Source organism: Carya illinoinensis, chromosome 6, assembly GCF_018687715.1.
Source record: "Carya illinoinensis cultivar Pawnee chromosome 6, C.illinoinensisPawnee_v1, whole genome shotgun sequence".
In the NCBI taxonomy this organism is placed as follows: Eukaryota; Viridiplantae; Streptophyta; class Magnoliopsida; order Fagales; family Juglandaceae; genus Carya; species Carya illinoinensis.
In genome coordinates, this window is record NC_056757.1 from 28,249,073 (window position 1) to 28,393,251 (window position 144,179).

At 35.8% G+C, this 144,179-nt stretch overlaps 10 protein-coding genes, 1 long non-coding RNA gene and 1 other non-coding gene across 24 annotated transcripts; 7 read left to right on the top strand and 5 right to left on the bottom strand.

Annotated features, from left to right (window-relative positions):
* Window positions 1-1,032: 1,032 nt before the first annotated feature.
* LOC122313294 lies at window positions 1,033-7,397 on the top strand. The gene is made up of 4 exons (XM_043128161.1): window positions 1,033-1,448; window positions 3,527-3,762; window positions 3,961-4,777; window positions 4,934-7,397. Exons 2-4 carry the CDS (start codon window positions 3,529-3,531, stop codon window positions 7,129-7,131), a joined length of 3,249 nt encoding a protein of 1,082 aa, XP_042984095.1. The 5' UTR covers window positions 1,033-1,448; window positions 3,527-3,528; the 3' UTR covers window positions 7,132-7,397.
* Window positions 7,398-12,132: 4,735 nt separating this feature from the next.
* On the bottom strand, window positions 12,133-15,175 carry LOC122312532 (putative pentatricopeptide repeat-containing protein At1g69350, mitochondrial). Its single transcript, XM_043127174.1, has one exon. The coding sequence runs from the start codon at window positions 14,795-14,797 to the stop codon at window positions 12,539-12,541; it is 2,259 nt and encodes a 752-aa protein (XP_042983108.1). The 5' UTR covers window positions 14,798-15,175; the 3' UTR covers window positions 12,133-12,538.
* A 15,126-nt stretch (window positions 15,176-30,301) lies between these two features.
* LOC122314120 (26S proteasome non-ATPase regulatory subunit 10) lies at window positions 30,302-33,911 on the top strand. Its single transcript, XM_043129528.1, has 5 exons — window positions 30,302-30,582; window positions 31,281-31,413; window positions 31,799-31,923; window positions 32,051-32,197; window positions 33,499-33,911. The coding sequence occupies exons 1-5, from the start codon at window positions 30,391-30,393 to the stop codon at window positions 33,631-33,633; spliced, it is 732 nt and encodes a 243-aa protein (XP_042985462.1). The 5' UTR covers window positions 30,302-30,390; the 3' UTR covers window positions 33,634-33,911.
* Window positions 33,912-34,819: 908 nt separating this feature from the next.
* Window positions 34,820-36,238, top strand: LOC122312731 (UDP-glycosyltransferase 708G1-like). The gene has a single exon (XM_043127397.1). It carries the CDS (start codon window positions 34,820-34,822, stop codon window positions 36,236-36,238), a length of 1,419 nt encoding a protein of 472 aa, XP_042983331.1.
* Window positions 36,239-36,740: 502 nt separating this feature from the next.
* On the top strand, window positions 36,741-38,521 carry LOC122313778 (UDP-glycosyltransferase 708G1-like). Its single transcript, XM_043129000.1, has one exon. It carries the CDS (start codon window positions 36,846-36,848, stop codon window positions 38,259-38,261), a length of 1,416 nt encoding a protein of 471 aa, XP_042984934.1. The 5' UTR covers window positions 36,741-36,845; the 3' UTR covers window positions 38,262-38,521.
* Window positions 38,522-38,672: 151 nt separating this feature from the next.
* Window positions 38,673-40,885, top strand: LOC122313779. The gene is made up of 4 exons (XM_043129002.1): window positions 38,673-39,173; window positions 39,734-39,823; window positions 39,912-40,008; window positions 40,472-40,885. The coding sequence occupies exons 1-4, from the start codon at window positions 38,945-38,947 to the stop codon at window positions 40,608-40,610; spliced, it is 555 nt and encodes a 184-aa protein (XP_042984936.1). The 5' UTR covers window positions 38,673-38,944; the 3' UTR covers window positions 40,611-40,885.
* A 1,572-nt stretch (window positions 40,886-42,457) lies between these two features.
* Window positions 42,458-54,821, top strand: LOC122313345 (protein GDAP2 homolog). 12 transcript variants are annotated; one of them, XR_006243360.1, is made up of 17 exons: window positions 43,183-43,448; window positions 43,858-44,274; window positions 45,053-45,130; window positions 45,557-45,612; window positions 46,695-46,814; window positions 46,930-47,000; window positions 48,014-48,107; window positions 48,291-48,494; window positions 49,646-49,897; window positions 50,412-50,520; window positions 50,718-50,785; window positions 51,565-51,634; window positions 51,720-51,794; window positions 51,894-51,985; window positions 52,434-52,550; window positions 53,625-53,806; window positions 53,891-54,821. XR_006243360.1 is itself a non-coding variant. In XM_043128252.1 (16 exons), the coding sequence occupies exons 3-16, from the start codon at window positions 43,960-43,962 to the stop codon at window positions 52,510-52,512; spliced, it is 1,683 nt and encodes a 560-aa protein (XP_042984186.1). In that variant the 5' UTR covers window positions 42,458-43,168; window positions 43,362-43,448; window positions 43,858-43,959; the 3' UTR covers window positions 52,513-52,748. The 12 variants fall into 12 exon arrangements, 9 of the variants coding, with proteins under 9 accessions (XP_042984186.1, XP_042984188.1, XP_042984181.1 ...); XR_006243359.1 differs by having other exon boundaries at window positions 53,651-53,806; XR_006243361.1 differs by having other exon boundaries at window positions 43,184-43,448; window positions 52,437-52,550; window positions 53,651-53,806.
* On the bottom strand, window positions 52,963-55,042 carry LOC122313346 (remorin 1.4-like). The gene is made up of 6 exons (XM_043128257.1): window positions 55,001-55,042; window positions 54,472-54,565; window positions 54,146-54,406; window positions 53,698-54,055; window positions 53,404-53,485; window positions 52,963-53,328 (listed from the first exon to the last, which is right to left on the bottom strand). Exons 2-6 carry the CDS (start codon window positions 54,512-54,514, stop codon window positions 53,137-53,139), a joined length of 936 nt encoding a protein of 311 aa, XP_042984191.1. The 5' UTR covers window positions 54,515-54,565; window positions 55,001-55,042; the 3' UTR covers window positions 52,963-53,136.
* A 1,277-nt stretch (window positions 55,043-56,319) lies between these two features.
* Window positions 56,320-56,393, bottom strand: TRNAT-AGU. Its single transcript has one exon. It is a non-coding gene; the product is annotated as a tRNA-Thr (tRNA).
* A 2,337-nt stretch (window positions 56,394-58,730) lies between these two features.
* LOC122312481 (probable leucine-rich repeat receptor-like protein kinase At1g35710) lies at window positions 58,731-62,466 on the bottom strand. The gene is made up of 11 exons (XM_043127102.1): window positions 62,120-62,466; window positions 61,877-62,024; window positions 61,715-61,786; window positions 60,923-60,994; window positions 60,517-60,588; window positions 60,262-60,405; window positions 60,089-60,169; window positions 59,916-59,987; window positions 59,706-59,777; window positions 59,029-59,100; window positions 58,731-58,929 (listed from the first exon to the last, which is right to left on the bottom strand). Exons 1-11 carry the CDS (start codon window positions 62,208-62,210, stop codon window positions 58,839-58,841), a joined length of 987 nt encoding a protein of 328 aa, XP_042983036.1. The 5' UTR covers window positions 62,211-62,466; the 3' UTR covers window positions 58,731-58,838.
* Window positions 62,467-68,240: 5,774 nt separating this feature from the next.
* LOC122312473 lies at window positions 68,241-69,693 on the bottom strand. The gene is made up of 3 exons (XR_006243190.1): window positions 69,561-69,693; window positions 69,079-69,164; window positions 68,241-68,303 (listed from the first exon to the last, which is right to left on the bottom strand). It is a non-coding gene; the product is annotated as an uncharacterized LOC122312473 (long non-coding RNA).
* A 67,909-nt stretch (window positions 69,694-137,602) lies between these two features.
* Window positions 137,603-143,157, top strand: LOC122314118 (probable WRKY transcription factor 57). Of its 2 annotated transcripts, none has more exons than XM_043129527.1 (4): window positions 137,603-138,295; window positions 139,906-140,049; window positions 140,527-141,000; window positions 142,943-143,157. In XM_043129527.1, the coding sequence occupies exons 1-3, from the start codon at window positions 137,898-137,900 to the stop codon at window positions 140,990-140,992; spliced, it is 1,008 nt and encodes a 335-aa protein (XP_042985461.1). In that variant the 5' UTR covers window positions 137,603-137,897; the 3' UTR covers window positions 140,993-141,000; window positions 142,943-143,157. The 2 variants fall into 2 exon arrangements, with proteins under 2 accessions (XP_042985461.1, XP_042985460.1); XM_043129526.1 differs by lacking the exon at window positions 142,943-143,157 and adding an exon at window positions 141,914-142,260.
* Window positions 143,158-144,179: the final 1,022 nt, after the last annotated feature.

Genomic DNA, 144,179 nt, shown 5'->3' on the forward strand with positions numbered 1-144,179 from the left:
TGATATCTGACATTGACATGACAATTGATAGGTAATTTATGGGAAAATGTTATCTAATAATACTTAAATATAGCAAATTCAATTAGAAAACAATTGTTTTACTTCTTTCACAAGAAATAATATCTGAAAAAAAAAATCATAAATATTTTGATAATATCAACGAATCTCTAAAATATTTTAACAAAAATTGATTAAATAATTATAAACACTCTCACATCAAAATAGAAATAATATTTTTTTGATAAATTTTTTTATAAAATAAAATAATTATTTGTATATAAAAAATATATAAAAATAATTATATATAAATTTTTATTTTTAATATGTGATAATGATTCCAAATGTCAAGTCAAAAATGGCTACGTGTTAAAGACTCAATAGCTTGTGGGTTTTTTATTTTTATTTTTTTAATTTAGTTTTTTATTTTCTCAACAGATGGCCTTTAATTATTCTCTGGTTCGAATGAACACAGAGGATCAGCCAATGAAAACAACAGAAGAATCATTGATCCCATTCCCGTAAATATCTCCAACCCAGAAGGGCATTTGTTGATTCCTTCTTAAACCTCAAGAAACCTCATCCTTCTACCCAGTAGTAGAGTGGGACCCACATTTGTCTGCTGCATTAGGTGATTAAACACTACTAAAAATGGAAATGAGTATTGAAAGAACGAAAACATTTTACTGCTAAATAATTTTGTGGTATAGTTATTTAAAATGAACAATTCGGCTTGAAAGATTGGTGTTTTACAGAGTTTGTTGTGATTGCTGTTGCAGTATTGAAGGCGTGACTGTATAAACAGAGTCATTATTATAATGTATCAGGTATCGTGTGTTGGATATTCCTATTTGTTAAACGGTGTAGAAATATATTTTTAATTGTCTGTACTTAAAGCATGGAAGATGGAGAGAATCTAGAAATGCCCCTTTATTTACATTACCTCAGAAACCCAGAAATAATTTAGATTTTTTTACATTTATATATACGAATGGAAAAGTAAATAAGAGAGAGAGAAGTGAAGAAAAAGCAGAGAATAAAAGAGACCGGATGTTGACAAATTTCATGTCCCTGTTCTAAGAAGGTCGTTTGTTTGTGAAGATTTCTTATCTGGGATCTCTCTCTTTCTCGCTCTCTCTAAAAGAAAAATAAAAATAAAAGTAAAAAGCTTTCTCTCTCTAAATATTCTTTGAGAGAGAAAGAGAGTGGCCCAGCAGATCGAAATCTCCTCCTTTTCTTCAATCTGGTCACGATTTAAGCTCCTTCAATGGTGTTGCAAAAACACCCACTTTGTTGTTTGTTGAATAATTATTGGTATTATTTTCTTTAGCTGCTTTGGTATCAGTGGTGAGAGTCTGGGACTCCGAATTTTCCATGATGGGTTTCCGTTGAATGAATCAATTGATGCAGGATTCTTGTGGAGGGAGGTGATAGGAGGATGTGGGTCTGAGGTAAAATTTATTTTTACTTTCTAAGTAACCTGATTTATGCTCTTATTTCGCTTGATGATTGGGTTAATTGGGCTTTACTCTATTAAATTTTTTTATATATTATATATATATATATATATATATATATATATATATATATTCCTTCCTTTTGAGTTTGTTAAATTGTTGGCCTTTCTATGGCTTGGCTGTGCATTTATTTATTTATTTTGTTGTTGTTCCATTGCAACTTATAAACTCCATTGATTTTTCTTTTGATAAACAGTCCTTATTATTTTCCTTGTATTAGTGGAATGGGTATTAGGTTTTGATCGATGATTATCGTATTTCGATGGTATTTGTGCTGTTAATATTTTGGTTATGTATATTAATTTTTGGTTGTAACTGGGTAGGATCTGTTTTATTAACTTTATTACTGATGGCGTTCCCGATAATAAGTAGAGAAAACTCAGAACTTTCCTTCTTGATCTTATGGCTTCTTAAAGTTACAGCTTAATGATTTTTTGTCCAAATTTTGGTCGACGTTAAGAATCTGCGTGATTTGAGAATCTTGAGGTGATTACCAGTTCTGTTCGCTTATGTTGCCGTTGTGTGTGTGTGTGTGTGTGTTTTTTTTTTTTTCCCTCTCTTTCCTGGCACTTGCTTTCAACTGCATTAGTGAAAGGTTTTCCTACTTTGTCAGAAACATTTGAAACATTAGAACCACTTCTGAATTCTTGCATTCATTCTATATTAAGTTTTAATGAAGGAGAGTTGTGTCATGATGAGTTATGCTATGGTTAAATGTCTAGCCTTGAAAACCCAATCACTTGTAATTGGATTACCATATTGCATATCCCTCTTCTACTGGCAACTATGGAATTATTCCTTGAGAAATGTAGATTTCTACTCTTAGCGAGGGGGCAATATGTTGAATTTGTCACTGTTAATGGTTAGTATCAATGTGGAATGTGAGGGGGGTACTTTAAGCCAATGTTTTTCTTGTTCTGAGAACAAAATATTAGATAGCAATTCAAGTGTTCCGTCTAGCTCCATGGGTATTTATAACCTGAGACTCTTAAGCCAGAAATACTTTAGCATTTGTTGAATAGCTTCGAAACAAGGCTGTTGATCCTTTGGCATCATATAGGAGTTTGAGGAGGAGAGTGATTCTGGAATTTATTGAGTGAAGAGGCTTTCAGATACCATAGAGTGAACCACTTCCCCTACGAGTCTGTAAGGTCATGGGACATACTGGATGGAAGGAGAAAAGGTCTAATAACATAATTAAGCAGTTGAAAGGGGAAGAAAATTTAGGAAATTAAATTAGCAAATAGAAATGGAAGAAAGAAGCAAGAATAAATGAGAACATTTACGGGAGAAAATCTTATAAAAGATGTTGGAAATGTAAGCAGACAATGTGAAGTGACATATATGCATATAAAATGCAACGTTAGTCCTCACACAAGATGGGATCTTGGTGCTTAATCAAGCTCATCCTTGAACTTGTGTATCCTTTACTTTCCAATGGCTTGTCTAAATCCTTCCCTTAGAAAAACAATCTTGGGTTGCTTTGCTGATAATGAATTTCCCGTGGTCGAAAGAATTAAGTTGAAATGAACATTGCTGCCATTTCTCCATTCTTTCTTTCTCCAGAGTATTGTGACCATATAAATTTTATAGTATTTGCTGTCTTGTGACAACAGTGATCTAGCACAAGCACCCATACCAATGACTCTAAAATATGAAGTGTGCTTATAGTAGCATATGCTGTGGATTATCAATTTCGTTTGGGGATTGGGGTGGGGACAAGACTCAAGCTGTGGTGATGGTGTATTGGTGCTACACAGCAGTTTCTATAAACCAAGATTGTAAAAGGTTTATAATTTTCAAATATACCAAGACCTTTGTTCTCAGCTATGGGCAATTATTAGGAGAAAGCTTTTTCTTCTATGTATGTATGTATATACTACTATCCCATCCTTATCAAAACTAGGGGAAGCAGTTCTGCTTATTGTGAATCTTTATATGAAGCTAACTATTTATTGTTACTTTTGTTAATGTTAGGCATGTTAAATTTGAAAACATTTCTTCATTTTCAGGAATGGGAACAAAAGTGCATTGTAAAAGTTATTTGCCAGGATTTTACCCAATGAGGGATCTTAACGAGAATTCTAACAGCTGTAGCTGGCCCCCATATTATTGTGATAAAACCATGGTAAATGGGCAGTATTATAATACTATCTTGCCCAGGGCTGCCACAGATCTGTATCCAGGTTGTGACAAGGATGTAGTGAAGCAGACAATACTTAAGCATGAGGAAACATTCAGAACTCAGGTATTCAAATTTTCGTGGCCCGTTCTAATACCAAGGGGTTCTTAATTGGGTTCTTACCAGATTGAGTTTATATGGAGAGGACCTTGATATGATATGGTTCAATCATAGTAAATTTGAGCCTTGTTTACTTACCTTCATTATTTGAATCATAGAAACTCAGGTAATTAGATTTATTCTGAATTTTTTGTCATCATCCAGGTCTATGAACTTCACCGCCTTTACAGAATACAGAAGGATTTGATGGATGAATTCAAGAGGAAAGAACTACATAAAAACGTTATGCCTGTTGAGACATTATTTTCATCGAGCCCCTTTGCTTCTCAAATTACATCGGGAGATGCTCAGAAATGGTATATCCCCAGCTTCCCTCCAGAAAAATCTGTTTCTGCTAGACCATCCGTTTCAGGTGTTGAGGACATTCATTCTCCTTTGAATTCTATGAAAGGAAATGGCACACAAGTTGGTCCTTTTCCATCCCAAAATGGGGGTAGTTCAAAGGATTTAGAGGTGCTGGACTCCAGACCCACGAAGGTCAGGAGAAAATTGATTGATCTTCAACTTCCAGCTGATGAATACATCGATACTGAAGAAGGGGAACAGTTCAGCAAGGAAAAAGCTTCTGTTATGTCGAGTTATCATTCTAATATAAATCATATGGTAGCCCCTGATAATGGCGGAAAGCTGTTTCTTGGCGATGGTGGGAAGAGTGGCTTTCAAGGAGATGCTTTGAAACCTGATACATGTTTAGAGAGCAGAAATTGTTTGGCCGACTTGAATGAGCCTATTCAGGTTGAAGAAACAAATGCTTCTGGAAATGTAGATCCTCTGGGCCAGGTTGTCTCTTACCAGACTAAAGGCCTGGATCTGTCTGCTAAACCTAACTTGCAGTTTCATAGTTTGCCAAAGGGAATTTCACTCAAATCCCACCATGAAAGTGATAATGGGACTCGAAACAGTTGGCACTTAGAGAGCAATGGAAATGGAAAAGGGTGGTTTGACCATGTGCTTGAAGCAGGTATAATTTCTTCATCTAGTTACTCAAAAAATCCTTAAGTTAGTTCCGTTTGAATTCTGAAATTTCCCATGTGTTTTTATTGAGGAATGTCTCTGGTGGGATTATTCCCTTGTGTTATTATTGCTTTTTTTCAAAAGGCTACCATTTTGTTTGCAGGGCACAGTAAAAATGACTTGAAATCTGGTTCTCAAGTTCTCCAACCAGAGGTATCTTCCCAGCCAATGCAAGTTTTGCTTAAAGTTCATGAACCTTCTGCTTACCATCTAACTGATCAAAGCAAGGTCGGATTGTGGAATGAAAGAACAGTCTGTGCTTTAGAAATCCCAGATAGAAGTCACGAAATCTCCAGCAGTAAGCATCTGGGGTCTATGGTGACTTCCCATATGCCCAGTCCATATCCTATTGTTCCTTCCTCTGATTTGGCCAAGTCTTGGTCTCACTCAGTTTCATCTTGGGAAAAACAAAGTAGCTCCTTAAGCCAGAAGTCAATATCAGGTCAAAAACAACCGTGTTTGAACTCATCTGCTGCTTCATTGAGTAAGAGTTGCCAGTCATCAGTGCAGAGCAATGGATTTTTTGGAGATGCATGGCATCTTAAGAGCAATTCTAGCTGTAACCCGGGTTCTGGAAATGAAGTGCCTAACAGAAATGGATTTTACCAGGGGTCACCATCTGGGTCCAAGGAACTATCCTTTCACCTCCCTTCAATCAGCTATGATTATCTGAACTGTGTTAATGATCATAACAGAGCTCCAGATCAATTCAGCAATAATAGTTTTGTGAAGTACTCCAAGGGTTCAGATTACATGGACATGAAATCTGTGAAAGATGAGAGCTTGAATGTAGCCCTTCCAAACCATTCATCCAACAAAGTAGCTCCCAGGCAAGGTTTTGAGATCGTAGATGGAGGACAGAAGCATGAAGACCATCTTTCAGTCTTGCCATGGCTCAGACCTAAGCCTTCTTCTAAGAATGAGACCTCCAATGCTGGGAGAGTTTTAAACACAGAGGAGCTGAGTTTCCTGCAATCTTCACCAAGTTGGGTGTCCAACAAAAATGAGATGGAAAAGGGAATTAATCACATTTTCCCCCCGAACATAAAACTGGTTTCTTGTTCTAATGATGTTGAGATCAAGAGGATTGAAATAGGTGACTACCCAACTGATAGAAAAATTCTTGGGTTTCCAATATGTGAGAAGTCTCATATTTCTGAAAATGAGTCTTGTTCTTTCACCTCCCCCTCTATGTCCCTTCCTCTCTCATTAAAAGGTGAAGTGGTGGAGAATAACTGGAAAAACAGAGACCTTGATATGAACTTGCCTTGTGAACCTGCAGTTCCCGACTTTGGTCAGATAGCAGAAATTTTTGTCAAAGATAAGAAAACAGATGCAAATGTTTCTATTTTCAGACATAACATTGATCTGAATTCCTGTATAAGTGATGATGAAGCATCCTTGTTACCTTCTATTCCAAGCACTAATGTGAAGATTACGGCAGGGATAGATTTAGAAGCCCCTGTAGTTGCTGAGACTAAGGAGGATGCCATTCATGGAGATGCAGCTGAAAAGCAGCATGATGCTCCTTTGCAACTAGAACAACACAATATTGAGCACCCACAGGACGAACTTATGATGGTTGCAGCAGAGGCAATCATTTCCATCTCAACATCATGTTTGCTCAATCAGTTTAATAATGTTACTTCCAATCCATCAGCAGCTACTGTGACAGACAACCTTAATTGGTTTGCGGAGATAGTTTCCTCATATGGACAAGACATTGAGGGCAAGTGCGATGCTGTTTTGAGAGTCAAAGACAGTGATGACAATGAAGAAGAAGGGAGTGATTACTTTGAGTCGATGACATTAAAACTAATGGAGACCAAGGAAGAAGATTATATGCCTAAACCTCTGGTTCCAGAAAGCTTAAAGCTGGAGGAAACTGGAACTACCGTATTAACAAATCGGCCCCGGAAGGGCCAGGCAAGGAGGGGGAGGCAGAGGAGGGACTTCCAAAGAGACATCCTTCCAGGCCTTGCTTCTCTTTCAAGGCATGAGGTAACAGAAGATCTTCAAACATTTGGTGGGCTAATGCGAGCAACAGGTCATTCATGGCATTCAGGGTTAACGAGGAGGAGCTCTACCAGGAATGGATGTGGGAGGGGGAGGCGGCGGTCAGCAGCCAGTACCTCCCCTACCATGCCAGCTAGCCCAGCTTGCACTCCACTGATACAACAGCTTAATAACACTGAAGTGGGACTGGAGGATAGAAGCCTAGCAGGGTGGGGGAAGACGACCAGACGACCCCGCCGGCAGAGATGCCCTGCAGGTAATCATGCATTGATCCCTTTAACCTAGTAGTGGAAAGAAGCTGTGATTTATTCATTTAGAATTTTATAGAGGGAGGTAAGGAGTTGTTTCTTTGGCAGCCTCGCCGGGAGGGGGAGTGTTGTGGAGGAGGGTGGGTAAGGTGTTTCTGAGCCATGGGGACTGCCTTTGTACATTTCTTGACCCAAAATTTGGGCTTGCTTGAGTATCTACCTTTGAATGTTCACCTACTTTGTATTATCAGAAATAATGTTGTATGATTTCTTCCGGCATATATAACAGCATTCCTTCACTCATACGTTCACGGCCACTTGGTTCCAAGTGGGTTTCCTCATTGTACTGAGTACCCCTACATCTGCTTCGTCTGGTTGAAGCATCGGCGATGGTTTTGAATGAATATGAATTTATAATGTCAGGTTGAAATATGCTGAAGTGCTATCTACTGGGAACACTGAAGCAAATGAAATATGCAGTTTGCTTAATTTTGTTCCTTTGGAGGAGAGGCGTGCGTGCGGATAGCTTCTCTCTCTCAATCATTCACTAGACCTGCTGAACTTACATATTTTCTGGAAGTGTCCGATTATACTTAGCCATATAATGAACACTAACAGAAACAACGATCGAGATGGGCGAAGGAATCACACATAAATATGAAACTAATAGGAAAAATCTTTGATCAAAGTTAAGATCTTTGAATCTCTCTCTCACGAACTAATGGAAAGAGGGTGTCCTCTAGACGAGACTTTACACATAATTGATGGTTGTAAAGGTAAAAAGTTGACTAGGATTAGATGACTAGATGATAAGGTTTGTCTTATCGTCATATTTGAAATTGTTGGATAATGTAAATGGATTATTGATTTATCTCTAAACAATATTGAGTCTATATAGAAGTTTTAGGTGTTGTTTAGATAAGTCATTGAAGTTAAAATCAAGTCATGGTATATTTGTGTTTATTCAGAAGAAAGCTTAATAGAGATTAGTCAATACAGAAGAATGTTATGGCGAAATGTCAGTAGTCCGTTGGAACACGTTTTCGTTATTGTTGCTAACCGTCAGCAGAATCTTACTGTGATTGGAACTCTTTCCAAACTTCCTATTTAAAGGGATTCGGTTTTGTATCTCAGCAATGAGTTTAATCCACGAATTCTAGAGAGTATATTATGAGCATTTATGAGAGAAAATTCACTTGAGAATTTTCATTTGATTTTTCATATCTTCTTGAGTGTGATCGTGCTTTGAGTGTGAAGGAACATTGATTGGATTTCAGTCTCTGGAGTTTCAGAATGGAAGTCAACATTTGAAAATCGTCAAAGATTCTGGTTTTACTATAGTAGAAGACAAACAGGTCTTTTGTCTAGGCAAGTAAAAGAGTTGAATTGTAAAGGTTTTGTAATTGATGATTGCTTGCAATTGATCTTTAAATAATAAGATTGACTTTTTTGAATTTGATTGTCTTGTAGGATTTTATCTTTAAAGACTTTTTTAAAAGGTTTTCCTTCATAATCAATCGTCTTGTCTTACAAAATTGATTATTTATTTTAAAATATTTGATTCGTTTTATAATCTTGATGATTGAGATCTAACCAATTTATTCAAAACAATTGATAAATAATTTCGTAGTTTACATAAAAATTTCAATGGCCAACCAAATTCACAGGCTTGCAATAATTGCGCCCTGAAGAGTATTTTACAGTTTATTGACCCAGTAACCCAAGATTGTCACAAAATGGCATTATTTAAAGAAGAAAGAATAGATTCACTTCATATCGAAGAATTCTTTTCTGTCAGCATAATGGCAATAGTGGTACATGGAAAAGATTGCTGGCCCCTTTTTTTTTTTTGTTTCTTTATATTCGTTTTTACCCTCAGAAGTGATTTTTCTTCCCTTCTTTCACATACATCTCTGCCTAGAAAAGGAATAAAGAGAAATCGTATAAAATTTTCAGATGGCTGATAGGCTGATTCTCATTCAATGGTTTGCCTGAAGGATATCTATCTATCTACAATCAACGAGCACACAGAACACAGGAACCCCCACTAGCCATAGGTTTGCAAGGTGGATTGTTTTGAATGGTATTTTCTTGTGACAAAGCGGCTTTTAATTCATTGTCTGTCCTTTTGGGGAACCAATGGGGTAAAAAAACAAAAAAAAAAAAGGCCTAAACTTGCACTGGAGAGGGCGGGCGCGTTGGATATGGCGCGTGGGGGTGGGGCCAAAGGCATTGGGGGACAAGAGGAGTAGAAGATGTTTCGTTTTGTAGGCTGAGAGTCTTTCGCACTGAACGAATGCGTGCGTCGGCGTGTCGGCGTGTGAGTTGATTTGTTTTGGCTGATGGTGGTGTTTTAGTCGAAGGTTGTCCTTTTTAACGGATACTCCACCACCCAATCACATCTCGCAATTAGTACGCCACTCTCCTCTCTTTCTTGCCTTTCTTTTTCCATCGTCATGCTATAAAGCCAACACCCACCGCCTTTTGCTTCTTTCCCACTCGGCCCACTCCTCATTCCCCACTCTCTCGTATTTCCACTTTTAACCTTAAGATTTTCTTTCAATTTTTTGTTTAACAAGTATTTATAATGGATGGTGCTGGAAGCTCCCGCTTTTGTATTTTTGTATTTTTATTTTTTTACATATTTTTTAAATACTTTTAAATATATTTTAAAAAAAAATAAAATATCATTAAAAAATAATTTCTTAATTACCAAGTAAAAAGAAATTAAAACAAAAATGAGAGCTGCCACTCCCAGTTTTGGATCCTCAGATCCTTATTATTTTTCATTTATAATTTATGAAAATTATTATTATTACAAAAAAATCTTATAAAAATAAATTTATAAATTGACGTATCTTGATGTAACATGTTATATCTACTTTATTATAAGATAAATGATATTTACAATTACAAAGTACGCTCTTCTTTAAAAAAATGTATAAATATGATTTTTACATAAAAACATTTAATCTTTAATGGTGAACTCTATTATTTTTCAAAATGATTGCACGGTACTTGCACAACCTATGAGTATATCAAATATTTCTCTTACCACAAAAGTATTTTTATTATAAAATAGATCTAATGTATTTTATTAAGTCATCAATTTATAAATTTATTTTTATAAGATCTTTTATATTTGTATCACTTCTCATAATTTATTAAATGAATCGTTAAACACTTCTCATAATTTATTAAATGAATCATCACTTGTGATGAAAGAATTTGGCATTGTTGGCAATAACAATATCAAAAATTAAAGAGAAATGATATTTGCAGTCGTAGTTGTGCAAGCGGCGTGCAATTACTTTGAAAAAAATGAATTAATATGGGACCCACATGAAAAAAAAAACTAACTTTTTAATCGTGGACCCCACTCTTTTTCAAAACGATTGCGCATCGTTTATAATTCCATGACTGTATGTAGTATTGCTCAAAACCAAAACTCACCTTGTCCTAAAACCCTATCCCTAAAGACACATTGGAGGTTACAATTATACTTTCAATTTCATTAGAGCTTTCTCATCCGGTTCTTTATAATATTTCTTAAAATTTAATTAGAAATCACATTTCTTTTAATTTTTTCTTAAATTTTACTTATATTTCAAAAACCTCCTACATCTCATTTCCTATCATTTCTCTATTATATTAAAATAAATATTTCTCTATTATTTCTTTATTATTTTTTTCTCACACTTCCATTTATATTTTTTCTTTATATTCTATCAAAATATAAGTTTAGAATAAAAAAAATCAAAAGAATGATTTGGAGAGCTACTGTACACATCCTATAATCAAAAGTTATTATAGGGAACCGGATGTAAGTCACTTTTCTTCTCTTTTCATATTTTATCTCTATAATTTAGCCAAGAATTAGGTACGAGGAAACCGATGAGAATGCTTTTATACACAATTAGTGTAATGAAATACTCTAAGAAAATCTGCTTAATGTAAAAAGTAATGTTTGATTTATATACAAAGAAGTCTACACGCTGATGTGATTTAATCTAATCTATCATATCCTTAAAATCTTTTTGAAATAAAGTAGATGCGATGTATTATATTAAGTTATGTCAATATCTTAAATTTTTTGTGCAAGATTCGTATATAGACCTAACACCTTTCAGAATATTAAATACTTTGAGCAATGTTACTCATAATCTCTTTTCTTATCATCCTCTCATCATCCCATGATGTGACAGTAGATAATTTGAAATTATTTATTATATTTTACTTGTGAACTTATCATCTAATATCACATAATGGGATGATGAATATATTTTCTCTAAATACTTTATATTTCTTTTAATCATCTTTCTAAAAATATCCGTTGTAGTTTTTCCTCATCAACCATTGCTTCACTCTCACTTAAATCCATACATTTCAACTCATTGCAACTTAAATCTTAATTTTATGTCACAAACCAGCGTTAATACAAATTGAACAAAATATTATATATTATATGTTCAATGGTTTTCGGTGAAACATAATATTGATATAGATATTCTGTCCTTTTTTGAAAACTTTTAGAGATATTGCATTTTGTTGATAGTTTGAGGAGGTGATTGTCAAAATTGATAAGTTTAGATAGCTTTTGTTTTTAGTAAGTAAGAAATTTATTAATAAATGTAATTAAGCATAGCCTAAATATACAGGAAGTGTACATAAAGAGACACCTAATTACAAGTTAACCCTGAAGAACATTACAAAAGTCATTAAGACTATTCCTATCCAAAACAATAATCCAAGCACAAAGCAACAAAGTATGAAAAAAGAAAGCTCTAATCCTTCCACCGATCGTTAGCTATTCTAAAAATAGTGCCCGTTCCTCTCATTCCAAATGCACCACATGAGACAAAGAGGAACCATCTTCCAAATGGTTGCTATTTGACGATTTCCTAGAAGCCCTCTCCAACATGCAAGGAGGGTCACCACCATCGTGGGCATCACCCAAGTACTTGAGTTTAGATAGATAATTACAAATTGAACCGTAATTTGAGTAGGCTGTGTATTTTCCCATAAATCATCTTCGATAAAGACTACAAGTGTAAAACGCTTGTGATATTGCTATTTACTCAAAGAATACAAAGTCTGTACAAAGAGTACCCTGATCTCTTACACGACATAATGAAGCCAAAATCAAGTTTCAAGAGGTAATATCTCTACCTGCCATTTAAATGATCTTGATGATTCAGCCAAAAAAAAAAAAATGATCATGATGAAAGGATTACTCTCTACAAACATGAGGTTTCTTTGAAATCCAGTGTTGTTCCTGGACCGATATTGAATTATTCCAAATTAGATCATCTCCCTTGAGAACAAGTAGCTATTGAACCGTCATTTTATACATTATACCTTGGTTCAGAATCCAAAGTGGGGAAGTTCTTCAAAACATTGTAAATTTCATTTGTTTGCAAATGAGAAGAATCTCCAGCTCCAAATCAGTAGATTTTTTTCTCAAGTTCAATTGTACTCCATCCAGGAACTTTGGTTAGGCCTATACCTTCCATCATTGATCTCACCTTCCTAACTTCATTCCAGTCTCCTCCTTCTGCATATATATTTGATAATAAAGTATAGTATCCAGTATCATCTGTACTAATACCTATAAGGTCTCTTTTAATGCATTTGATCATGTCCATCCTCTGGTGGATTCGACACCCATTAAGTAGAGCACCCCAGATGCTAGCATCTACAGGAAGTGGCATTGATTTGATAAATTCATAGGCTCCATTTAGATCACCAGCTCGGCTCAGAAGGTCGACCACAACAGCAAAATGTTCTGTGTTGGGCTCGATGCCAAAATTCCTCATCAAGCTGAAATAGAACCTCCCCTTTTCAACAGAGCCTACATGACTGCAAGCTGATAGAATGTTCATGAACGTAACTTCGTTTGGTTTTATTCCTGAATCTACCATCCGATTGAAGAGTGAGATGGCAGCATTGATCTGACCATGTATTCCATAACCGTCAATCATGGCACTCCATGAAACCACGCTCCGCTTTGACATGCTATCAAAAACTCCTTGGGCTGCTCGAAGGTCTCCAGACTTGGCATACATGTCAGTTAGAGCTGTATCTACATAAGAATCCGTCTTCAGACCACAGGTAATGAGCTTGTGGTGAACCCATTTCCCCTTTTCTCGATGACCCAAATGGGAGCAAGCTTGAATTACACTCAAGAAGGTCACCTCATTCATCTCAATGCCATTTAAATACATTTGATCAAACAGACGAATTGCCTCCACTGAATTACCATTCTGAGAAAATCCACAAATCATAGAATTCCAAGTTACAACAGTTGGTTGTTTAATCTTCTCAAATATCATATATCCGGAGCAAACATCACCACATTTGCAGTACATGTCAATAAGCGAATTCTGGACATACTCATCCAGAATGCTTCTTTTTATAACATGACAATGAATCTGATATCCAAGCTGTATTGAACCCACATTTCCACAAGCTGAAAGAGAACTTGACAGGCTATATGAATCTGGCATCAGTCCCTGCGTCTGCATCTGCACAAATAGCTCTAATGCCTTCTTCAACAACCCTTTCTGAGCATAAAGCGAGATGAGCATATTCCACGACACAATATTTTTTTGCCCAACGGCATGAAGAACCTCCTCGCAATCATTTAGTTTTCCACATTCAGCATATAATTCTATTAAAGCTGGCCCCAAAAATTCAATATCCGCAGCCAAAGGTTTTTTTATAACAAAGCAATGAACTGACTTCCCCTCTCTAAGCAAGCCTAACCTGGCACAAGAACATATGATACACATAATGGTCACTGCATTGGATTCCACTTTAAACCCTTGCATCTCAACAAAAACATTCATTGCTTCTCGGAAGCAATTGACTTGGTTGTAGCATGTAATCATTGCGGTCCAACAAGCAGTGTTCCGGTGAGTGACATTTTGAAAGATCATCTCTGCACTATGCAAGTCACCACATTTAGAATACATCACAATTAGATAAGTACCCAAAGACCCATCGCTTCTAATTGCCCTTGTCACAACTTGACCATGAACTGACCTTGCTAGTCGCAAAACACCCAAGCCACCACAAGCCTCAGCTACGCTAAGCATTGTCACTGAATCTGGTTCAACACCTTGAGAGACCATACCATGGAACAAATCCAAGCCTTCAATTGCCTCTCCATTCTCAACATAACAAGATATAATCGAACTCCACAAAACCACATCTTTAATGTGCATTCCATCAAATATCTTTCGTGCATCATCTAAGCAGCCCATTTTGCCATACATACTAAGCAATGCAGTTTCGGCAATAGCATCAGTATCAAACCCAACTTTAATTATCCTCCCATGGACCTTCCCCCCAATGCCCAGGTCACCAAAACCAGAGCAAGCTCTCAGAATGGAAGGATAAATAAACCTATTGACCTGGACTTGATGGTACAGCATTTTATGATACAGCGAAATCGATTCTTCGAAGAAATGGTTCCAAACATGACACTTAATTAGTACACCCCACATGAACGAATCCGGGTTAGGGAAGGTTTCAAAGACAAGTCTAGAAGATTGGAGGGAACCCATTTGGGCATAAGACTCAATAAGTTTGGTGGAAGCAAGCGGGTCTTCATGGAGGCGAGTGACAAAGAGATGGGCGTGGAGTTGGGTTAGTGTTCTTAAAGTGGTGCAGGACCTGAAAAAAGGCATGTAGAGCGTCATTCTTCTTGTTCTATAAACATCTTAACAAGGCCAAATCTAAAGTCCACGTGAACCCATGGTCTAAGCAAGAGAAAGAGCTGTCCTGTTTTTGACTCGGTATGAAGAGAGCATGGAACGACAATACAACACAATATCATGCGAGGTTCCAATGAAGTGTTTGTGCTCTGTCTGCTACAACCTTTGAGGTGGAAGCTCATTTCGTAACTTAAAAAAACGAGTAACCATGTCTACGCCTCTTAATTTACCAATCCCATTCACGACGACTCCAAACAAAGCCAATTTTTGCACAAGAAGCGCTTGTTCCGATTACCAATTCCAGGTCCCATACACTTAGCCATGGGTGTAGTTTATAGTGAGACGATGAGATGAGATCAAACATTTCTGTATACAAACTAATAATTTTCTAATTTATTTTGAATTTCCCATAGAACATTTACAGTCTAATTTTATAAACTTGCATATTATAATTAAATGTTATTAAAAAAGAGAGAGGATATTTACTACTATCTTTTATATGACATCAAGTGGTTGGAAAATAAATTAATAATTTGACAATCATTTAATGTGAAATCAAATAACTTACTAGGCTCAATCGATCACTATCTATCAAGTTCAATTTTCTATGGATGACAATGTTACTTTTCCCATTTGTTCCCCATTTGGTGGATTTATTTTTATATTTTCATTAATTAGTAATTTAAAAAATAAAAATATAGAAAAAAATAATTATTCAAATAGTATACTTGATAGTAATGTAAGATACAGTTATGAATTATGTAAATACTGTAAATTCATTCTTAAAAAAAATGAGATCTATGATTAAAAAATTAATTTTTTATATAAATTTTATATTTAATTATTTTTTTAAAAAGAGTGTACGATGTTTGTCATTGTAAATATTATTTCTATATTTCTATAATTAACATAAGAATCATTTAAAATTACTTCACATATGAGAATGAACTTTTTTTATTTAGGTGGGTATGCCGAGCTTCCGTTAGGCTAATTAGTTTTTTTTTTTTTTTTCCTTTTCTTTACATTTATTTTTAATATTTTTAAATACTTTTTTCTACACTTCATGCATTTGATTACTAATACTTATTCTATTATATATTAATTATATTATATTATATATTCTGGTATATATAGTTGGTATCAGAGTCAACGGTTATAGTATATATATCTTATTATTATTGTTATTTGATTGTTATTTTATTCTGTTTATGTTTAATTTCATAATAAATTATTATGCACATAATATTAGTTTTCGTGATCGTTATGAATTAAATTGTTTAGAATATAATCTGAGAATTGAATTAAATAATTTAATAGAAAGGATAAAATATCTTAAAGAAAAATAATTATTAATGATATTAGATTATTACTCAATGATATAAAGATATCATGTATATGGAAGTAGACAGGCTACAATAGAAGAGTTAGAAGATCATTGTAATTTCTTAAGATCATAAATTATAAGTGTAAAAAATCACTTAAGTATTCTTGCTTTTTTTAAAAAAAAAGTAAAAATTCACTGATACAGATTTTTATCAACAATAACTTACATAAAAGAAAATAGAATATATTGAGAATCTTATGATGGTAAATCATGAAAATTTATTGGTCAGCCTGTTCATGCCAAGAAGGCTTTAAGGGTGGTTTTGGTGATGTTCGCTCAAGATCTTAATCTATTTATTTCTTTTTTATATAGAAAATCTTTGTGTAAAAATTCTGTTTCAATGAATTCTTTATTCAAATTTGAAACATCTACTATCAATACACCTTTAGAAACTAAAAATGTAAACCAAAAAGATTATAGCATAAGAGACATAGAAAGAAATTTATAAGATTGGACAATTCCTAATGTACCTAAAAATTAAATATATAAACAATCAACTTTTTCCTCAAAATTATCATTTCTTATCAATTATACAATTAAAACAGTAGAAAAAATTATTAGTCTAAATAATGATTATGAATAATTACAGTTATTAACAAAAGAAACTATTAAACACCATAAGTAGCATAAATATGCATTTATACATATTGGGTTAGTACAAGTGGCTGTAAAATCACATACCAGAAATAGACTAAATGCTTCGATATTACTATGTTTAAGAGATGGAAGACATTATAATTTTATGATTCATTAGTTGGCATGGTTGAATCTAACATATTCCAAGGTCCAGTATATTTTAATTGCTATCCTAATTATTCACTTTCATTATTTGATATTAATATTTTACACGCCTTGACATTAAATATTAAAACAAATAGTTATCATCTGATGAAATGATTACATCATTTAACTGTAGTATATAGGATCCATTATAAATTAATGAAAATAACATTAAAGCCACAAGCTCTTATTACCAGCCCAAAAGACTACACATTATTATTGCAATCTAGTACACCAAATTCTAGCACACAAATTCCTAAACAGATTCATTGGAATCAGATTACTCTTCATAATGAAAGGCAATTAGAAAATATTATTCCATTACCAAAAGTAGAAAATAATTCTAAAGATGATTTAGATTATATAGATCAAAATCAGGACAGAACAGTCTAAATTGCCTTTCAACATTTTAGGAAATCATTTTCTCATTATTCTTCTCCAGTACCTCTAGCTACCATACACCACGATCTACAATCAGTAGCAATAGATCACAAAATTTTGATAATAGATCTGCAATTACTTCAATTTCTAGAAATAGATCATAAAATTTTGATACCAGATCTCAAAATCTAGATACTCAAATCCAGGGAGTTATTCCTATAAATATTATTGATACACTGATATATTCAGTCAATCGCCCTGATTTAGCATCTTCCTCTAATCCCCATCAGAATAAAAAACCTTCTTCTCCAACATATTTTCAAGTGGTTGAAGATGATGCCCAAATATTTAACCTGAGTAAAGAAGAATTTAAAATTAACAAAAAATATCTTAAAGAAGATTATATAAAAGAAGAAAATAAACAGAAAAGATTTACATTTTTCTCCACTTTCTCAAAATTAGAAAGAGATTATATCCAAATAAAATATTATGAATATTTAGAAAGTGTGACGTGTGACGCCCCCAAATCCCCACGCCCGAACACGGGGAAATTGAGGCGTCCGGATGGTGATAACCCGGGTCACCATCCCATCGACGGGTGCCAAGTGTGTGCAAGGCAACAGATGTGTACAGAGAAACACGCAGCGGATAACGAAAGTCATAACTAAGTACCAGAATTTTTCTTAACGTAATACAAGCTGTTTAAAACATACATAAATAAAATATTACAAAAACCCAAATACAGTTTTAAACAAACATAAAAGATAGCATCAGCAACCCGGCGGAGCCGCATCCTCGGGCTCAGCCTCCTCCTCTTCGTCCTCTAACCCTGCACCAAAAGCTACGGAACCACAAATGGTACCGCAGGTAAGTAAAACCCAAACACTACCAAATAAAAACACATAAAACTCAAACAAGATGCATGAACCATGCCCAATGCACAAAGCCCATAAAACACAAGTTTTCCACACACGCCAAAAAACCCATTTGGCCCCAAAAACACATCCTTTCTGAAAAACACACCAAAAGTCACATTTGGCCGCCAAAAGTCCATTTGGCCCAATATCTCGCCAGAAGTCCATCCGGCCCAATATCTCGCCAGAAGTCCATTTGGCCCACGCCAAAAGTCCCATTTGGCCTCATAAACCATTATCCAATTTTAACCGTATGCACCATGACCTCCCCTAGGGGTCATCCGCACACCCTGGCTCCAGTGTCACACCGTAGAGTACCACCACGCATGTGACACCTAACGAGCGATGCCCAGTTCCGCGCCTCCCGCGCGTGCGTAGCCAAGCATCCTCTAGCCCTCGCCAGCGAAGGGCCACGGAGTCGGTGAGTAGGGCGATGCCCGGTTCCACGTCCGGCGCGTTCGTAGCCAAGCATCCCCTAGCCCCGCTCCCGTCATCTCTCTCGACAACTCAGGGGACATCACTCAGTTTATTCCGCTCCCGAGTGACCAGAGGAGCTCCACTGAGATAATAACCCATCCCGGCTTGGGCTCGTGATACACACGCACCCGCAACACACTTACACCAAAACACCGGCTTTTCACATAAATCCACAACACCCGTGCATGCACCATGTAATGCCATAACAATGCATAATAAAATAATCAAACAACATAAAACAAATAAACAGGCAACTCCGTCCTCCATCCATCCGACCCCCGAAACTCCTCGGACTCAGTCCGGAATCAACAACCAACAACAGTAAAATAATTGAATGAGCAATATATATTAAAATCTGAAAATAGGGTTTGGAAAATACTTACAGCGCTATACGGCAATTTTAGAAAACAAGCGGCGTTGCAAACGGCGGAGGAAAAACAACGTAACAGTGTAATTTACACTGTTGCCGTGGGTAATAAATTACCCACTTTTGAACGGAGACAAACTAGGACACGAGATTGATAGGGTATGGTCTAGGGATGGTTGTGAAGCTATTGGAAGTGACGAACGGCCGTGGGTGGTGGCGGAATGGCCGGAAATGACCGGATTACCCAAAACGGAAACTAAGCTCGTAGGAGCTGTTCCGGTGGTCGTTGGAGGCCGGAAATGGGTGGGTTAGGACGGCAAGGAGTCGGTGATGAAGTGGTGAAGAAGTGGTGGCCGGAGGTGAAGCGACGGCGGCGGATCGGAGCCAAAACCGTGCGGCTTTGTTGGGCTTTTTCCGGCCAAATGGCCGGCCGGTTGGGGGTGAGTTTGGGTGGGGTGGTGCACCGGAGGGAGAGGAAGAGAATGGGACCGGTGGGGGTCCGGTTGGTGGCCGGACGGCGATGGGCTGGAAGAGAGAGAGAGCCGGCGCGAGGGAGAGGGAGGAGAGAGAGAGAGAGCACGGGGGGGGTTTCGGTCGAGCGGGAAGCAGAAAGAAAAAAAAGAAAAAAAGAAAAAGAAAAAGAAAGGAAAAAAAAGAAAAGAAGGGAAAAAAAGAAAAAAGGAAAGAGAGGAAAAAAAGAAAAAGATGTGAAAAGAAATGAGATCCAATCCTCATTCCGGGAAACGAAACAAACCGCCGAAAAAGATTAAAACCACACAACAACTAAAAGAAATAAAACACAACCTTAAATAAATTAAAAACCAATTTAAAACACAATAATTTAAAATAAATAAACCAATATATTAATTAAATTAAAAACAACCCTTCAGTGAAAATACACGTAAAAGCGGGTCATCACATGACGCCCCCAAATTCTGTTTGGGATCGGACGGACATTTGAAGCGTTGAGACATGCAATACAAGGTTACCTGCCCCCGTTCATGACATATAAGATGCAATATTCCTAACATGTATCTAACAATATGCAATATTCGCAGCGGATAAATTTTTTCTTTAGCAATACTATGCACCAAATTGAAAATATCCCAAATACTTAAAACATATTTCATATATAAAAATCTATTGAACAACTAAGATCACAACACTAGTTCAAAATGGTTATGATCCAAAAAGTACTAGAGATGCAACTCAATCGTACAAGTAGTAATTTACGTTAATTACTATATTAACATTTATGTCGCACCGTCGCTTAGTCAACTGTGTCTAGTTGATCAGCTCCTGATTCTCCTTCAAGTCCTGTAACAAGATCTACCATTCGGGGGGGAATAGTAGTTGGGACTACCAAAGTGAGATTTGATTACAAATCTCAGTAAGTTAACAAAAAACTTCCACATAAGCTAATAATGCATGGTTGACAGTAAAAGTATAAATGCATAATCAAATTCATAAGTAATTAAAGCATAACTTGGCGTACAACATAGCATAATTGACATAACTTAAATTGAAACATGAACTGAACTTGACTTGACATGAACTTGATCTGAAACTTGACTTAGCATGAACTTGCTTTGAAACTTGAATTAACATGAAAAATACATACTCCACAGTTGTTGTGGCCCCATGTATTCTACGTGTAAATACATACTCCACAGTTGTTGTGGTCCCATGTATTCTACACAAATTTGACTTAACATGAAAAATACATACTCCACAGTTGTTGTGGCCCAATGTATTCTACGTGTAAATACATACTCTACATTTGTTGTGGCCCCATGTATTCTACGGAAACTTATTCTTTAACTGCTTAAATACATACTCCACAGTTGTTGTGGCCCTATGTATTCTACGTGTCACAATTGCTGTGTCTCACGTAGTGTATGCGCCACAATTGCTGTGACCCCATACATAAGTAATCAAGATGAAACGTGACTGAAATACGAAATGACTCAAGCCCTGACGTAACATAACGTGACTTGAACATAACTTGAAATACATGACCAACTTGAGATAGAAACATTTCGTAACATGGCATAACATATAATAGACAACATATTTAACATGACATACTTGCAACAGTGAATATTACATGACTTGACATACATGTAATAGATGGCATACTTAGCATGACGTACTTGTAAGGTACAGTAATACATGACAGAATATATTATGTAATAGATAAAAAATTGATGACAGAATAAATTCTGTATAATAGACAATTACGTGATAACTTGGCATGGCATGACATATATGATAACACACATACATACACTCTAATTCCTTTACTTAGCACACATACACAGTAGACTGCTAGTAAGTTAAAAGCTAACTTACCTCGATCTCCGCGTTTCTTATAAAACTTCAAGTGCGATCACGAGGAACTGTAATTAGTGATTCTAAAAGTTAGAACTAAATCACTAATAATTTGAAATATGGAAAATACTAATTTAAAGAGTAAAATTTTCATTTTACTCTCTACATATGGAAAAATGACCGTTTTACCCAAAATTTAAGGATTTTGCATACTAACTCCAAAAGTTTCCAAAATTTATATTCCTCATGTAAACTTTGTCCTAAACTTAAATATCAACTCAGAAAAATTTAAAACAAAACACAACTATGAAGAACACACTATGGCCGAAACATCCATAGGCCATTTCTCTTGATTTTTGTTGCAATTCCTTCCAACTTCAAAACTCATGCTTAAATCAAAATTTTGCAACAAACATCTTCCAATTCTAAGTTCAAAACCATACTTAAAACATCCATTTAGAAAAAGCTAATAATTAATACCAAACGTTTTTATAAAAAGATCCAAGCACTTGAATCACAAGTTTTGACCTTAAATCAAAACATCTCCAAGAATTTCAAAAATCAAATCTTACTTCAAACATATTCATATCATCCTAACATCAACCATGCTTTAAATCATCAAACTAAAGTCACCAAAATCACAAAATAACATTTGGAGTTTTTGGTTTTACACTTAGTCCAAAAACAAAAACTTTTTCCTCAACTAGTTTTGATAAATCTTTTGATCTATGACTTATAAATATATGATCTTCAAACCAAACCATCACATGGTTTAAAAAGATGTCCTAAAACATATATAAGCTTCTAATTCAAGATCACATGGTTAGAAATTAACCAAAACATAAATTTAGTCAAGAATATCCACACTTTGGCATATCTGAATATCTCTTTGCATAAAATTTCATATCTTTGAAATTAACATCAAATATCTTCAAAATAATAATATAACATGTATATAAGATGCTTAGGATCCTCCAATAAAATTATTAAAGTCATTAGAATTGGTTTAGACCACCAAAGAGTTAAACTTTTTCAAAACAGAAACTGTTTTTCTTCTTCCAGTTTCTAAGTTTCTAAATCTAAGAAAATCTTTCATCAAAACCTTTAATCATGCAAAAATCCTCAACCAATAGTCACATATACATGTCAACAATACTCCATAAAAATTTTGGACTAATATCTATCCATTAGTTTGGTCAAAAACTCCAAACTATAACATATTCTCCAGTTTATCTCTCATAATGACCTTTCTATAGTTTATATAATATTGGATTGACTAAATGATCTTCAAATGGGGAAAATAATATATCTATGTAAACTAGACTAAAAAAGGAACAACTTATATGAATGAAACTTTATGATAAAACACTTACAAAAGCTTCGAAATGGGCGTGCAAAAGAACTCCTAAAAATTGTCTTAGAGAAAGTATTTGATATTCTTTTAAAGGAATGTGTAAATGAAGATAAGTTTGTAAGTGATGGATGGAGCTACTTATGGACGAGATAAGGAAGATGATAAGGCTGGAGTTGAGAGTTGAGTGTAGTTTTCTCCTACCCAAAATATCCATAAAAGATTATCTCATAATATTCTATCCAATAATATCTACAAAAAATCAACTTAAGATATTTTTATCTAATAATATCTATAAAAATCAATTCAAAATATTTTTACCCAATAATATTCACGAAAATTACCTCAAGATATTTCTTTTTATCCAAAATATCTACAGTTTTGAACAGACGTTTTGTCCGAAAATATAAAAAAATGTTATTGCGCCATAAGACTTTAAATAACCCTCCGAGTCTAATGGCACAAATCATAATACATTTTGACACTTCTAACTATCTCCAATAATCAAAAACACACTTCTGATACCATAGTAAATAATAACACTAACTATGTAGTTAGACAAAAACATATACGATTAATGGATTCGTGAAAACTTATAGGGTTTTCACGAGATTCCTAAAGTTAATAGAAATTTCACAATTGAATTTCTAGCGGACTGTTACAGAAAGTATACAGATTAATATACCTTTCTTTACATGATTTGAAATATATAAATCAAATCAATTATCGATTATAAATAGGACTACTAATTAATGGGTTAAAGTAGAAAATAATCAAATTATTTAGGAAGAATACCCTCATTTTGAAGCTATTAAGTATAATCAATGAAATATACAAATATTAGCATCGTTAATAACTTAATAAAGAGGTTAACTTCTTCAGAAACTAAAAATACTGATAATATAATTCAACAAAATAATTATATTAATTTATATTTAAAAACCATGAGTAAACAACTAGAAAGAATTGAAAACTTAATATCCCATACTAAAACTCCTGTTAAAGAAGTTAGATAAATTCCTTTATTCATTCCTTATGAAATACCTGCTCACATAAAATATAGTTTTTCTAAAACTAAAGAAGATTTGCTAGAACAAATCTCTAACAAATTAGAAAAATTAAGTATTAATAATACTACATCTACTTCAAGACAATCTCATATTAATGTATTAAGTAAAACAGACTCACCCGATTTATCTAATTATGAAATTAATAATATTGAAAATCAATTCAAAAAATTAAAAATAAACAAGATTAAAGGAAATGATACCAGGAAATTTTATCCTAGGGAATCTGCAAGGCATACTTCTATTACTCATAATTGGTATCCAAAACCTACCCCTCTGGATATACAATTCGAGGAAAGAGAACATATAGTAAGATCTATTTTTGTACTAGATGCATTATATAAATAGAATATAGATGGATTATTTGAGTATGAAATATTAAATCATTTTCAATAAAATGATTATGGTAGCTAATGTTTATAAAGCCAGTAGGAGGACAAATCATCAAGTAGCACATGTTTTGGTTACATGTTTCACTGGCCAATTAAAAGGCTGGTGTGATCATTATCCTACACAAGAACAAAGAATAAGAATATTAAGCGCTTATAAACATGATGAAAATATGCAAGAGACTAAGACAGAAGATGATCAACATATAGAAGATGCTGTTAATACTCTAATATTTATATTAACAAAGCGTTTTGTAGGTGATCATTTTCAATTTAAAGAAAAAACTAGCGATTTATTAATCAATTTAAGATGTCTTCTATTATCTGATTTTAGATGGTATAAAGAGGTATTTCTAACTAAGGTTATGATCAGAGATGACTGCCAATATTCATACTGGAAGGAAAAGTTCATAACCGGACATCCATATTACCTCACCCAAAAGGTACGAAATTTTTTAGTAAAATCAGATGGTACTATTGATTTTATTAATATCACATATGAAGATATAATATCATCTATTAATAGAACTGGTTTGATTATGTGTAATGACTTAAGATTAAAAAAGCAAATGGAAAAAGAAAAGAAATTTGCTACGAAAGAATTATGTACCTTTTATGAACAGTTTGGTTATTCTCCATTATTAACTCCTTTTACAAGACGTAAAATGGGAAAAACAATTTATAAAACTTATCAAACTAAGAAAAGAAAAATTAAAATTCTTTATAAAAAGCCAAAAGAAAAATAAGTATATAATAAACTAGTAAATGGTACAAAAAAGTTTAATAAAAAGAAAAAAAAAATGTTTGTTATAAATGTGGAAAAGTTGGACATTATGCATCAATTGTAAGGTAAAAAAGAAATTAATGAATTAGATATACCTGAAGAAGTAAAAGAAAAATTACTAAATATTTTTATATAATCAAGTGAAGAAGATGAAATCTCTTCAGAAGAAGATGAAATTTATCAATTAAAATGATTAAGTTTCTCAGAATAATCTTCTGATAACGAGTCAGAAGAAGATGAGGTTCACGTTTGTAATTATCTAGATAAAAATAATTGTATCTGTAACAAAACTATTAATGTATTATTATCACATGAAAATATTATATTAGAATTAATAGATAAAATTAATAATTCACAGGAAAGGAAAGAATATTTAAAAAACTTAAAAGATATTTTCACTGATCCCAAAACTTATGAACCTAATTCAACCACCTCATCATATGATTTTTTTAGAAATAATAAATAGATTCTAATCAGAAAAACAAAATATTACCTTAAAAAACTTACAGCACGAAATTAATGAAATAAAGAAAAAAATTTGAAATTTGAAAACTTCAAATACCAAACTTGAAGTTTCTAATGAACAATTATTATTAGAAATTATACTATTAAAAATAAATAAAAATAATGAAACTCTTAAAAAAGAACAAGGAAAAACCTCAGCAAAAATTACTAAAGAGGAATCAAAAAATTTTATAAATATACTTAATAAGATGAATTTTCAAAAATAGTATACTGAAGTAACTATTTCTATTAATGAAGAGTTTTCTTTTTCTGCAATCGCTTTATTAAATACATGTGCAGATCTAAACTACATATAAGAAGGAATAATATCTTCTAAATATTTTGAAAAAATAAAAGAGAAATTATCTCAAGCTAATGGAACAAAATTAAACATAAATTATAAATTATCAAATGCATATATACGTAATGATGGACTTTGTTTTAAAACAATATTTATTCTAATAAAAAATATCAACACCAGAATAATATTAGGAAATTCATTTCTTACACTACTTTACTCTTTCTCTATAACAGAGAAAGGAATTTTTACTAAAATATTAAAAAAAGAAATTCAATTTAAATTTTTATTTCCTTAAGTCTCAAGAGAAATTAATTCCTTAAAAGAAGCCTTATTAACTAAAGAAATTAATTTTTTAACAAAAGTTGAGATCAAAAGAAAAGAAACACAAATAAATTTCTTAAAACAAGAATTAAAATATAAAAGAATTGAATAACAATTAAAAGATCCTTTATTAATTCAAAAAATTAATAATTTTAAAAATATAATTGAAAAAGAATTACGTTCTAATTTACCTAATACTTTTTGGAGTAGAAAATAATATATAGTTGAATTACATTTTGAAAAAAAATAATTCTAAAAAGAATATTTCTACTAAAACCAAACCCATTCAAATGAATAAAAAATTATTAGAATTTTGTAAACAAGAAATTAATGATTTATTATCTAAATGACTTATTAGAAAAAACAAATCAACATGGAGTTATGCTGCTTTTTATGTACAAAAACAAGCAGAATTAAAAAGATATGTTTCTAGATTAGTCATAAATTATAAGCCGTTAAATAAAGTTTTATAATAGATTAGATATCTTATTCCTAATAAAAAGGATTTATTATCTCGACTTTATGATACCACTATGTTTTCAAAATTTGATATAAAAATTGGATTTTGACAAATCTAGATTGCTGAAAAATATAAATATAAAGCTGCATTTACAGTCCCATTTAGACATTATGAATGAAATGTTATGCCTTTTGGATTAAAAAATACTCTTAGTGAATTTCAAAATATTATAAATGAAATATTTACACATTTCACCCATTTTTCTATAGTTTATATAAATGGTGTATTAATGTTCTCTTCATCGATTGAACAACATTGGCAGCATTTAAATACATTTGTCCAAATTATTAAACAAAATGGATTAGTAGTTTCATCATTTAAAGTTAAATTATTCCAAAATAAGATTAGATTCTTTGGACATGATATTTATCAATGAACAATTACCCCAATAAGTAGGGCTATAGAATTTGCTAACAAATTCCCTGATGAAATAAAAGATAAGAAATAACTATAAAGATTTCTAAGAAGTCTAAATTATGTTACTGATTGTTATCAAACACTTAGACCGTTATGTAAACTATTATTCAAAAGATTGAAAAAGAATCCACCTCCATAGACAGAGGAATATACAAATATTATAAATCAAATAAAGGATCATGTTAAGAAATTATTTTGCTTAGGACTCTCATCTCCAAATGTTTTTAAAATTGTTGAAACATATGTCTCCGATCTTGGTTATGGAGGAATTTTGAAATAAAAATTATCAGATGAAAAAGAATAAATTATTTGATTCCATTCAGGATGCTGAAATCCTGCTTAAAAGAATTATAGTATTATTAAAAAAGAAATTTTAGCTATTGTATTATGAATTTCAAAGTTTTAAGATGATCTTTTGAATCAAAAACTTTTACTTAGAATTGATTGTAAAACAACTAAGGAAGTTTTAATCAAAGATGTTAAAAACTTAGCTGCTAAACAAATATTTATAAGATAGCAAGCTATTTTAAGTATTTTTTATTTTGACATTGAGCATATTTTACCATCTTGTAAATATTTGTTTAGCAGCCAAGTTTGAAATTAAACATAAACAGAATCAAATAATAATCAAATAACAATAACAATAAGATATATATACTATAATTGTTGACTCTAATACCAACTATGTATATCAGGATATATAATATAATATAATTAATATATAATAGAATAAATATTAGTAATCAAATACATGAAGTACAGAAAATAAGGGCAGACGGTACAACCGTCCTTAATGTATGAATAAAAGTAAAGAGCAATATACGATAAAATCAACTTCATTAAAAATATAATACTTATAAGGAGATTAAATCTCAAAGAATTGAAATGTATGAGACATGGAAATGAATTTACAAGAGAGAATATTTGAGAGTGACAAGAGAGAGAAGGACTGAGAATAGCTTCAGATGGGGAATTCTGAATGCCTTCCCTTACTTACAACATGCCTATTTATAGGCACCAAAACAGTAGTTTATAATAATATTACTGACATGTACAGTGACTCTAATAACTCATACACAGTAAATAGATGGCTACATTTATTAAAAGTGGGCGGCTGAACAATAAATAGATAGTTAGATGATTCTTGACTGGCTAGTATTTTGCACAGTGTTCTGATAATAGACAAAAAGGACAATAATATTCTGGAATTACATAATCTGAAGGTCATAATTTTCCAGTTCCAATTCAAACGGATTTTGAGAATCTATCATCTGCGAAAGATAAAATTGTGAGTTGTCATGAGAATGAGAGGCCTATTGAGAAGGAGAGACCTGTTGTAATGGTGATGATGTTATCTGTTGTGTTGGAGATGATATGATTTGATGGTCTTATTCTTCATCACTGTCCGAGATCTGTGACATTGTCTCAGCTAATTTTTTTGAATCATTTTTATTGGTAATTGTTGCTAATTGAATTTGGAATATGTTTTTCTGAACTAGAACCTCAGAGGTCTTGGTAATCTTGGAGAACATCTTTACAACATGATCATAATTGTACTTCTCCCACCATTTTATAGAAATTTGTCGGGGCCAAGAATATAATATTTTTGAGAGAATGATGAGGTTTAATGACATATTCCCATTTCATAATCCAATTTAATTTGATTTTAAGGAAAAAAAAGGAGAAGTGGCGGACAATGTGATAATGAAGATGGATAATCATTTTGTAATGTAAAAGCCTGAAGACTCTCTTGGAGAGGTGAATGAAGAATGAGAGATTTTGGTCCAAACTGATCCCACCATATTAGGAACCATCATAAAAGAGTTTTAATTTTTTGTAATTTGTCAAAATGAAAAAACCAAGATTGACGCAAATTCTTGTTTTGTCTTAAGAATACTTTGCTCAATGCTTATTGATAATGATAAAAATGGAAATAAGGAGGATCATACGGCTGAGAAAATCTTCTTATCAGATGTGAGCTTTTTTCCCACTATTCTAGGGTAAGAATCTGTTTAATAGTAACTTTTTAAAATGTAATAATCGGAGTTGTGAGTGGAAAAGGTTGAGATTGTAGAGAAAATGTGATTTCAGAAATAATAACAGAATCCTTATCTATTAAAATAAATTCATAAAAATTCTGGGTCTTCATAATTTTTTGGGGAACATAATGTCAATCTGGTAATAGAAAAGCATCAAGCAATTTTTGAGGTTTAGATAAATTCTGTAATTATGATTCAATATGAAAGATTGAATGCAATGAGTTTTGAAGATAATGAGAGTTGCAGAAGGTTAAGATAATGGTGGAGGATTGATAATTTAGGAAGGTGTAGAACTAGAAGAAGAAATAACTTTTGAGTATGTAGGTAATTTTGGAGAGGATAATGGTGAAAATGGATAATAGAATAGCTTAATGTTTTGTAGTAATGTCCCTAGTACTGTATAGAGTTTTGGTGTGGCTGAAAGACAATGTGAAGAATAAGAAGGAGAATATGGTTTGGCATAGGAGGATTTGGATTTCTCTCTAGATTTTAAAGAAGACATGATTTTTTCTATAAGAATTCTTGGAATAGAAAATCAAGAAGAAAATTAGAATCTTCTTTAATATGCTCAATGTCAAAATAAAAAATAATTAAAATAACTTTTCATCTTACAAATATTTGTTTAGCAGTCAAGTTTTTAACATCTTTGATTAAAACTTCTTTAGCTGATTTACAATTAATTCTAAATAAAAATTTTTGATTCAAAAAATTATCTTGAAACTTAAAAATTTATAATACAATAGCTAATTTTTTTTTTAATAATACTATAATTCTTTTGAGCAGGATTCCAGTGTCTTGAATGGAATCGAATAATCTGTTCTTTTTTATCTGATAATTTTTGTTTTAAAATTCCTCCATAATAAATATCGGAATCATATGTTTCAATAATTTTAAAAATATTAAGAGATTTTTTTAATATTTTTAAATAGTTTTTTAAAAAGTAAAAAAATTATAATATTATTAAAAAATATTTTTAATCACTAAAGAAAAAAAATTAAAAAAATTAAATAAATAACTCGAACAGCAACACCAAGCGATAAATTTAAATGGTAAGGGTAGCATTTTTATTTTTATTTTAAATTTTTTTGACAAGTATCTGAAAATGAATTGTTTTTTAAAAGTTTTTTGAAGAAGAACATGAACATATAAAAGGGTATCATCGCTCATTGCTGTCTTTCCGAAGTAAGCCCATTTCCGACGCACCGATACGATCGATCCCTAAAACCCTGACCCATCCGTACATCCAGCGCTATGGACATGGAGATCGATCCTCCGATACTAGAGGTTCAGTTCAAAGACGATGATCTCTTCGAAGCCGCGGAATCTGGCGACGCCTCGACGTTTAAATCTCTTTCTCGGGAGCAACTCTCCAAAGCTCTCTCTCTGAGGAACGAGGACGGCCGGTCCCTCATCCACGTCGCCGCCTCTTCTGCTCGAGCCGAGGTATTTTTTCTCGAATTTGTCTGTTTTGTCGCTATGGAATTGTGGGAAAACTCAAGATAATAATTTTTTTGCTGGTTCATGTGGGTGGCGTTACAGTATGGTATAGTAAAAAACTGGTCAGGGCACCTATATTATAGTATAATATTATGAAGACAGTAAGAATGATATAAAATCTGAATCCCAAATTTTGAATATGCTTGGAAAAATGGTCTCCCTTCCCAAAGTGCTTCTGCCTCTGAATGATGGCGGATAAGAAAAAAATAAACAGAAAGAAAAATATAAGAAGAAAAGTTCGTCTATTTTAGTGCTTCATTTGCTCTTTATTTTCATGTAAGGAGGAGCTGATTCAAACTTGATTAAATAGTCGTAATATGAGCAAATGTCAAATAGGACTCCGTGTTTGGATCTCTTTATCTATTTGTTTTCCAGCAATGAAGAGCATTAAGTCTGGCATTTCAATCTTTGCTCAATTAGACCAGTGAATCTGTTACAGCAATGGGGAACTATATTCTGATACTTATTGCTTGGCATTACATGGTTGTGCTACTTCAATTTTTATATTGACTCGGGAAGCATTAGGAATTTTTAAGCTTTATTGACCTCTGTGAAAATATTGAGACCTCTTAAATCGGGTGCTTTATTCTTGGGATTTTGTTTGAATCTTCCATTTTAACAGGTTTGTAACTTGATGGAATCAGGTGGTAAAGATACTATCGTCAATTGATGAATCTGCAAGTGTGATAAACAGTGCAGATGAAGAAGGGTGGGTGCCACTTCATTCTGCGGCTAGCATTGGGCATTCAGAAATAGTGGAAATTTTACTAAGTAGAGGTATTTCATATTTTCTGCTTGAAGTTGTGTTTTTTTATTATCATTCCTTTTATCAAGCATGGAATCACGTATTTGTTTACAACTCCTCCAAGAAAGTCACTTATAGATACCATTTGGAAACCCACATATTGCCTAAAATAAATCAAAATAGAGTTCATTTAGCCTGATCCATATGTGTAGAATCCCAAGTAAGCTACATGAATTAAATTAGAATTAGGATTCATGTGAATTGACTAGGAGGACCAGATTGCATAATTTTTTCCAATTTCAAATTCATTTCAATTTGCTCTTTCCTTGTTTTTCATATTGTTTTTTAAGCCTCCTGTTTGCATTAAGAAGTTGCAAAATTTATAATATCAAATGATCTGATTTTTGTTCTTAACAGGTGCTGATGCTAATTTGAAAAACGGTGGTGGCCGCACTGCTCTTCATTATGCTTCCAGCAAGGGATGGCTGAAGATTGCTGAAATCCTGATCTCACAAGGGGCTAAGATTAATCTGAAGGACAAGGCTTGTAACTTCACTCAAGAGAATTAAATTAATTTGAATGATCTGTATTTTCAATATATTACGATCTTGTTTTTCACATTATGTGCAAATGATATGATTAATTTTTGGATGCTTACACTGCCTCCAGGTTGGAGCCACCCCATTGCATCGAGCAGCTAGCACTGGGAACTCAGAATTGTGTGAACTTTTAATTGAGGAAGGAGCAGAGGTTGATGCTGTTGATAAAGCTGGTCAAACTTCTCTTATGAATGCAGTTATTTGCCATTATAAAGAGGTAAGCTTGGCCAAAATTCTTATATAAGACATCTTTGCTATATCCACTGGATATTCTTGTTTTCAGTAAAGCTTATTTTCTTGTTAAATTATTGCCTATTGCGTGTAGACCAATATCTTCCTTCCCTTACCTTCTGTGTTGGGACAATTATTATTGGGCCTACCTGTCACGCACTGTGTCTACGGCTTCAGCATTTTACTGATATAGCTATTAATTTTAGTAACGGCATGTTTGATTGCTAAATTTTGTTGTGATGTCCATTTGGAATGTGTGATTGAGAAGATTGAGGGTCGATTGGGTGGTTGGAAGAGGATGTATTTGTCCAAAGGTTGTGGGATCACCTTGATCAAGAGTACTCTCTAATTTTCTTATGTCAGGACGTATGAGCCAAGGGAGAGTTTCAGGTCAACAGTTTCTACGGGGCATAGGCCTCTCTAAAAGATAGCCAAGTGGTTCAAGGTGTAGCATTGGAACTGCTATGTAGGCATTTGTTTACTGAGGGTTTGAATCCTTCCTGTCTCCGTTTTCTTTTTCATTAGTGTGGCCAATCGAATAGAGAAGCTATGGCAAGACCTTTCATGGAGAGGGTTAGATGAAGAATTCAAATTTCACCTAGTGAATTTGGCCAAGGAGTTTTCTTCAGTTTCGGGGCGTGATTTGGGAGTTTGAAACTTGCTTTTGTATAACCATCCCCTTCTAAGGAAATGACTTTGGCGGTATCAAAATGAGAGGGAGGCTTTGGGTGGGTGATTTATGGAAAAATGTTAGGAGAAGATGTGTTTTTTTTTTTATTTTTTATTTTTTGGGGGGGGGGGGGGGTTCTTTCTAGTCGTGATAGACTTGAGGTGGGAGACGGCTGAATAATAGACTCTAGCATGATTTATGGTGGGTTTTTTGTTTTTTTTTTGTGGGGGGGGGGGGGGGGGGGGTTCTTTCTAGTCGTGATAGACTTGAGGTGGGTGACGGCTGAATAATAGATTCTAGCATGATTTATGGTGTGGTGGCAGCGCCCTCATGGAGACAATGGCAAACCATTCATAATTATCTAATTATGTTCTTTTCCTTTGGGATGTAAACTGGAAGTGATGTAAAAAATTGTTGATTTGCAATGAAGCCGTTCTAGATGATTGCCTTTTCAAGTACTTCATAATGTTTTGCCGTTTTCCAAATTTATTTCTATATTAGAGATGACTTTAGAGTGAAACACTGAAAGTATAGCTCATCGTACAAAGTTGGTTCTTGTCTAGCAGATCAAAGCAGAACTTAATGATTTTTCATAAAATGTTGTTTATGTTTTACAGGTAGCTCTCCTTTTAATAAGGCATGGAGCAGATGTAGATGTCGAAGACAAGGAAGGATACACTGTTCTTGGTCGAGCTTCAGATGATTTTAGACCAATACTGATCGATGCCGCCAAGGCCATGCAAGAAGGCTGAATTTTGAAGTAATTTGCAGTTTAGGAGGGGGGATTGCTAGGTATGAAGCTGAAGTGTGCTTTGTTGAGGGTTTGTACCGTTTGGATACTTAAACTTGTTTCATAACAAAAAGTGGGGAATCCAATGTACAGCTACATGAATCATCGAGCTTGCAGTTAGCTATATTTAGTAGAGCTTACTGCTGCTTGATTCATCGATCAAACCGAGGTTAGGTTGTAGAATTCAAGCAAACTTGTGGGATTTCTGCCATGGAGCTTAAAAAAACGGATTTAAGCAAATCTTGGTTATAAACTATCATTAATGAATCATTGACTATGCTGCTAACTATACTTAATAGAGCTTACTGCTGCTTGATTTATCGATCAAATCCAGGTCAGGGTGTATAGTCTAAGCAAAGTTGTGGAATTTCTGCCACGAAGCTTAAAAAAAGGAATTAAGCAAACCTTGCTTATAAAAAAATCACTATTGGTTAAATGGTTGATTCTATAGTTACCGCTTGTCACGAACGAGTAATGCTATAAACAACATTTTCATTTTATTTTCATTCTATTAAGTAAGATTTAGCTAATTTATCATTTTTGAATGATAAAGAAACATGAAATAAATGATCATTCAATAGTGATAAATGTGTTGAGAGATGAAAGTGAGATGGTAGTGTAGTGTATAGAATTTTCTGTCACAACATGAGTTATGTAGTTATGTGAAGGGCTATGAAGAAATTGTCGGGAAAGAGGATTTATAGGAAATTGAGCAATAATATGAATGGTGAGTTATGTGGTGATCGTGAAGGATATGAGATATTTTACTATAAAAAGGGGCAAAAAAAAGATAAAAGTAAAAAAAGGAGCTAGAATGTACCGGAAAAGTGGGGGAAAGAATTCGAGATCATAGTGGAAAAAGAGGAAGTATTTACGCCGTGCATGGGGTATAATTTTCTCTACTTTCTTGTAGGGCATGGTTTTATGGCTAGACATGGTAGATGCAATATTTTCATTTAAATTGGAAGGTGCAACTAACTCTGGTTTGTGAGGTCTAGCATGCGGACGCATCAAGGATATTTTATGGGCCTGCATGCCTGTGCTGACTGAATGTAAACCAAACTCCTATACGGCGTATACGCCACAAAGTTGGGACTCCCAAGGCTCCTCTAAGCGAGAGAGGTTCACCTTTACCTGCACCAGCAAAAATGTCGGTTCTTGATGCCATTCTGATGCACATGCAGCCTGATCAAACTCACATTGCCCTCCTCCCCAGTGCTGGAATGGGCCATCTCACACCTTTCCTTCGGCTCGCCGATCTGCTCGTCCGCCGCCATTGCCGTGTCACCCTCATCACAACACATCCCATCGTTTCGCTTGCAGAGTCTCGTCTCGTCTCATGCTTCCTCTCTGCCTTCCCACAAGTCACTCAGCTGCAATTCCATCTCCTCCCTTTGGATCCTTCTACCGTCAAGCACTCCACTGACCCCTTCTTTATCCAGTATGAAACAATACGTCGCTCCGCTCACCTTCTCTCTCCTCTTCTTGCCACTCTTTCACCGCCTCTCCATGCCCTCGTCTATGATGCCCTTTTGATTTCCTCTATAATTCCAGTAACAGAAACCTTACATTTCTCTAACTACATCATCTTCCCATCATCAGCCAGAATGTTATCTTTTTATTCATACTTCCCAACCTTTGCATCCAAATCTGGTGACGCTCCTGCTATGCCTTGTGATGTTGAAATTCCAGGCCTTACGCCAATACCTAGGTCATCAATACCTCCTTTGTTGTTTATCCCAGACAGTCTCTTTGCTAAAATTTTCATGGAAGATAGTCGTAAAGTTGCAAAACTAAATGGCGTTTTGGTCAATACCTTTGAAGGACTCGAAGCACAATCACTAGAGGTGCTTACTGGCAGAAAATTACTTGAGGGAATGCCATCTGTGTTTGTAGTTGGACCTCTTCCACCATGTGAATTTGAGAGAGGAGAGTGTGGTGATCAGTTGAAGTGGCTTGATGAGCAGCCGGCGAGGTCGGTAGTTTATGTTAGCTTTGGGAGTCGGACAGCCATGTCCAGGGATCAAATAAGAGAGGTAGGTGAGGGGTTAGTTAAAAGTGGGTGTAGGTTTTTGTGGGTGATAAAGGACAAGAAAGTTGACAAGGAGGAAGAAGAGGGCTTGGACGAGGTTGTGGGGCACGAGCTAATGGAGAGAATGGAGGCAAAGGGATTGGTGGTGAAGAAATGGGTGGACCAACCACAGATACTTGGTCACAATTCTGTGGGAGGATTTGTTAGCCATTGTGGGTGGAATTCAGTGACAGAGGCTGCTTGGTACGGGGTGCCAATTTTAGCCTGGCCCCAAGGTGGGGATCAGAAGATCAATGCAGAGGTGGTGGAGGCGAGTGGAGTCGGCATGTGGGTGACGAGTTGGGGTGAAGAGGTTGTGGTGAAGGGGGATGAGATTGGAGGGAGAATTAGAGAGATGATGGGGAGTGAATTGTTGAGAGGAAAAGTTGCAGAGATCAGAGAAAAGGCAAGGAAAGCTTCTGGAGACGGTGGAAGCATTGAGATAACATTTAAGCGACTCATTGAAGAGTGGAAGAAGAGCAATAAGAGCATTTGAGAGCCATGACTATTGAGCTTCAATAGTCAGACTGCTTGTGACCTTTTTGTAGTTCCAACAAGCGCTGCGATTAATCTGCATTCTGCCTTTATGGGGTTGTAGAGAAATCACTCCATCGTGTATAATTATTTGAATTGGATGGTATTTATTCAGTGTAAGATCCACATCTTTTGATCATTAAATATATTTTTGACAAGTGTTGGATAAATGGAATATTTAAATTATTAACAATTTAAATTATTTGAATTATATGGTGTCTATTAATAATATTACGTATAATCTCATAGTGTACCATAAATACTGTGTAATTGTTTTGAAAAAGAATATAATTTTTTATTAAAAAATTAATTTTTTAATATAAATTTTATATTTATTTTTTTAAAAATAATTATACATTAATTATCATTTAAAGAATACATTTAATAGTCATCCAAACGTTGTAACGCTAAAATTTATTGGACCATTGACAAACTCCAACGAGCTATATTTATTAGGTAGAGCTTCTCTCTCATTTTATTGGGGCTATGGCCGCTACGCGCATGCATGTGAAGGTTAGGTAAGCCTAAACGAGTTCTCTTTACCAACAGCATAAGCAATTCAGCAAGCTATGTCGGTTCGTGTTGCCATGGCGATGCAGTCTGATCAACCTCATGTAGCTCTCCTCCCCAGTGCTGGAATGGGCCATCTCACACCCTTCCTTCGCCTCGCCACTCTGCTAGTCCGCCAACACTGCCGTGTCACCCTCGTCACCACGCATCCCACCGTTTCACTCTCCGAGTCTCGTCTTGTCTCCCAATTCCTCTCTGCTTTTCCTCAAGTCACTCAGCTACCATTCCATCTCCTCCCTTTGGACCGTTCCACCGCCAACTCCACCGATCCTTTCTATCTCCAGTTTGAAACAATACGTCGTTCAGCTCACCTTCTCTCCCCTCTCCTCGCAACGCTTTCACCTCCTCTCCATGCCCTCATCTCTGATGTCAGTTTGATTTCTTCTGTCATTCCGGTGACTGAAACCTTGCATCTCCCTTACTACCTCCTCTTCACGTCATCGGCCAGAATGTTTGCTTTCTTTTCATTCTTCCCAACCTTTGCATCCAAAGCTGGTGATGATCCTGCTACGTTTGGTGATGTTAAAATTCCAGGTTGTACGCCAATAACAAGATCGTCATTCCCTCCTTCGCTTCTTATCCCAGACAATCTCTTTGGTAAAATATTCAAGGACGACGGTCGTGAAGTTAATAAGTTAAATGGGTTTTTGGTCAATACCTTTGAAGGACTTGAAGCAGAGACACTAGAGGCGCTTAATGGCGGAAAAGTACTCAAGGGCTTACCCTCCGTATTTCCTGTCGGACCTTTCCCGCCGTTCGAGTTTGAGAGAGGAGATTGTGGCGATCAGTTGAAGTGGCTCGATGACCAGCCAGCAGGGTCGGTGGTCTATGTTAGCTTTGGGAGTCGGACAGCAATGTCCAGGGATCAAATAAGAGAGGTAGGAGATGGGCTAATTACAAGTGGGTGTAGGTTCTTGTGGGTGGTAAAGGACAAGAAAGTTGACAAGGAGGAAGAAGAGGGCTTGGACGAGGTCGTGGGGCTGGAGCTAATGGAGAGAATGAAGGCGAAGGGATTGGTGGTGAAGAAATGGGTGGACCAACCACAAATACTTGGCCACAGTTCTGTGGGAGGATTTGTGAGCCATTGCGGGTGGAACTCAGTGATAGAGGCTGCTTGGCATGGCGTGCCAATTTTAGCCTGGCCCCAAATTGGGGATCAGAAGATTAATGCAGAGCTGGTGAAGGCGAGCGGGCTTGGCATGTGGGTGACGAGTTGGGGTTGGGCTGAAGAGGTTGTGGTAAAGGGGGATGAGATTGGAGAGAGAATTAGAGAGATGATGGGGAGTGAATTGTTGAGAGGGCAGGCTGCGCGCATCAGAGAAGAGGCACGGAAAGCTTTTGGAGATGGTGGAAGCGTTGGAATAACATTTAAGCAACTTATTGAAGAGTGGAAGGCGAGCAATCAGAGCATTTAAGGGCCATGGCCGTCGAGCTTCTGATTAATTGTAACCTTTTGAAGTGTCAACAAGTGCTGGGATTATTCCTCATCTGCCTTTCGGAGTTGTAGAGAATCCCAGTTGATTATGCTTTCAAGTCATTGCATGTATCTCCCCTTTAAGAAAGAATAGTTCCTAGGAAATGTTTGGTCCATTTGAACTCAGTACGGATGACAAGATGGGTGCCTTAAACTTATGGTATCATAATTCGGGTTAATCTATGTTTTTTGAATATCGAATTCGTATTCTTTTTAAGTCTTGTTATATGGTACTACCTTCAGAAAGATTCGTTACTTTCATCAATAGCGGCAAGCATATGATGTCCAGCCAAAGGTTGCGCCATAGTGACTGGAAATAAAAATGGCAGTGGTCTGTGTTGTGAATGTTTCGGTGTCCAACCATTCAAAAAGGTCGCACTTTGTCTACTTCTCTTTGAAACAAAACACTCGGTCATATCTTATAAGCCAGTTGCCAACTCCTAGACGATTTTACATCTTGCAGCTTCGGGCCGACAGGTTATTGTGAAAAATTTTAAACCAATAAGTGGATGCCACGTGAGCATACTTACTGAATCTCATCGCTTGGTATCCACCGTATGTTTTCCCTCCTCATTATCCATTTACTCAGCCACAGAGAGAGAGAGAGAGAGAGAGGAGAGAGCTATGGTTTCCTCTTCATTGTCTCCTCTCTCACACTCCCAATTTTCATCCACCAACTTCATCCGTGCGACACCCACTAACAGTCAAAGGAAAACCCAAATTGGGTGCGCTGTAAAACCCACAATTTCTGGTTCTTCTTCTTCTTCTTCCTCTTACTCTTTTCCATTCTGTCGAGTTCTTCACAAGTCTCTTCCTCTTGCTGCTTCTGTTGTTCTTCTCTGGTCAAGTCCAGGTAATCATAATCACCAAGAATTAGCTCTATTTCACATCTGTTTCTAGTACTTCTGTAGAATAACGTTAGATATTACGCAATAAAAACTTAAGCTTCGTGGCATGAATTAATAGCAATATGTCAATGAACAATTTATTAGTCTACTATGAGTCGAGAAAAGAGTAGCGGCTATTTCCTTTATTCAACAAGTAGATAAATAGGATTCCACATGAACCGCTTTAAACTTTACTTTAGCCTTTTGGCCTCAAGGCCTGCTCGTGTGGTGTGGCATGATCACCAGACAGAATGCACCATTTGAGCTATATGCAAGTCAAGTACTACTGGTGATTTGCTAGTTGGGCTTAGGAAATTGAATATCTTCACAAGGCAGTCCTATATCGTTTTAAAAAAGTATTCATGATATGTTGTTTTATATCTTTATTCCGTCTCTTTTTGTTCTTAGTGCTAGGATTTTGAATAATTTCTACCTATCAAAAAGATTATGAATAATTTTTCTGAAATGCGAGTGAAGAAATGTAAATCCACAGTGGGTTGAATATTTTTTCTTTTGTGTTTTGCAGCTAAAGCCGGATTTCTGTCCGGGTCCACCGGAATAGAATCAGTTCCTGGTCCAAAGTTACCTGAAATTGATTTTCTCAACCGCTTTAATGGTTTGACACCGATAAATGTTTCTCATATTATTAACGTTCAGTTCATGCTTGATGTGTCAAACGGCATCTTACCGCCCTTCTTTTACAGAAGCAAACCAGAAGAAGTATGCGGAAGCTGATGCAAGATTCAAATCATCTCCCCTGCTCAAGGAATTCCTTGAGAGATCCAAGACAAACAAAGAAAAGTAATCTGTTTGTCATGAGTCAAATTATTGCAATAGATCAAATGTCAAACAGCTTATATTGGACTATTAATAACTGACTTTTACGCATCCACTGTTTCTGCTGCTTATAATATGTTTTAGAATTGCATTGATGCCACTCGGGTGGTAAAGTTATTAAGTGAAATGAGCCAAAGGTCAAGTTCAGTTCTGAGTTTCTTATGTTTTTATTGGATTTGATCTAGCTTCCTATGGTTCAAAAGTCGGAAAGGAAACGGGAAAATTGGGAAAGCATGACTAAGCTCATTGACAAGTCCTTAATGGCTAAATAGATGCTTTTCTCTGCCATAAAAGCTGTTGATTACTAATGTCTGAAGTAGGGTTTACTGATGGACACATGTACAAGTACTTTGCAAGTTAGTATCTCCTTGTCTGTTAAATTTGAGACTAGTGCGTTCTAATGCTGTCCCATTATGGAAATTTTCAGGAACCGTCAAGAAATCCAGGACAAATACTGCATACGTGGGGCAGAATGGGGTGTGGGAGATTGTTCAGCTGAGGGGATGTCTCCTGAGGACAAAGATAAGTTCATTGCAGAACTGAAGGAGAAGGCTGGAGTGAAATGAATGAAGCAGCTGTGGGTAATGTTTTATTGGACTGGCAGCATGGGTAAATCTACCTTGTAAAATCACATTTGGGGTGGTTTCTTACAACAGGATAGAATACGCGTCATTTCTTCTTTCGATTGTTGTTTTGAATGTAATCAGTTGGTATACTTTAGTTGCTTCTTAGGCTGGTTGAGTGACAGAAACGATAACATATGCAACGACTGAACATGCTGTGTCTCTTAATGAGGCAAATTTTGGTTCAATGCCTAATTTGGCTGTTAATTTTTTTTTTTAAGGATGGAGCTCGATGCTGGTAATTTTTTAGGTGATCTGATTACCAATGTAAGAAAATAAGTAGAACCATATTAGAGCGTCAAGGAATCTCCATACAGCAAAACTCGCTGATTCTGAAATATTGGGTACTAACAGTTTTGAGATACGACTCTTGAAGTGAAGATACAAGTAATTGGGATGAGATTCTTATTTTGATTGTTATGCAGAAGGTGAGAGAGTGAGCCTAGTTTTGATAACATGGTTGGATACTGAATAGGGTATGCTGTATGCATCAGAAATTGTTCATGCTGCAAGTCATGGACTATTTTAGTGCTTCCCTCTGAAATAATACCAAATTCAGCTTTTGATGTGCAATACATATAGTGCTATTCGCTAGATACTGAAATAGCATTTTCTTGGTAACTAGTGAAAGTAGAAGCAGTTTTTTGGTCTTAGGAAACTGTTTGCATCGCATCTGCTTGAACTTCATCAAGTAATATAGCTTAATGTTGACATGCACTTGGAGCTGCAAACAAAAAACAATGGCGCGCCCAGTGCCGAGAGACCAACTGCACAAGCAAGTTGTGCCTGCAGAGAAGCATTGACAGCATGAAAGGGGTCCCAAGTTTGTGTTCCCCAATACTTCTCATCTTTCAGGCTCCATTTATATCCATCCTCTATGGAACAAGGTCGTAGTACGGATATGCGCGTTAACAATGTTTTCTTTTTTTTTAATATGCTTATTAACAAATGACTTGAAAAAAAAAAAAAAATAGTCCAGGGATTAAAAAGAAAAACTTCAAAAAGAATAGTTATATTGATAGTTTGAGGGTGCAATACCTTAATTTTGATAATTTAAGGTACTGTGATTGCAGTCCATAAATATCATCGTGCATTTCTTTTGCAACAAAAATTTGAAAGAGCAACATAATCACAAAACTGAAGAAAAGTAGGGTGATTTGATAAAATGGTAATGAAGATTAAGAAAAATAAGAAAATAGATTGAGTTCTCTTGGAATTTTCTACTCACATGGGAGAAATAAATATAATAAATATACATTATATTTGTTTTTCAAAATACTTTTCTTTTAATTTTTTATGTGCGCTCGTCACATGTTTCATAAATACTACCAAGAGTTTAATGGTTTAATGGTATATGACCCGATTCTTTAAATGAAAATCTGGGTTTGAAAGCCCCCACCTGTTATATAAAAAAAAAAAAAATTTTTTTACAAATGATTTAAAAGAAATTTTCAAATTTTTATAGTGCGCATTAATATTAATATATTTAAATAATATTAAAAAAGAATAATGCTACGTCTCCTTATGATGGGTCTTGATAATTTTTTATTTATTTAGTGATTAAAGAAATGTTTTTATTAATGATATTATAATTTTTTTAAAAAATATTTAAGAATATAAAAATATATATGAAAAAATATACTGATAGTTGGATTTCGAATAGGGAAAAGTTGAGAGCTGGTCGGGTTTCGCAGCCAACCAATAACCATATGCCACGTATGCATTTCATAAAAACTGTCCATAAATCCTATTACACCCCGATTTTTTCTCTGTTTCTTTATTCCTCTCATCCGAAAGTCGTCTCCTTCGAGTGTCTTCAGAAAAAACACTCTGGTCTCTCCATCTCCCATTATCCTTTGCCAAAGTTTGAACAATCGATTTGGTCCGGGGGTCCAAAAGTAAAGCTTGGTGAGAGGCTAGTAAGCCTAGTTTATCGATCAAATTCCCATAGTAAGCGTGGTCGAACAAGAATGGGGTGGTAACATCAAATGGAGCAACAATGTTTTCGTTGCCACCAAAATGGGGGCATGACATTCTGAGTGCCTTCAGGAGTCTTGGATCGATGGCTGGGTTAGGCTGCTTGGTGCCATTATAGTCATACAGCCTTCTTATGAAGTTTTCACAGTGGGCAATTGGGTTGGAGAAAAAAAAAAAATCAAGTATTCAAGTGTAGAAAAGAAAAAGGTTTCACAGTGGATCGGCCAGGCTAAATCTAGTAAAGGGCATATGGTAGATCACGGGAGATGGAGAGATCAGTGTTTTTCTGAAGACACTCGAAAGAGAAGATTTTGGAAGAGAAGAAGAAAGAAATAGAGAAAAAAATTGGGTGTAATAGGATTCATGGAAAGTTTTAATAAAATGCATACGTGGCATATGGTTATTGGCTGACTGTGAAAAATACTTTTATACCCGACGGCTCCCAGCTTTTACCTTTGGAATAATAACTTCGATAATTTGATAGTTATGCATATCTGTGCAAAATAAAAGAAAGGTTCTTACGGGTAATTTAGTTTTTACTGTTAATTTCCTGACAAAATGAGTTTCGGTTTCGCCTCTCCACGCTCGTCAACCCCCAAATAAACTTCTACTTTTTCACAATCACTGGTTCTCTCTCTCTCTCTCTCTCTCAACCGAATTCTTGGGCTTCTTCAAAATTTTCTCCTTTTAAGTTATCTTTTATGGGGAGAATTTCAGGTTAGGTTTCGAAACTCAACTTACGTATGCGACCGGTTGCTATGTAAACCATCGAACTACAAAACAAAGCGGAGATTTGAATTTCAGGTAATGCTTGATTAATCAAATCGACTTCGTTAGTTCGTTATACCGTGCTCTCAATTTTCTGGGAAGATACACATTTTTTTTTTTTTTTTTAAAATGAAAAGCTGGGTACTTTATAATGAGAGTTTTAGATTCGTTTTTCTTTCTTAGTTTCTAAGCTTCCAAGCGGAGCTGATACAAAACTCGAGTTATCCTTGTTTCTTTTGCTTGTGCCATCTTTTGCGAGTTTCATTTATCAAAAGTTGAGTTTGCCCTTTTTTCTAGTACTTCTTAATTAGGGATCGCTTGAAATTATAATTGGTTTGAACATGAAGGTTGTGTTTATACTTTACTGTTTTTTAAATACTATGAGCACAGAGCATTGAGGAGGATTATAATTGCGCTTACATATAAGAATTCCTTCATGTGGCAGTTGAAGTTTTGATTTTGAAGGGACTGGCGTATGATGTGTTTGTGACTCTAGGTTTGAGAAGTACGACAATAACAGAGGTGGCTGTGATTGGGAGTTGTAAAAATGAACCGTTCTGTGGCTACGGCCACAGCCCGAGGTGGACTGGCAACAGATAGAGGGGACTCTGTTGTTAAATTGGATCAAGTTCCACGTTGGAGTGATGCGGAGCACAGGTCTTCTTTGGAGTTTGAGAATGGAGGTCCTTCATTTTCTAATCCGCTCATTCCTCATACTTTGACTGCTTCTGGGGCGGAGAGTGGTAGCAATGGAATAATGTCGAGATTTCTGGTTGATCACGAGATTAACTCAAAGATATATCTTTGGAGGGGGAACCCATGGAATCTTGAGGTAGATGCCGTTGTAAACTCAACAAATGAGGTGAGCGCGTGGTACTTTATCATCTGATCTTGCCTAAAATAATTACAGTGAGAATTTCAAAAAAATGATATAGATTTTTGCAATGGGAAAATCTTGAATTTCAGTTTCACACCAAATATGACATATGATCATCAGATAAAACCACGAGTCCAACAAATTTTGTTGGAATGATAAATAATACCTTCAAAACTTTTGGGATCTTTTACATTCACTCCGAGTTATCAACTTTATTCTTTTAAATTACTTCCGGTTGAAAGTGTAGCTTGTTTCTGTTGCTACTACATTTGAGGCAAAGATTTTCGAGGTCTGGAAAAAACTTATGCTTTTCTTTTTCTGTTTAATTAATGCATGGATGTACCAGAAATGCTGGTAAAAGTTATATGAATTCTGAATGAATGACTAACTTTGATGCCTAATGATGTTCTAGAGCTACATACTTTCTGTTAAAATTTCCTTAAATAATGAGCAATTAAGAAATTTTCTACTTATGAAAAAAAAAAAAAAAAAAAGAAGGAAATTTGCTTAAATCCCTCCATGTGCCGCAGGGAGTGCTAATAGATACATGAGAAGCTCCCCCAAGGCAGCGTGGGTTCCTCAGTATATTCTTCCCAAATTTTGTGAAAGTTGTTATAAGTTTTCATCTCATTGTAGCTGGGGCTGTTGATTATTCTCAGTTTAACTGCAACATTAAGCATGCATGCATTGGACAGCCAATAAGACTTTAACATTCTGACAACGTATTAATAGCTGATATATTTCAAAATTGGATGGTTAACAGAACTTGGATGAAGCACACAGCAGCCCTGGTCTGCATGCTGCGGCTGGACCTAGTCTTGCAGAAGAATGCGCTACACTGGTAAGACAATTGTATTGTTTAGCCCTTTATTTTCTTTAAAAATATCTCATTGGTATGTATTAAATGTCAATCCGATGCGGTCTTGAGGCATTCTTTGCCAGATCCTTGATGGTTTGTTTACAATGTAAAGTTAAAAAATAAATAGTCTGGACACACCACATCATTGTTGAAAATGTAGATTGCCATGCATAACTTGGTTTGGAGCTAGTTATTTCTTTCCAAATAAAGTTTTCTGATTGGTAAGGCACTTTGCTGGAGATAAGAAAAGCCCAAGGTATTAGTTAATACCTGTTAGGGTGCAGAGTTTTGGTGGGTGGGGTTGTCTGAAGGCAAAGAGATGTCACAATGACCCCATGAGCAAATAGGAAGCTGGATCTACGTTGGATCTCACTTGGACTGAACTGATATATCTTTGACTCTTAACAGGGTGGATGCCGAACAGGGATGGCAAAAGTTACAAATGCGTATGACCTTCCTGCTAGGTGGGGAGATTGGTGCATTTCTTATGTCTATATTTTATTTGGAAATGAAGAAAGCAGAATATATACAATATTGGAAGCCCATTTTGTACCACTTTTCTCTTCAACTATGCTCCTACTGCCTTGGAGATCATAGGCATATGATATCTTGTGATTTCTAACCCAAAGTTCTAATATTTACCGCAATCCTGTAACGCCCCAATGGAAGGCCCAAGTCATATGGCCTACACTCCAAAAGGACTAATTAATGATACAATTTGAGCCTCATTGGAATATTATAAAGAGCAAGAACTTCTCATTTGCAAGCAATGTGAGATTCCATACTCCACCTACCCTTATCACTTATTAGAATGGGATATCACAATCTCCCCCTATTATACTCCTGACGTGCTTGTCAGGCCAGTCGGTCTCAAGTGGCACAGCTCAAGTCCCACATTTTTGGTTGAGATAGGCTCTGATACTTGTAATGCCCCAATAGAAAGGCCCAAGCCATATGGCCTTACTCCAAAAGGACTAATTAATGATACAATTGGAGTCCCATTGAAACATTATAAAGAGCAAGAACTTCTTCTTTCCAAGTAATGTGGGATCCTATACACCACCTACCCTTACCTTATCACTTCTCAGAATGGGGGTATCACAAATCCCTCCATTTTTTGTTGGTTTTTTGAGATCAACTTTACTATGATTTTTAGTTAATAGTGGCTGAAGCATGGAATTCTGTTGTTATAACTCGTGATTTATTATCATTTACCCAACTTCTTCACTGATTAAATAAGCTATCTATGGTTAAATCTAGTTCTTGTTAAGTAGAGATATATTATTATGAGGATTTCTTAGATTTGGATATGACATCAGTCAATTTTGTGTTCATGCTTCATGGGTGGCTATCATATGTTTTGGTAATTTACCATAATGTTTATGTTGCTTATTTTGCTCAATGTCCACAACTCATTGTTATTTAAGTGTATTATAAGTTTATTTTTCCAGTGTTACGTGCATTACTTTTAGTCACATATCCAAAGCCAGACTGCATTCTCAAAACATAGAAAAACAAATGAATATTTCTTTGTGTATCTTGTCAGGAGAATTGTCCATACTGTTGGTCCTAAGTATGCTGTGAAATACCATACTGCTGCAGAGAATGCTCTTAGCCATTGCTATCGTTCTTGCCTTGAACTTCTCATTGAAAATGGGCTTAAAAGGTTGTTTGGTAGCAAATTTTGTGCCATTTCTTTCTTATAATTTGCTCATCTCGTATGCCTAACCTTTAGTTTCATACACATGGGAACTTACTTTGCTTGAAATATATACATGCAGTGTTGCTATGGGCTGTATATATACAGAGGCTAAAAACTATCCTCGTGAACCAGCTGCTCATGTGGCTATAAGTGAGATATTTTCCTCCTTGTTATAGTTCTCAAATTGATTATTATGATGTTTTCCATATATCACCAAAGTACTTAGTCTATATCCAGGAAACACATGTAAATTGAACTAGCCTGTATTGTTATCCAGGAATAATATGTTGTGTTTATGTATAAATTAACCATCATAAATGTTACCAGTACATAAACTGACATCCATCAATGCAAACAATGGAATACCTACAATGCTGTTCTTACCAGGGAAGGGGCGGGGAAGGAAATAGGCAAATCTGTGGTGTGTACTAACTTGTGAAGTCCTCAAATCAATCTCTTACTTTTTTCTGCTGTGACTGCTCCAGTTTTCTAACTTGAATCCAATCTATCTATTTTCTTTCTTCTTTTTGATAAGTATTGGCCCCACTTAACCCAATGGATTGGTAGGTTTAAACTCTTTAATAATATGTAGAATGACAAAGAGTTTAATTGTCAACATGCATGCATCTGATGTGAGTGCCATCATGCATACACTTAGGCCCTGTTTGGATAAGCTGTTGGTCTTGTCTCATCCCATCTCATCTCAACATCCAAACACTACTTAAACACAAACACTTTTCAATTTCTCTTTCATACCTTTTCATCTAATCATTACAACTTTCCCAAACTTCCATATAAAACACAAAAAACAATTCAACTCTTTCTAATACCAAAATAAAAATTATATTTTAACAATATTTTAATTCAACTTTTTCTATCTCTTTTCCCAAAACCCAATAAAGATCTTAACTCAAACTATTTCACTACTATTCACAAATCATCTCACTACTATTAACAGATTTCTCATATCATTTCATCTCATCTCACTATCCAAACGAGGCCTTACTCTTTTATTTGTATGGGTACGAAACTGTATAATTTTTCATGTAAATGCATCTTAACATTTTGTGAATGTGAATTATTGTGTCGATGATTGATTTTGAAAGGTTGAATGTCTCTAGTTTGTTCCTTCATGTCTAACTCACCTTTGGTTTACTTTCCAGGAACTGTGCGGCGGTTTCTTGAGAAGCAGAAAGATAAAATAACAGCTATTCTTTTTTGTACTATCACATCAACTGATACTGAAATATATAAGAGGTATATCTATGCTGCTGGATATACATGTTATCTTTTGTAGATGCAAAGTTTGTTGCTTTGTTAAATCAAATGATGACTTCTCAGTTATTTTATGCTATTTTCTTTTATTTCTGTTTTGAAAACTTGTTTTTGGAACTCTGTTGGCTTTTGGCATTATCCCTTTTAACATCTTTTTCCATGCAGGTTGCTGCCACTCTACTTTCCAAGAGATAAATATGAGGAGGAGGTGGCCATCTTAAAGTTACCTGCAGATGTTGGGGATGAGAATGGTGAGACTATTATAGATGAACGTAAAATTAGAATAAAGCCTTTGCCCAAGAAGACAACTCCCAAACCTCCCCAGGCTCCAATTGATCTTCCTTTTAGTGATGCTGGCTTGGTAAGAAGGTCAGTAAACTTTAATAAATCTCAGAAAATCAATCACCATTGTTAATGGTGTATTCTTCTTTTAACTGATGGCTTGTTTTACTTAAAAAAAAAAAAAAAAAAAAAAAACTGATGGCTTGTTTGATTTGTGGGAATTATATGCAAGTGTTTCTGAAGGAGTACAATCAATCTGAGGATTTTTGTGCATCTGTTACAGTTGCATCTCTCTTTCTAGTTTGCTAAACTAATTTTTTAATTTATAGTTAAGTCTTGGAGAAATATCCTTCAAAGGAGTTATAAAAAATAGTAATCTAGTAGCTAAAGGTTAAGATTCTTAAAAAAAATTCATTATGGTATTATGTGTCAAGTGGATTCAAGACCTCCTTAGTGAGGATTTCCTTTCATTATATAGGCACAAGTGTGCAAGATACAAGGCTGGAATCAAGGCTAAATTACAGAAAATTAAATCTATTTACAAGAAAGGAAACTATGACTATGTACAAAATCTGTCTAAGTATGGAACGTCTGCTATCTAAATGAGGAAGTATATATATACAACTCATAAAAGATAAATAAGGCAAGTGGAGACGTATCATGCTGTCATTATGCGTAAATTTATGTCCTTGCTTGTGCAGATTGCAATGTTTGTTTTCCCCTTTTGTTGAGTTACACACCACGATTGGGTCACCTTAAATTTTCCAAGTCTATTATTCATGCAATCCTTATTTGATGCCACTCATGCCAGGTTGTCGGCATTATTATATGCTTATTTCATCATGGATGTTCGTATATATCAGGAGTGTCGGATAAGATTATTCCGGCCTCATGCTTCATTGGTTATTGGCCATTGCTTGATGAGAAAAAAAATTACCCAGAGCAACAGCCAACGTTGACAAGCTTGCTTCTCCTTTTAATTTTTTTTTTTTTTAATCTTTTTCCTCGGTGATTTTACTTATATTTGGCAACTATTGTCTAATATGAGAAACGCTTTACATATTAAAGCATAAATCAAATTAATTTAGAGAAAGCATAGCATACAAAGATGTCATCTGAACACCTTCTTATAAATTGGTTCTTCATATGTAACTGTGTTACCTCTCATTTATGCCAATGTTCACAGCTATTGATACATACATTTCCTCTCTTTTTATTGGGTAATTGTTATTTTTTAGGAATTCATCATACTTGGATTCATTTCTGGATCCTGCGTTCATGTCTATAATAAAAGATCCAGATCAGAGACGCAAGGAAGAATGGGCAAAAAAGGGTCAAACACAGATGGGTTGGAATTGTCCTAAAATGCTTGGATTTGGTGACCTTGGTGGACCTCCATTATCTGCCACAGAGGAATACTTACTTCATTCTAGATACCTTGCAAAAGCAAATTCTCTCAGTCTTTCCGAAATAGCAGAGATGAAAATTGTGTAAACTTCCGTACTTGTCATTTTCCTGTTTTACATGTTTTGCACAGATTTGTGTTTTTACAAATTAATCAGTAAAGTGCCTTGTTCGTTGTTCTGAATTACATTTTTCCCCATCATATGAAATTATCTATATAAATAAGATGACCATATTGATATAACTGATGGCAATCCTCACCACCTTGACAACTGCCAAGTTTGGTGATCTGTTTGGGTCTCGATTCTCCCTCGCCTATTTTATGTTTTCTTTTTTCAGTGATCAGTGAATTCTTAGCCATTGTGACAGCTGTAAATATAGTGTACCCCTTGTGTGTAGATTTTCCCTTGCCTATTTTATCTTTGCCATTTTAGTTATTATCTTTTTAGCCTTTTGGGAAACCCTTGACTACTCGTGTAATTAGCCCAACTGTGAGATGTATAAATGATAAAATTTTTCATTTCTAGTGCAACGACTTTCTGCTAAGGGTTTCTTTTTTCTTGGTTTACATTTAACACCAGATCTTTATTTCTATTTCAGTTACCGTGGTGGGGTAGACAGGGAGGGTCATCCTGTAATGGTTGTTGTGGGGGCACATTTTCTGCCGCGATGTCTTGATTTGGAGCGATTTGTACTCTATGTAGTAAAGGTAATTAGGTTACTGCTGTTACTTTGACATTAATTAGTGTCTGCCGAAATGCTCCATTGTAGTTGGTTTTCAGATTCATCTGTTACGGATATTTTGCTCCTTGATGTTGGAAAATGAATGAGCCATGTTAAATTTTTTTGTCTTTATGAATCTTGGCTGTTGTGACTAAGATCATCATCTTTATTATTAAATGTCAGGAGTTCGAGCCCTTGATTCAGAAGCCTTATACTGTTGTATACTTCCACTCTGCTGCATCTTTACAGCTGTAAGTATTAGATGAAAAATGCATGACTTGTATTGTTGTTGTCTGAATTCCATTGGTGGCTACCAGTGAAGGTGGGATTTGGTCTCTGTCTCTTGTATAATCCTAAGAAACTAGACCAACTTTATTCTCTTGCACTTTGTAGCTTCCCACTGTCTTGCCTGCAATCACTAATGTTTTCATCCAATGGATTTTGTGCATTTAATATTGAATTTGTTGATCTGTAAATTGGTGTCTTATGTGGTTTATGCTTCATGAGGCTAGTATAAGTTGTGGAAGAAGCACTTACTTTGGATATGTATTAATTGTACAAATAGGGGAAGAAGAGGGATACCCATGGTTTTGGGCATTTATATGATTACTCGTAACATCTAAATGCCAGTTTGAGCTTGGTCAATTGTCAGCAGCTTGTAAGTTCAGTGGAGTGTTTGGCATATAGCCCATCTTCCATTGCTTGCTTGTTATCTAAGACAGTAGATATTTGCTGAGACCTATTGATAACATCCTTTTCTGTCATGGAGGAACAATTGGACATTTGAACCACTCAGATTTAATAAATATTGACAAAAAGTAACTTCTCTTTTGGAAGCTCAGATGAGCATACCGATGAGAACTCTAGGCTAGTAATTTTAATGGAAACGGGTGTTTGGCTGAGCTCTTCCATATGGCTCTCATTTTTAATGGAACTGAAGGAGGATATCTGGGTAGCTTTTGCTTTATATGTGAGGTTCTTTCTTCTACAAGCAATCCAGTTGTGGCTTAATCTTCCTTTCAATAAGCAGGCAACCGGACTTGGGATGGATGAGAAGATTACAACAGATACTTGGTCAGAAACACCAGCAAAATCTGCAAGTATGCACAGCTGAGTTTTTTGGTCTAACTAAGGACAATATATTTGCAATCTTGTTGGTTCTGATCTCTTATCTGCCATACGCAGGCAATATATGTTCTTCACCCGACATTTGGGCTTAAAGCTTCAATATTTGCCCTGCAATTGCTTGTAGACAGTGTGGTATGTCTGAAACTTATTTCCAGTTTAGACCTATGTTTCTTTGTTTTTATTTTTTTCTTCAGTATATTTATGTGTTTTTTTGTATGAACCAATTTTTAGGTGTGGAAGAAAGTGGTATATGTTGATCGACTTTTGCAGCTGTTCAGATACGTTCCTCGAGAGCAGTTGACCATCCCCGACTTTGTATTTCAGTTGAGTGTTGCTTTTCATTTTCCCCCCATTTTTAGTTTTCTTGTCAGTCAGGTTAAGTATCACAGTTTTTTATAATGGACGCTGCCTGACAATTTGGCTCTTGGCCAACACACACACCACTTATGATATATAGGATACCAGTTATTATATATATGCATATGTATGTGTACATATACATACATATATTTACTTATCAAAAAAAAAATATATGTATGTATATATGTATGTATGTGATTATCAAAAAGGGATATCCTGCACATTTATTTATTTATTACGGTGTCCAACTCCAACCAGGTGTGGCAAGATAAATTGCTGAACTGAGTCGTTTCCTGTACCACTTTTGTTACTTGTGTTGCAACTTGCATGCTATTTCTGGTCTAATTGATAATAGCAACATGCAACTTCAACAACTTCAAATTTTGATTTGGATGTTTTAATTACATTTAGCAGGCATGATTTAGAAGTGAATGGAGGGAAGGGTCTCACTGTGGACCCGAGAACAAAATATGTATATCAACGACCGTAGAAATCCTGAATGCAGTTCCATCAGGCGATTAAAAGCAGGTCCACAGTTTGTGATTTTTTCATTTGTTTTTCTCTATTCGAGATGGGCAAGAAATATAGATGTATGCCTGATTGTTTCGATTTTATTTCTGGTGCAATGATCTGGTTGTTCCTGAAGATGGAAATAACGTTTTTCATTTTTGTATTATCTTGGTGAGTTTTCAATATAATAAAGGCTTATTTGCGTCTGTTTAAATCTGGGCTATGGGCTTTGATGGACGGTAATGAAGTTTTGTGTTCTTGCGTTTACATACCTTGTATAATTATCAAGGCAGATCATACACACTGTTCAAACTTCACATATATTTTGGTCTAGTTTTTTTAATTTTAATTAAAAACATAGTCCAAATCTGCCCTCATCATTCATGAATGATGTGATGTTGTCCACAAACAATAGATAAATCAATTCAAATCAATGTAATTATTGAATCTCTTACTTTTAGCTCTTAAAGGCAAATTCTCTTTGATATTGAACGGCAAATCATATAAAGAAGTTTCCATTGGCCTGAGAGAACGTTTACAGCTTGCAGAACTTCTAAGATTTCATTTTGTCTGTAAAAAACATATGAATTGGGATTCTTTATTTTCAGCAGCATAAACCTGTATTAGGATCTTTCCCAGTAGTTCTAATTCGGTTTGCCTTCTCTTTTGCTTTTAACTCTGCATTCCTTTGCCTTTCCTCTGCCTTCACTTTTGCTGCTCCTGCAGACTGATCAATGTATTTGATGTTGTTACCGTATTCTTTTAGAGCTCTTTCCCTTTTTCTTGCCACTTCACTCTGCATCCAAAAAGAGATTATCAGTCCCTATTTCATTATTCTGAATTAGCTTTGGAAAAGAGAATGAAGCAAAACCTCTGTCCTTTCTAGTCGGCTTCTGGCTTTTGCCTTCTTCTTTTTCTCCCAGGAAGCTATTGTGGATTCTAGCTTCTCATACCTGAAAATCTCTGTTAGTGATAAAGAGCTCATATATTTAGCTGCTTGAAATTTGGGCAGTGAATTGAAAATGTTAGCTTGTGTTTTATACTTGTTTTCTGGCTTGAAAATGTCTATCGTTTGAAACCTTGACATCTCAGGATGACTTGTTTGGTATTGCATCCAGTTTAATTATTCGTAGTTCAAGAGACCACTCTCAAAATCAAGACATACCGGTTTTTTATCTTATCAAACTCAGCCTTTTCCCAATCGTCTGCTTTTGTTTCATCCCTTAAAGATCCCATTGTACTCTGCTCTTGGGCGTCAGTTGGTGGGATTAAAGGTATTGTTGAACTCTTTCTTTGGATTTCATTTGGTGGCATTGCTGGTTTAATGGTGGCAGGCAGTTCAGGTTCTGGTGCTGCAGTTTCAGGTTGTATGATGACAGTGCTGTTCAAGTGCTCGGCAAAAGTTGGAGCCTTTTTAATTGAAGGGGCAGGCCGAATGTGCTTTTCGGGAATCTTTTCAGTCGTTGCAGCAGTTATTTGAATCTTGCTATCTTGGCCTTCTGATACTTTGATTGAAGTTTCACCTAATACAGATCATCTCAAGAAATTTTGTTGAAAAGAAGTATAATCGGGAACTCATATAACTTTCGGTACTCATGATCAGTGTCTTTTACCTGGCAATCGCTTGGATACCCTACCAAATTCAGGGGCCAAGCTTGGTTTATCCTCCTCTTTGCTTTTGCTTGTGATCGAAGAGGTTTCAGGGTGTTCCCTCAACTCTTTCTGATCTGGGATGCCTATTTCTTCAAGTCTTTTGATGGCCAATGCAACTGCTGCCACTGCGGCTGTATGCTCTATTATATTGTTTGGATGATCATCCCGACTCATTTGCCTAGAGAACTGTCTTTGGAACCAGTTCTGAGATTTCGTTTCCTCTGTAAGACAAAACATTAACTAGGGTTTGTGATTGATTGCTGCTCCATCCATACAACTAGCTTACCTTTGAAACTTCGATTCTTCCGAGGTGGTGCTCCTTGATCCATGATGCTGCCAGCCTCTTCAGTCTCTCCTTTTTTACACCAGAATATCTCAACCTAGCCAGAAGTAAAGTCACAAGTGCAGCCAATGATGCATATAATTCTGTAGCTTTCTTCTCTCATGCATGCAAGTTGCAACCATTATCTTTGATGACCATCAATTGACACTACCATAATTTGTGATATTTAGTCTATAACCCAGTTGTAGCCACTTGGCATAGAAACTAATTTACTTAAAGATTATAAATTCTAGCGGTGGCTAACACATTGATTTCTGAAACCCAGTTTATTTCTGGAATTTAGTTTCTAAAAATTCTAGTGGCAGCTCAACATATCCCAAATCATCATAATTATCAATGTTGCTAAAACGCATAAGGGTAATTATCTGGAATTTGTGTGCTGGTGTATGCATAGATAAAGGCATGCACCCGCAACAACCTTTCTGGAAATTTATGTAACTGCAAGTATTTTCATGGTTAAGAAGCGGCTTACCCTGTTTCCTTGATCAAAGCGTCGATAGGTTAGACTTTGAGATGAGTCTGTTCCGAAAATTCTGCTTCAGCAATGATCTTTTGAGAGAAGAAAAGTATTCTTCATTTCCCTGGATGCTTAGTTTTTTGTTTTCTTTCAATATACTGGAAACAATCTATCACTTTTGAAGAAGAAGCATTAGAGGAAACAAATGGACATAAAAGTTTGCTCCAAGGCTGTGATTAGAGATGGGGGGAGCAAGCAAGGCAGCCTAGGTATGCTTTGCATCTTAGGCCTGGTTTTGAATCTTACTTTGAGAGAAGAAAAGTATTCTTCATTGCCCTGGATGAGTAGCCTTTTTGTTTTCTTTCAATATATTGGAAACAATCTTACCACTTTTCAAAAGAAATAGTGATATGAATTACAAAAGAACTTGTATAAGAAGATATGCTATACGTTAGTTACTATTCATTCCCACATCCCACATTTTTAATATTTTTTAATGTCAGATCCATCATCACTGAACCCGTATCTCATTTACCTCTCTCTCCTCAATCTCTCTCTCTTCGACCTTTCTTTTCTAAAACTGTCTCTCATCAAACCCTCTCTCTCTCTCCTAAAGCTCTCTCTTATCATAACTCCTCTCTCTCTCTCTCTCTCTCTCTCTCTCTCTCTCTCCCCTAAAGCTCACTCTTATCATACCCCCCCTCTCTCTCTCACTTTCAAGTTGTCTCTTTTCGACCTCTCTCTCTCCCTCAAAACCATTATACTTGCTGTCTCTCTCATTTTCTTCCTCCTCCCACTTATACTCTTTTTATTAGTGATTGAGTCTAACTGTCACGTAAGATGTGGGGTGTAAAATGGGTTAAAAGACTGATGAGAAGAATAATTTTAAGCCAAATAATATATAATATTCTGTGTATTCAATCTTGGATGTTCGGTTCACCCATTTAAGGACATGTTGTGATTTTTAAGATCCGCATAAATAATATTTGAAGTTGTATGAAATTATGTGACAAAACTCTTAAATGTATTGATCAAACACTTAGTCTGATAACTTGAAATTTTTACTTACTAGCTTCATATGAGTCGATCTTGTACTGTCTTTTTTTTTTAATGCATAATAATAACTAAAAATAAAAAATAAAAAACAGTTTTAAGACAGCTTTAGTTCTCCATCTTCCGGGATCCAAACAAGTCTTGTCGTTCTTCGACACTCGAACCACTAAAGATGGCATTCAAAATCCACACCTAATTAGTTACAGAAATACAGTTGAAAGAACCTCTGAACATAATAAAAACAGCATTAAAATAAGGAAGAATACACATCTGAAATCATTTGCTTTCATTGAGAGTCGAACTCAAGACCTCCCGCTTACTAAACGGGTGCTCTAACCAACTGAGCTATGAAAGCTGCCTATTAAGACGTTAACAAAATTATATATTAAGATAATTCCCCGTTTTCCCCATATATTTAGAAAGAATAACTCTATTTAGGCTCGTTTGGATTTAAAGATAAAAAAAATAATTTTATATTAAAATTAAAATTTAAATAAAATATTATTAGAATATTATTTTTTAATATTATTATTTTTTTGAGATTTGAAAAAGTTAAACTGTTTTTTATATTTTATGTGAGAATTTAGAAAAAATATAACGATGAGATGAAATGAGATGAAACACTTCTTGATATAATTCTAAATCCAAACGAGTTGATTTTTATAATCACATATTATTTATATAATATAATTTGATTTTAAAGATAAATTTTAAAATTTAAATCTTATAAATCAAATTATGCCATATAAATAGTGCGGTGTATAGGTCTTTGAGTCGCTTTTAGAAAAGGTAAAGAGATTCAATCATTCTTGCTCTTTTATATGATAAAATATTAATATAATTCTTGCATATTACTTATTGGAAAAATTATTTTTAAATTATAATATCGAGATTTTCTTCTATTTAATTTCAACTTCGATCAAATCTATCATTTTGTTAAATTTTTATCAGTAAACCGTTAAAAATATTAGCATCAAATGCCACATGTCAAAAAATATAAAAATAATAAAAACACCAAATTTGGTATGCATCAACAACTCATTGGTGCTAATGTGGTATCTGTGCTGACGTGGCATGAGCTTAGTTAGTAAGAAGAGGGAGAATAACTAACAGATTAAGGTTAGGTTTAGTCAGTGAGTTGAGATGAGATAAAAGTTGAATAAAATATTATTTTTTTAATAATATTATTATTATTTTAAAATTTAAAAAAGTTAGTTTAATTATTTATTATATTTTATGTTAAAATCTGAGAAAATTGTAATAATGAGATGAGATGGATTGAGAGTGTTTCTCAATCCAAATTGATTATCAAAATTGAAAATACATGGTGTAAAATGTTTACAATTAAAGTCTACGGATTAATCTATCTAAAAAGCTAAACAATAAGAAATTAATTTAATATTTAAAACTTTTAAAACTAACGCTGCATGCTAGAAATTTAATTAAGGTACCCTTTTTGCAGTGCATAAACATATGTAAATTGAACGGCATAATATTCATACCAAAGAGCTAAATATTTACTGTTGTGTGGTAATAGGAAAGAACAAAATAAAACAAAAGAGGGTGCCCATGTAAAATGTTTTTCTTGGGATATTTCGTGTACGGATTTGCATATCAGTACTGTTGCAGCGGTGGAATTTTAAATAAAATAATATGAGATGCAGTTGTCGAGTGTGTAAGTATCATATAATTTTTTTAAAAGAAAAGTATAATCTACTATTAAAAAATTAATTTTTATTTATTTATTTATTTTTTATATAAGTCTCGTATTTATTTATTTTTTTAAGAAAATTACACAACACTTACACTCATGAGTGCTGCTATAATCAGCACCAATGAAACAATTTTCACTCCATCTCTACGTAAGTTTATCCCTTTTGACAAGTAAATAACTATATATATATATATTTTTTTTTTTGATGTCGGGGAACCTCTCCAAGGCAGGGCCCTTTGGACCCACCCCTGTAGAATAAACCTCGGTCCCGTGCACCGCACCCTCGGAAGTTTCCCTACACGGAACTGGTTAAATCGCTGGCTTTTCACCAGGGGGTGTGGCCCCAAAGGATTGTTTGCACCCATGAGGTGTTGAACCTTAGACCTTGAAGGGAATGAGACCCCAAGACCAAGGCCTTCACCACTTGGGCCAACCCCTTGGGGTTAAGTAAATAACTATATATCCTCATGGAACAATTTGAAAATGGGCAGATATTCCTAATTTTAACTTTATAATATTTTTATTCAATTTTTTCTTTTTATTTCTTAAAACCTAATAGCTAATAAAATATTTTAACTTAAACTATTTTACTACTATTTACAGATATACTAAGATGGAAAATGCTTGTATACTCCCTTCCATTTGTCCCCTCAAAGTGACCGCTGGTCACAACATTTTTTTTTCTAATTTTTTTTATTTAATGATTAAGGAAGTGATTTTAAGTGTATTTGTTTTTTTTTTTTAATTTTTTTAAAAATGTTTAAATATATTGAAAAAATGTGAAATGAAAAAAAAAAAAAATTACAAAGGGCGGCACGCCCGGCATTTAGCATAGTAGCATCGTCCTACTAAGATATTCTAAGTATCCAAATAGGCTTTTTTAAGTGTTGAAGGTGTGGAATTATTTACAGCGTCAAAACATAGTACCCATCAAATAATAAACTTCTAGCCAAAATTCATTAATAGCACAATCATGGATGAGCAAAAATTAAATTTCCCATTTCAATCAGAGAATTAAATGGACCTTTCATTCAGGCAATACATATACGGTATCTAATCTTAGTAAAGAATAAGTTGTTGCCTTAACTAAACGATGAACTCAATGTCAGAAACCTCAAGGACTTTGTGAAAACCTATTGGGTTTACGCCTGGGCGGAATGCATTTCCTTCAATGTACCTATAAAAACATTAAATTAACATGAACTTACTCGATTCCATGCTTGAACTCAGGATTGGTGTCTTTCAAAGATTGAGCATTAGAAAAAAAAAAACTCACATTTCTTTCAAGAATGGGTGTTTATAGAAAGCATCAGGAATTCTCCCCGTAAATTGGTTGTGATCCAAGTACCTGAAATTGAGTCCAAGGAATCTTTCACAGACTATACCACGACAATTTCCTCCACAAACAATGACAATATAGTGCAATGATGCATATATCCAGCAACTTCAGAAAACAGAAAAAAGAAAATGCATTTCATGAGATTTCAACTAAAATATGAATGCCTGCACAGAGATGCAAGTTTTGTTGTGCAGCTAAGACAAGCCGTGAACTTCTCCAAAATGAATCTACATTTTCCACAACAGTAAAGGAAAAAAAGAGTAATGATACACTTATAACTTTTTCACAACTTTGAGGGTAATTATGTAAAATTGAAAGATTCAAATAAACGTAGATGAAAGTTTTTAGATGAGAATTGAGATGAGAAATTTTAGTTTTAGATGAAAGTTTAAATATTAATTTTTAATATTATTATTGTTTTGAAATTTGAAAAAGTTGAATTGGGATTTGAAAAACTTGAATTGTTTATTATATTTTGTGTGGGAATGTGAAAAAGTTATAATGATGATATGAGATAAGATGAGAATTTGTGTCTCATCCCACTTAGCAAACCATTACACTAGCTAGTCAAACGCAACTGGGATTAGCAACAAACATTCTGAAAAAGAACTCACAAGTAAGTCAGTTTAGGAATATGAGCGAGTCCTGATGGTATTACTCCAGACATTTTATTGTAGGAGAGGTACCTGTGAATGGTAATTCAGTCAACAGTAGGGACCAGAAAGATATCTTAAGATAATAGAGTGTACAGGAATAAGCCATTTTCATGTCAACAATTGAAGAGAGAGAGAGAGAGAGAGAGAGGACAGAAAAGTAATACTTACAAGATTTCCAAGTCGGACAAGTTTGAAAGCTGTGCAGGTATTCCTCCCGTTAAATAATTATTATTTAGATATCTGCATATTAGATTTACATACGGAATACAGAAACTTATCACTACACTGTAGTCCACAGTCTCAAAATATCAATAAAATGACTCTAAGTTCTCCAAGCTTACAGGTTGCGAAGAGCTGGAAAGCACCCCTCAATGCGTATGAGTTCCCTTATAGTACCCACAAGATGATTGTTGCCAACATCCCTAAGAACATGTAAAATCACAATGACCATGTTAGAAGTGTGATGGAAAGGCATGCCCTACATCAAGATGCCGAAGAGCATATAGATTGTTACAGGTGCCGAAGATTTTGTAGAGTTCCCAATTCTGGAGGAATTCGTCCAATCAAACGATTAACCTGCAGATAGAGATAGCGAAGCTCTGGAAGGTTTGCAAGCTCCCTAGGAATTTCACCTTTGAAGTTATTGAAGCTTAAATATCTGCATGAATTTCAAGAAATGACACTTAATTCTAATTAGTAATTTAGTATGAATCATATGAACAGTCTCCAAAAACATAGTTTTATGGTCAGAGAAGTTAAAGTTACTCACAGATGAGTTAGACTCCTCAATTCACCAATTTCAGGAGGTATGGCATCTTGCAGTTTATTCCACCTCAGATTACTAAGAAAAATAAAAATTCAAATTAGAACTAAAAGATCAAAACGATAAAGTAAAGCTTTCAACATTTGAACTACATACGATAAGGCTTATACGATGGCATGTTCTCAACAAAGGCACAAACTAACAACTGTAACTGCTTAGAATGAATTTGTATGTCTTTAGAGATAGATGGCCACTCTATCAAGCACCCAAGGAATATTGAATAAAATTGCAAGTCTAACTATGAAATTAAAGAGGGAATAAAAAGATCCAAATAATATGTGCATACGTTAAAAATATCACTAACATTATTAAACACACTAATTACGATCGAAGTAGTAGTAAAGGACGGTACAGTATTTTGAGCCGCTTCAACCGTCCGATCTGAGGAGGAATTGGTCCTGTCAACTTGTTATTGTGGAGATCCCTGTCATGTGGATATGATCATGTTATCATAAACCTTCGAAGAAACAAACAAGTTATGAACTCATCTTTAAATTTTTATAAGAGGAAGATGACTTTTGACTATACTGAATAATAACTTCCAGTTACTTTTTTTTTTTTTTTTTTTGTAATATGTTAGGGAACCTTTCCAAGACGGGGCGCTTTGGACCCACCCCTGCAGAGTAAACCCCGGTCCCGTGCATTGCACTCTCGAAAGTTTTCCCACACAGACTCGTTAAATCGCTGGCTTTTCACTAGGGGGTGTGGCCCCAAAGGGTTGTTTGCACCCATGAGGTGTTGAACTTGGACCTTGAAGGGAGTGATATCCCAAGACCAAGGTCTTTACCACTTGGGCCAACTCCTTGGGGTTATAACTTCCAGGTACTACTCGCAGTTGCTTATGTTAAAAACAATAACTATGGAGAAGTTCATGTCCAATAACATTATGTATGCCAAATTGGTATCCCCACTACAAGCATATTGATTTCCATCCTAGAGGTTTAGCATCAAACTGCCCACGAACATAAGAAGATTTGAGAAGGAAAAAATCACGAGGATTCCATCCATGAACGTATGATTGAAGGCCAAATAAATCAAAATAGAATGAAGGAATGGACATAAATCCCTTTTGAATTGAAGGAGCCAAGCTATCGAAATGACATTTTATATATTTCCAATAAGATTAGTCATAGAAGAAGCTTACAGCCTAGTGAGATCCAACAGATTGGTCACAGCAGTAGGAAAAGGCCCCACAATCGACACCGCGTAAACCTCCCTGCAAAATAAAGCAGTACTCTCGTATAAACCTCATTATCCTAAATTCGTTGAATCCCGATCCAATGAGAACAAGAAAGGAGAAGCATACAATTCAGTGACCACTCTGTAATCGCCTTGAGTGGAGCAGGTGACCCCGGACCAGGGCGGTAGATCGCCGTCTCCACAAGGATCGTCTCCCACCCACGCGTACACCACCCTCCACCCCAGAGACGCCTTGATTTCATTCAGTGCTTTCACTGAACCCAATTGTGAAACTCGGTTCGGTAAGATCGACAACGAAAAAAGAAGGAAAAAGAAGAAGAAACAAGATAGAGAGGAATCAGAGAGTTACCATCCCGTTTGAGGGTTTTCGAGAGAGCGAGGTTGAGTAGCGAAGCGGAAATGATAATCGTAGAGAGTGCAAGCAAAGGTAAACGCGCCATTAAAAGGGACGCCGAGAATTCTACCTCTCTCTCAAAAAATGAGGACCGAGTTTGTGAGCATAACAGGCCTGAACATTAATCTAAGAGATCTCTCTGTTTTCGGTAGTTGGTTACTCGCGAGTTGAGAGTGACCACCATCATATATCAGCTAATTAATTTACTCCCAGCTTTCCCACGCGGCATCGAAGAAAGCCTCTTCCGACATGTTTGGTTACCTAGAAAGCAAACGAAATAACGGAAAAGATTTTTTCGAATATATCTTTTAGGTCTATATACACAAGGAAAATGTTAGTTTTTCCCACTTTGCTGCTGGTGCAAAATTGTGCGTTTTTACCTTAATATTTTAAAAATACATTCACACTTTTACACTATGGGTGAGGGGTAAGCACCGACTTAATCGGAGTCAAATTTCCTTAAATTTAACTTAATCTGAATTTGGACTTTCAGCTTTATATTTAGTCTATTTTATTTTTGTAGACTTTCAAATTTCAGTTCAAATTTCATATTTTTTAAAAAATTAAAAATTAAAACTAAATTATTCACTGTTAATTTATTTTATACTAAAAAATATAACTTATTTTTATAATAAACTGATAGTATAATGTCTAATTATATATTATTATATATTAGCATTACATGTTATTATACTCATATCTAACTTAATTATATACTAGACTTTCTAGTATCATTATAATTTAATAAATTAGTATATGTGTTATTAATTTATTATACTAAACTTTTTTAAATACTAGTGTCTAATTTATTTCTATACTTGATTATATATGGTAGTAAGACTATGATGTTTATATATACTAAATTATAATTAATTTATTTATATTATAGTGTAAGTATATTATTTTATAATAATTAATTCATGCTAGTATATTATTAAATTTAACTATATAAGTTCTAGTTATATAACAATATAACTATACTAGTATATATGATAAATATATAGTGTAAGTATATTATTTTATAATAATTAATTCATGTTAGTATATTATTAAATTTAATTATATAAATTCTAGTTATATAACAATATAATTATACTAAAATATATGATAAATATATAGATAAATACATATTTTAATAAGGAAAAATATAGTTGCAAGCACAATTGTGTACTAATCTGTACACCAATGTGATGTGATTGGTCAAAAAGACGATTTTATTGAAAACAGTGTTAATTTAAATTTTAAGTATGAATGAATCAATATTAGTACACAGATTAGTACGTGACTGTGCTTGTATATAACAAAACTCTTTTAATAATATGTGTACACTATTAGAGTCAGATCCAGAGTTGGAGGACAAAGTTGGAGTCGAAGAATAAAGTCGGAGTTGACTCAGCGACACCGACACCTCTGACTTTGACTGAAAAATTAAAAAAAAATATATATATCTAACTTCAGTTATATTTTGTTTGAATTGGAGCAAAATTAGATCTGAATTTAGATTTTCAAATTTTAACTAGATCCTACTAGCATGATCAAAGTGGAGGGCAAAATGGCAGCTCCCATAAGAATGGTTAGCGTGGTTGGTTTTTTGTTTGAAGGGTAGAGAACTGCCTTTAACGTGGTTGGTAGAACAAGTACCCCTAATGTTGTCTGTTGCCAGCTCGTGTGGGGGTGGGCGAAACCACCTTATACCGGGTAGCTCGCGGGCACCTGAGTTGGCCGGATCCGCCCCATTGTGTTCATGTTTCTCTTTTTATTTTTTACTTCTTTTATCTAATTTTTTATACTCTATTTTTTTGAAAGAACGTTATAGAAAAGTAGCGGTGGCTCCACCTGTGTCTCCATTTTAACTGAGGCTAGAGATCGAGCCTAATTAAACCAAGTCATTAGGCTACATTTCAGAGAAAGCGTTATGTACATAGGTTTCTCGACGCCAAAACTTGCTGGTTTTAAGGTTATAAGATGCAGTGATATTGATTCTTTTGGGCAGTGCTAGTGTGCTGCCCACCCAGCTTTGTCCGTTGGGTGTGATTACTAGCTAATTTTAACATATTTGAATATTTTTTAAAAATAAAAATATATTTATACATTAAAAATTATTTCTTTAATCAGTATGTAAATAATTTTTTTTAAAAAAAAAATTAAATACATTAGCGATAAAAATGAGGGAACAAACTTAAAGGAAATACTAACATTTTCCATATATATATATTCAATTTATACCAATCTATGAACCACACAAGCATACATAGATAAATACATGATCAGGAAAATGCCTCCAATTCACACATAAAACAATTCATAGAGTCAACATTATACATGGTACAACGATTTATATATATATATATATATAGTTATTGGGGACAGGTATCGTACTTCCAGAAGTCCATTTTGCCCTCAGAGGAAAGGCGTGAAACCCGTTGAATTTGGCCAGGCCATCTCCATGACAGCTATATATATATAGCTCCAATTTAATGAAGCTCATGGGTTTCTCTTGAAATTCAACCGCTGATCCCCCAGCTGCAGCCTAAAATTAAATTCACAACAAAAGAGGTTTGTACTATGTAGTCATGTAGACCATTTCCATGCTTGTTTTTGCCTCTTAATTTTTCCCACTTCGATCAAGAGTACTTATCCAAAAACAGCCATGGAAATAGCAACATCGGTCGGTCCCCTGTGCCAGACCGACCAGGGAATTTCTTGTAGGAAAAAACATAAAAAAACAAAAAGAAGCGAGTACTGATCATTTCTACCCATGACTTCCGCAGCAGTATTAATGGCGGCCATATTCGAGTACCTTCTTTCATCACTTGTGCTCAGGAAAAAGACATCATGAAAGATAACAAAGATCAGATGCAACGAAATGGGATCGAAGAGATTCCGCAGCTAGCAGACTCGTCATACTAGATATATATATATGCGGACGCGCGTACGATGGCTAGACAGCTTGGTACAAATGAACGTAGGAAATTAAGAAGAAGATAATATTGACAGTATTACGTACGTACTGCAGCTTAATTCCAGACCTGGTAAGACTAGTTGTGAAGAGGATTGGGTCCGGAGGGGACTAGTCTCTTTTCCACACCATATCTTGGGTCAATCTCATTAGGTTGCGCAGACGATATTGGTGGTGGGAGGGATGATCCATGCAGTTTGTGGATTCTCTGAAGTTGAAAGCACAGAGAACGTGTCTTTTCATGGGAAAGAGAACCACAAGAAGTATATTGAGGATGAGGGAAAGAATTTCTTGAAGAAGTGGCTGCAGCTGGAAATAATATCGTCGGGTTGGAGAGGCGGCGAGAGGCTGACACGACAACAAAGAGGAGAAGGAAAACCAGAAACGGCCGGCGGAGGAAGATTAAGGTGGAGGTTGAAAAGGGAGAGCTCTTCATGGCTGGAGAGAGGTCACAACTAGGGAGAGATCTTAGTAGTACTACTGTCCTTGAGAGATCGAGGAGGACTTGTGAAAGATGGTGATGAAAGTGGAGCTAGCTAGGGGATGGATGGAGATCATCAGTTTTAATGCAAAGCAAGAGACACATGAAGGCCGGGAATATAATTGCATAATATAATTAAGAAAATTGGGGCCACCATGCATGCTTTTGGGGTAGAGTCGGCAAGTACTACCCTCCTCTCCATTCAAATGAATCACGTATATATGTATGTTTTTCTAGGATATATGTCCCACATTAAGACTTATTAACGCATAGCAAGCATGCAATTAAGACTCATGTGGTCTACCTGCATGAAGATAATCTTTTTTTTTTCTTTTGTTTTTTGTTTTTTGGGTAAGTAAGAAAGTCTCGATCGAACTTGTTACTTGTGCCATGCAAAGCTGTTCATGAGTGGACCTCAAGATCGATGCAGACTCAACACAATGGATTGCTTGGAATACCAAAGAAATTTTGGATGTTTTCGGGTGTGTGTTGGAGGAAGGAGGAGGGGGGGATGGAGCATACAAGTCCAGCTTGTTTGGTTTTTTGCATGCATATATTTTGATGGGGGGGGTACGGTGCCATATGGTCTTGGCCCAGTTCTGTTCTGATAATTAAGGTTCCTTCCTTCTAGACTAAACACCTTTCTGGCAACCTCTCTCAACTCTATAATTACGAGAAAATCGCATTTTTTTGTCGACATTTTATATGTACAGTCAAGAAATGTTGCCTTTAGATCAGTCATTATCAATTGAGTTTTGTTAGATACAAACGAATTTATGTACCGATTTACATATCAGTACTGTTGTCTTTATATTCAAAATTCAAATTCGTACTATTTTAATTAAAGTCTGACTTTTTTATCAATTAATTACGTTAGATGGATGGATATATTGATACACATAATCGCTTACAATCAATTTTTTCCTTGTATATATAGATAAATAACTAAATGATTTTAAAAAAAGCATATCTTTTTAGATTTAAAAATATTTAGATTGAAATATATATATAAAACCTTATAGAAACCTAGCTTTTTGTAAAAGGTAAGAGTGATTTATTAATGATCCATGCAAATGGGTCAAATGGATTCGTTTTGTCTGAGTCTGACGAATTTTTATTTTTAAAACTCGTTTTGAAAGTGTATGCAATGGGCCTGGACCGACTGACTATTAAATTTGAAGAAGTATACTACTTCAAAGCATCGTTACATTTATTAATCTCTGAAGAATTCTTATAAGTTAGCTTAAAAAAATATAAATATTTTGAAAAAATCTATTCATCATCTTATGATATGACATTAGATGATAAGTTTATAAGTAAAATATAATAAATAATTTCTAATCATCTAATGCCATACGTATATCATGGGATGATGAGAATTGAAATGATGAGTAGTATTACTCGTTTTATAAAATTAATGTTTTTATTGTATTTCTATAACCATAATGGATCAAATATCAAGTTGTGTATCGATACACTGACTTATTACTGAACTTGTAACATTTAGCTCCCATATATGAGATATCGATTGTCTTATTAGTTATTTTAGTTAATTTTTTTTTTTATAAAAAAAATCTATATTTATTTCTGGTTCTTATGGTAAAGGCAAAAGCATAACAGGTTTTAAAAATGGGGAGAAGCAGTTCTTAAAGGAACATGACTGCATCCTCCACTTGGATCTCTAAAGTTTAATGTGGATGATGTTATATTTCATGATCAACAAAGATCGGGTATTGGTGTTATCCTTAGAGATGATAAGGAAGATTTACTATTTGCAACTAGCAAGAAGGAGATGGCTATCAATGACCCTATGGAAATGGAGTTGTTGGGAATCTTAAGAGTCTAGGGGTGTTCAACCAGATCCGGATCCGGAATCTGAATCCGGGTATCCAGCTATAACCGGATCTAGATCCGGCTTTTAAAAACTGGACGGTTATCCGCCCGGATTGACTCGGATTCCAATCCAGGCGGATAACCGGGTCTAATCCGGATATCCGGATTATATCCGGTTTTTTTGTAGTTTTTGCCTTAAAACCCGGATATTTGGGTCTAATTCGGGTTTTTTTTTTTTTTTTTTTTTTTTCCAGACTTTAAAACCCCAAAAAATATATATAGCACTTAAAAAAAAAATCTAATATATAAAAATAAAAATGCAAAAATAGATAATATTTTTGTTTACATCTCAATGCAAAACATAAATAAATAATAATACAATACAACTAATTAAAAACTAATACAATCCATTACAAAGAACAAAATAAATAATAATACATTACAACTAATTAAACTAATACAATCCATTACAAAGAACAAAATAAATAATAATACATTACAATGCTGCTACTATTTAAAAAAAAAAAATACAATGCTCTTCACATCTTGAAAGTTGAATATAGAATTGAGGAAGCTGCACAATGGAGGATAACAGTCAAGCATCAACTGCACAAGCATAATCTATATCAAGTCTCTAAATTAATAGCAAGTCTCTAAATCAAGGAGGTAGCATGAGAAAGTACCAGATACAAATAACATAATCTAAAGAGGAAGCCTCAACAAGTAATTAATAAAATGGTCAAAAATCTAATCAGATGAGGCATAGACTGCACATGAAAATAATAAAAAGAACAGTTATTTACCCCTCCTTCAGCGTCAGGATAGATGTATGCACAGCATCATCAAGCTCCATATCATCAGTATGCCTAAACAGAAAAAAGAAACATGGTCAACCTCATAAGCAAGTAATAGTTAAAAGAATGCTCATGCTGAACTGAATTGGGGGACGGGGTGATATATAATAAAGTTGAGGGACAATATCCAACATTAGATATCAAGAAAATGCAGAATACAGATCCAAGTCAATAGAAATGGAACTTCATAAATGTTTCAAGTATTGCTAACGAATTTATCCAAAAAAAAAAAAAAACAGAAAAGAAAGAAAAGTATTGCTAACGACATTAATTCTTTTCATTGTAAAGGATCCAACTCATAACAAGAATTAAATCCGTGGATTATAAACTCATATATTTGGATAAAAGCCTTCACAAGATCATCTCTAAGTTTGGATTTCAGCCAACCTTTCACAAAATTTTGCTTTGCCATGTGGAGCTTATTTCACCTATTCTAGCAATAATGAATATGAAAAGAAAACATGGTGAAGTAGTGCGATCAGCACATCCAAAGAGTGTTTAGGAAATAAAATGTGTAATGAGTGTCAGATAAAAACACCAATTCACCAGTGCGAGTATCCATACTCACACTAGATGGACCAATAGCAAAATAGTACAGGTCATGATATCTCTATATTCTGGAATGCTATGTTTCTAGATGATGTACTTTATCAAATTTCTCGATTTCAGAACGTATCAAGGCCCTGGGTAGGCACTGCCATTATTTGCTCCTTTATCTAGCAATGCAAAACAAAAAAACTTAAAACGGTTGAAAAAACAAAGCGGCAACCAAATTCTAATCAAATACCTCTTCTCTAGGAATGTTTTTGCATTTGAGACATTCTTTCCCATTGCTGAGGCTTTCCATGAGAAATATGAACCTGATGGGTCCACCTAGGAAGAATACTGAATAATAATTAATATTTCCAAAATGAACTCTCACATGCCAAAGTAAAAGAAGAAAGGATATAATTTACTTTATAATTGACTTTACATTCATCACAATTAGACTCTCTCTTTAAAGTTTATTGCTACAACCTGAATGAAAATTTTCACAATTCCAGCTTACCAGAATGCAGGATTAGAGAAGAAAATGAAAACACACTATAATTATTTCAATCTAAATTTAAAAAAAAAAAAGTGAAAAAAAAGTATTTATTAATACTGGCAATCCAGCTACAACCAAAGTCAAGCTAAATCAGCCTTATGATAAAATAGACATCAAAATGATACTTCAAAATTGCATCCAGTCATTAGACAACATTTTAATGCATGTTGGTAAAAAATTACCTGATACAATTGTGGTCCATTGTCATCAAACCCAGCAACCAGTAAAGATACTCCAAAGGGCCTTACGCCACTAACAATAAAAGGAAAGAGTCAACCATATTGAACTTCAAAAATTATTGAAAATATTGAAAAACAGAGATATCAACCAGCTTTAACTTCAAAAATTCATGGCTTGACAGGAATGATACTAGCATGAACTATGAGACATAGATTATTTTAAGAGAACACTGTCAAAAACCAGAGCAAACCCAGCAGAGGAAAAAAGAAATTACAAGGATTTCCAAAACAATTGTCCACATCCGTTGCTAAATTTGCTATGCTGTTTTTAACCACCAAACCCAAATGCCAGTCACTAGCAAAAACAGAACAAGCGAAAGAGATATAAACATATAAATCTGTAAATGATTATAAACCCAAACCCAGAAAATCAAGCCCAAACTAGACCAAGCGAAAATCAAACACAAATCCAGAAAAATCCAACCAAACCGAGAGAAAACCGAGAGAAAGACAAAGACAAAGAGACCAAAAGAATGAAAAAGCGAAAGAGATATAAACATCAGCTTCACAAAATAATAAACCCAGAAAATCAAACACAAACCCAACAGACCAAGCGAAAATCAAACACAAACCGAGAGAAAGACAGAGACAGAGAGAGAGAGATTAGCATACCGTCGGTTTTGAGACAGAGATAGATTCGCAATTGGCATGGCACGGCACGACACAGCTAGGGTTTTGGATGAGAAGTGAGAACTTGAGAGACGAGAGATTGAGACGGATAGCTGAAGAGAGGAAATTTCGTTCGGTTTGAGAACTTGAGAGGAAATGTAAGAAATAAATGGTGTCGTTTGGCAAGAGAAAAAAAATCCGGATGTAATATCCAGTTACGGATTACCGGATTAAAAAACTGGGTTTTCTCTCAACCGCCTAGGTGTAAGGCCTTCCAGACCAGATCCGGGAAAAATCCGGTCCGGATGCACACCCCTACTTAAGAGGTCTGCAACTTTGTATCCATAGGAGAATTACAAACTTAGTGATTGAGAATAACTCTTTAATAATGGTCTAAGCCATTCAAGATAAAGGAACTTCCCTGTCTCTCCTTGGTAATAAGGTTAAAGATATTCAGGAATTGATGAGAATCTTCCACGTATACAACATGTTGGTCGTCTAGGCAATGAAGGGGCACACAAGCTGGCTAAGAATGCTTGGCATATTATAGATCTAAGTGGGAAGGGCATGTTCCTGATTTTCTTTAACCTGTTATATGGGTGGATAAACATTAATGTTTGTATTGGTACGTGTTTCTATTTTAATGGAAATGTTTTCTTATATAAAAAAAAAAAGGGAAGAAGAGAACCAGTTATATGACAGTTTTGAACCAAAATGAGGAGAAAGCAAAAATAAAAGAAAAAATATATCACAATAGGCCGTAGAGAAATATTATAGAGAGAGAGCTGGCCGGTGATAGAAGACAGCCATCACTTCCAGAGCAAACGGCTTGCACGTTGATATGCACATTTCACTCGAGAGTTTAGTTCGTCCACGTACGTCTATCACTGAGATTATCAAGAGTTTGTGGAATTAGAAGCCACCATAATAAATTAAAAGCCAATTGATAGACCAGCCCATGTTGAATTTGAGGAAAATTCGTGGATGGACTAGGCATGGCCACAAGTTGCCCTAAGGCATACTCAATGAGGGACTAGACTTGCTTAGGGTGTGATCAACTAGAGGCAGTTGTCTTGGGACAAACCCAAAGAACAACTGGACAGAGCTGCAAGTAGTTACGAGGTAAACTTGAGAGAGTACATTCTGCTAAGTCCGCAATCCTCCTGAGGCAAACTCAGGAGGGTATCAATGGAGTCTGCAGGTCGTACCATAACAAACTTGAGGATGGATTGAGTAGGACTGCATGTCTTTTTGAGGCAAACTTGAGAGGGGATTAAGTTCTCTGAGGCTGCAATCATCTTGGGGAGAACTTGAGGGAGGACTGGTTGAGGTCACAGTTCGTCCTGAGGCAAACTTGAGGGAGTATAAGGCAGGGTTGCAATTTGCCCCGATGTAAACTTGAGAGAGGACTAGGGTTGTTGACATCGCGATTGTCTTGGCAAACTCGAGAGAGGATTGGGAGAAGCTAGGGGTCTTGCAGAGGAAAACTTTAGGGAAAACTGGGCAAGCTCGTAAGTCACCATGAGGCATACTCGAGGGGTATTAGGGCTGTTAAGGCCACAATTGCCTTGAAGCAAACTTGAATTTTTGAGTTAAACTGATTTTTTTATAATTTCTTCATTAAGTTACTTTTTAAGAATCCATTTTTTAGGTTAAAGTATTTTTTAATTGAAAATGGTTTTTGAAATATTGAAATATATGAAATAAATAAGCTTTTTGTAATAATGACGTTGCAACCCCATCCATTCCACCCTCGAGCTTGTCTAAAGATGACCCACGGCCTATTTGATCCTCTCTCGTTCACAGTAGGGGTGGGCTTCGACAATTCTGACTTTGACTTTTGTTGGAGTTGTGGTTGGGCTTCAATTCTAACTCCAATTAGGAGTGGACTTCGACTTCGTTTGGAGTTGTCAAAGTCGGGAGTTGGAGTGGCAGAGCATTGGAGGGAGAGAGAGATAGAGAGAGAGATATATATATATATATGGGTCGGCCAGTCGCATTTATGATGCCGTCGAAAGGTGGTAATCCTAGCTTGACCGTCAAACGCCATCAAGAGAGAGGGAGAGAGCATCTTCACTGTGGATTACTCCAACACGAGTCTTCTCCCATTTCCTTTTCTAATTTTATTGAGTCTCTTCCAAAGACTAGTTTTTATATGCAAAAGGGGATGAAAAGGAATAGCTAACAAGAGGTCAAATTGGTATCTTGACATTAAAACTGCTATAAAACTAGACAGGAACACAGTACACCCATAGGCTGCCCTAGAACCCATGAACACAATACACCCATAGGCTCCTCCCCCCCCCCCCCCCCCAAACAAAAAAAAAAAACACGACGGTGATTAAGATTTGAATCTAAAGGCTTGAGAGTCGAGTGAATAAAAAAGAGTAGTGTTACATTTACTTATAATTTTACTTACACTTCACTTACAAAACTCATTTTATTAGTTTTCTTTCAAAATTCAAATTTTATAATTTTCAGCATATCAATAATTGACATGTGAAGAAGTAATTTTTTTTGTAAGTTTTTCTTAAGTATATTAGTATTTTCTATATATATATATATAAAAGACTTTATTGGATCCAAAGGCTCGAGATTTGAACCCAATGTCCTTTCCTTTCCTCCAGGAGTCCGAAAGGGAGAAGTTTCGCTTATCCAATATCGAGGGACAAGAATCGTTTGGATTTGGAAACCTTCTCAACTCATCTCATCTCATCATTACAACTTTCCTAAATTTTCACACAAAATATAAATAAATAATTCAACTTTTTCAAATTCCAATTCAACCTTTTCAAATTCTAAAACAATAATAATAATATTTTATTCAATTCATCTAAAATCATCTCATCTCATCTCTGAATCCAAACCAAACAAAAAAAAAAACATTGTCACCTATCTAAGCTATCTTATCCCTTTCCCCTTCTGCATGCATGTGAAGGGCCCGAGCCTAGTTTGGCATCCAATAAATTCCTTGCTTTGAAATATTTCTGTTTAAAAACTCTTTATACAAGGGAGGAAGGGTCTTGAAGCATCCTCCAGCTTTGCTTGGTAAGCATAGACAGGTTGAAACTTCTAAAATCCCTGAACCTGAGGCCTCCATGCTCTTTAGCTGAACTGAGTTGATCCCAAGGGATCCACTGAATTTTAGAAGAGTCCTCATTGAAACCCCACCAAAATTTCCTTAGTAATTGGTTAAGCTTTTGGGTGATGGACTCAGGGAGCAGAAATATTCCCATCGAGTAAAGGGGAATGGCTTGAAGCAATGCCTTGAGGAGGATTTCTTTGCCTACAGAGGAGAGTTGGTTTGTTTTCCAATTAACCACTCGAGACCAGAATCTGTCTATGAGAGAGTGAAAGGCAGCTACTTTAGTTCTTCCTAATACTACAGGTAGACCAAGGTATTTCTCAAAAGTGCTTGTGGATTTCATACCAACAAGTTGTAAGATCTGTGTCTGCATCTCTTTCTTTGTGTTCTTGCTAAAGAAAACCGAGGACTTGTCCCTGTTAAGCACTTGGCCCGATGCATGTTCATAAGTGTCCAAAATGGCAATGACTTTTGAGAGCTCCTTGGGAGAAACTTGATAGAAAAGTAAGCTGTCATCTGCAAAGAACAGATGACTCACTTTGGTGGGGCCTCTTCCAATAGGGGCACTAGTGATGTCCCCCATCTCTTCAACTTTGTGTAGCATTGCTGATAAGGCTTCTGCACATAGAATAAAGATATATGGGGAAATGATATCCCCTTGTTGAATGCCTCTAGAAGGTTTAAAATTCTGTTGAGGTTCTCCATTAACTAAAATTGAGTAAGACACAGAGTTAAGGCACCTCTGAATCAAGTCAACCTAGTGACGAGGGAAACCTAGTTTGGTCATCACAGCTTCCACAAAAACCCATTATACCCTATCATATGCCTTACTCATGTCTAATTTGAGTGCAATGAAACCTTTCTTCCCTTTAATCCTCGATGTCATTGAGTGGAGTACCTCATAGGCTACAAGAGTGTTGTCTGAGATGAGCCTTTCAGGCACAAATGCACTTTGGTTCACTGATATGAGCTGAGGTAGAATCATTTTCATTATATTTGCTAATGTTTTAGAAACCACTTTGTACAAAACATTACACAGGCTTATAGGCCTATATTCATCTACCTTCCTTGGGTTTTTTACCTTAGGGATGAGGGTAATGAAAGTGTCATTCACCTTACTCATGAATCCCTTTTGATTCAAGACATGCAAGGCAAAACAACACACTTCTTTTCCCACCACTTCCCAATTGTTCTAGTAGAATTAGGCAGGAAACCCATCAGGGATAGGAGACCTTAGTGGGTTCATTTGGAACATTGCCAACTTTACTTCCTCCTCAGTGAATGGCTTCTTTATGTATGCCTCCATTTCAGTAGTGAATTTTGGTTGAAGGGCATACAGGCAAGACTCAATATTTGTACGCAAAGATGTATTGAACAAAGTTGAAAAAAAAAATACCTGTGAATATGGCACCAATCTCCTCTTGCTCAGTTGCTACCTTACCAATTCGGCCAGTTATGGACGATGGAGTTTACCTTCCTTCTTTGAGTTGCTTGCTTATGGAAGTAGCTGGTATTTCTATCTCCATGTCTCAACTAGTGTTGTTTTACATGTTGCCTCCATTTCATATCATTCTCTGCGAGGGAGATCTCAGCTTTTCTTTGCATTTTCTGCATCTATGCTATGTGACCTCCACCTCCTATGTCTTGTAGGTGACTAATTGTGGCCCAAATTTGATTAGGACCCTGTTGTTCTTTTTGATTTAAGTCATTTTTCCATGATATGAGACCCTTTTGACAAAGTTCTAGTTTTTTCCTCATAGTTTTAGCCATGTTTTCTCTCATTACCATCTTATTCCAAGCTGTAAAGGCAAAAATTAGCTAGGATTAGATGACTATATGATAAGATTTATCTTATTATTATATTTGAAATTGTTAGATGAATGTAAAATAATTACTGATTTATCTTTAAACAATATTGAGTTTATTTAGGAGTCTTAGATGTTGTTTAGATAAGTCATTGAGGTAAAAATTGAGTCCATGAGGATCTGTATTTATCCAGAACAGAAACTGAATAGAGATCAGTCACTACAAAAGAGAGTTATCACAAAATATCAGCAATTCGTCAAGAGACTTCCTCGCGATAGATTCTATGCATTAGCAGAATCCTACTTCAACTGGAACTCTTTCCAGATTGTTTATTTAATAGATCCTATTAGTTAGGATCTGTAGAGAGTCAAATCTATATATTTTCTAGAGCACTTTCTAGTGTATATTTTGGTGAGAAAATTCTTTAGTGAATTTTCATATTTGTGATCTCTCATTGTGTGTGATCGTGCTTCAAGTGTGAATGATCATTGATTGGATTTCAACCATTGGAGTTCCATGAGAGAAGTCAATAGTTTGAATATCGCCAAAGGTTCTAGCTGCTACTACGGTAGAAGACAAATAGGTCATTTGAATGAACAAGTAAGAGAGTCAAGTTACAAAGGTTTTGTAATTGAAAATTACTTGTAATTGATTTTTAAACAATAAGATTGACTTTCTTGGTTTGGCTGCCTTGTAAGATTTTACCTTTAAAGAGTTTTATAAAGGGTTTTCCTTCGTAACTAATCATTGTGTCTTGCAAGTTTGATTATTTTCTTTAAGTATTTGATTCGTTTAATAATCATAATATTGAGATTTAACCAATTTATTCAAGGAAATTGATAGACAATTTTGTGATTTTACTAGGGTACTTGGGGATTTTCAATTGGTATTAGAGCGTGGTTCACTCATTCGAGTATGATCCGTGCGCTTGAAGATCATGTCGACGTCATTATATGTTCCACCACACTTTGATGGGAAAAACTATGCTTATTGGAAAGTTCGTATGATGGCTTTCCTCAAGTCGTTAGATGAATGTATACGACAATCAATTGAATGAGGATAGACTAAACCGAGACATTTATAGATGCTTGGACGAAAGATGAAATAAGCAATTGCAATTTGAATAGAAAAAGACTTAACGCTATTTTCATGGCGATATCCCTAAAAGAATTTCCATGTGTGAGATTGCTAAAGAAATTTGGAATATTTTGAAAATTACACATGAAGGCACAAGAATAGTAAAAAATTTGAAATTGTAGATGCTAACCACAAAATTTGAAGAGATTAAAATGTTGGAAGATGAAAGTTTTAATAATTTTTATGCTAAACTAAATGATATTGTGAATTCTAAGTTTAATTTGGGCGAGAAGGTGGAGGATTCAAGGGTCGTAAGCAAGATTTTGAAGTTTGAAGTCTCTACCTGAAAGATTTCGGCCTAAGGTTATTGCCATTGAGGAAAGTAAGGATTTTGATACAATAAATGTTGAAGAGCTGGTCGATTTCTTACAAACGTATGAATCCCCACTTCCTCAAACAAGAAAATGTAAGTCTATTGCTCTCAAAACAATAAAAGAGGATCAAGATGATTTTTCTGATGAAGAAAATTTTAATAATGAGGATATAGATCTCATAGCAGGAAAATTTACAAAATTCCTATTTAATAAAAAGTCTATTGGAAAGAAAAAAAGAGGTAAAGAATTTTCTACAAAGAAAAATCATTCTGAAAAATGGAATAAAGAAAAATCTGGTAATAATGATAAAGTAAAGTGTCATGAATGTTCTGGTTATGGTCACAAATAAATTGAATGTCCAAATTTCAAGAAAAGTAAAGGAAAAGCATTGAATGTTGCATTTAGTGACAGTTCAGAATTTGAAACTTCAAGTTCATCATCTAATAATAACAATTATTTTGTGACTTTTTCTACTGTTGTTAATGATTTTTCTGATCTTGGGCTAACAAAATTTGAAAGTGATGATGATGATAGTGATTCGGAAGTTGCTCTAGTTGTGGCTGATCATGAGTTAAGTTTGCAAGAAGCCTATAATGATCTATGTGAGGAATTGATCAAATTAAAGAAACTCAACAAGAAGCTGTACAATAGATTTACTGCTATGGAAAATGAAAAAAGCAATCTTTTTGAGGCATTAAAAATTTTTGGTGTTGAAGTATTAATATTAAAAGGCAACACTAGAAAAAGAGTTGGAAAAGTTTTAGGAGTGCAAGGAAAAAACAGCAACACAAAATTAGAAGAGATGTTGAGTTTTCAGAAGGTGAGTAGTGATAAAACTGGTTTGGGATATATGACTTTCCAAGGTATGGAACTTAAAGGCTCATCATCCACTGTCACTTCATCAAAAGATATCATTTTTGTTAAAAAGAAGTCAAGATGAGGAAACTCCAAAGAAGACCGTGTTTTAAACTTATGTTCCAAGAGCCTCATATGATAGACCAATGACAAAGAAGTCCAACCAAGGTAAGTTCAAAGGTAAGTTTACTCCTATTTGTCATTTTTGTGGTATTCTTGGAGACGCATTGTTTTAACTTGAGAAAAATACAGAAAAAAGAAAGAAAAATAAAATATACAATGAAGGAAAAGAATTTAGAAAATAAGGTTGAAGAGTTGAGTCATCAAATAACCTTCATAAGCCTTAAACTTGGTGAACTAGCAGAATTTTATTTTCTAAATAAAGAAAAGATCATACAAAGTGGTGTTGATGAAAAGAATAGGCCAAAATTTAAAGCAAAGTGGGTGGTCAAAAAAGATGCAATGTCACATTAATTGATAGGACTACTTGTATGTTCTTGGATTCTTTATATTATTGCATTAGTCTAGGACATGCATTTTATTTTTCTGTTTTGCTTTTAGGTTTCTTCTTTTCAGTTTTAAATAAGAAAAATATAATATAAAATTTTTCTGGTTTAGTTCAAAATTTTTCTTTAAGGAAAGTGCATGCTTGATATGTCAAAATTTGAACACTTGTGTTCTCACTTAATAAATTCCTAAACCTATGCATCTCTTTATTTTGTGCAATTCACTTTGTGCATACTAACCCTATGGATTATCTTGGTAAAGTTCATTTACAAAGCACTGTGAGGAACTTATATGTATGCATATAATAATTAAATTTTATATTGTTTAATGAGATGCTCATCATAGAGGGAGTTCATGCCTTGAATTGACTGATACTAATTGAACCTAGTACATTAATAAAATATTTCTCCCCTTGCCAAATACAAAAAATTGATCCATATAGAAAAATTCGGTGTTAAATCATTACGAAAAAAGACTAACAGCCTATACGTCCCTATCTCATTAAGTTTTTATATAAAGAATCGTTGCTCAAATCATTGTGGAAAAAGATGAGCAACAAAAATAGACATAAAAAAAAGTAGGTTGTGCAAAATAATGTTTAGAGGAGATGCTCATGTATCTAACTCCTAGCATAAAGTTTGACTTTTAAGGTTAGTGACAATCTCTCAGGAGCATCTATAAGAGGAAAATATTCATGGATAATATTATAAAAATATATTGAAGAAAAAAAATAAAATAAAGAGTTGTTACCTTATATAAGTTTGCTCACTCACACACTCACATGAATTTTGACATTAATGACCTTATGAGGAGTGAACATCTATAGTGATTATTGCAAATAAAAGAATGTATTCTATTGCATTTGTTTTGTGAGTTACACTATGTTTAAACTAAGATGCATCTAGGCATGTTACTTGCCCTATTGCTTATTTATATATAAAAAAAATTCAATTTTTTTTATTTTTTTATTTAATCTCTATTTATTTTGGTTTATATAAAATAAATATGAAAATAGAAAATATAGTTTGGATTTGGTCAGTGTTGTGTATTTGTGATTCTGAAGTCTAAATCTGGGACATGTTTTCTGGTTTAATGGTATGAGTCTCAGTGGGACTCTATAACTCAAGGCATGTGCACGAGCATTATTCACTTAAGTTACTACTAAAGCGCCCAGGCTTCCCCCGATGCACATGGCTCACGACACTCCCCATATGCGAGCTTTAGCCCTTTGCATTTCATTCACATCTCCTTCAAGTTTCTTGGGATAAATAGTTAGTTTCGAGTATCTTGATACACTAATCCATCATGGTAAGACTTTGATTTTATTCAAGTACATCTCTCTCCTTCTAGTTCTAGGTTTCAACACCTACATATATGGAGATTGGGATTTTGATTGTTGTTTAGATGTTGGGGCTGGAATATCTTAAAATCTGAAATATATGCTCATAAGGTTTGATTTTATGCATGTATTGAGGATGATTTCTAGTGGGTTATGTGATTATACATTTCAATTTTATCCCAGTGCATACCAAGTGTTTGATTTTTTGTCTCAACCAAGTTATCTCAATCATTTGCTCATTGTTTGACATGCATTCATGCTCATACATCATGTGCATTTAATTCATGAAAAGTTGAGACACTCCAGAGTTTTTCATCCTGCATTTCTTAGTGTTTTCATCTCGGTACACATAAGTAGCATTTATTCTCCTATGAGTCTTGTCAGATTAGTGACAAAAAGGGAGAGTATTGGAAGAGTAAATTGAAATATTTTGGTATTGTGAAATTTAGGGGGAGTTTGAGTAAGTGGGAGTTTAATGAATTTGCTGAAAATAAATGAATTTGTTGAGGGGGAGTTGGATGATATTTGTTTATTTTTGCTGGACATAAATTTTTATTTTTAATTATTTGCTTGGAATTTTTACTCGGTTTATTGGTTTACTGTTTGTGCTTTTGGCAGATTTTATATTACATTCATCAAGTTGGTTTTGTCACCAATCCGCCAAAGAGGGAGATTGTAAAGGCAAAAATTGGCTATGATTAGATGACTATATGATAAGGTTAATCTTATCATTATATTTGAACTTGTTTGGATGAATATAAAATAATTATTGATTTATCTCTAAACAATATTGAGTTTATCTAGGAGTTTTAGAGGTTGTTTAGATAAGTCAATGAGGTAAAAATTGAGTCCATGAGGATCTGCATTTATCCAGAACAGAAGTTGAGTAGAGATCAGTCATTGCAGGATAGAGTTATCGCTAAATGTCAGCAATTTGTCAGGAGATGTCCTCGTGACAGATTCTATCTGTCAGCAGAATTCTATTTCAATTGGAACTCTTTCCAGATTTTTTATTTGAGAGATCCTATTGGTTAGGATCTGTAGATATTCATATCTACATATTTTCTAGAGCACTTTCTAGTGCATATTTTGGTGAGAAAATTTCTTAGTGAATTTTCATATTTGTGATCTCTCATTGTGTGTGATCGTGCTTCAAGTGTGAATGATCATTGATTGGATTTCAGTCACTAGAGTTCTAGGAGTGAAGTCAATAGTTTGAAAATCGCCAAAGGTTTTGGCTGCTAATACTGTAGAAGACAAATGGATTATTTGTCTTGACAAGTAAGAGAGTTAAGTTATAAAGATTTTGTAATTGAGAATTACTTGTAGTTGATTTTTAAACAATAAGATTGACTTTCATGGGTTTGGCTGTCCCGTAGGGTTTTACCTTCAAAAAGTTCTTTAAAGGGTTTCCCTTCGTAACCAATCATTTTGTCTTGCAAGTTTGATTATTTTCTTTAAGTATTTGATCCGTTTAATAATCATAATATTGAGATCTAACCAATTTGTTCAAAGAAATTGGTAGACAATTTCGTGATTTTACAGGGGCACTTAGAGATTTTCACAAGCATTCTTTATCACTGCACCACTGCCCTCTCTGACTTCCTAAACTGCCTTGTACTTGAAAATCCTTGCCGCCTGTTTCCCCTGTTAGTCTGGTATGGTATGCTAACATGGAGTGGTGAATGGTCAGATTTTACAGCTGCTAGCACATTGCAAGTAGCTAAGTTGAAATGTTCCAACCATTCCTTGTTAGCCATTACCCTGTCTATTTTCTCTTTAGTAAAACCTTCTCCTCTTCTATTATTCGACTAGGTGAACCTTTGTCCTAAACAAGGTATGTCTCTGATTCCACAGTGATCTAGTGTCAATCTAAAACTTTCAATATGCCTATAGGGTTTGCTGGGGCCTCCAGATTTTTCTTTTTGATGTAGTACGTCATTAAAGTCTCCTGCACATAGCCAATGGGTTATTGGTTCAAGTTTGATCATCTTGAGGAGTTCCAGCTACCTTTTCTTTTCTTTGTGTCAGGGTGCTCATAGAATCCAATGAATAGCCAGGGATTGCCATCATCATTGTTAGTGATCATGGCACTTATGTGCCATCGAGTATAATTAACAATTTTGATCTTCCAATTCTCCTTGCACAGGAGGGCTATGCCCCCACTTAGTCCCACACTTTCTACATCAAAGCAAGCATCAAGCTTTAAAGATCTACTCACTTCATCCATTCTAAATCTATTGCATTTAGTTTCCACAAGGAAAACTAACTTAGGGCACTTCTTCCTAGTTAACTTCCTAAGGATTCAAATTGTGCGAGGGTTCTCAAGCCCTCAACAATTCCAAATTAAGAGACTCATTTGGATAGGCAGTGCTAGAAACCAGCCACAGCCTTTTGTTCTTGGGTCTCAGCAACAACCCCATTGTTCTTGGTTTTCTTTGGTAAGGGAAGCTCATCCTTTTCACCTCTCAGCCCTCTCATTTTTTAACCAGTGTGGTATTGAAGGTTTGTGACATTTCTTAAGGTAGGATTGAGATTAATTATTCCCCTAGCCTTTCTCTTCCATCTACCCCCTCTTTTGCTCTCTGCTTGCTCATTACTTAGTTTTGTAGAGGCTATGTCAGAAACAATGGGATTGTCATTGGGCAAGGGTTCTTGTCTTTTAGTGGGTTCGACAATGGTCATAGGTTGTTGGTCACCCTCCTTTTGACTAGTAGCTTGGAAGTTGCTAGTTGTTGTGGACACTTCTTTAATAGCACTTCTAACACCCTGGTCATTTACTAGATCCAAGTCCATCATGCAGACTTGAACTTTTGGACCTGTCATGACTGGCACCTGGGTGATTTTGTTATCTTCATAAATATCCACTTTCTCAACGCCATTAAAATTTTGTCCCCTAGTAATACCTACCCGTGAGCAGGAGGGTATAAAGGGTTCTAAGGCTTTGTTGTCCCCATCCACGTAGTTCATTATAACAGAGTGGCAGTCAACATTCTTCAAGGGTATAGTGTGCTCATGTTTTCCTTTTTCACATTCTACTACCTCAGTGGGCTTTACATCCTTACTTCCCCTCTAGTTAAAAATTATTTCACCCCCATTACCTCCTTTTTCTATAGGTTTTTGTTTCCTCTGTTCTTCATTGGCTGAGCTGCCTCCATACTTCCTACTATCAAAGAGAGATGTATTCATAGGTTGGGCCCTGAGCCACAGGCCAAACTGCTGTTGTTTTTCATTTGGTTGGGAATCGTATGGTGGTCTAGAGCATGCCTTCCCTTTATGATGCAAAACACCAAAATGGAAAGAGAAGTTTGTTTTGTAAGCGTTCATACTTAAAAGAGATCCAGTACTTTGTTCATTGAACTCTAGCCATTTTCCCCTTAGTAGCGGCTTGTGTAGATTAACTGCAACCTTGATGCGGAGGCAACGACCCTATGTAGATCCATCGGACTCTGCATCCACATGTATCACATGTCCAAGGCAGGCACCAAACTTCTCCCCTATATCCTCATTCATGGCTGCCAAAGAGAGGTTATGACATTGAACCTAGAAAGGTTCATATCGAAGCTAAACTGCATTGATGGACATTTTCTTATCCACCTCTTGCAGGGTAAGCAAGCTCCTATCGAAGCACCACGGTCTCCCACTTAAGATTTTTTCTTTATCTTGTATCCTCTGGAACTCTATCAAGAAATATTGTTCGTTCAAATCCTTAAAACGAACCCACCCTTCTAGTCGCCAAACATGGGCCATTGTTGTTCTAAAGGCTTCATTGTTAACACCTTTCTCAACAAGAACACATCCAATGACATGGTACTTTCCTCGAACAAATGCGTCTTGTGGCCCTTCAGAACGAAATTGAATAACAGACGTTTCCTAGCTTGACAAATGGAGGCGTTCCCATTGGTTAGTTAAATCTTCTTCCACCATTGTCATGGAGAGAGAAAGCACATTCACAACCAGTGAGACCATGCTGTTTATCGAAAGACAATGGCACTAACCCTACTCAATCTCGAGAGAGAAGAGAGGGACCGAGCACATTAGAAAATAAATTATACCTTATTGAAGAAGCTATTAGAATGTTGGACACAACTACTCTAGCAAAATTCATGCACCTATTTATATGATGGAACAAAGGCAAAAAACATATGTTCCTTATTATTATTGTTTGTAATGGACCAAAAAAATAAAATAAAATTGCCTTGTAGAATTATTTATTACTTGTATTAAAAAAAGCACATAATTGAAGTTTCTCCAAGATAAAATTTCAACCAAATAAAATATCACAAATAAAGATAGAAAGAGAAAATGAGAAAAGACTGGTAAAAAGTAAGACAAAATACCCTTGCATGCTTGTAGAATTTGTATTACCTACAAGCACATAACCCATGCGCACACATGAATAAGCACGCACACTCACCCACCCACTCACATGCATACGCACAAGAAAACACACCCCTGCACATGCACCCACACCCCAACCCATCCAAAATCAAAGCAAAATGAAGAGGAGGATGAGAATACGAAGAAATAAGAGTAGGAAGTTGGAGTGGAGAGGAGGAGAAGTAGAGGAAGGATGAGAAGAAGATGAAGAGAAAGCATAAAAGAAGGCGTAGGAGAGTTGGAGTGGCAGTCAGATGAGGAGGAGGAGGAGAAGTAGAAAGAGAAGAAGTAGAGGAAGGAGTAGAAGAAGAAGACAACGACGACACCATGGTGGAGGTAGAGAATGGGAGAAGATGAGAAAAAATGAAGAAAAAATTAGAATTTTTAGATGAATAACATAAATATAAATATTTCGTAGCACATGAAAAAATATTGAAGTAGACTACGTTATACCAAAAAAGAAAATAATTTAAAAAATAACATTGATAAATAAATTATACCTTATTGAAGAAGCCATCAAAATTTTGGACTCGACTACTTAGCAAAATTCATTATTATGATCAAACAAAGCCCAAAAAATATGTTCCTTGTCATTATTATTTGTAATGGAGAAGAACAAAAAAAAAAAAAAAAGAAAAAAAAAGAAAAAAATAAAAAAGCCTTGTAGATTATTACTTATAGTAAAAAAAGCACCTAACAAGATAATGTTTCAATTGAATAAATATCACAAATAAAGATAAATAGAAAGAGAAAACAAAAAAAGGCTCGTAAAAAATAAGACACAATACCCTTGCATGCTTGTAGAACTTGTGGATGTCCAAGCCGAGTTCATACTACATACATTTCAATCGAATACCATACACAAGCACAAGACCCAAGCGCACATATGAATAAGAACACACACTCACCCACCCACTCACACGCATATGAACACACATCCCAACACAAGTTTCCACACCCACACCCACCCAACACCAAAGCAAAATGAAGAGGAGGATGAGAATGTGAAGAAATAAGAGTAAGGAGTAGGAGTGGAGTCAGAGGAGCAGGAGGAGGAGGAAGAGGAGTAGAGGAACGACGAGAAGATGAAGGGAAGGCATAGGAGTAGGAGTCAGAGTCGGAGGAGGAGCAGGAGGAGAAGCGGAAAGAGAAGAAGTAGAGGAAGGAGTAGAAGAAGAGACGAGGACGACGACAATGGTGGAGAATTGGAGTGGATGAGTAAAATGAAGAAAAAATTAGAATATTTAGATTAAGAACATAAATATAAATATTTCCTAAAAAACGAAAACTTATTGAAGCAAACTACGTTATACCAAAAAAGAACATAATTCCAAAAATAACATTGAATAAATTATACCCTATTAAAGAAGCCATCAGAATGTTGTATGCAACTACTCAAGCAAAATTCATGCACCATCTTATATGAGTGAACAAAGGCCAAAAAATATTTTCCTTGAAAAAAAAAACAATTGCATTGTAGAGAGTATTGCTTGTACTAAAAGAAGCACCTAATTGGAGTTCCATCAAGATAAGGTTTCAACTGAGTAAATACCACAACTAAATATAAATAGAAATAGAATGACAAAAAATTGGCAAAAAGTAAGATACAAGTTGGGTTCCTCCTATGTAGAATTTCAATTGAATACCATACAAAAGCACACAACCCACCCACACTCACCCATCCACCCACTCAGACGCACATGAAAACAAACCCTGCACATGCACCCACACCCATACCAAAAACAAAAGCAAAATGAAGAAGAGGATGAGAAGGCGAAGAAATAAGGGTAAGGAGTTGGAGCAAGAGTAGGAGCGAAATCAGAGGAGTAGAGGAACGTTGAGAAAAAGATGAAGAAAAGGTGTAGGAGTTGGAGTAGGAGTAGGAGGAAGAGGAGGAGGAGGAGAAGATGATGATGAGGACGACAAGGGCGGTGAAGAATGGGAGAGGATGAGTAAAATAAGAAAGAATTAGAATATTTAGATTAATAACATAATTGGATGCGACTACTTGATCAAAATTCATGTATCTTCTTATATGAGGGAATAAAGGCAAAAAAATATGTTCATTGTCATTATTCTTTGTAAAGGGGGGAAAAAAACAATTGCCTTGTAGAGAGTATTACTTGTATTAAAAGAAGCACCTAATTGGAGATCCTTCAAGATAAAGTTTCAACTGAGTAAATATCACAAATAAATATAAATCGAAAGAGAATGACAAAAAACTGGCAAAAAGTAAGATACATTACCTTTGAATGCTTGTAGAACTTGTAGATGTCCAAGATGAGTTCATCCTACATAGAATTTCAATCGAATACCACACACAAGCACACAACCCACACGCACACACAAATAAGCATGCACATGCACCCACACCCACACCCACACCAACCTGAAACCAAAGAAAAATGAAGAGGAGGATGAGAATGTAAAGAAATGAGAGTAGGGAATTGGAGTAGAAGTAGGGTTGGAGTTGGAGGAGGAGGAGAGGAATGCTAAGACGAAGAAGAAGAGCAGGTGTAGTAGTTAGAGTAGGAGTAGGTGTAGGAGTAGGAGTAGGAGTCAGAGGAGGAGGAGGAGAAGCAGAAAGAGAAGAAGTAGGGGAAAAAGTAGTAGAAGAAATGTTGACGAGGACGATGACGGTGGCGGAGAATGGGATAAGATGAGTAAAATGGAGAAAAAAATTAGAATATTTAGATTTATAACATAAATATAAATATTTCCTAGTAAATGAAAACTTATTGAAGTAGATTGCGTTATACCAAAAAAGAACATAGATTCAAAAATAATATTGATAAATAAATTATACCTTATTGAAGAAGCCATCAAAATGTTGGATGAGACTACTCGAGCAAAATTCTTGCACCTTCTTATATGAGGGAACAAAGGCTAAAAAATATGATCCTTGTCATTATTCTTTGAAATGGAGAAAAAAAAAACAATTGCCTTGTCGAGAGTATTTCTTGTATTAAAAGAAGCACCTAATTGGAGTTCCTCCAAGATAAGGTTTCAACCGAGCAAATATCACAAATAAAAATAAATTTCAGAATGAGAAAAAACTGGCAAAAACTAAGACACATTACCTTTGAATGCTTGTAGATATCCAAGTTGAGTTCCTCCTACATAGAATTTCAATCGAATACCACACACAAGCACACAACCCATGTGCATACGTGAATAAAAATGGACTCACCCACCCACTCACCCACTCACACGCATATGAACATACAACCCTGCACATGCACCCACACCCACCCACCCAAATCTAATGCAAAATAAAGAGGAGGATGCGAATGCGAACAAATGAGAGTAGGAAATTGGAGCAGGAGTAGGAGTGGAAAAGGAGGAGGAGTAGGGGAACGATGAGAAGAAGATGATGAGAAGGCGTAGGAGTAGGAGTAGGAGGAGAAGGAGGAGGAGTAGATGAACGATGAGAAGAAGTTAAAGAGAAGGCGTAGGAGTTAGAGGAGGAGGAGGAGATGGAAAGAGTAGAAGTAGAGGAAGGAGTAGAAGAAGAAGACGGTAATGAGGACGACAACGGTGGCGGAGAATGGGAGAAAATGAGTAAAATGGTGAAAAAAATAGAATATTTAGATTAATAACATAAATATAAATATTTCCTAATAAATGAAAACTTAATGAAGTAGACTACGTTATACGAAAAAAAACATAATTTCAAAAATAACATTGATAAATAAATTATACTTTATTAAAGAAGCCATCAGAATGTTGAATGCGACTACTCAATCAAAATTCATGCACCTTCTTATAAGTGGAAACAAAGGCCAAAAAATATGTTCCTTGTCATTTTTCTATTAAAAGGAGGAAAAAAAAAAACAATTGTCTTGCAGATAGTATTAGTTGTATTAAAAGAAGCACCTAATTGGAGTTCCTTCATGATAAAGTTTCCACCGAGTAAATATCACAAATAAATATAAATAGAAAGAAAATGACAAAAAACTGGCATAAAGTAAGATGCATTACCTTTGAATGGTTGTAGAACTTGTAGATGTCCAAGATGAGTTCCTCATACAAAGAATTTCAATCGAATACCACACACAAACACATATAACCCTGGCGCACACACGAATAAGCACACACATGCACCCCCACCCACACCCACCCGAAACCAAAGTAAAATGAAGAGGATGATGAGAATCCTAAGAAATGAGAGTAGGGAGTTGGAGTAGGAGTAGGAGTGGAGTCAAAGGAGGAGTAGAGGAACGATGTGAAGAAGATGAAGAGAAGGCGTAGGAGTTTGAGTAGGAGTAGGAGGAGGAGGAGAAGCGGAAAGAGAAGAAGTAGAGGAAAGAGTAGAAGAAGAAGATGATGACGAGGACGACGACAACGGCAGAGAATGGGATAAGATGAGTAAAATGAAGAAAAAAAATTAGAATATTTAGATTTATAACATAAATATAAATATTTCCTATAAATGAAAACTTATTGAAGTAGATTGTGCCATATCAAAAAAGAACATAATTTCAAAAATAACATTGATAAATAAATTATACCTTATCGAAGAAGCCATGAGAATGTTAGACATGACTACTCGAGCAAAATTCTTGCACCTTCTTATATGAGGGAACAAAGGCTAAAAAATATGTTCCTTGACATTATTCTCTGTAATGGAGAAAAAAAAAAAACAATTGTCTTGTGGAGAGTATTAGTTGTATTAAAAGAAGCCCCTAATTGGAGTTCCTCCAAGATAAGGTTTCAAGACACATTACCTTTAAATGCTTGTAGAACTTGTATATATTCAAGCATAGTTCCTCCTACAAAGAATTTCAATCAAATATCACACATAAGCACACAACCCAAAGGCACACGCGAATAAGCATGCACACTCACCCACCTACCCACTCACACGCACATGAACACACCCCTACACATGCACCCACACCCACACCCACCCAAATCCAAAGCAAAATGAAGAGGAGGATGAGAACGTGAAGAAATCTGAGTAGAGAGTTGGAGCAAGAGTAGGAGTGGGGAAGGAGGAGGAGAGGAGTAGAGGAATTTAGAGAAGAAGACGAAGGGATGGCGTAGGAGTAAAAGTAGGAGTTGGAGGAGGAGGAGGAGCAAGAGGAGAGGAACAATGAGAAAAACATGAAGAAAAGCGTAGGAGTTAGAGCAGGAGTAAGATTTAGAGTCAGAGGAGAAGCGGAAAGAGAAGAAGTAGTGGAAGGAGTAGAAGAAGATGATGATGAGGACGGCGATGATGGCAAAGAATGGGAGAAGATGTGTAAAATGAAGAAAAAATTAGAATGTTTTGATTAAAAACATAAATATAAATAACATTGATAAATAAGTTATACCTTATTAAAGAAGCCATCAGAGTGTTGGACGGGACTACTTGAACGAAATTCATGCACCTTCCTATATTAGGGAACAAAGGACAAAAGATATATTCCTTGTCATTATTCTTTGAAATGGAGAAAAAAAAAAGTTGCTTTGTAGAGAGTATTAGTTTCATTAAAAGAAGCCCCTAATTGGAGTTCCTCCAAGATAAGGTTTCAACTGAGTAAATATCACAAATAAATATATATATATATAGAAATGGAATGTCAAAAAACTGGCAAAAAGTAAGACAAATTACCTTTAAATGCTTGTAGAACTTGTTGATATCAACCAAAGTTTCCCCTACATAGAATTTCAATCGAATACTGCACACAAGCACACAACCCATATGCACATGCGAAGAAGCATGCACACACACCCACCCACCCACTCACACGCACATGAACACACCCCTACACATGCACCCACACCCACACCCACTCAAAACCAAAGCAAAATGAAGAGGAGGATGAGAATGCAAAGAAATGAGAGTAGGGAGTGGGAGCAGGAGTAGGAGTGGAGTTGGAGGAGGAGGAAAGGAGTAGAGGAATGCAAAGAAGAAGATGAAGAGAAGGCATAGAAGTAGGAGTAGGAGTCAAAGGAGGAGGAGGAGGAGATGAATGATGAGAAAAAGATGAAGAGAATGCATAGGAGTTAGAGTAGGAGTAAGATTTAGAGTTGGAGGAGGAGGAGGTGGAGAAGCGGAACGAGAAGAAGTAGTGGAAGGAGTAGAAGAAGAAGATGATGACGACGATGGCAAAGAATGGGAGAAGATGAGTAAAATGAAGAAAACATTAGAATATTTTGTTTAATAACATAAATATAAATAACATTGATAAATAAGTTATACCTTATAGAAGAAGCAATCAGAATGTTGGATGGGACTACTCGATCAAAATTCATGCATCTTCTTATATGAGGGAACAAAGGCCAAACGAATTGTTCCTTTTCATTATTCTCTGAAATGGAGAGGAAAAAAAAACAATTGCTTTGTAGAGAGTATTAGTTGTATTAAAAGAAGCCCTTAATTCCAGTTCCTCCAAGATAAGGTTTTGATTGAGTAAATACACAAATAAATATATACTGAAAGGGAATGACCAAAAACTAGCAAAAAAAAGTAAGACACATTTTACCTTTAAATGCTTGTAGAACTTGTAGATATCCAACCAAAGTTCCTTCTACATAGAATTTCAATCAAATACCACACACAAGCACACAACCCACACACACGCGCTAATGAGCATGCACACTCACCCACCCACCCACTCACATGCACATGAACACACCTCTACACATGCATCCACACCCACCCAAAACCAAAGCAAAATGAAGAGGAGGATGAGAATGCAAAGAAATGATAGTAGGGAGTTGGAGTAGGAGTAGGAGTGGAGGAAGAGGATGAAAAGATGAGTAGAGGAATGCAGAGAAGAAGATGAAGAGAAGGCGTAGGAGTAGGAGTTGGAGTCGAAGGAGGAGGAGGAGGAGAAGGAGAGGAATGATGAGAAAAAGATGAAGAAAAGGCATAGCAGTTAGAGTAGCTGTAAGATTCAAAATCAGAGGAGGAGAAGGAGGAGAAGCGGAAAGAGAAGAAGTAGTGGAAGTAGTAGAAGAAGAAGATGATGATGAGGACAACGATGGCAGCAGAGAATGGGAGAAGATGAGTAAAATGTAGAAAAAATGAGAATATTTAGATTAATAACATAAAGATAAATATCTCCTAGTAAATTTTATAACAAAAAAGAACATACTTTCAAAAATAACATTGATAAATAAATTATACCTTATCGAAGAAGCCATTAGAATGTTGGACGGGACTGCTCGAGCTAAATTCATGCACCTTCTTATACGAGGGAACAAAGGCCAAAAGGTATGTTCTTTGTCATTATTCTCTGAACTGGAGATAAAAGAAAAAAAAAGAAAAAAAACAATTGCTTTGTAGAGAGTATTAGTTGTATTAAAAGAAGCCCCTAATTGGAGTTAGTCCAAGATAAGGTTTCAACCGAGTAAATATCACAAATAAATATATATAGAAATGGAATGAGAAAAACTAGCAAAAACCAAGACACATTACCTTTAAATGCTTGTAGAACTTGTAGATAATCCAACCAGAGTTCCTCACGCACACGTGAATAAGCATGCACACACACCCACCCACTCACACATACATGAACACACCCCTGCACATGCACCCACACCCACACCCATACCAACCCAAAACCAAAGCAAAATGAAGAGGAGGATGAGAATGCTAAGAAATGAGAGTAGGGAGTTGGAGCAGGAGTAGGAGTGAAGTCGGAGAAGGAGGAGAGGAGTGGAGGAATGCAGAGAAGAAGATGAAGAGAAGCCATGGGAGTAGGAGTAGAATTAGAAGTAAGAGTCGCGGGAGGAAGAAGAGGAGGATGAATAGAGGAATGATGAGAAAAATATGAAGAGAAGGCGTAGGAGTTAGAGTAGGAGTAAGATTCAGAGTTGGAGGAGAAGGAGGATGAGAAGCGGAAAGAGAAGAAGTAGTGGAAGGAGTAGAAGAAGAAGATGACGATGAGGACGGCAAAGAATGGGAGAAGATGAGTAAAATGAAGAAAAAATTAGAATATTTTAATTAATAACATAAATATAAATAACATTGATAAATAAGTTATACCATATTGAAGAAGCCATCAGAATGTTGGACAAAACTACTTGAGAAAAATTAATGCACATTCTTATATGAGGGAACAAAGGCCAGAAGATATGTTCCTTGTCATTATTCTTTGAAATGGAGGGAAAAAAAAAAAAAGCGACTGCCTTGTAGAGGTATTAGTTGTATTAAAAGAAGCCCCTAATTGGAGTTCCTCCAAGATAAGGTTTCAATTGAGTAAATATCACAAATAAAAATGTATAGAAAGGGAATGACAAAAACCTGTCAAAAAGTAAGACACATTACCTTTAAACGCTTGTAGAACTTGTAGATATCCAACCAGAGTTCCTCCTACATAGAACTTGAATCGAATATTGTACACAAACACACAACCCACACGCACACGTCAATAAGCATGCACACTCACCCACCCACCCACTCACACACACATGAACACACCCGTACACATGCACCCATAAACACATCCACGCAAAACCAAAGCAAAATGAAGAGGAGGACGAGAATGCGAAGAAATGAGAGTAGGGAGTTGGAGCAAAAGTAGGAGTGGAGTTGGAGGAGGAGGAGAGGAGTAGAGGAATGGAAAGAAGAAGATGAAGAGAAGGCGTAGGAGTAGGAGTAGGAGCAAGAGGAGGAGGGGGAGAGGAACGATGAGACAAAGATGAAGAAAAGGGGTAGGAGTTAGAGTAGGAGTAAGATTCAAAGTTAAAGGAGGAGGAGGAGGAAGAGAAGCAGAAAGAGAAGAAGTAATGGAGGGAGTAGAAGAAGAAGATGATGACGAGGACGGCGATGGCAAGGACGGCGAAGAATGGGAAAAGATGAGTAAAATGAAGAAAAATTAGAATATTTTGATTAATAAAATAAATATAAATAACATTGATAAATAAGTTATACCTTATTGGATAAGCCATCAGAATGTTGGACAAAACTACTCGAGAAAAATTAATGCACCTTCTTATATGAGGGAACAAAGGCCAAAAGATATGTTCCTTGTCATTATTCTTTGAAATGGAGGGGGGAAAACAATTGCCTTGTAGAGAGTATTAGTTGTATTAAAAGAAACCCCTAATTGGAGTTCCTCCAAGATAAGGTTTCAACCGAGTAAATATCACAAATAAATATATATAGAAAGGGAATGACAAAAAACTAGCAAAACGTAAGACACATTACCTTTAAATGTTTTTAGAACTTGTTGATATCCATGCAAATTTCCTCCTGCATAGAATTTCAATCGAATACCACACAAAATCACACAACCCACACGCACACACAAATAAGCATGCACACTCACCCACCCATCCACTCACACGCACATGAACACAACCCTACACATGCACCCACACCCACCCAAAACCAAAGCGAAATGAAGGGAATGATGAGAATGCGAAGAAATGAGAGTAAGGAGTTGGAGCAGGAGTAGGAGTGGAGTCGAAGGAGGAGGAGAGGAGAAGTGGAATGTAGAGAAGAAGATGAAGAGAAAGCGTAGGTGTAGAAGTAGAAGTAGGAGTCGGAGTCGGAGTCGGAGGAGTAGAGGAACGATGAGAAAAAGATGAAGAGAAGGCGTAGGAGTTAGAGTAGGAGTAAGATTTAAAGGAGGAGGAGGAGAAGTAGAAAGAGAAGAAGAACTAGAAGGAGTAGAAAAAGAAGATGATGAAGAGGACAGCGACGACGGTGAAGAATGGGAGAAGGTGAGTAAAATGAAGAAAAAATTAGAATATTTTGATTAGTACCATAAATATAAATAACATTGATAAATAAATTATGCCTTATTGAAGAAGCCATCAGAATGTTGGACGGGACTACTTGAGCAAACTTCATGCATCTTCTTATATGCGGCAACAAAGGCCAAAACATATGTTCCATGTCATTATTCTTTGCAATGTAGAAAAAAAAAAGAAATACATTGCCTTGTAAAAAGTATTACTTGCATTAAAAGTAGCACTTACTTGGAGTTCCTCCGGTTTCAACTGTGTAAATATCACAAATAAATATAAATAGAAAGAGAATGAGAAAATTTGGCGAAAAGTAAGACACATTTATTACCTTTGAATGCTTGTAGAATTTGTAGATATCCAAGCAGAGTTCTTCCTACATAGAATTTCAATCAAATACCACACACACACAACCAAACCGCACACGTGAATAAATACGCACACCCCCTAGTCACATGCACATGAACACATATCCTTGCACATGCCCTCACACCCACCCAAAACCAAAGCAAATAGAAGAGGAGGATGAGAAGGCGAAGAAATGAGAGTAGGGAGTTGGAGTAGGAGTAGGAGTGGAATCAGAGGATGAGGAAGGGGAGAAGGAGTAGAGGAACGCTGAGAAGAAGATGAAGAGAATGCGTAGGACTTAGAGTAGGAGTAAGAGTAGGAGTAGGAGGAGGAGGAGGGAGGAGTAGAGGAACAATGAGAAGAAGATGAAAAGAATGAGTAGGAGTTAAAGTAGGAGTAGGAGTAGGAGGAGGAGTAGAGTAACGCTGTGAAGATGATGTAGAGAAGGCTTAGGAGTTCAAGTATGAGTAGGAGTAGGAGTCGGAGTCGGAGGAGAAGGAGGAGGAGGAGAAGTAGAGGAAGGAGTAGAAGAATGAGAAGAATATGAAGAGAATACGTAGGAGCAGTAGTTGGAGTAGGAGTAGAGGAATGCTAAGAAGAAGATGAAGAGAAGGTGTAGGACATAGAGTATGAGTAGGAGTAGGAGTCAGAGAAAGATGAAGAGGACTAGAGGAGCGATGAGAAGAAATTGAAGAGAAGGTGTAGGAGTAGCAGTAGGAGTAAGAGTTAGAGGAGGAGGAGGAGGAGGAGGAGGAGGGGGAGAAGAAGAAGAAGAAGTGGAAAGAGAAGAAGTAGAGGAAGGAGTAGAAGAAGAAGATGATGATGAGGACAACAACGGCGACTGAGAATGGGAGAAGATGAGTAAAATGAAGAAAAAAAATTAGAATATTTAGATGAATAACATAGATATAAATATCTCCTATTAAATTAAAACTTATTGAAGTACACTACGTTACAAAAATAAATAAATAAAATTCAAATATAACATTGATAAATAAATTATACCTTATTAAAGAAGCAATCAGAATGTTGGACGTGACTACTCGAGCAAAATTCATCCACCTTCTTATATGAGGGAAGTAGAAGGAGAAGAAGTAGGAGATTGAGTAGGGGTTGGAGTCGGAGGAGGATGAGGAGGAGGATGAGAAGAAGTAGATGAAGGAGTAGAAGATTAATGAGAAGAAGATGAAGAGAAGGCGTAGGAGTAGGAGGAGGAGGATAAGGAGTAGAGGAACGATGAGAAGAAGATAAGGAGAAGGCGTAGAAGTTCGAGTAGGAATAGGAGGAGGAGGAGGAGAAGCAAAAGGAGAAGGAAAAGAAGTAGAGGAAGGAGTGGAAGAAAGAGAACAAGATGAAGAGAAGGCGTAGGAGTTAGAGTATGAGTATGAGTAGGAGTAGGAGTATGAGTATGAGTAAAATTAGGAATCAGAGTCAGAGTGAAAGTTGAAGGATGAGAGGCGGAACGAGAAGAAGTAGAGGAAGGAGTAGAAGAAGAAGATGATGACGAGGACGACTATTGTGGCGAAGAGTGGGAGAAGATGAGTAAAATCAAGAAAAAATTATATTAATAACATAAATATAACTATTTCCTAGCAAATAAAAACTTATTGAAAAACACTATGTTATACCAATAAAGAACATAGTTTCAAAAATAAAATTGATAAAAAAAAATTATACCTTATTGAAGAAGCTATCATAATGTTGGATGTGACTACTCGAGCTAAATTCCTGCACTTTCTTATACGAGGGAACAAAGGCCAAAAAATAATTTCCTTGTCATTATTCTTTGGAATGGAGAAAAAGAGAAACTAAATAAAAAAAAAAAAACAATGCCTTGAAGAGAGCATTAATTGTATTAAAAGAAGCACCTAATTATAGTTCCTCCAAGATAAGGTTTCAACCGAGTAAGTATCACAAATAAAGATAAATAGAAAGAGAATGAGAAAAAACTGATAAAAAGTAAGACACTATTATTGAATGCTTGTCGAACTTGTAGATGTCAAGGTTGAGTTCCCCTACATACAATTTCAATCGAATACCACACAACCCACGCGCACACACGAATAAGCACGCAAACTCACCCACCCACCCACTCACACGCACATGAACACACACCCACACCCACCCAAAACTAAAGCAAAATGAAGAGGAGAATGAAAAGGCGAAGAAATGAGAGTAGGGAGTTGGAGCAGAAGTAGAAGTGGAATCGAAGGAGGAGGAGGAGGAGGAGGAGGAGGAGAATGACTAGAGGAATGAAGTGAAGAAGATGAATAGAAGGCGTAAGAGTAGGAGTAGGAGTAGGAGTCAGGGGAGGAGGAGGAGAAGTAGAACGAGAAGAAGTAGTGGAAGGTGTAGAAGAAGAAGATGATAACGAGGATGACGGCGGCGGCGCAGATTGGGAGAAGATGATTAAAATGAAGAAAAAATTAGAATATTTAGATTAATAACATTAATATAAATATTTCCTAGTAAATGACAACTTATTGAAGCTGACAAAGTTATATAAAAAAGGAATATAATTTCAAAAATAACATTGAATAAATTATAACATATTGAAGAAGCCATCAGAATGTTGGATGTGACTACCCGAGCAAAATTCATCCACCTTTTTATATAAGGGAACAATGGACAAAAAAGATGTTCCTTGTCATTATTCTCTGTAATGGAGAAGAAAAAAAACAATTGTCTTGTCGGGAGTATTACTTGTATTAAAAGAAGCACCTAATTGGAGTTCCACCAAGATATGGTTTCAACTGAGTAAATATTACAAATAAATATATATAAAAAGGGAATGACAAAAAATTGGCAAAAAGTAAGACATGTTACCTTTAACTGCTTGTAGAACTTGTAGATATCCAACCAGAGTTCCACCTACATAGAATTTCAATCGAATACCACACACAAGCACACAACCCACTCACACACACGAATGAGCATGCACACTCACCCACCCATCCACTCACACGCACATGAACACACCCCTACACATGCACCCACACCCACACCCCCCCAAAACCAAAGAAAAATGAAAATGAGGATGAGAATGCGAAGAAATGAGAGTAGGGAGTTGGAGCAAGAATAGGAGTGGAGTTGGAGGAGGACGAGAGGAGTAGAGGAATGCAGAGAAGAGGATGAAGAGAAGGAGTGGGAGTAGGAGTAGTAGTAGGAGTAGAGGAACGATGAGAAGACGATGAAGAGAAGGCGTAGGAGTTAGTGTAGGAGTAGGAGTCGGTGTAGGAGGAAAGGAACGATGAGAAGAAGATGAAGAGAAGGCATAGGAGTTAGAGTAGGAGTAGGAGGAGGAGTAGAGGAGGAGGAGGAGGAGGAGAAGAAGCAAAAGGAGAAGAAGTAGAGATAGGAGTAGGAGAATGAGAAGATGATAAAGAGAAGGCGTAGGAGTAGGAGGAGAAGAAGAAGCAAAAGGAGAAGAAGTAGAGATAGGAGTAGAAGAATGAGAAGATGATAAAGAGAAGGCGTAGGAGTTAGCATAGGAGTCAGAGTTGGCGTTAGCGGAACAAGAAGAAGTAGAGGAAGGAGTAGAAGAAGAAGATGATGATGAGGACGACGACTGCGGCGGAGAATGGGAGAATATGAGTAAAATGAAGAAAAAAAATTAGAATATTTAGATTAATGACATAAATGTAAATATTTCCTAATAAATGAAAACTTATTAAGCAAACGACCTTATATAAAAAAATAACATAATTTCAAAACTAACAATGATAAAAAAAATTATATCTTATTGAAGAAGCCAATAGAATGTTGGACACAACTACTCAAGCAAAATTCCAACATTTTCTTATATGAGGAAACAAAGACCAAAAAATAATTTCCTTGTCATTATTCTATGGAATGGAGGGGAAAAAAAAACAATGCCTTGTTGAGAGTATCACTTGTATTAAAAGAAGCACCTAATTGGAGTTCCTCCAAGATATGGTTTCAACTAAGTAAATATCACATATAAATATAAATAGAAAGAGAATGAGAAAAAATTGGCAAAAAGTACGACACATACCTTTGAATGCTTGTAGTACTTACATATGTCCAAGCTATGTTCCTCCTACATACAATTTCAATTGAATACCACACACAAGCACACAACCCATGCTTACATGCGAATAAGCACGCACACTCACCTACCCACGCACTCATACGCACATGACACATACCCCTACAATGCACCCACACCCACCCAAAACCAAAGCAAAACGAAGATGAGGATGAGAAGATGAAGACATGACAGTCAAGAAGTTGGAGCAAGAGTAGGAGTGGAATCGAAGGAGGAGGAGGAAGACTAGAGGAACAATGAGAATGAAGAGAAGGCGTAGGAGTTAGAGTAGGAGTAAGAATAGGAGTAGGAGCCAGAATCGGGGAAGAAGCAGAATGAGAAGAAGTAGAGGAAGGTGTAGAAGAAGAAGATGATGACGAGGTTGATGACGGTGGGGGAGAATGGGAGAAGATGAGTAAATTGAAGAAAAAAAATTAGAATATTAAGATTAATAACATAAATATAAATATTTCCTAATAAATGAAAATTTATTGTAGTAGACTACGTTATACCAAAATTCATGCACCTTCAAATATGATGGAACAAAGGCCAAAAAATATGCTCCATGTCATTATTGTCCGTAATGGAGAAAAACCAAAAAAAAAAAAAAAAACACAAATGCCTTGTAGAGTATTTCTTGTATTAAAAAAAAAAAAGCATCTAATTGGAGTTCCTCCAATATAAAGTTTTAACCAAATAAATATTACAAATAAAGATAAGTAGTAAGAGAAAATGAGAAAATACTGTTAAAAAGTAAGAAATAATACCAATGCATGCTTGTAGAACTTGTAGATGTCCCAAATGAGTTCCTTCTACATATCATTTCAATCAAATACCACACACAAGCACACATGCTAATAAGCAAGAACACTACTCACCCACCCAAAACCAAAGCAAAATGAAGAGGAGGACGAGGATGCAAACAAATGAGAGTAGGGAGTTGGTGTGACGCCCCCAAATTCCGTTTGGAATCGGACGGACATTTGAAGCATCGAGACATGCAATACAAGGTTACCTGCCCCCGTTCATGACATATAAGATGCAATGTTCCTAACATGCATCTAACATTATGCAATATTCGCAGCGGATAATTTTTTTTTCTTTAGCAATACTATGCACCAAATTGAAAATATCCCAAATGCTTAAAACATACTTCATATATAAAGACCCATTGAACAACTAAGATCATAACACTAGTCCAAAATGCTTATGATCCAAAAAGTACTGGAGATGCAACTCCATCGTACAAGTAGTAATTTACGTTAACTACTATGTTAACATTGACGTCGCATCGTCGCTCAGTCAACTGTGTCTAGTTGGTCAGCTCCTGATTCTCCTTCAGGTCCTGTAACAAGATCTACCATTTGGGAGGAATGGTAGTTGGGACTACCAAAGTGAGATTTGATTACAAATCTCAGCAAGTTAACAAAAAACTTCCACACAGGCTAATGATGCATGAATGACAGTAAAAGCATAAATGCATAATCAAATTCATAAGTAATTATAGCATAATTTGGCGTACAACATAGCATAATTGACATAACTTAAATTGAAACATGAACTGAACTTGACTTGACATGAACTTGATCTGAAACTTGACTTAGCATGAACTTGCTCTGAAACTTGACTTAACATGAAAAATACATACTCCACAGTTGTTGTGGCCCCATGTATTCTACGTGTAAATACATACTCCATAGTTGTTGTGGCCCCATGTATTCTACACAAACTTGACTTAACATGAAAAATACATACTCCACAGTTGTTGTGGCCTCATGTATTCTACGTGTAAATAAATATTCCACAGTTGTTGTGGCCCCATTGTATTCTACACAAACTCAATATGAAACGTGACTGGAATACGAAAGGATTGAAACCCTGACGTAACATAACGTGACTTGAACATAACTTGAAATACATGACCAACTTGAGATAGAAACATTTCGTAACATAACATATAATAGACAACATATTTAACATGACATACTTGCAACAGTGAATATTACATGACTTGACATACATGTAATAAATGACATACTTAGCATGACATACTTGTAATGTACAGCAATACATGACAGAATATATTATGTAACAGATAAAAACTGATGACATAATAAATTCTGTATAAGATAATTACGTGATAACTTGGCATAGCATGACATATATGATAATACACATACATACACTGTAGTTCCTTTACTTAGCACACACACAGTAGACTGCTAGTAAGTTAAAAGCTAACTTACCTCAATCTCCGCGTTTCTTATAAAACCTCAAGCGCGATCACGATGAACTGTAATTAGTGATTCTAAAAGTTAGCACTAAATCACTAATAATTTGAAATATGGAAAAATACTAACTTAAAGAGTAAAATTTCCATTTTACTTTCTATATGTAGGAAAATGACCGTTTTACCCATAACTTAAGGATTTTGCATACTAACTCTAAAAGTCACCAAAATTTACATACCTCATGTAAATTGTATCCTCAACTCAAATATCAATTTAAAAAAATTTAAAACTAATCACAAATATTAAAACTCCATAGGGCCGAAATTCCCATATGATTTCCATTGATTTTTGTTTCCAACTTGTTTTGATCAACCTTTTGATCTATGACTTATAAATATGTGATCTTCAAACCAAACTATCACATAGTTTAAAAAGATGTCCTAAAACATATATAAGCTTTTAATTCAAGATCACATGGTTAGAAATTAACCCAAACATAAATTTAGCCAAGAACATCCACACTTTGGCTTATCTGAATATCTTTTTGCATAAAATTTCATATATTTGAAACTAACATCAAATATCTTCAAAATAATAATATAACATGTATATAAGATGCTTAGGATTCTCCAATAAAATTATCAAAGTCATTGGAATAGGTTTAGACCACCAAAGAGTTAAACTTTCTCAAAACAGAAACTATTTTTCATCTTCTAGTTTCTAAGTTTCTAAATCTAAGAAAATCTTTTATCAAAACCTTTAATCATGCAAAAATACTCAACCAATAATCATATACACATGTTAACAATACTTCATAAAAATTTCGGACTAATATCTATCCATTAGCTTGGTCAAAAACTCCAAACTATAACATATTCTCCAGTTTATCTCCCAGAATGACATTTCTATAGTTTACACAATATTTTACTGACCAAATGATCTTCAAATGGGACAAATAATATATCCACATAAACTAGACTAAAAAAGGAACAACTTATATGAAGGAGACTTTATGATAAAATACTTACAAAAGCTTTGAAATGGGTGTGCAAAAGAACTTATAAAAGCTATCCGAGAGAGAGTGTTTGGTATTCTTTTAATGGAAAGTGTAAATGAGATAATTTCGTGGGAAGGGGTGGCTGGAAATACTTATGGATGAGATATGGAAGAGATGAGGCTGGAGTAAGAGTTAAGTGTGGAACTCTCTTACCCGAAGTGAGAGTTAAGTGTAGGACTCTCTTACCCATATATACAAAAATCAACTCAAGATATTTTTTTCCAATAATATCCACGAAATTAGCTTAAAATATTTTTATCTAATAATATTCACAAAATTAGTTTAAGATATTTTTATCCAATAATATCCACAAAAATTAGCTCAAGATATTTTTATCCAATAATATCTACAGTTTTGAACAGACGTTTCGTCCGAAAATATGAAAAAGAGTTATTGCGCCATAAGACCTTAAATAACCCACCGAGTCTAATGGCACAAACCATAATAAGTAATAACACTAACTATCTCCAATAATCAAACACACTTCTGATACCATAATGAGTAATAATACTAACTATATAGTTAGACTAAAACCTATATGATTAATGGATTCGTGAAAACTTATAGACTCTTCACGAGATTCCTAAAGTCAATAGAAATTCCATAATTGAATTTCTAACGGGCTGTTACAGTTGGAGTAGGAGAGGAGTCGAAGAAGTAGGAGGAGGAGTAGTGGAACACTGAGAATAAGATGAAGAGAAGCCATAGGAGTTAGAGTTAGAGTAGGAATCGGAAGAGTAGGGGGAGAAGCAGAAGGAGAAGAAGTAAAGGAAGGAGTAGAAAAAGAAGATGATGATGAAGACGATGACAGTGGCAGAAAATGGGAGAAGATGAGTAAAATGAAGAAAAAAAATAGAATATTTTGATTATTAACATATATATAAATATTTCCGACTAAATGAAAACATATTGAAGCAGATTTCATTATACCAAACAAGAACATAATTTTAAAAATAACATTGATAAAAAAAATATACCTTATTGAAGAAGCCATCAGAATGTTGGATGCCACTACTCGAGCAAAATTCATGCACCTACTTATATGAGGAAACAAATGCCAAAAATTCTGTTCCATGTCATTATTAACTGGAATGGAGAAAAATAATAAAAGAAAAAACAATTGCCTTGTAGAGAGTATTACTTGTACTAAAAGAGGCACTTAATTGGAGTTCCTCCAAGATAAGGTAACCGAGTAAATATCACAAATAAATAAATTAGAAAGAAAATGAGAAAAAACTGGCAAAAATTAAGACACATTACCTTTGAATGCATGTAAAACTTGTAGATGTCCAAGTTGAGCTCCTCCTACTTATAATTTCAATATAATACCACACACAAGCACACTCACCCACCCAAAACTAAAGCACGCTAATAAGCAAACACACTCACCCATCCAAAACTAAAGCAAAATGTAGAGGAGGACGAGGATGCGAACAAATTAGAGTAGGGAGTTGGAGTAGGAGAGGATTCAAAGAAGTAGGAGGAGGAGGAGTGGACCGCTGAGAATAAGATGAAGGGAAGCCATAGGAGTTAGAGTTAGAGAGTAGGAGTCGGAGGAGTCGGAGGAGGAGAAGCAGAATGAGAAGAAGTAGAAGATAATGACAAGGATGACGAAGGCGGCGGAGAATGGGAGAAGATGAGTAAAATGAAGAAACAATTAGAATTTTTACGTTAATAACATAAATATAAATATTTCTTAGTAAATAAAAACTTATTGAAGTAGACTACTCGAGCAAAATTCATGCACCTTCTTATATGAGGGAACAAAGGCCAATATGTTCCTTGTCATTGTTCTCTATTATGAAGAAAGAAAAAACAATTGCCTTGTAGAGAGTATTAGTTGTATTAAAAGAAGCATCTAATTGATGTACCACCAAGATAAGGTATCAACAGAGTAAATATCACAAATAAATATAAATAGAAAAAGAATGAGAAAAAATTGGCAAGAAGTAACACACATTACCTTTGCACTAGAACTTGTAGACGTCCAAGCTGAGTTCCTTCTACATACAATTTCAATCGAACACTACACACAAGCACACAACCCATGCACACACGCTAATAAGCAAGCACACTCACCCACCCACCCACTCACACACATATGAACTCACACCCCTGCACTGGCACCCACACCCACCCAAACCTAAAGCAAAATGAAGAGAGAGATGAGAATACAAACAAATGAGAGTGGGGAGTTGAGGTAGGAGAGGAGTCGAAGGAGTGGGAGGAGGAGGAGTAGCGAAACACTGAGAAGAAGACGAAGAGAAGGAGTCGAAGTTAGAGTAGGAGTAGGAGTTGGAGGAAGAGGAGGAGTAGAGGAATGATGAGAAGAAGATGAGGAGAAGGCATAGGAGTTAAGAGTAGGAGTAGGAGTTGGAGGAGGAGAAGGAGAAGGGGAACAATAAGAAGTACAAGAAAGAGTAGAAGAAGATGATGATGAAGACGACAACAGTGGCGGAGAATGGAAGAAGATGAGTAAAATGAAAAAAAAAAATTAGAATATTTAGATTATTAACATAAATATAAATATTTCCTAGTAAATAAAAACTTATTGAAGCAGACTTCGTCATACCAAACAAGAACATAATTTTAAAAATAACATTGATAAAAAAAAATTATACTGTATTGAAGAAGTCATCAGAATGATGGATACAACTACTCGAGCAAAATTCCTGCACCTACTTACATGAGGGAACAAAGGCCAAAAATTTTGTTCCACGTCATTATTCTATGGAATGGAGAAAAACAATAAGAGAAAAAACAATTGCCTTGTAGAGAGTATTACTTGTACTAAAAGTGGCGCCTAATTGTAGTTCCTCCAAGATAAGGTTTCAAATAAATATAAATAGAAAGAAAATGAGAAAAAACTAGCAAAAAGTAAGACACATTACCTTTGAATGCTTTTAAAACTTTTAGATGTCCAAGTCGAGTTCCTTCTACATACAATTTCAATCAAATACCACACAAAAGCACACAGACCATGCACACACGCGAATAAGCACGCACACTCACCCACCCACCCACTCACACGCATATGAACACACAACCTTGCACATGTACCAACACCCACACCCACCCAAAACCAAAGCAAAATGAAGAGGGGGTTGAAAAGGCGAAGAAATGAGAGTAAGGAGTTGGAGCGGGAGTAGGCGTGGAATCGGAGGACGAGGAGGAGTAAGAGGAAGAGTAGCAGAACGATGGGAAGAGGATAAAGAGAAGTTGTAGGAGTTAGAGTAGGAGTAGGAGTAGCAGTGGGAGTCGAAGTCGAAGTCTGAGTCAAAGTCATAGGAGGAGGACGAGGAGGAAAATGAGGAGAAGCGGAAAGAGGAGGGAATGAGTCGAAGAAGAAGATGATGAAGAGGATGATAAAGGCGGCGGAGAATGAGAGAAGATGAATAAAATGAAGAAAAAATTAGAATTTTTAGGTTAATAACATAAATATAAATATTTCCTAGTAAATAAAAACTTATTGAAGCAAACTACATTATACCAAAATAGAACATAATTTCAAAAATAACATTGACAAATAAATTATACCTTATTGAAGAAGGCATCAGAATGATGGACGCGCCTACTCAAGCAAAATTCATACACCTTCTTATATGAGGGAACAAAGGCCAAAACATATGTTCCTTGTTAGCTTTCTGTAATGGAGAAAAAAAAAACAATTGCCTTGTAGAGAGTATTAGTTGTATTAAAAGATGTGCCTAATTGGTGTGCCTCCAAGATAAGGTATCAACCAAGTAAATATCACAAATAAATATAAATAGAAAAAGAATGAGAAAAAACTGGCAAAAAGTAAGACACATTACCTTTGCACTAGAACTTGTAGATGTCCAAGCTGAGTTCCTCCTACATACAATTTCAATCAAATACTACACACAAGCACACAATCCATGCACACAAGCTAATAAGCAAGCACACTCACCCATCCAGCCACTCACACACACATGAACACACACCCATGTACTGGCACCCCCACCCAAACCCAAAACTAAAGCAAAATGAAGAGGAGGATGAGAATGCGAACAAATGAGAGTGGGAGTTGGAGTAGGAGGAGTAGTGGAATGCTGATAAGAAGACAAAGAGAAGGTGTAGGAGTTAGAGCAGGAGTCGCAGGAGGAGTAGAGGAACAATGAGAAGAAGATGAAGAGAAGGCATAGGAGTAGGCGACAGAGGAGGAGGAGGAGGAGAAGCTGAATGAGAAGAAGTAGAGGAAGGAGTAGAAGAAGATGATGCTGACGAAGATGATGACGGTGACGGAGAATGGGAGAAGATTAGTAAAATGAAGAAAAATTAGAATATTTAGATTATTAACATAAATATAAATATTTCCAAGTAAATTAAAACTTATTGAAGCAAACTTCGTTATAATACCAAACAAGAACATAATTTTAAAAATAACATCGATAAAAAAAAAATTATACCTTATTGAAGAAGCCATCAGAATGTTGGATGCCACTACTCAAGCAAAATTCATGCACGTACTTATTTGAGGGAACAAAGGCCAAAAATTCTGTTCCACGTCATTATTCTCTGGAATAGAGAAAAACAATAAAAGAAAAAACAATTGCCTTCTAGAGAGTATTACTTGTACTAAAAGAGGTACCTAATTGGAGTTCCTCCAAAATAAGGTTTCAACCGAGTAAATATCACAAATAAATATAAATAGAAAGAAAATGAGAAAAACTAGCAAAAAGTAAGACACATTACCTTTGAATGCTTTTAAAACTTGTAGATGTCCAAGTTGAGTTCCACCTACATACAATTTCAATCGAATACCACACACAAGCACACAACCCATGCGCACACACGAATAAGCACGCACACTCACCCACCCACCCACTCACACACACATATGAACACAACCCTGCACATGCACCAACGCCCATACCCACACAAAACCAAAGCAAATTGAAAAGATGATTGAAAAGGTGAAGAAATGAGAGTAGGGAGCTGGAGCAGGAGTAGGAGTGGAATTGAAGGATCAGGGAGGAGAAAGAGGAAGAGTAGCAGAACGATGAGAAGAAGATGAAGAGAAGGCGTAGGAGTTAGAGTCGGAGTGGTAGTCAGAGTCAGAGGGGGAGGAGGAGGAAATGAGAAGAAGCGGAAAGAGGAGGAAAGGAGTAAAAGAAGAAGATGATGACGAGAATGATGAAGGTGGCAGAGAATGGGAGAAGGTGAGTAAAATGAAGAAAAAATTAGAATTTTTAGGTTAATAACATAAATATAAATATTTCTTAGTAAATAAAAACTAATTGGAGTAGACTACGTTATACCAAAATAGAACATAATTTCAAAAATAACATTGACAAATAAATTATACCTTATTGAAGAAGCCATCAGAATGATGGACGCGTCTACTCGAGCAAACTTCATGCACCTTCTTATATGATCCCAAGGCCAAAAATTATGTTCCTTGTCATTGTTCTCTGTAATGGAGAAAAAAAAAACAATTGCCTTGTAGAGAGTATTAGTTGTGTTAAAAGAAGCGCCTACTTGGTGTGCCTCCAAGATAAGGTATCAATCGAGTAAATATAAAAAATAAATATAAATAGAAAAAGAATGAGAAAAAATTGGCCAAAAGTAAGACATGTTACCTTTGCACTAGAACTTGTAGACGTCCAAGCTGAGTTCCTCCTACATACAATTTCAATCGAATACTACACACAAGCACACAACCCATGCACACACGCTAATAAGCAAGCACACTCACCTATCCACCCACTCACACACACATGAACATACACACCCATGTACTGGCACCCACACCCAAAACTAAAGCAAAATGAAGAGGGGGATGAGAATGCGAACAAATGAGAGTAGGAGTTGGAGTAGGAAGGAGTAGTGGAACACTGAGAAGAAGACAAAAAGAAGGCGTAGGAGTTAGAGTATGAGTCGAAGGAGGAGGAGTAGAGGAACAATGAGAAGAAGATGAAGAGAAGGCATAGGAGTTAGAGTAACACAGGAGGAGGAGAAGCTAAATGAGAAGAAGTAGAGGAAGGGGTAGAAGAAGAAGATGATAACGAAGATAACAACAGTGGCGGAGAATGTGAGAAGACAAGTAAAATGAAGAAAAATTAGAAATTTAGATTATTAACATAAATATAAATTTTTCCAAGTAAATGTAAACTTATTGAAGCAGACTTCGTTATAAAACCAAACAAGAACATAATTTTAAAAATAACATTGATTAAAAAAAAATTATACCTTATTGAAGAAGCCATCAGAATGTTGGATGCGACTACTCGAACAAAATTCCTACAACTAATTATTTGAGGGAACAAAGGCCAAAAATTTTGTTCCAAGTCATTATTCTATGGAATGGAGAAAAACAATAAAAGAAAAAACTTGCCTTGTAGAGTCTCGTATTACTTGTACTAAAAGAGGCACCTAATTGGAGTTCTTCCAAAATAAGGTTTCAACCGATTAAATATCACAAATAAATATAATTAGAAAGAAAATGAGGAAAAACTAGCAAAAAGTAAGACACATTAACTTTGAATGCTTTTAAAACTTGTAGATGTCCAAGTTGAGTTCCACCTACATACAATTTCAATTGAATACCACACACAAGCACACAACCCATGCATAAACATGAATAAACACGCACATTCACCCACCCACCCACCCACTCACACGCATATGAACACACAACCCTGCACATGCGCCAACGCCCATACCCACACAAAACCAAAGCAAATTGAAGAGGAGATTGAAAAGGTGAAGAAATGAGAGTAGGGAGTTGGAGCAGGAGTAGGAGTGGAATTGAAGGACGAGGAGGAGAAAGAGGATGAGTAGTGAAACAATGAGAAGAAGATGAAGAGAAGGCGTAGGAGTTTGAGTCGGAGTAAGAGTAGGAGTAGTAGTAGGAGTCGGACTCGTAGTCGGAGTCAGAGTCAGAGGAAGAGGAGAAAAATGAGAAGCAGAAAGAGGAGGGAAGGAGTAAAAGAAGAAGATGATGAGGAGAATGACAAAGGTGGTGGAGAATGGGAAAAGGTGAGTAAATTGAAGAAAAAATTAGAATTTGTAGACTAATAACATAAATATAAATACTTCTTAGTAAATAGAACTTATTAAAGTAGACTACGTTATACCAAAATAGAACATAATTTCAAAAATAACATTGAATAATAAATTATACCTTATTGAAGAAGCCATCAGAATGATGGACGCATCTACTCGAGCAAAATTCATGCACCTTCTTATATAAGGGAACAAAGGCCAAAAAATATGTTCCTTGTCACTGTTCTCTGTAATGGAGAAAAAAAAACAATTGCCTTGTAGAGAGTATTAGTTGTATTAAAAGAAGCATCTAATTGGAGTGCCTCCAAGATAAGGTATCAACCGAGTAAATATCACAAATAACTATAAACAGAAAAACAATGAGAAAAAACTGGCAAAAAGTAAGACACGTTACCTTTTCACTAGAATTTGTAGACGTCCAAGCTGAGTTTCTCCTACATACAATTTCAATTGAATACTAAACACAAGCACACAACCCATGTGCACATGCTAATAATCAAGCATGCTCACGCACCCACCCACTCACACACACATGAACACACACCCCTGCACCGGCACCCACACCCACAACCACCCAAAACTAAAGCAAAATGAAGAGCCTCGAGCATGCGAACAAATGAGATTGGGGATTTGGAGTAGGAGAGGAGTCAAAGGAGTAGGAGGAGGTGGAGTAGTGGAACACTGAGAAGAAGATGAAGAGAAGGTGTAGTAGGTGTTAGAGTAGGGGTAGGAGTAGGAGTAGGAGTCGGAGGAGGAGGAGGAGGAGTAGAGGAACGATGAGAAGAAGATGAAGAGAAGGTGTAGGAGTAGGAGTCGAAGGAGGAGGAAGAGAAGCTGGAGGAGAAGTAGAGGAAAGAGTAAAAGAAGAAGATGACGACGACGACGGCGGTGGTGCAGAATGGGAGAAGATGAGTAAAATGAAGAAAAAATTAGGACATTTAGATTAATAAAATAAATAGAAAGATTTCCTAGTAAATGAAAACTTATTGGAGTAGACTACGTTATACCATAAAAGAGCATAATTTCAAAAATAACATTGATAAATAAATTATACCTTATTGAAGAAGCCATCAGAACGTTAGACTCGACTACTCCAGCAAAATTATTGCACCTTCTTATATAGGGGAACAAAGGCTAAAAAATATGTTCCTTGTCATTATTCTCTATAATGGAGAAAAAAAAAACAATTGCCTTGTCGAGAGTATTTCTTGTATTAAATGAAGCACCCAATAGGAGTTCCTCCAAGATACTGTTTCAAAGAAGCAAATATCACAAATAAATATAAATAGAAAGAGAATGAGATAAAACTGGCAAAAAGTAAGACACAATAATACCTTTGCATGTTTGTCGAACTTGCATATATGTCCAAGTTGAGTTCCTTCTATATACAATTTCAATCGAATACCACACACAAGCACACAACCCACGCGCACACGCTAATATGCAAGCACACTCACCCTCCCGCACACCCACACACACATGAACACACACATACACCTACACAGGCACCGACACCCACACCCTCCTAAAACTAAAGCAAAATGAAGATGAGGATGAGAATGCGAACAAATGAGAGTAGAGAGTTGGAGTAGGAGAAGAGTCAAATGAGTAGGAGGAGGTGGAGTTGTGGAACGCTAAGAAGAAGATGAAGAGAAGGCATAGGAGTTAGAGTAGGAGTAGGAGTTGGAGGAGAAGAAGAGGAACAATTTGAAGAAGATGAAGAATAGGCGTAGGAATTAGAGTTGGAGTAGGAGTCGGAGGAGGAGGAGAAACGAAACCAGAAGAAGTGAAGGAGTAAAAGAAGATGATGATGACGACGAGGATGAGGACGACAATGGCTATGGAGAATGGGAGAAGATGAGTAAAATGTAGAAAAAATTAGAATATTTAGAGTTATAACATAAATATAAATATTTCCTAGTAAATGAAAACTTATTGAAGCACACTACGTTATACCAAACAAGAACATATTTTTAAAAATAACATTGATAAAAATAAAAATAAAAATTATACCTGATTGAAGAAGCCATCAAAATGTTAGGCATGACTACTTGAGCAAAATTCCTGCACCTACTTATACAAGGGAACAAAAACAATTGCCTTTAGAGAGTATTACTTGTATTAAAAGAAGCACCTAATTGGAATTCCTCCAAGATAAAGTTTCAACCGAATAAATATCACAAATAAAGATAAATAGAAAGAGAAAGTGAGAAAATACTAGTAACAATTAAAACACAATACCTTTGCATGCTTGTAGAACTTGTAGATGTTCAAGCCGAGTTCCTCCTACATACAATTCCCATTGAATACCACACACAAGCACACAACCCTCGCGCACATGCGAATAAGCACGCACACTCACCCACCCTTTTAGAACACGCATATTTGCACATGCAACCACACCCACCCAAAGCCAAAGTAAAATGAAGAGGAGGATGAGAATGCGAAAATATGAGAGTAGAGAGTTGGAGCAAGAGTAAGAGTCGGAGTCAAAGGAGGAAGAGGAGAAGTAAAGAAAGGATGAGAAGAAGATGAAGAGAAAGCGTAGGAGTTGGAGTCGGATTCAGAGTTAGAAGAGGAGGAGGAGAAGTAGAAAGAGAAGAAGTAGAGAAAGGAGTTGGAGAAGAAGGTGATGAAGACGACGAAAGTGCGGAAAATGGAAAAAGATGAGAAAAAGTAAGTAAAAATTATATTTTTTTTGATTAATAATATAAATAAAACACCTATAAAGCCCGGTGACAACTAATTGGATTTCCTCCGAGATACAGTTCAAGCGAATAAATAATACTCATAAAGATAAATAGATTGAGAAAATGAGAAAGCATTACTGAAAATTCGTATCTTTGCGTGCTTGTAGAACTTCTAGATTTCCAAGTCGAGTTCCTCCTGCATATAGTTTCAATCGAACACTACAAACAAGCACACAATTACTCGCACACCCAATCAAGTACGCACACTTACCCACCCACGCACACAGACACGCACTCCTGCACATCCATGAACACCCATACCCAAACGCACACCGCACGCACCCACAATCAAACGCACACAAGCCCGCCCACCCATGCATAGCATAATTCTCCAGTTCTTGACACTCTGTTTCTGCAATCATCCCGAGTCCCGTAAATTATTTCTATATATCCCTTGCCACTGCAGAACTAGAATACGAGGATGACGAAGAAGAAGGCCCTCTTCTTCATCGTCCTCCTCGTGAAAAGGGTTGGTATTAGAATTTGGGGTTATCACAGCACATGTTCCGGAGCAGTTCGTCTTGCTGGCTTAGCATCAGATTCATTATCTGAATCAAAGGGGTTAGTTATAACTACAAGAAGATGGAAAGGCAGAATCCGCCGTTTTCTACTTAGAAACCATATTGGCCGGCGATTTAAAAAATCCAACATCGTGACAACCAAAATAAGATTCCTATACCAACAAGAATATTGCTTCGTTGAAGGTCTCTAAATCAAAAGAATCTGCTTCATTCAAGTGTTGTACCGAGAAGCATGGAATTTTTCAATCAGTAAGAAAAGTGTGGATCTCTTCGATGGTTCAACTATGCACTAATCTGAAAGAATGATATTATGGGATGATTTTGTAAATGCCACAATTGACTATTCATATAACGTGATCTTCACGTGAAAATGCAAAAGACCCTTAATGTAGAACAGCTTGGAGCGACACCCAGAATGCCATCACATACGTCTATTTTTTTTTTACTTCGATAAGTACTTTGAACTATTAATTATTATAAGAAAGAAAAACCGGATGCACCATAAGTAAACATGAAATTTGACAGATTTTTACTCAAATCATGCCAATACGACTAAAAAATGGTAGATAGAATTTGACCTTTCCGGAGACGATGTCTAGCATACTTAGGATAGATGCAGCAATGTGAATCAAGAACTATATGTCACACTAAATAACTTTTCTGAAAGCCAATGACATAGAAGTAAAGATCCTAAGAACACACACACACAAACACACACACACACACACACACACAGAGCGAGAGAGAGAGAGAGAGAGAGAGAGAGAGAGAGAGAGAGAGAGAGAGAGAGAGAGAGAAAAGGGGAAAATTAGAAATGGCACTGCTGCATTGCATTGGTGTGCAAAAGAAAAAGACGTACCATTGAAAACAACTAAAACAGCCATTCCCCCTTTTTCTCCGCTACCGAAGAAAGCAAGAAAAGAAACGTATGACAAGGAAGAAAAATCGAGATCCGGGAAAAGAATCAGAAGAAAACAAACAAAGAGCGGAGGAGTACCAGATGGGTACCTGAAATCAATTACCAAGAAGAAAGAAAACAGGGAAAAATCATTGGTCTCTGAGTCGCGTAAAGAGAAGCTTCGTATACGAACCAATCTCTCTCTCTCTCTCTCTGGCTGTTGATGTGTGGGTGAAGAAGATGAAACACATACGAGAGGAGTCGGGGAAATGCAGAGTACTCAAATAGCCCTTTGAAAAGTCTGGAGTTTTAAACAAAATTCGGACCGTTGGAATGCCTTGCCGTTTTTTGAAATTTTGGATCCGTCGTCTTTTTTACTGCAAAATAACGTTGCGATAGAATTTTTAAGAAAAATGATCAGAATGCATTAATATTAACACACCTGTAGTTGTTGGGCTCAAGTTTAGATTAATAGAAGGCCGACACCCAAACTTAGCATGATTTTCAAAATTTCAAAATGATAGATGCATTTTGCACCCTCAGATTATTGATCAGAGTTTTACATTTTGTACTTCAAAATAGAAAATGTAATATATTGCATTAGGAATAACTACAATATATGTATGCATAACCCTCATTCGAGAGTCCTTTTTTATGAACCCAATGTATTATTATGATAGATGCTTTACGATTTTAGAACTGTCGTGTGAAATACTATATTGCATGATTGTTTATTTTAAAGAATGAAAGGTAAAGCAAAAGTTAATGTAAAGAAAATAGAAATAAATGTATGACTGCAAGTAATGATCAGTTCATTAACTTCATTAACTTCATTAACCTCATGAACTGACCATATACTGATGAGGATAGTACCACAAAGTCTAGGATGGATGGCAATATCGGAATCCATCACTGACGGTGAACCTAATCATGACCGATTCTTGAATTTTGATTTTTAAGCCAATTGCTCGGGGAAATTGATCACAAGGGTTGCCAACTCTAACACAGGAGGATTAACATTGTATAACGGCCATAATGATGAGATAAAGGTAACGAATAATTAATGATGTTAAGAAGATTAATGCTTAGCTTAAAGATGAGGTAAAAGGATGTTTCTTAGTGCCTTATTATTAATGTTTGATTTATGCTAGTTTAAGTAAAGTTTTTCTCTCTGATCTCTTAAAGGAAACCATTTACTGGAAATTTACACTTACTAGCTAGTTTCGATCACTTTTTAACTATTTTTTTTAATGTTTTTTGAGGTTAATTGATCAATCACATTGACTTGAATCTTAGTAGGGTCCTTTTTAACCTAATTAAACTAACAGATTGGCCCCTTTCTCCCTGACGAGGTTTTTACTGAAAATAAAGGAATGAAACTTGTTTTCGTTGGCTTGAGCCAGTTTAAATGTGATTTTTTTAGAAAGGCCGGGGCGGCTTCACTTCTACTAGATGTTTAATTTGTATGTGAAAGATTAGATCCCTCATCCCATGATATGGATCATCCCCTAATTTCTAAAATTGTTTAGAACCCGGGCGGAAGTGCATGTGTTTGCCATTTAAAGTACTATATAGCCAATCCCAAACTAGCCTAGCTAGCTAATATTCTTAGGAAAAGTCAGATTGTAAGATGCCTTGGAGTCTTATGATTCATTTTTCAAAATTTGCTTAATTTCCGGCTTATCTTTCTCAATATTTTTATATATTAAGAACAAGATCGTTGGCCGGTCCATGAGCTTGACCTAAACATGCAACTTTTTTTCATCCAGGGATGGCCTTGGCTAATTGACTCACGAGTTCAATAAGTTTGTATTGCAATTAATATATCCCCAGCCATTTTGTTCAAACCCCACTTGGAGTAAATTAATTGCAATTAGAACATTGGGAGACCCTACAAGTTTCTAAGGCTCAAGGACAGCACTGTTTTTTGCCTTTGGTGGTGGCTGACATATGTGTGAACAAGGAAGGTTTTCGTATTACTTTGTCCTGGGTATGGAATTCTAGCTAAAGGGTGGATCAGATTTAGGGATTTTGGTGATAATCGATTTCTGGTGGATTTCCAAAATGTGGAGGATAAGAACAGAATTATGGAAAGTCGACCGTGGTTCTTTGATAAATGGTTGGTCTCAATGCAAGATGTTGATGGCTGCAAGGCAGGGATTGATATTGGCTTCAAAACTGAGCCATTTTGGATGCAATTTCATAATCTTCCATTTGCAAGGATGAACGCTGACATTGCTTCTCAACTAGGGACTAGAGTTGGACAGGTGTTGATAAGGAAGGTATGGGGTGGGGTAAGTTTCTTCGTGCTAGAGTGTTGCTGAACATTACCAAGCCATTGTCTCATGGTAGTTTGTTAAAGGTCGGTGATAGAATGCAGTGGATATCCTTTAGATATGAGAGATTACAAAATTTTTGCTTCAGGTATGGTGTTATCAGGCATGATGGTGGAAGCTACTATAAGGTTGATGCTGGAATACCTTCTTCAAGTTCTAATCAACTTCAATATGGTGCATGGCTCAGGGCACAACCAATGAATTTTTCTCTTGCTGCTAAGAAATTGTATGGTGGTGGTGGTACTCATGGTGGTTTTTCATCTTAGACATGGAGGAAACCTCCTTCCCCAGCTGCTAGTGGTGGTGATAACAGCAACATTAATGGAAAGAAGGGAATGCAGGATCGAGAGGCACTTTCTAAGGAACTTAATACAGATTCTCATCAATTATAGAAGGAGTTACAAAACATTTTTTAGGTCAATAAAGATTCATTAAGTGGCATGGGGAATATTCAAGGTCCAACCTGTTATAAAGCTCTCCTAGAATATTCTGCATCATTATTTCAGGAGGATGCAGTTTCCCACATGGCACAACAAGTTATCACTCCTCCAAGTAAATTACCATCTATTGCTTCAGTGGATTCTTTGACTTTTGTCCCTGGTATTAAGTCTACTTTTGTGGAGGGTAAGAGGATAACTCGTGATAAATTTTTTCATCACAAGTCTCCTACTTCTATTACCTCTAAACCTACAAAACCTGGTAGTTAGAAAAGGAGAGCTCAAGGTGTTAACAGTTCTAGTTCATCCCCTATGGATACTAATCTGTGTAGTAGGAAAAGGGGAGTTATTTTGTCTAAGAGAGATGTTATGGATCAACAAAAGTCTACGAAACTGAAGGTTCAACTCAATCCTGTAAAGAGTCAAACACAAGGATCATTAGTGGTGAGCAGCCCCACCAACTCCAATGAGTTGCCTTAGTTGGAACTGTAGAGGGCTTGAGAACCCTCTTACAGTTCTTGAGCTACGCCATTTGGTCAAAACTAAGGTCCCAAATTTTATTTTTTTGATGGAAACTAAATGCAAGAGAAATAAGGCTGAGTTGGTTAGAAATCAGTTGGGGTTCATAAACAGTTTTCTTATGGTTTGGAAGGAGTGGAGGGTTAGCATTTTTTTGGGATGACCTATATGAGGTGGTGCTGGATACCTACACACAATGTCATATTTCCCTAAGAGTAACTCATAAGGAGAGTTGTCTTATGACTGGTTTTTATGGAAGTCCAGTTACAACTAAGAGGTCAAAAAGTTGGAGGTTACTTGCTACTCTTAAACCCCTTACTAATCTGGATATGCTTTGGTGATTTAATGAAATTATTAGGCAGAGTGAAAAGTTTGGAGGCCCTAACAGACCTTTCCAATAGATGGAAGACTTTAGAGAGGGATTGCTATCTTGTGACATCAATGATTTGGGTTATCAAGGTGGGAAATACACATGGTGTAATAATAGAGAGGGAACTGCTTTCACTAAAGAAAGGTAGGATCAAGCATTGGGGAATTCAAGTTGGCTACTGCATTTTAATGGCACTAAGGTGTATACTCTAGCTGCTAATACTTCAGATCACGGTCCAATCTTCATTGAGCATGATTCTAGAGACCATCTTGTAAGTAGAGGCAGTAAACCTTTTAGATATGAAGCTAAGTGGGCATTGAGAGAAGAATGTGTTGTGGTTGTGAGGAAGGCTTGGATGTTTAATTCCCCTACTCTCATTACTCTTTCTGATACTTCAAGTGGTCTGATTAGATGTAAGGAACAATTACAAAGGTGGAGTTCAACAACTTTCAAGTGACAAAAACAGTTATTAATTCAAAGTTGCAAATGATAAAACAAAACTTACAAAATGATAATCAAAGTCCTTTGGTGATGAGATTCATGTGCAAGCAGGAAGTTAACAAGATGCTGGAAGAAGATGACCAGAACTAGAAGCAAATGCCAAAGCAACAGTGGCTCAAGGAGGGAGACAGAAATACAAGCTTCTATCATAAATGTGCTAGACAAAGAAGGAAGATAACTTCTTTAAGAATATTACCAAGAAGGATGGAAAATGGATTGATTGGATCATGAGATGTGTGTCAACTATCTCATACTCTCTTCTTATCAATAGAACTCCTCAACAGAATTTTAATCCTTCGAGGGGCATTAGGCAGGGTGACCCTTTGTCACCCAACCTTTTCATTTTATGTTCTGAGGCCTTAACTTCCATTTTGAATCATGCTGAATCAGTTGGGTATATTTCTAGCATTCCACTAGCAAGGGGACAACTACATGTAAATCATATTTTCTTTGCTGATGATAGTTTGATTTTTTGCAAGGCAAACTCTATTGAATGTTATAAACTGCAAAAGCTTTTGTCTATTTATGAATTGGCTTTAGGTCAAAGGGTTGACAAAGACAAAACATCAATCTGTTTTAGCAAGAATACATGAGCAGATGTGAAAGATATTCTGATCAAAGATATCCAGAATACCATAGAGCCATTGACTCTAATGAAAAGTACCTAGACCTTCCTGCAATGGTAGGAAGATCTAGAGTTGCCTCTTTTAATGGTATTCTAGATAAAGTAAGAGTAAGGCTTTCAAACTGGAAATTGAAATTTCTTTCTCAAGTTGGAAAAGAAGTTTTAATTAAATCTATCATTCGAGCAATACCTACATACAATATGGGGGTTTTTTAAATTCCTAAAAGCATCTTGCATGAAATAAACAGGGTTATGCTTGCATACTGGTGGGGACATAAATCAAATGAGAGAAGGATTTAGTGGGTTCCAAAGCATTAATTGGGAAGAAGTAAGGCTGTGGGGGGCCTAGGATTTTGAGATTTGGAGTTATTTAATTTAGCCATGTTGACCAAGCAAGTATGGAGGCCACTGCAAAACCCTTTCTCTCTGGCAGCTCAAGTCTTGACTTCAGAGTATCATAACTCAAGCATTTTCTTGAATGCACAGTTAAAAAGGAACCCTTCTTTTTTGTGGAGAAGTCTCGTGCTAGCAAGACTTATTCTCAATAAAGGTCTCTTTTGGAGGGTAGGAAATGGGAAGGATATCATAATCTGGTCTTATTGGTGGCTACTTCAAACTCCCAACTTTCAAGTCCAAAGCAGGTGTTCTATGATTTTTTATTATCTAATAGTGATAAATATATCATATCTTATATAGTGGAATGAAAATAAGATAAGAGTGTAGTGTATAATATTACTATTATTATATATATAAGTAAATTAACATGAGAAATGATAGTTGCAGTCATGAGAGTGCAAACGCTACGAAATCATTTTAAAAAAATGAATAAATACGGGATCTACATGAAAATAAATTAATTTTTAAATAATAGATCTCACTTTCTTTTAAAGTGACTACATGATCCTCATACATTCTACGATTGTATGTAGCATTATTCAATTAACATTTTACGTACACAGTACTTAGATGTAGCACGTTTCGTAAAAGGAGGGCAGATCAAATTAGTATTGCATGCGTGGTTTTCCGAAAACAATATGTTGTTGTTTTTTTTTTTTTCTAATGTGAATTCATTCATTCATTATAACAAAGTTACAAACATGACTTATAAGTACAGAAAATTCAGACTATAAGCCAAACTACGCATCAGCACTAGAGCATCCCCGCATACAAAGTGACGGATTTTGTCTTAACTTCTAACCTCTCTAAAAGGATAGAGCACTCTGTATAAAACAGAATGACCAGCCCCCTCCGTCCTCCTAGGGAGGTGGAATAAGGGACATTACTACTTTGAACACTAAGTCCAAAAGCCTAATCCTAAAAATTACTAATAATCTACATAAACTACACTACAAAACAAAGGACAAAACAACATAAAACCAAGCATCGGCGTGAGCCTGGTGGCACACCCACCCCAGGCGTTAGCATTAGGAGCCCAAGAACAACACGAGTACCCAGCTTGCCTATGGACCACACTACCTCCACTGCAAAGGTCGGCCATACGTCCACCGGCCGTAACGTCGACCGCCATACTCCACGAGCACAAGCCCAAAGTTGTGTCCGAACAGAAGAGCTCATCACCCCGCTTGGTTTGAACATGGAACATAGAACCAGAAAAATGAAAGAAAAACCGTGAAAGTTATTGAAAAAACACTGAAAATCGACGGACAAAAAACACAACCAGTGGTGCTCGCTGAGCAAAACCACTCCTAGGGGAGAGTCGACGGCCGGTCGATGATCTCCCTAAGTCTAAGGTCCTAGAAAGACCAGGTTTTGAGTTGGCAATTGGCTCCCCGGTGGCGCGTGACCCCCACGCTTTGGTTCAGACCGGGACTCCATCCCTCTCGTGCGGGCTACGCTCCCCTCCGTTTGGTGCCGTGTTCGGTGGTCTTGAAGATCAGCGGTTGGCCAACGTCCAGGTGTGGCGCGTGTTGGCGATCGGTGGCTGGAAACGACTCCGTCGGTAACTCCCCTTTATTTGCCTGAGAACACAAAAAAACTAACAAAAATAAAAAATAAAAAACAAGAAAACATAGAATAAAGAGAAAAGGAGGGGGGAAGGAGGAGGGGGGCTTCCCACCCCTGTCAAGCTCTCTGAAAGTTAGGGTGTTTTTGAGAGAGAGAACATAGAGTTTCTTGAGAGAGACAATTATGCCTTTCTTTCGTGTGTTCCAATATGTTGTAGTTGGGATTATAAGGTAAGTTCAGTAATTAATTGGCCACTAGCTACCTAAATAATACAATTAAACTTGTATGTAATTAATTATTTGCATATAATAAAGGGCCGAGATTAAAATTGTTTCTGTATTTATTTAATTCTTCTATTTTTTATTCATTTGTTTCCCATGGAGTACCTAGCTGGGTCTGTACCACCAAGCCAAATTTCTCTATATGTACCGTTGGGTGTTGTTGGGAATATGTCAAAACCTCAAGACAGGAGGCCACGGGCCATGCCAAGAAAACACGCCAGTAGCACTGCTGGCGTCACTTGATTGCCCACAGACCAAGCCCTTGGTGAATGTTAGGCCACAGTCACCCTCCATCAGGCAACGAATAGTCAGCGCGCGCACGCAAGCGAGGTTGTCACACCACGCTCGCCGCACGGCTAAACTGCATGCACACCTAGTGCGCGTGCGTAGCGGACACGCATGGGCTATGCGCACACACCGTGCGCATGCATGGGCCGTGCATTAGCACAAGGCCAATGCATGGCCTAGGCACCCGCGTAGGGCACGCATGCACGCCCACCTTGGAATTGACGGTGCGGCTGCCCAGCAAGCCCACGCATGCTGGCATGTTGCTTAACGCCTTGTCCTTGGCCAGGGCCTTGCTACTCAACGCCCTGGTGTTGACCAAGGCCATGCTGATCAACACCCTGGCTTTGGCCAGGGTCTTGCTAACCAATGCCCAGGCACCACAACCAGGGCCATGCTGATCAACGCTCAAGCCTCATCAGCCTTGGGACATGCACGCCTAGGCCCCACTGGCCTGGGCCATGCAACAGCCTGCCATGCTCAAGCCCACCACCGTCCAACCCAGCGACTCACCAATGGCGCCCAGCCCACACAACTTGGGCCACACATGCAAGGACCATGGACCAGTCAAGGCTAGCCCAGCAGGCCAACCTGAAGACCCACGCACACAAGCATGGAGCCAATGTTGTGAGTCATCCTAGCCACCCATGGGCCACTGACAGCATGAGGCCTTAATCATGAGACGTGGACCTAGAACCATTTCCCTTTGTAATCATTTTATTTGCTTTCTAGTATAAGTTAGGCACTAGGCCATCAGTTATGTTTATCTTTGAACATTTGGACGAATTTGGCTTGTAAGCCCCTATAGACATATTGGTACTTTGTCACTTAGGCTCCATTTGGTGCAATTCGTGAATCCCAAGGGAAAAGGCTCACCCTTGCAATTCGTGAATCAGGGTAACCTATTCATTTCATTGTTTTCCCTTGATTAATGCATTGTTGAGGTATTTCAGCATTTTGGATTGTGTCTGTTGCATCATATTTGCATTTGCTTTCTGATCATTTTGAACTGTTCGAGTGGGGCATCGTGTAAGGCAGCCACAAGTTACCATTGGAGGGCATCTGGTCTGCACTAGGCCACCCTGGTCGAATCTGGAGCAAGGTCAGGAACAAGCTGACAGTTACCACCCACCAGCCAAGTCACACGCTCAGCCCTTGCCACCTGTTTAGCCATAACCGCTCCCCTACTTTGTAGGGAGTAACCAACTATCTTTTAAACCGCTCAGCCATCACCTACTCGGCTAACCTACTAAAATCACCCTTAGCCACGTGTGCTTCATCATTAGAAGACACCTATGTGTGACTTGATCAGCCCCCAAGCAAGCGACACCTGTACTTGACTTGGTCAGCCCACCATCAGGAGACACGTGTGTGCCTAACTTGGTCAGCCCACTAGCAGGAGCTACGTGTGTCTGACTTGGTCAGCCAGCCACTTAACTGCCTGATCTCACTCAAACCGTTTTAGCCCATTCAGCTACTGCACATGCATGCATGCACGCCCAATCACTAGAATCATACCCACCATCAGCCACTGAACAATCATACGAACTCAGCCAACACCACCCATAATCATCACGATCAAGCAAGTAGCAGTTCACATCGGTCATCAAGGAGCAAGTAGGGGCGCGGCAGCTTGGTGTCTAGGATCTCGACCGAGGACCCTATCAGAATACTAACAGAATCGAAAAAACAGTTGACGTGGGATTTATATATATATATATATATATAAACAATGAAATAATCAAACACATATAGAATTTATTTCCTTGGCCTCCAGGTTGGTCGAGTGTCGTAATCTTTTTTATACGAACCAATAACATTTCAACAAATATAGGACTTATGTGATCAATGATATGGGCTAGTGTACTGAATAACGCCTTCTCATTTCTCTCCTTTCCCCGTGCACTCTCCCCTCTTGCCCTTTCTTTCTCTCGCCAACACCATCTAGTGATTTCTTCTCCCCAGTGCCAAAACAAAAACATTCTGATAATCTCTTGTTTGCTAGTATTTTTTCTTTTTATCATTCCAAAACAAAAACTGATAGGTCCCAACAAATGTGATAAACATTAACGTAAATGACTTTCTCTTAGGGTGAGAAATAAACCACAATAGTTGAATAATTTTTCTGATGATTCATGACAATTTCTGGGCTGATTTAAATAAGCAAAGCCAATTACAATAATGGAAAATGAAGGGAAACTAGAAGCTTAATAACCGGAACTCAACACGTAAAAACAGACACGTAAAACAGAGCCCAAAACAGAACAACACTAACGGAAAGAAAATGACGTAAAATGCGTAACTCTTGAAGACCCATTCCTAAGTAAACTTCTAACGTAAACTTCCAACGTTCCCTACGACCCGTTCTCGCGTTGCATGCGGAATGCATGCAACATAAACTGCATGTTGATCACGTCCAGCTTATCCCAAATATTTAGGATTGGGTTTACGGGCCTCGTTGACTGACGTGGTCTATCAAAAACATTCTGATCTAATGCACTCAAATCTTCAACAATATAGTAAATCTTCTGCTAAGACCCAATAAAAGCAAATCTTCAACAATCAATACAACATTGAAATCCTTCTCTTAAAATCTCCTGCTAGCACCTACCCACCTACGCATAGTGTACTGGTACTGCTCAAATAACTATGAAAATGGTCTATTTCTTCTATGTAAAATCATGATGACCAGTGATATGTTGTAATTGAAAGTTACTATATTACTAATGCCTATGAATTTCAGGTGCAGATATCAAAGGAAAAAATCCATTATTAGTTAATACAAAATCATATTATATGACATATCAGGACCATGAATTTCCCACATTTTCTTAACAGCCAAACAAAAACTAAATTCCACCTTTTCTCAACAGCCAAACAGAAATTAAAAGGCAACAAAATCAACATCTAATCTGAGTCTGATTAGGGGGCAACAATCGAAGGAGAGGGATCGGAGAGAGGGGGGTTTCAAATGAGAGAGAGAGAGAGAGAGAGAGAGAGAGAGAGAGAGAGAGCAGGACGAGTTGGGGGAGAGGAAGGAGAGAGCGAGAGGGAAGAGATCAGATAAGGAGAAAATAAAATAATAACCTACATGTGGTTTATTCTTTACTTTACTGCAACCTATACGTGGTAATGTCGTATTTGTGAGCGTAAAAGAGGACTTGTCACCCGACCGGCTGGTAGCTTCTCCTATATATATTATATTATTATTATTATTATTATTATTATTATTATATATATGCTTGTATGTATAGGGGGCCCATATGCGGCCAATACTAACCTAGCCCCGATCTTGATATTGCTACTGCCCTTCATCAACAAAAATTTATATATAATCATCAAATTAATTATTATTTTTATAAAGAAAAAATAATATAAGAAAAGTCGATATAATATAGGAATTTGGTCATGATAATTCCGAACAACACAAATTAATTATGTACGCAAGAAGCTAGGTTCATGCATGCATGATGCATTCACTAAAATTTATATGAAATTAAAAAATAGATCAATATCATGTCGCGTTTTTATTCTAGAAAATTGAATATCTTAAATAGATGAGAAATAAGTATTTAGAATTCATTTTATAATATTATTTAAAGATTGATTATTATAAGGTGAAAAACTCTCAACTAGTTTAAGGGGTGTGATCATACTAAACGGTGTACTTCTTGGATTGCACCTTCCCCATGGTGATGGTTCCCACATGAGTAGTGTTGATTGAGGAAGTGTCAAGAGACCCCTTGCCAATGGTTGTGCCTTATGGTATAAATAGAGAATATTTATGCACAAATCGAGCACTTGCATTTCCTCTATCTATTACTAACTTATAGGACAAATATCTTAACATAAGTGTCACCATTTCGCCAAAAGACAACCATTTTTGTTCTAAATTTTCCTACAGTGGAATCAAGAGTTTGGTAGTGAAAAAAAAGTTGTTTTCTCACATAGAAAAAAATCCATCAGTAGGCAAGTGTTTCGTTTGGCAACCACACTTACATATTACAACTATTTACGTCAACTTTCAGACCCTACAACTAAGTTATTCCAAACAATGGTGGGAGGCCTCAAATACACTGGATACTTGCAAATTTTGGTTTCGAGTTATTACTTTGAAGAAAACTACCGAAGAATTTTCACTCAAATGGATAAAAATATTGAAACCAAAATAGAGAATAGCAAAAAAAATTCCAAAAACTATTGCAGCCAATCGTCGGAGTTTCTCGCCACTGCCAGGGTTCGAAAGTGTCAAGGATACATCAAATATTGGGTCGCCATCATCCAATGGTTGGAGGGAAGTGTGGATACAAGTTTTACGGAGACAAACTCATCTAGGCGAGAGGAAGAAGAAGACACTGTTGGTTGAAATAGTGTCGTTTCAACCAACAATTAGGAGGATTCAAATGATTCTTGGCTAAACAAAATTGTTGTTCAGCTGATTCAAAAGAAAAACGACCAAAACGACAATGTCAAGGATCCAAATCTAGTAGTCGACAATTTCGTTTCACCCAAGGGGCTGAACGACGTTGTTCTGAGGACTTTGGAAGCCACTCAAAAGAAGCAACACAACCGTCATTTTAGACGCAACGAATGACGCCGTTTCATCTTGACCGAAGTGGCACCAAAAAACCCGTAAGTGAGTCCTCATTCCAATCCATTTTGCTAAAGCCAAAAAGTTTGTGGCAGACAAGACTAAAAAACAAGCCCAAACTCAAACCCCAAGTCATATCCCACAAGCCGATCCATCTTCTGAACACGCGAGCCAAGCCATGACCGAAGAAGAAGATCATGCCACTTATCACAGCGTTGACCCATCGTTGATCATACCGTGAAAGCAGGTCCGAACCACCTAACTCGGTTTTCTAAATCTATTCGGACCAATTTTGATGTTTTTAGTCTTTCTAGGTTATTTCAAGCTCAATTTAGTCCATTCAAAAGTCATCACTCTCCTAGTTTTGTGCCAAATCACTATTGGGCATCTGTTTCTCGACAAAGCGCCAAAAATTTCTTAAAATATGAGAAACATCAAGGAGAGTTCGTGGCAACACTCGATTAGGACAACACTTCTATTATTTTCCTTATTTGAAATACAATAGAAGTATTTCTAGGTTACCACAATTAAATCCAAGGATTATTGTTATTTATTATGTAATTTTTTAATTTTCTTACAGTACAAACTATTGTATTTTTTATTTGCAATAGAACACATCTATTATTTCAACATTTTGTTGTTAATATTAAGGCGTATTGTTTATGGAAGAAAGGTATTGATCCATCGGGGATAGAAAAATTAAATGGAAGAAATTTTGGTGTAAAAAATGCATATAACTTTTTTTATAACCCATGAAAAGACCTTATATACCTTAACAACACCAAAACCATTTAAAAATGTTGGATAAATATAAACAAACTTATATGAAAGAAAATGATGACATAGGCGATCATATACTCTAAATGGAATTGACTACAAAAGAATTATATGATGCATTTTATAGGAAGAGCTGTCCGCGACCATGGTATCCTACAATGGTGGATGGTAGTGGCGGAGCCCTAGTCTGGAGAGAGAGAGAGAAATAAGAGAATGGAAATGAGAGAGATCTAAGAGATGGAGAGTGAAACTGAGAGAGATAAGAGGAGGTGGTGGTAGTGTCATGGTGGTGACATTGCGTCTATGGTGGCAATTGAGAGAGAGAGAGAGAGAGAGAGAGAGAGATGAAAACGTTGAAGGAGTGAGGGGTCGAGGGAGAGGATGGGGTGCCTAGCCAACAATGGCATGCTCGTGGGGGCCAGAGAGGCTGCCAGCAACGGCAACATTAGTTGGTTTGCAGGGAGGGGCGTCAGGGAGATTTCAGCTTAGGGGGGTTGATAGTGCTTGGAGGGAGGGGGAGAGAGAAGAAAGGAAATAACGGAGGGAATTAAGGTTTTATCCAAATGATCTGAACCCTACATTCTAACTCTAATCAAAGGGTGGAGATTAAAAATAATTATTTTTATATGGAATACTTATTTGCAACTACAAGAAGTCTCCACAAAAAGTTAGTATATTCTCGCCAACACTGTAATAAGTGTCTTTTACGGCAGACTTATGTAAGATTCATGAACCGCGAGGCCGGGAGAGATGATCAAAGAGATCAGAGGATACAAATTAAACCTTAATGATCTAAATTTGGTAACAATATTTCGGCCCATAAACGTCAGTACAGCTAGCTAGCTAGCTTACCGTTTTATTTGGACTTAGTTTTAGTACGTACTACCATTACTACCTCTCCAAGTAAAAATAATAAAGAAAAATATAATTACAAGTATAATTATGTATTAATCTGTACATCAATGTAATGTGATTAGTTAAAAAGTAGATTTTATTAAAAATAATGTTAATTTAAATTTTAAGTATGAATAAATCAATAGTGATATATAGATTAGTCGCAACTGTATTTGTATGACGTAAAACTCAAATAATAATGATAATATTGGAGCGCCTCCAAAACAAGCAGTTGCCCCGACGACAATTCACCGGCGCAACTACTGCAGACAACTTGCATGAGCTCGATCGATCTATATATAGATCTTACCATTAATTATATTGATACATGGGAGCCAACAGGACCACCATATTAATTAAATATTTGTGGTGCCTGACCTACTTACTTATAAATTCATCATCACCTATTAATTATTCTACATTTCTTTCTCTCTTTTTGCCTTTAAATTAATGTACTAAATCGTGAAGAGACACGTTAGTTTAATTTATAGATTTATTTTTATACAAATTTTTAATTTGTAGTATACTTATTGTATGTTATTAGCGTGTAGTTTATTAAGCACAGTGTAGTTTAATTAATTTCACCTGATCTTTCAATTAATTAATTTATTTTTTTGTATAAATTATCTTAATCTTAATATATATATATATATATATAAATAGTTTAAAGAAATTAGATAGTGAATTAATTTACCAACGAAAATATGCAGTACGCAGTGCCTTAGCTAGCTACTAGCTAGTAATCTTAGACTTGATTTGTCAAACCCCAAGTACACATGTAGTAAGCTTGAGACACAAATTGATTTAAATTTAAGTAGAAATATAATAAGACGGTCAAATTACTTTATTTGGTCAAATATTTTATATGAATATAAATTATTAGATAGTTTCGGATGAAAAATAAAAATAACATTATGACTATCACATAATTATCTCAAGATTGGTCATCATAAACATTACTCTTTAGGGATGAAAACTTTTCGTCTAAAATACTCAATTTCATCACTAGCTCGTCTCAAAAAATATGTTGCAAAAGGTTTTTTGAGTCAAAATTAAAATTTCATCCTAAAAAATATTTTTTTGAGACAATTTTTCAGTTCTATTCAAAATGGATTTTTTGGGATGAAACAAATTCCATCCCCAATTGTTTGAACGTAAAAAATTACTGTTAAATGTATTTTATTTTGAGACGAAAAAAAATTTGTCCCTAATAATTGGTCGAACGTCAAAATTTACCATTTGAACAGATTTTTTTATTTGGAGAAATAGCCTTTGCGTCAATCAAAATTGTCGTAAATAATCATTTTTGACAAGATGATCTCACAACAAATAATTTTATGTAAAATTAAAAAAAAAAAAAAACACCATTTGTTGCCTTCATTGAGCAGCAAATGGTCATTTAAAATAGAAAAATTAATATAAAAATTGCAAAAAAATCTTTATTACAAATTCCCCTCAAATCCTTAACCATACAGAGTAGAAAGAGAGAGAACACGAGGAGGAAGTGGGAGAAAGAGAGAAAATAGGAAAAATTATCGTAGTTGTTAGTTGAACTTTGGAGAAAGAGAGAAAAGAGGAAAAATTACCGTAGATGTTAGTTGAACTTTGTCAACAATATTGGTGGTGCCTACAATATCGGCAAAGACGAGAGAGAGAAAAATGAAGAGCAAGAGAATAAGGAAAAAAAAAAAACAAAGGAAAAGGGGATGGCTTATTTTATTGGAGCATTGATTTTTGTGGTATTAATTTGAAAAAAATGTCTATTTTTAACCGGCCAAGAGAACCGCGGGGGCACCGCATCCCACATGGCCAAATTAAAGTTCAGAAATTGTTCATGTATTTACCCTCTTTTCGTCTGCTCCTTCAGTTCCAAGACAAAGAAAACTCTTTTCGTCTGCTCCTTCATACCAAGATCTCGAGATTTCCACGGAATCAGCTTGCAATGAAAAGTGTTGGCAACACCACAGTTGCTACTTCTTCTTTACCAACCTTTAGATCTTGGTATCTGTCTTCCCTATCTTTTTCTCCCACCGAACCCATTTTCAAACTCGGCCTCTGGATTATTGGTTTGTAATTTTTGTTATGGGTCTGCAATTGTTAATAATGATTGGCAATGAATGGGGGAATTATAGGATTGATGGATACAAGCAAGAGAAGAAGAATGGAGAAATATTAGCTGGGACTTTTCACCCATAAAATTGAGAGGATGCTTCTACTGCATTTATGGCAGAAATGGAAATGGAAGAAAAATTCTGAAGGGAAAAAGATGAGTGTACACGATCTCTTCTTCCAGACCCAAATCTTTTGACTTTCTTTTGGCTTATGAACTCCCCTGTCCGTGTTTTCTTCTTTTTCCTTTTGTTTTTTAAATTTGTATAGGCTGATGTGGCATGCCAATTGCCCCACAATTTTGTTGGTTAGTTGCCTATAGCATAGCTATAATTTTGAACACTTTAAATTCTATGCTCGAAAGACAAAAAGTTTAGACGGAATTGTGGCGCCCCCAAATCCCCACATACGGACACGGAGAAATCGAGACGTCCAGATGATGACAACACTGGTCACCACCCAACGACGAGTGCCAAGTGTGTGTATAAACAACAAATGTGCAAAAAGAAATGCGCAGCGGATAACGAAAGTCATAACTAAGTACCAGAATTTTTCTTCGTTTAATACAAAGCTGTTCAAAACATACATAATAAAATATTACAAGATACAAATATAATTCAAATCCAACAACAAGGCATAAACTTCCACTCAATACTCCGGCAGAGCCGCCTCCTCGAACTCAGCCTCCTCCTCCTCGATCTCTGCACCAAAATCTACGGTATCAAAAATGGTGCCACAGGTAAGTAAAGATCCAAACGCCACTAGATAAAAACATATTAAAAATCAAACAATATGCATGAAAGAAAAACCAATGCACATGACTCATAAAACCATATATTTTCACGCACGCCAAAAACCCATTTAGCCCAAAAACATACTACTTTCCAACTCACACCAAAAGTTTCATTCGGACCAAATCCAACTCATATCCAATAACCAATTAATCTGTATGCACCATGACCTCTCCTAAGGGTCATTCGCACACCCTGGTTCCTGTGTCACACCGCAGGTAACGATCAATCGTGTGACACCTAAACAAGCGATGCCCAGTTCTGCGCCCCGCACGTTCGTAGCCAAGCATCCTCTAGCCCTCGCCAGCAAAGGACCACGGAGTCGATACCAGAGCCTTACCATCCCGCTCGCTCTCGTTGTCGGCCAGAGACAACTCAGGGAACATCACTCAATATATTACGCTCCCGAGTGAACAGAGGAGCTCCACCAAGATAATGCCTCATTTCGGCTTGGGGTCGTGATACACACGCACTCGAAAATCCATTTACGCAAATAAAATAGGATTTTCTCAATTTAAATAAAATGCACATGTATGCTCCATGTAATGCACGCCTCGAGGCACAAATAACCAACCAATCACAAATCAACAAAACCAATCAACTCCGTCCTCAATCCATCCGACCCCCGAACTCCTCGGACTCAGTCTGGAATCAACCAACCAACCAGATAATTTATTATAAGAGAAAAATATATTTAAATCTAAAAGTAGAGTTTGGAAAATACTTACAGCACTACGAGGTATTTTTTGAAAGCTCGCGGCGTTGCAAACGGCGGAGAAAAAACAACGTAACAGTGTATTTTACACTATAGCTGTGGGTAATAAATTACCTACTTTTGAACGGGGATAAACCAAGACACGAAATTGATAGAGAATGGTCTAGAGATGTTTATGAAGCTAAAGGAAGTGAGTTTTGGCCGTGGGTGGCAGTGGAAACGGCTATGGAAGTACTAAAAGGGGCTGAACGAAGTTGAGCTCATGGGAGCTGCTCCGGCAACGGATCGAGGCCGGAAATGGGTGGGTTAGGTCAGCAAGGGGTAGATGAAGAAGTTGTGAAGAGATGGTGGCCGGAGGTGGAGTGACGGCGGCAGAAAAGCACAAAAAACGTACGGCTTGGAGGAGCTCGTAGCGACTAACGGTGGCTCGGATGGAGATGAAACTTGGTGGGGATGTTCACTGGTCAGAGGGGAAGAAAACTGGGTGGGTGGTGTCAACCACGTCGCTGGCGAGCGGCAGTTCTGGGCTGAGGAAGCAACCAGTGACAGAGAGAGAAGGGAGAGCTGGTGTCGTGACTTCCAGCAATGTATGGTGGCTAACGGCTGCACGGGTTGACCTGAAAATTGGGGGAGGTGATCATCGGCTGGAGGGGAAACGACCGGTGGGAGCGGTGCACTGCACGGCGGCGGGACGGTGGAGAATAGGGCAGTGGAAGGAACGGACGGAAATGGAAGGGGGGGTTGGGTCAAGCGCACAGGGGGGAAGAAGAGGAAAAAGAAGAAGAAAAAGAAAAGAAAGAAGGAAGAAAAGAAAGAAAAGAGAAAGAAAAAGGGAAAAAGAAAAAGAGAAAAGAAAAGATGGAGAAAAGAAATGATGTCCAATTCTCATCTCCAGAGTCCAAAAACTAACCCGACGAAAATGATTTTAAAAACATAAAATGACTAAAATAAATTAAACACCACGTCAAATAAAATAAAACCAATTAAAATACAATAATTTAAAATAAAAGAGCTAATATATAATTAAATTAAAAACAACTCCTTCAGCAAAAATACATGTAAAACAGGTCATCACATCCTCCCCCTTAAAACAAATTTCGTTCTCAAAATTTGCAAGATCAACCATCAGCGCCAAAAAGATACAAGATACAACTCTGAACATAATTGAGAGATACATATCATCGACAACTCCCAACAAATCCAATGGTTATTATCTTCACATCATAAATTGCTAATATCGACGATACCTCTGCTTTACCTTCCGAATTTTCATCATATTCCAACCTTGGTAACCTAATAGCCACTTCCAAAATTAACTATCAATAAACAAAATTTGCACGACCAAAAGATTAATCTCCCATTAAAACTCCGAATCACTACTAATTTCTCAAAATCAATACAAAATTTGAATATCTAAGTATCTCAAAAAATCATGCTTTTCGCACGCACTCTGATAACTCACCAAAATACATAAAGGCTATATCCTCAAAAAATTAACATCATGAAGTACAAGCTCAATCCACACCCAATCACAAGAAAACTTTTACTACATTTCATAGAAAATAATATACCTCCAAAACCACAAATCTCCACTCATTTCTCAGTTGGCCATCGCTGCCCTAATCAAAAATTAACATTTCGCAAAAATACGTCCATGATTGTTGACAGAAATCAATACCCATCAACCTCAACATCCCAAAATGAAAACAAGCATCATCCTTTCAAAATAAAATTGCCACATCTCAAGTAAGGAACATAACCTAAAAGGCTCGAATCTATATCGATCAACCCACAAGAGCGACTATGAACTTTTACCTGACAATCTATATTTAAAAGCTCATCACCTAAATTCTGAATATCATATAAAATGACAATGACTAATCTTAATACGAACCACCATAAAACTCACCAAAACATTATTGAAACCTTCTTAGTAACTTGCCCACTTATATCTACTTCCATAAGCCAGTATTTATACGACTAGTTTCTTCAATTGCACATCTCCATTAAATCTCAAGGCAGGCCATACTACTCAAATCTTTAATCCTCCAAAATTATTCCACATCACTCTTGGGTCCTAAAGCCATATTACCTTCTAAATCTATTTATGTTATCCACCGTTGATGCTTAAGTTCCAACCTCCAAGATATCATCATACACCACACATGGTGACCCAACAAACACCCTTCAAACTAAATAATAATATCTATAATTCTTCTGACTGGACACCTAGTCTCTAAGACACAATATAGCTCCCAAATTTAAATTCCTAAGTGAACTCAAGTCACGATTAATTCCTGCGAATAATCACAACAATCATTGCCTACCATTATTCTATTGAGTAACCTACTTCGACTGTACACTTCGATCATCTTATCAAGAACTCACAGCCAAAACCTATAATCATCCAACGTACAAGTGATCCACTGCTACCATTTCCATAATCTAGACTTATATCCTCAAATCAACAAAAATCATTCCTGAATCTGCTCAACTTATATCCTTAAATATGCCAAAATCCATTCCTAAAAGTCGGCCGAACATACAGCATCAACCCAAAAAAAAAAAAAAAAATACTAAAATACCAACACTCAAATTAACATACTCATTTAATACCAACACGTAAACTACCACCTCCAACACCCCGGATGGACCTATATTTTTAGGATCGACAAAATTATTTCCTAACCTACACCACCTTAGTCCTAAAACCTGAAAAGAATCATTTCCTAAAATTTACCAACCCTATAACCCCCAACTCGAGAATAAGCATCTTCTAAACCATAATTTTCCAAAACTTTTTTTTTAAAAAAAAAACAACCCTCTTCATGAGTCAGCAAAAACATTACCTTCGAGTCTCATAGAGAAAATCTATTATTGAAAATCTACACATCGATTACTTAAATTAGACAAATTGATGTCCTAATGGTTGTAGACAAATTAACTCACAAAATGTCATCAATTTGTTTTAGGCAAAATCTGAAAGTTCCAATTTAATCGACTCCTCAAATGCTCATTGAACCTACCATCTCAGATTCCATAAACCCATTCCGTAAATCCTATAGAATTTTAACTTTAGATTCTTTGCACTCTTATTAGTTGTTACCTCCGTTCATTCATGGCTCATGCCTTCGTCCTTATGGGTTCAACTAAACCACGACGTTTCCCTGCCCAAGCTTAAATCAGTAAATAGCCATCTAACCCAAGTACGCGCACTCTATTTAGGACCATCATTGTACTCTAAAAGGTTTGAAACCTCCATCTACGCAAATGAATACTATAACTCCAACATAATAATAACCATTTTTGAACTAGAGCAATACCCCTAAACCTTAGAAAATACGCTCCTCGAAATTTCCATATCAAAACTTAACTCTGATCACCCCTATGATAATGGTTACAGAGTAATCAAACTCTAAGATAGGTCGAGTTAGCATACCAAATCCGCGTATCTAAAACTCAAGTCTTACTATAAAGTAGTTCATCAAGTCATTCTAAACCTTTGATCATCTAAAGATCATTCTCTGAAATCAACAAGATTGAAGACTTTAAATCCGATAATAAAACAATCGCCTCCTAAAACTTTCAAAATCTAAAACATTAATTGATAACAAATCATTTCCTAGAGTCCACAAAACCTTAAACCTTAAATGAAACTCTCATCAATTTATTCTTGATGTTAGTTGAACTTACAATCTCCTACTCTAAAGACTCATTATATAAATTCTACAAAACTTAAGATCTCAATCATTTTAGGCGACTTAAAGCTAATTCCCCCCTCCTATTATGACTTGAGTTCCTACTCCACAAAGATCGCCTAAACCATATCATTCCCTTCAAGTCTTGATATTATAACAGCAAGCCACATCTATAAATATTCTAACCTATTACGCTAAATATTCATATCAAACAGTATTGTCGATCGTACCATCTTCCTGCCATAACACAACCATTGACCCCATTTAAGAAAAACAAATAAAATCAACGACATAAAACCAAAAACCAAAACCAAACCACATAATAAGAAACAAAAAGAAACCAGCATGCAATAACATAACTAAATAAATAAATACAAGCAAACAAGCTCAAATAAATTCAAAACAAATAAAACATGTCAAATAGCAACTTTACTTAAAATAAATTTTAAAACACAACTTTAAAAACATTCTGGCACTACCTACGGGATATGTGGTTTTACCCAGAGCCAAACTGTTCTGATACCACCTATGGCGCCCCCAAATCCCCACATACGAACACGGAAAAATCGAGACGTCCGGATGATGACAACACGGGTCACCACCCAACGACGAGTGCCAAGTGTGTGTATAAACAACAAATGTGCAAAAAGAAATGCGCAGCGGATAACGAAAGTCATAACTAAATATCAGAATTTTTCTTAGTTTAATACAAAGCTGTTCAAAACATTCATAATAAAATATTAAAAGATACAAATATGGTTCAAATCCAACAACAAGGCATAAACTTCCACTCAATACTGCGGCGGAGCTGCCTCCTCGGGCTCAGCCTCCTCCTCCTCCTCCTTGATCTCTGCACCAAAATCTACGGTACCAAAAATGGTGCCGTAGGTAAGTAAAGATCCAAACGCCACTAGATAAAAATATATTAAAACTCAAACAATATGCATGAAAGAAAAGCCAATGCATATGACTCGTAAAACCATATATTTTCCACGCACGCCAAAAATCCATTTGGCCCAAAAACATATTACTTTCCAACTCACGCCAAAAGTCTCATTTGTCCCAAATCCAACTCATATCCAATAACCAATTAATCTGTATGCACCATGACCTCCCCTAGGGGTTATCCGCACACCCTGGCTCCTGTGCCACACCGCAGGTAACGACCACGCGTGTGACACATAAACAAGCGATGCCCAGTTCTGCGCCCCGCACGTTCGTAGCCAAGCATCCTCTAGCCCTCGCCAGCAAAGGACCACGGAGTCGGTACGAGAGCATTACCATCCCGCTCGCTCTAGTTGTCGCCCAGCGACAACTCAGGGGACATCACTCAGTATATTATGCTCCCAAGTGAACAGAGGTGCTCCACCAAAATAATACCCCATCTCGGCTTAGGGTCGTGATACACACGCACCCGAAAATATATTTACGCAAATAAAACAGGATTTTCTCAATTTAAATAAAATGCACATGTATGCTCCATGTAATGCACGCCTCAAGGCACAAATAACCAACCAATCACAAATCAACAAAACCAATCAATTCCGTCCTCAATCAATTCCGTCCTCAATCCATCCGACCCTCAAACTTCTCGGACTCAGTCCAGAATCGACCAACCAACCAGATAATTTATTGTAAGAGAAAAATATATTTAAATCTAAAAGTAGAGTTTGAAAAATACTTACAGCGCTATAAGGTATTTTTTGAAAGCTCGCGGCGTTGCAAACGGAGGAGGAAAAACAACGTAACAGTGTATTTTACACTGTGGTCGTGGGTAATAAATTACCCACTTTCGAACGGGGACAAACCAAGACACAAAATTGATAGGGAATGGTCTAGGGATGTTTATGAAGCTAAAGGAAGTGAGTTTTGGCGGTGGAAATGGCGGTGGAAGCACTAAAAGGCGCTGAACGAAGTTGAACTCGTGGGAGCTGCTCCGGCAACGGATCGAGGCCGGAAATGGGTGGGTTAGGTTGGCAAGAGGTAGAAGAAGAAATTATGAAGAGATGGTGGCCGGAGGTAGAGCGACAGCGGCAGAAAAGCACAAAAATCGTGCGGCTTGGAGGAGCTCGTGGCGGCTAACGGTGGTTCGGATGGAGGTGAAACTTAGTGGGGATGTTCACTGGTCAGAGGGGAAGAAAATTGGGTGGGTGGTGTCGGCCACATCGTCGGCGAGCGGCGGTTCTGGGCTGAGAAAGCAACCGGCGACAGAGAGAGAAGGGAGAGCTGGTGCCGTGACTTGCAGCGGTGCATGGCAGCTAACGGCTGCACGGGTTGGCCTAAAAATTGGGGGAGGTGATCACCGGCCGGAGGGGAAACGACCGGTGGGGGCGGTGCATTGCACGGCGGCGAACAAGGCGGTGGAAGGAACAGACGGAAATGGAAGGGGGGCTGGGTCGAGCGCACGGGTGGGAAGAAGAGGAAAAAGAAGAAGAAAAAGAAAAGAAAGAAGGAAGAAAAGAAAGAAAAGAGAAAGGAAAAAAAAAAAGAGAAAAAGAAAAAGAGAAAAGAAAAGATGGAGAAAAGAAATGAGGTCAATCCTCATATCCAGAGTCCAAAAACTAACCCAACGAAAACGATTTTAAAAATATAAAACGACTAAAATAAATTAAATACCACGTCAAATAAAATAAAACCAATTAAAATACAATAATTTAAAATAAAAGAGCTAATATATAATTAAATTAAAAATAACTCCTTTAATAAAAATACACTTAAAAATAGGTCATCACAGAATGATTCCCGCATTATTTTAGAGCAAATCTTATTAGAGACGAATTATTTCGTCTTAAACACTATCATTTGAATGACTGATAGTCTGCTCGAACCATATTTTTAATAATTCTAATTTGTTGAATAAAATTTAAATTTCATCTTAAAAGATCACTATCAAGGATGAAAAAAATTTCATCCCTAAAACTTAAACTTGTCGTAGTGAATAATTTGATATTTTATAGTAAATACACAATTCCAATAAATTTGTAAATTTGTTTTACTAAAAGAAAGAACCAGCTTGTTTTGCTTTAATGGGCCAAATAAAGTCTACAAATTGTCAATTCATTAAAGAAAACTGATAAACACACGTCACTTTTCTTTTTTGGGAGGGCCTAAAATAAGCATGTTTTAATGGTAGCGTAATAGGGCATTGTACACAAACGTCTTGATTCAATCAAAACTATAATAGATTTAATTGGTATTAATTAATTGATTAATACTATGTACAATTCCTATTTAAAGATTGCAATACAAATCTAAATAATTTTATCTTTAAAATATTTTAAAATTACAAAAATATTCCTCTTAAAATAATATTTTTTTCTCATTTAATAAAATGTATATACATGAAGACTACAAAGAGAATTTCTCTAATTTAAAAAGTGGCTACATTCTACCTCAAATAGAATTTGGACCATGAAATAGGTTGCGTTTTCCGTTAGAGAAATGTTATCTATAAATTGATATAGTTTTGACGTTTCGCATAATTCGTTAAATCTATTTTATAATAAAAATAATTTTATAATATGATGTATCACATCATGTTACGTCAGTTGTAAGTTAATTAATCTCAAAACATGACATTCTTGTATAGTTTAGAAGATAATAAGTTTATTAATCAACCAATTAATCATGTAATTTAATTAGAAATAAATTTAATTTATAAAAATTGATTTAATAGCAAAAGAATGTCAATTTTTATAAAATTGAATTTATTTTTAATTAAATTACATGAATATTATATTAATCGATTGAATTTATTTTTTACTAGATTATGCAAGAAAGAAGTGTTCTGAAATTTTTAATACAAATTCAAAAAGTAAAATAAAAATATATAATTGAATAATAAAATATATAATATATAATTCAAATACAAAAAAAAATCAATTAAAAAATTATATTCAAAATTTTTTTAAAATTTATAATATTTTTATTCAAATTTTTTCTCTCATTTCTTAAAATTTAATAAAATATATTTTCTTGAATCATTTCATTATTATTTACAAAATTTTGAAATACACCAATTAGTGTCCAAATATGCCCTTAATATGGACATATAGGTAGCGTCCCGCCACGTATATAATTGTACATGTGAAATTATTATTTATCTAAAAAATATGAATATGAGTAAAGTTATAAGCTAAAAGACGGAGGAAGAATTGAGTAGGATAATGTAAATTATCTTTTCTAAATAAATATTAATAATATAATTAAGATAATTAAATTAAAATAAAAAATGGTTCTTTCTGGATATCTCTAATAAGACGTTGTTAGTATGTCGTTCAGTGTGTACAACTCATGCACGTGCCTCATAGTGTATTTATATTTTTTTATTTTTTAAATATATTTAAATATTTATAAAAAAAATACAAATTTATTAATAATTACTTATTTAATTATTAAAATAAATCAGTATAAATCCAGTGGCAGCCGCATAATATCATTTTCCTCTCTAATGCGAGACCCACTCGTTTACACATGGGCGTGGGGCCTCCGGCACTCCATGCTCAAATAACAGCCTCCCGTACCAGTTTTAGAGTTGACGGCGATTTTTCTTACTTTATCTCCTTTCTATTCATCTCTCTTTCTCTCTCTCTCTCTCGTTACTATGCAATTGACGAGACAAAGCTTTCAATTCCTTCCAAGTTCGTAAACTAGCTAAGCGTCCTTTCCGGACCCAAAGGAACGCCAAAACCCTAGCTAATTAACTTCTCCCCTTCTCTCTCTCTCTCCGGTCGGAATTCAGCTGAATTCCCGATTTCGAGCACTCCGAATAAGAAGATCATTTTTTGTATTATGGACGATGGGGATCAATCCGATTCAACGATCGTGTTTGCTGGTGACTCAAGCTGGGCGCTCAGGTCTGACTCCGATGGAGTCTACTTCTTCACCAACCACCGAGAAAGCAGCATACTCAGTGAGTTCAACTGGAATCTTCATCCGGATGATCAGAACCGGAATATTGGCTTCTGCGATGGATCTGATTTGGCGGGAGGCTTAGGATTCCCGGACGTCGATAACAAGTGCAATAACAGCAACAACGCCTTGCAAAGCTCCGACCCGCCCCTTCTAGTTGGTTCAGAGAGTAAAGCGGGTGGAAACACAGCCCCGATCAACCCTTCGGTGTCTTCCAGCTCAAGCGAAGGTCCGCCGGAGAAGTCCACGGGCTCCTGCATAACACCGCCCGAGAAACCGTGAGTTTGGTTTCAGGTTTCGTGAATACATATATACATGCATATATGCACACACACACTCCATGTAACATATATACCGAATCCTCACTTTAACTCGATTTGGCATGGGTAAATCAAAGTGGCAGGCTTTGAGTTGTAGAATAACAGGGGAAGAAAGAAAAGATTCCATATCCGATTACTGTAGGTTTTCTGTTTGGAGTCAGGAGGGAGCCAGTGCAACTCCGCTTTCGTACCATCTAGGTACCACCAACTTGTCCATGCAAGCAACTTGGGTCTAGGTAGGACCGTACGTAGTTTCACCGAAAACTTGGGGTCTTCTACCGGGAAATTGTGCAAATTTCAGGGGCCTTTTGGCTATTAATTTTGAACAACATGAACACGGCCGCTATTGCAGCTGGAATGGCGTGCCATCACTTTTTTATCTTTCTCCGCTTCTTTCATTTTTTTTGTTTTTTCCTTCTCACTTTAGGCAAATAATAATGAGAGATATATTTAGTTTTAGAGTGTGTAAAATTATAAATTTTGGTACTTTTTTTTAAAAATGTAAATAAATATGAGATTTATATAGAAAAAATAATTTTTTAATTATTAAAGTCACTTATTTTCAAAATTAGTATATAGGAGTTACACACCTTAAAATTATATCAGCATTATTCAATAATAATTTGTGTCGTGTTTTTACAACCTTATACTCATCACTTTGCTTTAATTATGTAGAGGTTTTTTTTTTTAATTGTTCTTCATTAATATATTTCCTAGTGTCTGTATTGTACGGACATAACACTTCTCTAGAGGAACTCTGTGTTAGGCTGCTGTTTCAAATTAGGTGGGATTAATTTATTTTTACAAATCATTGAGATCAATTTTTTAGCAGTAAATTAATTAAATGTAGCTCCAATTAAGTACTCCAAGGCTGGGTTTGGATGGTGAGAATATTTCACTATTATTCATTATTTTATTATTATTATTTATTTACTTTCTATTATATTGTACTATTATTTACTACTTTTTTATTACTATTCACAAAATATCTGAGATCACTACCCAAACACAATCTAAGAATGATATATTAATTGTAGATTATCTTACAAAATCAACATTCGATCGTTTCAAATGCATGATTAATGATGTAATTAAGGAAATATTCCATCACTGGCTGCATGCCCCTTCGATAATATTGTCTATCTTTCTTCATTTTTCTTCAGTTGAACGTTTCTTAAGATCTGAAACCTCAATCAGGCAAAATAATATCGTTATTTTATTTCCCTCTTGATGAAATTTCATATGAAGATTATAAATTGAAGGGCTCACTTTTATAGTACTTAATTATTTTTTCTTCTATTTTGTTAAACCTAGTTCACATTTTGTTTCTTTGACTTGAATGAAAAACATCATTTGACAACATGCAGTTTTGATGTACGTACATGAGGTGTATTACAGACATTATATTGGATATATATATATATAGATTCATCATGTTATAAGTTTACAACATCGATCGCATGTTCCTCCTTATAATTCATATATATGTTTTCTTTTTTCTTAATATATACTAGCATTGCTTCACTTATTTATATATATCTTTTAATTGTAGATGAAATATTTTGTAGGAATAAGGTTAGAAAGAGAGGGCAAAAGCGAGTCCAGCAGCCACGTTTTGCGTTTGTGACGAAGAGCGAGGTTGATCATCTTCAAGATGGCTACCGATGGCGCAAATATGGACAGAAGGCTGTTAAAAATAGCCCATTTCCTAGGTAGGTCATGTGTAGCTACTTCGATCTCTTCAGTTAAAGAAATAGAAAATTTTCAGTCTTTCCCATGTCTGATGTTTAACTCTCGTTATTTTCTAATGCATTAATGAAACAAAAATAAATTAATTAAAATTTCCGTTTACAAATTACAGTACTTCCTATTTCCTACTTATTAATGTCAATATCGTTTTAACTTGTTCTCTGTTTATTTCAGTTTATAGATTTTTTATCATCACTTCAGTTTTTATTAGGTCCCAAATATGATCATGAACCCTTATCTTGATCTCAACACTTGTATTGCATTCAACATCCCATCACTATGCCATGTACGCAATCATGACTATTACTGTATGTACGTTTGAATTCATTTTCTCACATCATACAGAGAAAAGAAATGCAAAATGTCAAAGGAGAAATATATATATATATATATATTATATAGAATTAGCTAGCTGATGCACCGGACGTAAATGCATGCAGGAGCTACTACCGCTGCACAAATAGCAGATGCACCGTAAAGAAGAGAGTGGAACGCTCATCTGAAGATCCCACTGTCATAATAACAACATACGAAGGCCAACATTGTCATCACACAGTACTTGGATTTCCCCGATCAGGTCATGGAGTCATTAATATTCATGATCAGAACTTTATAACTAGTAGTACTAGTGGTACTAGTACTACTGCTGGGCAGTTGGGCGCTGCTCCTCTGGTTTCACAATTTTATTATCCAAAAGTTCTTCATGAGTTACCTAAAGATCAAAATCCTTTTAGCACGACACATGAGTACTACTCAACTCATCATTATCATCAACAGATCATACCACATCATGAAGTTGGTAAAATATCCCATGCATTTCCAGAACCAATCCCACTAAAGCTGGCTCCTACTGATGAAGGACTACTTGGGGACATGGTACCTCCTAACATGCGCAACCGATCATAATAAGAAAGGTACGTACGTAATAGTACCGTATCATGTTCGATTTACAGTAAATATATATGGTACTACTCTCAATATTTTAAGATGCATGTGTGAATTTAGTTTCTTTCTAAATCTAATGTGCTTTTGTGTCGGGGTACTGAGTAGCTAGCTAGCTGCGTCTTTGAGCTAGAGAGAGAGAGAGAGAGAGAATCCATTTTGAAAGCATGCATTAGATATATCTAGTTCTAAGACTAGTAATATTAGCACACTAACCCAAGTGGATGATCAGCCAGCAAGTATTCATGAGCTAGCCTTAGTACTTCTGAGGATGTCGAAGTGTACGTACCGTTTAAAATGTTCAAATGTTGGCCAGTTTAGAACCTTGCAGAGAGCACTACTTGACCTTCGTACATTTAATTCGTAGAAAAACGCCCGCTCGCCTACGTACCAAAGATTTACATTTTTCAGTCTTACTCACATGACATGCTTACGTGCAATAATTTCCTAATTGGCTTCATATATGAATCATTCGTTAAATATGACTCATAGAAAATGAGTGTGTCGGTTAAAAGTTTTCTACCCCATATCCACGTGGCAGACTTTCATGAGCTAGCCAGCGAGTCATTTAAAAGAGTCAGGATGTCTATTTTATTATTTGTTTTTGTTTCGGTTATTATTATTGTAATAATTGCAATCATCATTATTATTATGACTCTGATCATTGTGTTTATATCCAGCTTGTCAGTGGGAGTAGCTTAAAAAAAAAAAAAAAAAAAAAAAAAACTTTAAAATAGAAAAGGAAAGTAGAAATTACAATGCATTGAAATGATTAACCTGGAAGTTCTCATGTTCCTCATCATGTTTAGGTTTACTTCTATGTTGAAAAATCTTTTGCCTTTTTTGGTGGACCGCTGACGTCTAACACATAACCCCATCCAACAGCATGAACTATATATGGGTGACCTTTGCTCCCTTACAACAACTGCTTGTATTGGAGCACGCACTGACGATCGAGATCAGCCATCCACGCGTAGTAATGATATAGCATTATGCATGCATGGCAGGACATGAATGATATGCTAATTCTGATTATGATATATAAATACTGTGAATTTATAATTGCTAATTACCCGATCTTTCTCAAATTTCTATCTCGAACTTCAATGATTAAACACTGTCGATTTGTACAGGACATGCATGCTGTGGGTAGATGGAACTATAGCTAGCAGACAGTAGTACTATATCCATCTTCAAATTAGACATTAATGTAATGACAAAAGCAATTTTCATGGCGGTATAGTTAATGAAATCAGCTTTCATCCCCAAAACCCTTTTTTTTTTTCCCTGTCATACATTTAGGGCCTGCATGCATGCATCTCCATCATATCATGCATATTCATGGGCGTACCAGGGACTGATCATAATAGAGCATGAGATAATTTGTTTCGGTTTTGAAGATGATATTGATAATACATTAATATGTATATAATCTCTTTCAAAATGGCTGTATAAATAGCGTAACTCGTTTATTTTTTACTTAAATAGCGTAATTCATTTATAAAAATAAATCAATATAATAATATGAGTTGATCTAATACGTCAAATTATAAAATTATTTTTATTATAAAATATTAAATATTACCTCTCCCAAGAAAATATAATTTATTTTTATAAATCTCTTTATAATTACTTTCTTTTCTTTTATAAGTAAAAGTAAGCGCTCTATTTTGGCTGGCTTTTTGGCCTCTCGCTTGGGAATTCTTACGTACATGAGAGCTAGCTATGAAATAGTACCACTGTAAATTAAGAAATGATCAAAAGATCGAACGTACTGGACCGGTGGTCGGGGCCTGTTGCATGCGTGAACTTCGATGTTGCTTCGGATCATTTGTAGCCGATATTGCCTTTTTTATGATTTTTTTTTTTTAAATTAATTCTTAGGGTACTGAAGTACTTACGTACGTTTCACAGTGATGCTGCAGTGTACATGGCTTTTGATCCGGAGTACTTCCTTTTGTCTTTGGCAAATGTCCTTACAGAACAAAATTCTGAATCTTGGGAGACCATAAACCCTCTCCTCTATCACATTCGCTGTCTCGTAGTGCAATGGCCTTAATCGAATGCTATTTGGTCCAAGCTGGTACTTCGTACGCATCAATTAGAGAATATCCATGCTTGAATATTATTTAATTTACATGATCATGTTTTGTAAACGAATAATTTTTCATGATTGACCTCCATTTCTAATTAATCGCATCTATTAATGGAAAATATTATATGTGAAAGATATTTTCTAGACAAATTTAATTATTTTATTATTTGCAAAAAATAAAAATAAAAGTAGGTAGATAGATTATATTCGGAAAATCCTTTGTGTCTCGACAATGGGTACGGGCATTTTTTTTTTTACTTAATGATTAAATAAGTATTTTTTAAATAATATTGTGATTTTCTTTAATAATATTCTCGGTGACTTCTATCGGGCTAGCACTGTCGATCCATTATATTTTGTGATGCAAGTGCCCACCACTGATATACTTCATGGTAAGCTAGCTTTGATGAGAGGGACCGGTTCATCACCTATTACATAAAGTCCTAGTTAGTTATATGCATTTTATAATAATAGAGTATACAAATCCCATGCATTTGGCATGCAATACTCCTTTTGAAAAATATAGATAATTCTTGGCATCACGTGAAGAAATCTACTTTTTATTAAGCCCTGTTTGGTTTCATGGATGATCTCAACTATCTTATTTTTTATTTTATGAAAAATTCATCTTGTCATCCTCACACTTCACACATCACACTTATTTTAATTTTTTTTTCATTTTTTCTATAATAAATATGTAGTGTGTGGATGATAAATTAAATAATTCAATTAGTTTAATAAGAATAAAATGAAATAAAAAATAAAAAAATAAAAAATAATATTTTAATATATAAAGTGTGTGGTGTAGGATGATGTGTAGCATTCCTCTTATTTTATAATCTCAATATCTAAACATTATTTAAATATAAATATTTTTTAATTTTAAATTTTAACTTTTTTATCTAATAATTACAATTTTTTTCAGACTTTCAAATAAAACACAAAAAATAATTCAAAATTTTCAAATTTTAAAATAAAAATTATTTTAAAAAATTATATTTGACAATAATTTTATTCCATTTTTCTCTCTCATTTCCTAAAATCTCAACCCATTAA

Coding starts and splice junctions, on each gene's coding strand:
- LOC122314120 (XM_043129528.1), top strand. CDS start 30,391: ATGGACATGGAGATCGATCCTCCGATACTAGAGGTTCAGTTCAAAGAC. Junction 30,583..31,280: donor CCTCTTCTGCTCGAGCCGAG/GTATTTTTTCTC, acceptor TGATGGAATCAG/GTGGTAAAGATACTATCGTC. Junction 31,414..31,798: donor GGAAATTTTACTAAGTAGAG/GTATTTCATATT, acceptor TGTTCTTAACAG/GTGCTGATGCTAATTTGAAA.
- LOC122313778 (XM_043129000.1), top strand. CDS start 36,846: ATGTCGGTTCGTGTTGCCATGGCGATGCAGTCTGATCAACCTCATGTA.
- LOC122314118 (XM_043129527.1), top strand. CDS start 137,898: ATGGACGATGGGGATCAATCCGATTCAACGATCGTGTTTGCTGGTGAC. Junction 138,296..139,905: donor ATAACACCGCCCGAGAAACC/GTGAGTTTGGTT, acceptor AATATTTTGTAG/GAATAAGGTTAGAAAGAGAG. Junction 140,050..140,526: donor AAAAATAGCCCATTTCCTAG/GTAGGTCATGTG, acceptor AAATGCATGCAG/GAGCTACTACCGCTGCACAA.
- LOC122312731 (XM_043127397.1), top strand. CDS start 34,820: ATGTCGGTTCTTGATGCCATTCTGATGCACATGCAGCCTGATCAAACT.
- LOC122312481 (XM_043127102.1), bottom strand. CDS start 62,210: ATGGCGCGTTTACCTTTGCTTGCACTCTCTACGATTATCATTTCCGCT. Junction 60,589..60,922: donor TTGAAGCGGCTCAAAATACT/GTACCGTCCTTT, acceptor TATTTTTCTTAG/TAATCTGAGGTGGAATAAAC. Junction 60,170..60,261: donor CTACAAAATCTTCGGCACCT/GTAACAATCTAT, acceptor ACATGTTCTTAG/GGATGTTGGCAACAATCATC.
- LOC122313345 (XM_043128252.1), top strand. CDS start 43,960: ATGAACCGTTCTGTGGCTACGGCCACAGCCCGAGGTGGACTGGCAACA. Junction 48,495..49,645: donor GATGCTGGCTTGGTAAGAAG/GTCAGTAAACTT, acceptor GTTATTTTTTAG/GAATTCATCATACTTGGATT. Junction 51,986..52,433: donor ATCCCCGACTTTGTATTTCA/GTTGAGTGTTGC, acceptor AATTACATTTAG/CAGGCATGATTTAGAAGTGA.
- LOC122313779 (XM_043129002.1), top strand. CDS start 38,945: ATGGTTTCCTCTTCATTGTCTCCTCTCTCACACTCCCAATTTTCATCC. Junction 39,174..39,733: donor TCTTCTCTGGTCAAGTCCAG/GTAATCATAATC, acceptor TGTGTTTTGCAG/CTAAAGCCGGATTTCTGTCC. Junction 40,009..40,471: donor TCCAAGACAAACAAAGAAAA/GTAATCTGTTTG, acceptor GGAAATTTTCAG/GAACCGTCAAGAAATCCAGG.
- LOC122313294 (XM_043128161.1), top strand. CDS start 3,529: ATGGGAACAAAAGTGCATTGTAAAAGTTATTTGCCAGGATTTTACCCA. Junction 3,763..3,960: donor AGGAAACATTCAGAACTCAG/GTATTCAAATTT, acceptor GTCATCATCCAG/GTCTATGAACTTCACCGCCT. Junction 4,778..4,933: donor TGACCATGTGCTTGAAGCAG/GTATAATTTCTT, acceptor TTTTGTTTGCAG/GGCACAGTAAAAATGACTTG.
- LOC122313346 (XM_043128257.1), bottom strand. CDS start 54,514: ATGGATCAAGGAGCACCACCTCGGAAGAATCGAAGTTTCAAAG. Junction 53,486..53,697: donor TTTGATAAGATAAAAAACCG/GTATGTCTTGAT, acceptor AGAGATTTTCAG/GTATGAGAAGCTAGAATCCA. Junction 53,329..53,403: donor GCCGACTAGAAAGGACAGAG/GTTTTGCTTCAT, acceptor TTTTGGATGCAG/AGTGAAGTGGCAAGAAAAAG.
- LOC122312532 (XM_043127174.1), bottom strand. CDS start 14,797: ATGACGCTCTACATGCCTTTTTTCAGGTCCTGCACCACTTTAAGAACA.